The sequence below is a fragment of the Hyla sarda genome, chromosome 4 (assembly GCF_029499605.1).
Source record: "Hyla sarda isolate aHylSar1 chromosome 4, aHylSar1.hap1, whole genome shotgun sequence".
NCBI classification, from domain to species: Eukaryota; Metazoa; Chordata; class Amphibia; order Anura; family Hylidae; genus Hyla; species Hyla sarda.
In genome coordinates this window covers 315,804,048-315,946,640 of record NC_079192.1, presented here as the reverse complement: position 1 = coordinate 315,946,640, position 142,593 = coordinate 315,804,048, and the positions used below count along the sequence as shown (strand labels likewise).

At 44.6% G+C, this 142,593-nt stretch overlaps 1 protein-coding gene across 2 annotated transcripts; it reads left to right on the top strand.

Annotated features, from left to right (window-relative positions):
• The first annotated feature begins 26,175 nt into the window (after positions 1 to 26,175).
• Positions 26,176 to 141,590, top strand: RBM27 (RNA binding motif protein 27). Of its 2 annotated transcripts, none has more exons than XM_056574882.1 (21): positions 26,176 to 26,866; positions 44,353 to 44,471; positions 54,060 to 54,196; positions 56,049 to 56,137; positions 59,878 to 60,044; positions 62,988 to 63,251; positions 64,599 to 64,823; positions 67,895 to 68,032; positions 77,139 to 77,288; positions 77,401 to 77,545; positions 88,211 to 88,364; positions 89,683 to 89,922; positions 90,694 to 90,831; positions 97,051 to 97,164; positions 99,051 to 99,125; positions 107,112 to 107,267; positions 108,409 to 108,513; positions 110,648 to 110,839; positions 128,186 to 128,272; positions 133,887 to 133,997; positions 138,082 to 141,590. In XM_056574882.1, the coding sequence occupies exons 1-21, from the start codon at positions 26,808 to 26,810 to the stop codon at positions 138,163 to 138,165; spliced, it is 2,949 nt and encodes a 982-aa protein (XP_056430857.1). In that variant the 5' UTR covers positions 26,176 to 26,807; the 3' UTR covers positions 138,166 to 141,590. The 2 variants fall into 2 exon arrangements, with proteins under 2 accessions (XP_056430857.1, XP_056430856.1); XM_056574881.1 differs by lacking the exon at positions 26,176 to 26,866 and adding an exon at positions 28,143 to 28,243.
• Positions 141,591 to 142,593: the final 1,003 nt, after the last annotated feature.

Below are 142,593 nucleotides of genomic sequence, written 5' to 3'. Positions count from 1 at the left end.
CGCTTTGTTACACCCGGAAGTATGAAGGAGATGGATCGGAGGACCGATCAGCTGTAGTGACGCTCCGCGGGAACCCAGGGAGGTGAGTGATGGTTCATTTTCATTTATTTTGCAGCCCGGGCAGGACGGAGCAGAAGTACTCTGCACTAGAGTACTCCTTTAAGGACCAAGCCCATTTTCACCTTAAGGACCAGGCCAATTTTATTTATGCTTTTTCGTTTTTTCCTCCTCGCCTTCTAAAATCCATAACTCTTTTATATTTCCATCTACAGACCCATATAAGGGCTTGTTTTTTACGTGACCAATTGTACATAAAATGTACGACGAACCCAAAAAAAATATTTTTTTAGGGAGGAAATTTAAATGAAAACCACAATTTTGCACATTTTGGAAGGATTCATTTTCACACTGTACAATTTAGGGTAAAAATGACGTGTTCTTTATTCTGTGAGTCAATATGATTAACCCCTTAAGGACCAGGCCATTTTACACCTCAGGACCAGAGCGTTTTTTGAACATCTGACCACTGTCACTTTAAACATTAATAACTCTGGAATGCTTTTAGTTCTCATTCTGATTCCGAGATAGTTTTTTCGTGACATATTCTACTTTAACATAGTGGTAAATTTTTGTGGTAACTTGCATCCTTTCTTGGTGAAAAATCCCAAAATTTTATGAAAAAATTAAAAATTTCGCATTTTTCTAACTTTGAAGCTCTCTGCTTGTAAGGAAAATGGATATTCCAAATCATTTTTTTTATTCACATATACAATATGTCTACTTTATGTTTGCATCATAAAGTTGACATGTTTTTACTTTTGGAAGACATCAGAGGGCTTCAAATTTCAGCAGCAATTTAACAATTTTTCACAAAATTTTCAAACTCACTATTTTTCAGGGACCAGTTCAGGTTTGAAGTGGATTTGAAGGGTTTTCATATTAGAAATATCCCATAAAGGACCCCATTATAAAAACTGCACCCCCCAAAATATTCAAAATGACATTCAGTCAGCGTTTTAACCCTTTAGGTGTTTCGCAGGAATAGCAGCAAAGTGAAGGAGAAAATTCACAATCTTCATTTTTTACACTCGCATGTTCTTGTAGACCCAATTTTTGAATTTTTACAAGGGGTAAAAGGAGAAAATGTATACTTGTCTTTGTAGCCCAATTTCTCTCGAGTAAGCACATACCTCATATGTCTATGTAAAGTGTTCGGCGGGCGCAGTAGAGGGCTCAGAAGCGAAGGAGCGACAAGGGGATTTTGGAGAGTACGTTTTTCTGAAATGGCTTTTGAGGGGCATGTCGCATTTAGGAAGCCCCTATGGTGCCAGAACAGCAAATAAAAAACACATGGCATACTATTTTGGAAACTAGACCCCTTGAGGAACATAACAAGGAATTAAGTTAGCCTTAATACCCCACAGGGGTTTCACGACTTTTGCATATGTCAAAAAAAAAATTTATTTCACTAAAATGTGTGTTTCCCCCCAAATTTCACATTTTTGCAAGGTTTAATTGCAGAAAATACCCCCCAAAATTTGTAACGCCATCTCTTCTGAGTATGGAGATACCCCATAAGTTGACCTGAAGTGCACTACGGGCAAACTATAATGCTCAGAAGAGAAGGAGTCATATTTGGCTTTTTGAAAGCAAATTTTGGTCGGGGGGGGCATGTAGCATTCAGGAAGCCCCTATTGTGCCAGGACAGCAAAAAAAAAACATTGAATACCATTTTGGAAACTAGACCCCTTGAGGAACATAACAAGGAATAAAGTGAGCCTTAATACCCCACAGGGGTTTCACAACTTTTGCATATGTAAAAAAAAAAAATTATTTCACTAAAATGTGTGTTTTCCCCCAAATTTCACATTTTTGCAAGGGTTAATAGCAGAAAATACCCCCCATAATTTGTAACCCCATTTCTTCTGAGTATGGAAATTCCCCATGTGTGGACGTCAAGTGCCCTGCGGTCGAACTACAATGCTCAGAAGAGGAGGAGCGCCATTGAGAAGAGTGAATTTGTTTGGAATGGTAGTCAGGGGCCATGTGCGTTTACAAAGCCCCCCCGTGGTGCCAGAACAGTGGACCCCCCCCACATGTGACCCCATTTTGGAAACTACACCCCTCACAGAATTTAATAAGGGGTGCAGTGAGTATTTACACCCCACTGGCATTTGACAGCTCTTTGGAACAGTGGGCTGAGCAAATTAAAAATTAAAATTTTTCATTTTCACGGACCACTGTTCCAAAAATCTCTCAGACACCTGTGGGGTGTAAATGCTCACTGCACCCCTTATTACATTACGTGAGGGGTGTAGTTTCCAAAATGGGGTCACATGTTGGGGGATCCATTGTTCTGGCACTATGGTGGCTTTGTAAACACATGTGGCTTTCAATTCCGGACACATTTTCCTCTTCAAAATCCCAATGGTGCTCCCTCTCTTCTTAGCATTGTAGTTCGCCCGCCGAGCACTTTACATCCAGATTTGGGGTATTTTCTTACTCAGAAGAAATGGGGTTACAAATTTTGGGGGGCTTTTTTCCTATTTTCCCTTGTGAAAATGAAAAATTTAGGGTAACACCAGCATTTTAGTGAAAAAAAAAAATATTTTTTTCATTTTCCCATCCAACTTTAATGAAAATTTGTCAAACACCTGTGGGGTGTTAAGGCTCACTATACCCCTTGTTACATTCCGTGAGGGGTGTAGTTTCCAAAATGGGGTCACATGTCGGTATTTTTTTTTTTTGCGTTTATGTCAGAACCGCTGTAAAATTAGCCACCCCTGTGCAAATCACCAATTTAGGCTTCAAATGTACATAGTGCGCTCTCACTCTTGAGCCTTGTTGTGCACCCGCAGAGCATTTTATGCCCACATCTGGGGTATTTCCGTACTCAGGAGAAATTGCGTTCCACATTTTTGGGGTCTTTTTTTCCTTTTACCTCTTGTGAAAATAAAAAGTAAAGGGCAACACCAGCATGTTAGTGTAAAAAAATTTTTTTTTACACTAACAGGCTGGTGTAGACCCCAACTTTTCCCTTTTCATAAGAGGTAAAAGGAGAAAAAGCCCCCCAAAATTTGTAGTGTAATTTCTCCCGAGTACGGAGATACCCCATATGTGGCACTAAACTGTTTCCTTGAAATACGACAGCGCATTTGAGGACTAAATTAGGGATTGCATAGGGGTGGACATAGGGGTATTCTACGCCAGTGATTCCCAAACAGGGTGCCTCCAGCTGTTGCTAAACTCCCAGCATGCCTGGACAGTCAGTGGCTGTCCAGAAATGCTGGGAGTTGTTGTTTTGCAACAGCTGGAGGCTCCGTTTTGGAAACACTGCCGTACAATACGTTTTTTATTTTTATTGGGGGTACAGTGTAAGGGGGTGTATATGTAGTGTTTTACCCTTCATTATGTGTTAGTGTATTGTAGTGTAGTGTTTTTAGGGTACATTCACACTGGTGGAGGTTTACAGTGAGTTCCCTGCTAGGAGTTTGCGCTGCGGCGAAAAATTTGCCGCAGCTCATACTTGAAGCAGAAAACTTACTGTAAACCCGCCCGTGTGAATGTACCCTGTACGTTCACATGGGGGGGGCAAACCTCCAGCTGTTTCAAAACTACAACTCCCAGCATGTACTGACAGACCATGCAGGCTGGGAGTTGTACTTTTGCAACAGCTGGAGGCACACTGGTTGGAAAACCTTCAGTTAGGTTCTGTTATCTAACTCAATATTTTCCAACCAGTGTGCCTCCAGCTGTTGCAAAACTACAACTCCCAGCATGTACTGATCACCGAAGGGCAGATGTAGTTATGCAATAGCTGTAGGGATTGCAACTACAACTCCCAGCATGCTGGGATTTGCAGTTTTGCAACATCTGGAGAGCTACAGTATAGAGGCCACTGCAAACTGTGGCCCTCCAGATGTTGAAAAACTACAAATTCCAGCTTGCCCAAACAGCAAACAGTTGTGTGGGCATGCTAGGAGTTGTAGTTTTGCAAGATCTGGAGGGCTATAGTTCAGAGACTACCATATAGTGGTCTCAAACTGTTGCCCTCCAGCTGTTGCAAAACTACAACTCCCAGCATGCCCAAATAGCTGTCTGGGCATGCTGGGAGTTGTAGTTTTGCAACATCTGGAGTGCTACAGTATAGAGACCACTATATAGTGGTCTCGGACTGCAGCCCTCCAGATGTTGCTAGGCAACTTACCGGCTTCAGTCGGATCCAGGGAGCCTGCTGCACGACATCGCCACCCGCTGATCTCCAACGCCGATCGTCGCCCGCAGCCTCCGCAGATCGGTAAGTGGACTCCGGCGCCGGTCCTCTTCGTTTCCCCTTTCTGCCCCGCCTATTGTGGGTGGGCAGGACAGTGAAAACGAAAGTTAACCCCCCCCGATCTGCTATTGGTGGTCGCGTCTAGACCACCAATAGCAGGGATAGGAGGGGTGGCACTCCTGCCACCTTACTCCTATCTCTTCAGGGGGATTGTGGGTGTCTTAGACACCCGCGATCCCCCTTATATTCCGGGTCATCGGGTCACCATAGACCCGTAATGACCCGGAATCGCGCAAATCGCAAGTGTGAATTCACTTGCGATTTGCGCCGATCGCCGACATGGGGGCTCTGATATCCCCCCTGGGCATTTGCGCGGGGTGCCTGCTGATAGATATCAGCAGTCACCCTGGTCCCGCCGCATGAAATTCCCACGGACGTATGAGTACGTGCCTGGTCCTTAAGAGGTTAAAATGATACCCATGGCTAGATATTTTTATACCGCTTTAAAAAAATCTAAAACGTTTTGTGCAAAATCACTAATCAAAAATCGGCCGATTTTGACCACCTATAACTTTTTCATTTTTCTGTATATAGGATGGTATGAGGGCTCATTTTTTGCACCGTCATCTGTACTTTTTATCAATACCACATTTGCATATATAAAACTTTTATATAATTTTTTATTAATTTTTTTTGGAATAAAATGTGACAAGAAAGCAGCATTTTGAACATTTTTTTTTTTTTACGCCGGGATCATTAACATCATATTTTGATAGTTCAGACATTTACGCACGCAGGGATACCAAATACGTTTATAAAAAGAATTTTTTATGCTTTTTGGGGGTAAAATAAAAATTCATTTTTATTGGGGGAGGGGATTTTTCACTTTTTTTACTTTTTATTTTTACATTTTTCAACTTTTTATTTTTACACTTTTTATGTACCCATAGGGGACTATCTATAGCAATCATTTGATTGCTAAAATACTGTTCAGTGATCATCTATTTTATCATTCGCATTGCCGCAGATGCCATGATCTGTACTGATCACGGCATCTGAGGGGTTAATGGTTGACATCCATGCGATCGCGGATTTCGGCCATTGCCGGCGGGTCCCCGGCTGCTGACAGCCTGAACCTGCTGTGTATGACGCGAGCACCGCTCCGATGCTCGCGGTCATACATAGGACATAAATGTACGTCCTGGTGCGCGAAGTACCGCCAAGCCAGGATGTACATTTACGTCCGTGGTTGTTAAGGGGTTAATCCTTCCAGTACTTATCAGCTGCTGTATACTACAAAGGAAGTTCTTTTCTTTTTGAATTTCTTTTCTGTCTGACCACAGTGCTCTCTGCTGTCCAGATTAGGAGCAAATCCCCATAACAAACCTATTCTGCTCTGGACAGTTCCTGACATGGACAGAGGTGTCAGCAGAAAGCACTGTGGTCAGACAGAAAGGAAATTCAAAAAGAAAAGAAGTTCCTGTGGAGTATACAGCATCTGATAAGTACTGGAAGGATTAAGATTTTTAAATAGAAGTAATTTACAAATTTGTTGAACTTTGGGGCACCAGTTGATTTAAAGAAAAATGTTTTCCAGGGGCGTACCCCTTTAAGTCTTGTGTTAACCAATTTAAAGCGGACCTGTCAGCAGGAAAACGGTTGCTAGAAAGCACATGGCTAGATAGGACAAGTCTCCAAAACATTATTCAAAATAAACCCATGTACATCATATTATAAGAAGCCCTTTATTCTTCAGATGATGTCATCCTCATTTGAGAAATGAAATCTGGTACCTACTAGGCACGTAACAGTCGTACAATGCCATATTGTCTGGCCAAGGATAGAGGTATCAGTAGGGCTTGAGCAGAGTCTAATATGATAGTACGAAGTAGTCACTTGCTATAAAGCTGGCCATGCATTAGGGATTTCAGATGGACATTTTCTAAAAGACTGTTCATTTATGGTTGGTCTATGAAGATTGGCAATGTCACAAGTTAAGAAGACAATCAATCCCTGCCATGATCTGTGACCTGGTCTGGGCTGCCATTGGTGGTACAGCTGACGCTTGGCATAAACAACTTTTCAACTTCGGCCCCAACAAGTATAAAAAAAATTCAATACAGAAGATCATCTTTTTGACCTGTCATGCTCAATCAAACAAAAATTAGCGCTGGTAACAGAAAATGGTCTAAATCAAGATGACTTGTCATTAGGCCCGGTCTTGTTCCTTAGTTGATCATAACTAAAAATACCACAGTGAACAAACAGGTAAGTTCCCTACTGTAAACAACACAAGGTCCCTTAAAGGGGTACTGTACTGGAAAACATTTTCTTCTAAATCAACTGGTGCCAAAAAGTTACAGAGATTTGTAAATTACTTCTATTTAACCCCTTAAGGACCGTTTTTTTTTCCGTTTTTTCATTTTCGTTTTTTCCTCCTTACCTTAAAAAAATCCTAACACATAAAATACATATGATGGCTTATTTTTTGCGCCACGAATTCTACTTTGTAAATGAGCACACCGACAGCTCACCTCCACCCACAGCACCTGTGCACGGATCCGGCCAGCAGCGTCTCCAGCCCAGTAGGTATGGAGAAACAGATGATCCAGCCCAGTAGTGCAGATAAAAGCAGATTTTCTTTATTGGGTCAAATACAGACAGGAACTGTGAACGCCTACGCGTTTCGGACCTATGCAGGGTCCTTAGTCATGGCATACAAAATTATAAAAATACACACATTATATATAAAATATTATGGTCATGTGACCATTCATTTGCATGATGAGAAAAAGCTGGAAAACCTGGAATGGATCTTACACTGGAACATCTCAAAGCTACCTATTGTAAAACCCGGACTGTCATACTTCTTCTATTTTCATTTATTCAATTTTTTCTTTTTAATTATTATATAGGTTATCCTATTGTATCTTTTGTTGTTATTATCTATTGTTCTTAGAAGATAGATACCATTGCTTGTATGTTGGTTTAAATATGGGCTAGACAGATATATAAAAGGAAAAGAAAAGAAAAACTGTGGACACCCTGAGTATATTCATACTATATTGCTCCTGTGTCCAATCTTAACAGGATAGAATGAGATCTTGCCTTAAATTCATACCTAGCGGTTGGCGTGTGTCCAGTTGGAATATCCAAAAGGACTCACGATTTAAAAGGGCCCTGCGATGATCTCCTCCTCTGGTATGTCGATGTACTTTTTCTATTCCCATAACTCTCAAGGAACCTACATCCCGTCCATGGACATCTCTAAAGTGCCATGACAACGAGGACACATTAAAGTTAATTCCCTTGGCGTCCGAAATGTGTCTTCTAATACGGCACTTGGGAGCATTCATAGTACACCCTACATACTGCATTTTACATTTTAGACATGTTGCTAAAAATGTGGAATTGCAGTTTATGTAGGTTTTAACACTATAGGACCTATTGTTACTACATGAGAAAAAAGTATTAGATACCTCTACATGGTTGCAAGTGATACATAGTTTATGACCACATTTCCAGCTCCCTGGAAGATTCAACCATGTGGGTTTTATCTTATTTTTATTAGGATCCCAAAGAGGGTCCCCGCTTTGCTACAGCCTGTATGGAATGCACCTGAAAATTTCGCAGGACCGGGTCCTGTTCTAATATCGGTAAATACTTTTTCATGATATTTTTTATATTATAAAGCTGTCTGCTGTCACGATTCGGCTTCCAGATAGTGGATCCTCTGTGTCAGCGAGGGATTGGCGTGGACCGTGCTAGTGGACCGGTTCTAAGAGGCTACTGGTTTTCACCAGAGCCCGCCGCAAAGCGGGATGGTCTTGCTGCGGCAGTAGCAACCAGGTCGTATCCACTAGCAACGGCTCTACCTCGCTGACTGCTGAGAAGGCGTGGGACAGAAGGACTAGGCAGAGGCAAGGTCAGACGTAGCAGAAGGTCGGGGGCAGGCGGCAAGGTTCGTAGTCAGGATGGGTAGCAGAAGTTCAGGTACACAGGCTTTGGACACACTAAACGCTTTCACTGGCACAAGGCAACAAGATCCGGCAAGGGAGTGCAAGGGAGGAGACTAGATATAGCCAGGGAACAGGTGGGAGCCAATTAAGCTAATTGGGCCAGGCACCAATCATTGGTGCACTGGCCCTTTAAGTCTCAGAGAGCTGGCGCGCGCGCGCCCTAGAGAGCGGAGCCGCGCGCGCCAGCACATGACAGCAGGGGACCGGGACGGGTAAGTGACCTGGGATGCGATTCGCGAGCGGGCGCGTCCCGCTGTGCGAATCGCATCCCCAACGGCCATGACAGTGGGGCGCTCCCGGTCAGCGGGACCGACCGGAGCGCTGCAGGGAGAAAGACGCCGTGAGCGCTCCGGGGAGGAGCGGGGACCCGGAGCGCTAGGCGTAACAGTACCCCCCCCCTTAGGTCTCCCCTTCTCTTTGTCCAGTAACTGCCTCCCCTGGGATGAGGACACCGGGAAAGAATGGAGGGTTTCCTCAACGGCAGGCAGTACAGCAGGAGTGGGAATGGGGAGGGAGGGCAGAGGGCGAGGCCTGGCACGGGGCAGTGTGACACCAGGACGGGGGCCATGGGGTGGCACAGAGGCTTGCCTGACGGGACTGGGAGGGGGGGAGAGGCACTTCCTGTGGCAGGCAGAGTCCCAGTTCCTAATCTCCCCGGTGGTCCAATCAATGGTGGGGGAATGAAGCCGGAGCCAAGGCAGACCGAGGAGAACCTCAGAGGTACAGTTGGGGAGAATGAAGAATTCAATCCTCTCAAGGTGGGGTCCAATAGACATGAGGAGGGGCTCTGTGCGGTAACGCACGGTGCAGTCCAATCTGGCTCCGTTGACCGCGGAAATGTAGAGCGGCTTGACGAGACGGGTCACCGGGATGCTGAATTTATTAACAAATGACTCCAAAATAAAATTTCCTGAGGCACCGGAGTCCAAGCAGGCCACGGCTGAGAGGGAGGAGCTGGCTGAAGAAGAAATCCGCACGGGTACCGTGAGACGTGGAGGAGCAGACTTGGAACCAAGAGACGCCACACCCACGTGAGCTGGGTGCGTGCGTGCGTTTCCCAGGCGTGGAGGACGGATAGGGCAATCCACCAAGAAATGCTCGGTACTGGCACAGTAAAGACAGAGATTTTCTTCCCTACGGCGATTCCTCTCTTCCTGGGTCAGGCGAGACTTATCCACTTGCATGGCCTCCTCGGCGGGAGGCCCAGGCGTAGATTGCAACGGATACTGTGGGAGAGGTGCCCAGAGATCTAAGTCTTTTTCCTGGCGGAGCTCTTGGTGTCGCTCAGAAAAACGCATGTCAATGCGGGTAGCTAGATGGATGAGTTCTTGCAGATTGGCAGGAATCTCTCGTGCGGCCAGCACATCCTTGATGCGACTGGATAGGCCTTTTTTAAAGGTCGCGCAGAGAGCCTCGTTATTCCAGGATAATTCTGAAGCAAGAGTACGGAATTGTACGGCATACTCGCCAACGGAAGAATTACCCTGGACCAGGTTCAACAGGGCAGTCTCGGCAGAAGAAGCTCGGGCTGGCTCCTCGAAGACACTCCGGAGTTCAGTGAAGAAGGCCTGGACTGTGGCTGTGGCAGGATCATTGCGGTCCCAGAGCGGTGTGGCCCAAGACAAGGCCTTTCCTGAAAGAAGGCTTACTACGAACGCCACCTTAGACCGTTCTGAAGGAAACAAGTCCGACATCATCTCCATATGCAGGGAACACTGAGACAAAAATCCACGGCAGAGTCTGGAGTCCCCATCAAATTTGTCCGGCAGGGACAAGCGGAGGCTAGGAGCGGCCACTCGCTGCGGAGGAGATGCAGGAGCTGGCGGAGGAGATGGTTGCTGCTGTAGCAGAGGCAGAAGTTGCTGTAACGTGGCGGTCAACTGCGACAGCTGCTGTCCTTGTTGGGCAATCTGCTGCGATTGCTGAGCGACCACCGTGGTAAGGTCAGCGAGACTTGGCAGCGGCACCTCAGCGGGATCCATGGCCGGATCTACTGTCACGATTCGGCTTCCAGATAGTGGATCCTCTGTGTCAGCGAGGGATTGGCGTGGACCGTGCTAGTGGACCGGTTCTAAGAGGCTACTGGTTTTCACCAGAGCCCGCCGCAAAGCGGGATGGTCTTGCTGCGGCAGTAGCAACCAGGTCGTATCCACTAGCAACGGCTCTACCTCGCTGACTGCTGAGAAGGCGTGGGACAGAAGGACTAGGCAGAGGCAAGGTCAGACGTAGCAGAAGGTCGGGGGCAGGCGGCAAGGTTCGTAGTCAGGATGGGTAGCAGAAGTTCAGGTACACAGGCTTTGGACACACTAAACGCTTTCACTGGCACAAGGCAACAAGATCCGGCAAGGGAGTGCAAGGGAGGAGACTAGATATAGCCAGGGAACAGGTGGGAGCCAATTAAGCTAATTGGGCCAGGCACCAATCATTGGTGCACTGGCCCTTTAAGTCTCAGAGAGCTGGCGCGCGCGCGCCCTAGAGAGCGGAGCCGCGCGCGCCAGCACATGACAGCAGGGGACCGGGACGGGTAAGTGACCTGGGATGCGATTCGCGAGCGGGCGCGTCCCGCTGTGCGAATCGCATCCCCAACGGCCATGACAGTGGGGCGCTCCCGGTCAGCGGGACCGACCGGAGCGCTGCAGGGAGAAAGACGCCGTGAGCGCTCCGGGGAGGAGCGGGGACCCGGAGCGCTAGGCGTAACATCTGCTATATGATGTCATGAATTTGGGTAGTACTTGTTTGGATTTGAAGGGATCACAACTATAATTATGATTTCTTTTTTTATTATTTGTTTTAATTAATTTGTCGCGATCCAAAACCCTAGCTCTCTGTCTAGCCTCTTTTAGATCTACTGCACTGTACCCTCTCTCCAGAAGTCTCTGTTGTAATTTATCTGATTCATTTTCAAAAGTGGTTAAATTGGTACAATTTCTCCGTAGTCTCACCCACTCCCCATAGGGGATGTTCCGCACCACATGGTGAGGATGGCAGGATGTAGCCTGCAAAATCGTATTGCCTGCCACCTCTTTACGGAAGGGTGAGACCTCAATTTTACCGTTGTGACCTTCAAGAACCACGTCTAAAAATGCAATGCTTTTTTGTGATATGACAGATGTGAATTTTAAATTTAAATTGTTGCTATTAATGTACTGTACGAAGTCATTGAACAATTCCTCATCACTTCTCCAAATCAAGACCGAATCGTCTATGTATCGGCCTATCCATTTTATGTGTTTGTTATGGGGTTTGCAAGGGGTGAAAACAAAAGATTCTTCTCAATAAGTCATATAAATGTTTGCATATGACGGTGAGTACTTAGCTCCCATCGGAGCTCCAAGGACCTGAAAATAAAACTGTTCATTAAACATGAAAAAATTATTTTCCAAAAGGAATTCTGTTGCCATTAAAGGGTACCTCTCATCAAATAAACTTTTTATATATTTTAGATTAATGAATGTTGAATAACTTTCCAATAGCATGTTAATGAAAAATATGCTTCTTTCTATTGTATTTTTCCCGATCAGTCCTGTCAGCAAGCATTTCTGACTCATGCTGGAGTCCTAAACACTCAGAGCTGCCAGCCTGCTTTGTTCACAGCCAAACAGGCTGTGAACAAAGCAGGCTGGCAGCTCTGAGTGTTCTCCTTTGTGAACAAAGCAGACTGGCAGCTCGTAGTCTTTAGGACTCCAGCATGAGTCTGAAATGCTTGCTGCCAGGACTGGTAGGGAGACCCCTAGTGGTCATTTCTTCAAAGTGGAAAATTAAATAGAAAGAAGCATATTTTTTAATAACATGCAATTGTAAAGTTATTCTGCATACATTAATGTATAATATATCAAAAGTTTTTTTGATGAGAGGTACCCTTTAAAATAAATCTCTTCAGGTCCGTGGAGTATCTGCTGTATACCTCTAGATGTCTCGCTAGTGCTCTCATGGGGAATGGAGGGGTACAGCGAGACCACATCACATGTGGCCCAACTGTATCCCTCCTTCCACTCCATATGTTGCATGATTTCCAGAACATGTTTCGTATCACGGATATAGGAAGGTGTAATTTTTACCAAAGGTTGTAGGTAACTGTCCACCCAGTCTCTCTCCCAAGGCCTCGATTCCGGCCACGATTGGTCGCATAGGGGGAGGAAACTCCCCCTTATGGACCTTGGGGAGAGAGTGGAAGACTGGGGTTACAGGATCGCCCACATACAGATAATCTCTTGTTTTTTTGTTTAGAACCCGCATGCTAACCCCCACATCTAGCAATTCTCCCAACATTCGTTGACATTTATTTGTGGGGTCTCCACTTAATTTTTTATAGGTTGTATCATCCATTAGAATACTCTCATTTAACTTTTTATACAATCCCGCATTTAGCAGAATTACGCCCCCCCCCCCCCCCCACACCTTATCTGCATTTCTTATATCTAGGTCGGGGTTGTCCCGCAGTTCTGCCAAAGCTTTCTTTTCCTGTAGGGACAAATTAGAGTGAGGGTTATTGTTTTTTAGTTTGTGGCTCAATTTAACTACGGTAGATCTTTTTCTACTAATTCTTGGTATCTATCCAGTGCACCTGGTCTTGATGTCACTGGATAGAAACCTGCATTCAATATATTAAATTTATTACCCCTGTCACAAATGCTCTGAGACTCCATATTCAATGCATGTAAAGACATTATATTACATTGATCAACAAAATCGACTCACAACTCATGTTCATCTGGATTAGGGGGCATATGAGCTCCATCAAGTCCATCTGTAAGAGAAAGCACTTCAGGGCTATCCAATCCTGAAACAAATCGCATAGCAGATGTACTGTCTTGTTCACACAAGCAAAATGTCTTTTTAAAGTAACTTTTCTAGCCCAGCGGTTTATGTCCAAAATAGTGGGGAAAAGTTTGAAGTCACATGATGGAACATAATTCAAACCTCGACCAAGCAATAATGTCTGTGTTTCAGATATAAAATAACTTGATACATTTATAACAGACTGATTTACTTGCGTGGTGTGTATGATCTTAGAGGGTACCTTATGTTTCCGTCCCGCTCTCCTGGTACGTCCTTTGGGGAGCCCGGACCTTTGATCCCCGCTACGAGTTGTCCTGCAGCCTCCTCTGTGTCAGACCAGTTTTCAGCCGAGGACGTTGCCTCTCGAGAAGTAGCCACATCTGAAAAGCTTACTTGCCTTTGTCATTTTGAGTTTTTTCGTTTGCGGTTCCGGTTCTTATTTTTACCACTTTCGCGGCTGTCTGAGCTACTTTGTAATGACGTCAGTCATTTTACCCAAAAATCTACGGCGAAACGGAAAAAAAAATCATTGTGAGAAATTTTTTTTTTTAAAACACGCCATTTTGTAAATTTTGGGGGCCTTCGTTTCTACACAGTAAATTTTTCTGTAAAAATGACACATTCCCTTTATTCTGTAGGTTCATACAATTAAAATGATACCCTACTTATATATTGATTTTGTCGTACTTCTGGAAAAAATCATAACTACATGTAGGAAAATTTATACGTTTGAAATTGTCATCTTCTGACCCCTATAACTTTTTATTTTTCCGCGTATGGGGCGGTATGAGGGCTCATTTTTTGCGCCGTGATCTGGAGTTTTTAGTGGTATCATTTTTGTATTGATAGGACTTATTGATCGCTTTTTATTCATTTTTTCATGATCTAAAAAGTGACCAAAAATGCACTATTTTGGACTTTGGAATTTGTTTGCGTGTACGCCATTGACCGTGCGGTTTAATTAATGATATATTTTTATAACTCGGACATTTTCGCACGCGGCGATACCACATATGTTTACTTTTATTTACACTCCTTTTTTTTTTTAAATGGGAAAAGGGGGGTGATTCAAACTTTTATTAGGGGAGGGGTTAAATGATCTTTATTAACTTTTTTTTTCACTTTTCTTTTGCAGTGTTATAGCTCCCATAGGGACCTATAACCCTGCACACACTGATCTTTTACATTGACCAGTGGTTTCTCATAAGAAACCAGTGATCGATGATTCTGCCGCTTGACTGCTCATGCATGGATCTCAGGCACTGAGCAGTCATTCCGTGATCAGACACCAGGAGGCAGGTAAGGGACCCTCCTGCTGTCTCACAGCTGTTTGGGATGCTACGATTTCACCGCGGCGATCCCAAACAGCACTCTGAGTGTAACACTTTAGTGTTACTTTTGAACGTCTAAAGGGTTAATAGCGCGCAGCACCGCAATCAGAGCCATGTGCTATTAGCCAGGGGTCCCCGGCCGGGCCTGACCCGCTATGAACGGGAGCGGACTCATGACGTACCGGTACGTCATGGGTCGACTCCTTAACAGGTTAAAAATCTTAATCATTCCAGTACTTATCAGCTGCTGTATGCTCCATAGAAATTTATTTTCTTGTTGAATTTCCTTTCTCTCTGACCACAGTGCTCTCTGCTGACACCTCTGTCCATGTCAGGAATTGTCCCGAGTAGAAGCAAATCCCCATAGCAAACCTCTCCTGCTCTGGACAGTTCCTGACATAGACAGAGGTGTCAGCAGAGAGCACTGTGGTCAGACAGAAAGGAAATTCCAAAAGAAAAGAACTTCCTCTGAAGCATACAGTAGTTGATAAGTACTGGAAGGATTAAGATTTTTAAATAGAAGTAATTTACAAATCTTTTTAACCTTCTGACACCAGTTGATTTAAAAAAAAATGTTTTCCAGTGGAGTACCCCTTTAACACCTTAACAGGGATCATTTAACACCCTTTCTGTATATCCCTATCCTAAAACCTAACTTATATTTGTGTTTTAGAAACAGTAAAATGTGTCACCAAAAATGTAACACCAGTGTCGCCAGTCACTGATAGCTAGGTAATATTACTGTATTTGCTATCACTTGGCCTCACGGCCATAGACATAGAAAATGTGCTTTTACATCATATATGGCTGCAGTCCAAACAACAGATGATAAAAATGAACCATTGACACAGGCTTATAAAAAGCTCAGACACATAGCCCCTCTGACATGTTTCGCTCCTCAGAGCTTCATCAGAGGTATTTGCTAATGGTTGTCATGATATAAAAGCACATTTAATGTGTCTATGGGCTGTAAGCCCAAGTGATAGCATATACAGCAATATTACATACTGTTTATTTTTTATTTTTTGGGTTATACCAGTACTGTTTCTAAAACACAAATACAAGTTTTGGGGTGGGGATATAAAGAGAGAGTATTAATAATCCCTGTTTTGTGATCTTGTTTTGTTTACAGTTTCTTAGTTGAGGCACCACAAGATCTTTTTCTGGGATACCATGTTCTATCTAGCTCAAAGAACATATAGAAGATAGATGCCTATTCTAAGAGATTCACACTATTGTAAAGTACACTACAAATGAATATTCAGGTCTTAACGTGGGAACACATCAATGTATTTTTAACTATACCCTGAGGTCAATATATTATCTCAAACTGACAGAATTCTTATATAAAGGTTTTTCTTCCAGAAAGGGGAAGAGATGTCAGCTACATTACAGAGTTCATGCCAGAAGAATACATGTATGGATATCACAGAATGCAGTGGAGTTACATACAGAAATAACTCCCACTTTTTAGGAAGTTTTAGTGCCAGATAAAGAGATGGCATATTTCTAGGATACACTATAACTATTGATCAGTGGTATTAATTGTCTACAGGAGACTCATATTACGGGTCAGAAAGTTCTTGCCCTTAAAAGGGCTTGGATAGCGAAGGGTTACCATGCCTCATACTCTCATTATGCTAGGGGTGTCTCCGTGTCACTAAGTCCCTGCGGTTGGCGGTTTCTCAGGCGACCTGTAACCACTTTAGGAGATTTGTAACATTGCATTGTTCTCTGGGTTCTCTCTCTTTTGTTCTTGTCTCTGGATGTACCTCATTCTTTTCAGGTCTCTGCGCCAGAGTTAATTACTAACAAACTGTTGTCTTTTCTCTCTGATCCTATTCTTTTCATAGGTGATTTCAGTGTGGCTCCTGATCCTATGCTTGACCGCACCACCGCTGCTGACCCTGGCTCCTCCTCATTTAATACCTGGCGATTGGCGTTGGGCCTGATTGATCTCTGGAGGTGGAAGTACCCAACTGTCTCCTCCTTTTCTTTTTACTCTGCGGCCCATAGGTCGTTCTCTTGAATTGATCTCGCTCTGGCAACCGAGGACCTCGGTAAGTGATGTTTCCTACACCACTAGGGGAATCTCAGACCACTCTGCAGTACTGGTAGTTCTACACCTAGGTCCTAGTCCCCGTTCCCGTATTTGGCGCATGCACCCTGGCTGGCTGCAAGCTAAGGCAGTTGTGGAGGCTCTGGGGGTTGCCCATGTCGCGTATTGGGAGCATAATGTTTCTTATCCTAACCCCTTAGTTCAATGGGATGCATACAAAGCCACGGTTAGGGGTGCCTTAATAGCGGGTGTTGCAGGTCAGAGGAAAATTAGGATGGCTGTGGAGGACAGGCTGTTGCAGGAAGTGAGTGCCTTGGAGGCAACGTATATTATGGATCCATCTCCTGATAGTGAAAGGGCGTGGGCCAAAGCTCAGAGGTCTCTTTTGGGGGTCCAGAGGGATAGGGTCCAGTTGTGGTTGGCAGATAGGGAAGCTGCCCTGTTTGAGTTTGGGGACAAGAATGGTAAACTGTTGGAGTATTTGGTGAGGGCTAGTCGTCCTGCTGCCTGTATCCCTTGTATTATGGGCCGGGATAGTTCTGTGGTGAATGCTCCCCAGCTGATTAACTCTGTATTCATGGACTTTTACTCCTCTTTGTATGTTTCCCCTGTCAATGAGAACTTCTGTTTTTCTTACGTGACCTATCCCTTCCCATGCCTAATCGCGCTCAGGCGGAGGCGTTAGAAATCCCCCCTTTATAGTTGAAGAGGTGGAACAGGCCATACGTGATCTTCCTCATGGGAGGACCCCGGGTTTAGATGAGCTCATAGGTGACTGGTATAGGATGAATGAGGAGCGACTGGCCCCTATACTCCTTAAATTGTTTAATTCGATAGCTGTTGCAGATTCTCTTCCGGACTCTATGAGGGAGGCATTGATTGTAGTGCTCCCAAAGCCTGGAAAGGACCTGTTGTTACCTGATTCTTATAGACCTATTTCCCTTTTGAAAGTTGATATTACGATCTCGGCTACAGTGCTTGCTCCTCGCCTATGTGGAGCCATTAATGCTATCATTCATTCTGACCAAACTGGGTTTATGCCGGGTAGGGCTACTGATGTGAATGTGAAGCGTCTGCAACTCAACATAGCAGCGGAAGGGGAGGGCTTTCCTACTGGTGTGGTGGTTAGTCTAGATATTTATAAGACCTCGGCGCTGTGACCCTATCTGTGGGAGGTGCTAGTGGTGTTTGGGTTTGGTCCCCGATTCAGTGCTTGGGTTCGCTTGCTATATGAGCCCGTATTTGAACTAACTGGGATGTTTCTGTTCCCTTTCTCCTGGGTCGTGGGACGAGGAAGGGGTGCCCACTATCTCCCTTCCTTATTGCGCTGGCATGGAGCCTTTGGCAGCAGCCATCCATAGGGACCCTACTATCTGTGGTATTCCCAGGGGGTCTATTGTAGAGAAAGTCTCCCTTTATGCAGATGACACACTGGTGTACTTAGCGGATGCTGGGGATTCTCTCCTATGCCTTATTGATCTACTTGACCAGTTTGGTTCGATTTCGGGCTTGCGGGTCAACTGGGCTAAGTCCTCCGTAATGGCACTCTCGTCTGGTGTCCCCCTCCCCTCCTCTTTGCCGGCAGGGGTCCAGGTGCTACCTCATTATAAATACTTAGGGGTGGAGGTGACTGTGTCCCTGGTGGACTATATGTCCCTAAACTTAGAGCGGAGCGGTTGACTGCCTGGTCCTCACTCCCCCTCTCCCTAGCTGGCAGGATCAATATATTTATAATGATTTACCTCCCTAAATTCCTTTACCTTTTTCACTTAGCTCCCTGATACCCCCTAGGAAATATTTCAATACATTATGTTGTGCTCTGGGATCCTTCTACTGGCAAGGAAAACCTCTCAGACTTAGTCGGCCTCTTCTCCAGGCTCCTAAGCAGCATGGCGGCTTAGCTGCCCCTGATGTATATAACTATTTTCTTGCCTCCCAACTGGTCTATACAGCATGGTGGATCGATCTGGATCAGTCGAACTCGGCAAGAGCCTTGGCTGGAGCAATTATGGGCTCTTATGAAGCTCTCACTAACTCACTCTACAGGTATCATTCTCTTTTCAATAGATTTTTTATTTTAGTATAACCAGTAAAATAAGTAAATAAGTATAAAACATGTCTGTAAATATTTAAAGGGAAATATTGATAATAGTCAAAAAATTAAAGGAGGAACATAAAATACATAATGTGATTCCAGAAAATTCAGTACGACATTTACAATTGCAGTTTTGGGTGAGATAAAATTACTAAGATCGTTTAAAATGAATAAGGTAAGTTGAATGTTGTATTGTATTATCTTTACACAAATTTTCTAAGTGGAAATGAGATGTATATGAGAGTGACACAAGAAAATAAGAAAAAAGAGAAGAATTAACATGACTAAACATAACCCACAAGGAGGAAGGCACATAAACGAGAATACCCTTCTGTTTGGGCCATGAAACTGATTTGTTAATAGCTGTATCATTCTAATACGTACCTCCCCCTGTTATGTTGGAATCATTGGACTCAGTTCGTCTCCTCCTCTTTGTATCGTGTACGTGATTGAGACCTCAGAGATTTGTGGGTAAATTTAAAGATGAGATGTATATGAATGCTTCATCCAGAAAGTAGCAGGATGTGTCAAGAGGTATTAAAATGGCGCACCCATACCTCCCAAGCTTTGAGAAATGTGTCTGTTTTATATTCCTGTCTCACAATAAATTCTTCAAAAATAAAGTTGTAGTTAACCATATGTATAAGTTCGGTTATTGATGGGACAACATGGGATTTCCATTTGTTAGTTATAAGAAGTCTATAGGTATGTTAAGCGTGGCAGATTGGAGTGCGTATTGCTACTGGTAGGTCTTCAATGCCTATCATTCGAAGGGCAAGTTCAATTGGAATATCTTTAAATGATGGTTCGAGGGTCTGGATAAGAAGTAGTAAGTCTTGTTTAAATTTAGTTAACCTTGGGCACTTTCAAAAGATATGAGACAATGAACCGGTCATGCCGCATTGTCTCTAACAGTTAGAATCTTGGTCATCATATATATTGGCCAAACGCTTAGGAGTATAGTACCACTTATAATATATTTTTTCCAATTGTTCCCCATGGCTGGAGCATTTCGAAAAATGACCTCCTACAAGAATAGAGGTATCATTCTCAATCTTCCTTTCCGTGGTCCATGGTGTCGAGTACATTCCAACAGCTTCTGGTGTCTCCATCGGGCACCCTTGTGGGGGAATGTACACTTACCTCACCTGCATGGGTTACAGGAGGTCAGTTTCTGGGGTTCTCATGGAGTCAAATTCTTGATCCACTTGTTTGGGGAGGATCAAGTTTTCTTACCTGGTTGTGTGCTTAGGTGTGTGTGTATGTGTGTCTGTCTGCATTGGGCTACCTCCGGTTGGGTCTCGGATGCAACCTTCTGTCCTACTGGTGAATGTTTTTGCATACTTTGAATCCCTGTCACTGTGCTGGAGTCGGTCTCTGGGGACTGCGGAGGCTGCTGTTTGTGTTTCACATTGTTTCACCCTACTGGTGATGTTTGTTACTTAAAATGCAAAAATTTAATAAATATAAAAAAAAAACAAAAAAACTATTGATCAATGGTGGTTACATTTCCAGAACCCCCATAATTCCTCTTTACAGTGTTGCTGTTGAAAGGAGATGTATAGCAGTTCTATACAAAGTGGCTGGCTGGGAGTGTGTTAATCCTGTAAGACACGAGTTCACATGATGGAATGCTAATAATAGTGAAATCATATATGTAGCACACTCTAGGTTGAGGTCAGACGAATTGATGCAAGGTAAGTGTTAAACTTTTATTGTCAAGAAGTCGTTCTACGGATAAGAATATATGTCCTAGTGTTATTAGCCCCCTTCCTTGAAGGTAAAATGTACTAGTCCCTTTTGGACTCATGACACCCAGGTTAAAGGAAATGAGGTTTATTCACCCATGATGCAAGGCATTTCACAGAGACTGCTTCATCAGGCAGTCTTGATGAAGCAGTCTATCTGTGAAACGCGTTGCATCATGGGTGAATAAACCTCATTTCCTTTAACCTGGGTGTCCTGTGCTCTCAATCCCATCACCACATTGGAGTTCCTGTTTTTGCTGTATTCTTTCGGATGTGGAGTAGCTCCAGATGCCTCACCATTGATGCCCTTATCCATTGTTGCACTTGGCTGAGTGTAACCATTTGCAGTAAGCGCTCTTTTACCTGAAGCCTAAATTGTGCACCTATGATATCACACCACGGAGCGCTGTCTATCTTTAATTTTTACTTTTGGACTCATGTATGTTTTGGAATACAGGTCTCGACTCCTGGTAAGTGACAGAGTCTCTAAGGCTGCATTCACACTACCATACAGGGTTTGGATCCGGCTGAGATGGGAAAACCGGGCACTTCCGTATCCCTGCCAGACCCGCCCCCATCTCATTCAGGGGACTACTTACAGAGCCGGTGGAGGAGCCTTTTTAACTTCATAACCTCACTATCCCTGCGGGCAGGAAGGTTTCCCAATGATAGAAAGAATGAAGATTTTACCATTATATATGGTAAAATCTCATGATTGGCTCCCTTTAAAAGTTCATGGGTATATGTTGGGATATTGGGAGAACAATATGTCAATATGCACTATTGTCTTCCTGGGCCAGGTCCATTGAGTTCAGTGGCTGCATTCTTCACATTTCCAAATGTATACACTGATCCCCTGACCTACGATGGCCCCGACATATGATCATTCCAACATACAATGGCCTCTGAGAGGCCATCGTATGTTGAAGGCAGCATCAACATGCGATGCTTTTATATGTCGGGGCCAACGCTTTAACGGCTATCCGGCAGCGCAGAGTGATTGAGCAGCCACCGGATAGCCGTTTAATGTGCCTCATGTGCTCTGGTGAGTGTCACTCACCTGTCCCAGATGTTCTGGACCGTCCTCTTCATGCTCCGCTGCATGGCCGTTGCTCTCCATTGTCATCACGTTGCCGCGCACGCTGTTCCATCATCCAATAGGAGCGGCGTGCGCAGTGAGGTGATGACGGCGAGGGAGATTGACCATCCAGGGCAGCGGTGACGGTCCGGAGCAGCGGGGACACCCCGTGGATGTGATGATGGCGATGGAGAACGACGATCCAGGGCAGGGATGAAGGTCCAGAGTGGCGGGGACACGCGAGTATAACTTTCTATGTATATTATTATTGCACGGATCCCCCAACATACAATGGATTCAAGCGATGGTTCATTTGGAACAAATTACCATTGTATGTTGAGGGATCACTGTATGTTGAAGGACCTAAAAAGAGCTGCCCAGGGAGTATATGCTTAGAAATGGACAGAATGAAGTCAATAGTAGACTGCATTTGGTTCCTAAAACGCAATGGATTTGGCATGGGTACACTGTGCTATATGTTGGCATACCAGTGTTCCCCTAAATGTTCTCCTACTTTTCAGATGTGAACACAAAGTTTCACATGAGAGGGTTTGGTATACAGGCCAAGAGATGTGACGTCTGTCCAGGCATGCTGGGAGTTGTAGTTTTGCAACAGCCGCACACTGTTTGGAAAACACTTTCCTAATGAGTCTTTTTCCTATAGCCAGCTGCCAGGCATCATTTTCAGGTCATACCTACCCACTAACCTAGGCCATGTAATAAACCTGTGCTTCAGTTTTCCACTAGATCCTCCACATTTTGGAGAAGAATAATCCAGCCCCGTCCGCCATGTTGCCTGCAGCTATTAGTCTGGTAACCACATATTACATAAGATGGATCACAGAAGAAGTGGATAAAAGTGTGGATTCCCCGGCCAGGGTTTTCTGCATTCTAAAAAAAATGATTTGTGGCCGTAGTGCTTCACCGATATATAGATGAACGGTACAAAGGTTTATTTGAAGTTCTCTGTAAACCTTTTATTTCAATAAAGATATATACAGAAGTATAGTGGACAACGTGTTTCTGAGGGCGCCCCTCCTTCATCAGGTCCAGGTTCAAAGATGGATTACATGGATCAGAGGTTAGATATATATATATAGATCATTCAGAAGTGGAACATTGGAGAGCCACATGTGCATAGGATAAAGGTACAAACACTACATTTCTTCCACCATTAATTGTATCCGTCAAAAATGGGATGCCGAGGTATACTGTTAACGGGAGCAGCGGACCCCATCCACTTCTATGGCCAAATAGAGTCATCTAGTCAGGACGTATATGCTATTTCATAAGCTCAACAGCCCCCATCATGAATCCATTTAAAACCCCATACGTCCCGAACAGAGTCACTAGGGGTGACTCCATTCAGCCATAGAAGTGAATGTGGTCCGCTCCTGTTAATAGTATATATCAGAATATTGTTTTCTGAAGTATTGCTAAAGGATATTATTAACGGGGGCAGGGACATAGTGTTTTCGTACCCTAAGCTGTACTTAGCGCTAGAACATTGGGCTGTTTTTGTCAGCCCAATAGATACTCATTGGCCCTCATTTACTATTCTAAACCCGACCTCTTTTGTCGGTTTTTTTTGGCGCATCTTTGTCTGCGCCATGTCGCAGACATCGTGCGCCAGTCTGCGACACTATGCGACATTTTTTCCCAACGGACCCGATGTGGATTCTCCCAAACCCGAAAAGGGGCGTTACCCGACATTTCTGAGCTTTCCCACGTATTTATTAAGGTTTCCAACCCGAATTTGTTGAATTGTTGTGGATTTTTTCCCGACAGCTCAGAGGAGTTGGAAACCAAAACCTACAAAACCCACGTGCGACAAACAGGATGCGACATAATAATAAATATCAGGGGAAAAAAGCAGTCGGGTAAGAAAGCAACATAGACTTACAACCCGATTTTCTTAGTAAATGAGGGCCATTGAGTTTCAGGGTGCATGCCAGGTTAGTACTGGTGACAGATTGCCAGGGCCAGATGGCTGCCTGGAAGACGGAGCACTTCATTATGATGCCCCCCCCCCAACAGTTCCCCCACATTAGGTTGTAGTTCCCCCACATTAGGTTGGCAGTATAAGTCCCCGCACATTAGGTTGGCAGTATACGTCCCCACACATTAGGTTGGCAGTACAGTTCCCCCACATTAGGTTGGCAGTACAGTTCCCCCACATTAGGTGCAGCATAGTTGCCCCATATTAGGTGCAGTATAGCTCCCCACATTAGGTCCAGTATAGTTCCCGACATTAGGTGCAGTGTAGTTCCTCCACATTAGGTGCAGGATAATTCCCCCACATTAGGTGCAGCATAGTCCCACACAGTAGGTGCAGTATAGCTCCCCACAGTAGGTGCAGTATAGCTCCCCACATTAGGTGCAGTATAGTTCTCCACATTAGGTGCAGTATAGTTGCCCCACATTAGGTGCAGTATAGCTCCCCACATTAGGTGCAGTATAGCTTCCCACATTAGGTGCAGTATAGTTCCCCCACATAAGGTGCAGTATAGTTCCCCACATTAGGTGCAGTATAGTTGCCCCACATTAGGTGCAGTATAGCTCCCCACATTAGGTGCAGTATATTTCATCCACATTAGGTGCAGTATAATTCCCCCACATTAGGTGCAGTATAGTCACCCACAGTAGGTGCAGTATAGTTGCTCCACATTAGGTGCAGTATAGTTGCCCCACATTAGGTGCAGTATAATTCCCCCACATTAGGTGCAGTATAGTCCCCCACAGTAGGTGCAGTATAGCTCCCCACAGTAGGTGCAGTATAGCTCCCCACATTAGGTGCAGTATAGTTCCCCCACATTAGGTGCAGTATAGTCCCCCACAGTAGGTGCAGTATAGCTCCCCACATTAGGTGCAGTATAGTTCCCCCACGTTAGGTGCAGTATAGTTCCCCCACATTAGGTGCAGTATAGTCCCCCACAGTAGGTGCAGTATAGCTCCCCACATTAGGTGCAGTATAGTTCCCCCACGTTAGGTGCAGTATAGCTCCCCGCATTAGGTGCAGTATAGTTCTCCACATTAGGTGCAGTATAGTTCCCCCACATTAGGTGCAGTATATTTCCCCCACATTAGGTGCAGTATAGCTCCCCACATTAGGTGCAGTATAGTTCTCCACATTAGGTGCAGTATAGTTCCCCCACGTTAGGTGCAGTATAGCTCCCCGCATTAGGTGCAGTATAGTTCTCCACATTAGGTGCAGTATAGTTCCCCCACATTAGGTGCAGTATATTTCCCCCACATTAGGTGCAGTATAGCTCCCCACATTAGGTGCAGTATAGTTGCTCCACATTAGGTGCAGTATAGTTGCCCCACATTAGGTGCAGTATAGTTGCCCCACATTAGGTGCAGTACCGTTCCCCCACATTAGGTGCAGTATAATTCCCCACATTAGGTGCAGTATAGTTCCCCACATTAGGTGCAGTATAGTTCCCCACATTAGGTGCAGTAAAGTTGCCCCACATTAGGTGCAGTATAGTTCCCCACATTAGGTGCAGTAAAGTTGCCCCACATTAGGTGCAGTATAGCTCCCCACATTAGGCACAGTATAATTCTCCACATTAGGTGCAGTATAATTCCCCCACATTAGGTGCAGTATAGTTCCCCCACATTAGGTGCAGTATGTTCCCCCACATTAGGTGCAGTATAGTTCCCCCACATTAGGTGCAGTATAGTTCCCTCCACATTAGGTGCAGTTCAGTTCCCCCACAGACATACAGCCTTCAGCCATATACAGTGTATGGCTGGAGGCTGTATGCCTGTTTACTGTCCCACTTCATTATTCCAATCACCGCTCCACCGGACCGGGGGAGCGATCTACTGCTATGGCCTATGGGCCATAGCAGTAGGTCCCGGGACCGAAGGAGCAGAGGTCAGAACACTGAAGATGACGTGCTGCTGGTCACTTACCATGCGCGCGCGTCCTCCTCACTGCTCCGCTCTTCTATGGGCGCATGCAGGGGATGTCAGTGACCGCTGGGATACCCTTGTGTCCTGAAAAGATTTTTTGGGACACAGGGATGTCCCGAATGTGACGGGGCCCGGAGCGGGGGGCCCCCTGCGGGCCCGGAGCAGGCGCTCCACAAGCGCCAATGATGATCTGGCCCTGCAGATTGCCTTTAAGACAAATACAGGATCCCATGCACACTAAGGAATTTACAGTACATTGGAAATTAACCCCTGCAATTCAAAATCCCATTGACAACAGAAGAATACTGCCAAGAGAATGAATGAACATGTTCATTCTTTCAGCTGAATCCGGATCCGCAATGGAAGTCCTGCAGCGGAACGTCGGTAGTATACACTGAGCAGCGGAATCCCATTGAGATCAATGGAATCGGTTCATGTGCATTTTCGGCAACTCTTTTTTTCGAGTGTAAATTTGTGGTTGACCACAATATTCCCACAATATCAGTACTATATAACATTACTGTCTATGTAAATAGTATCACTGTAAGTTTTGATCTGTTAAATCATCCATAATTCTTTTTTTCCCCATCAGTTTTAACAATATGATCCACAGATGCAAAAATGGTTATTCAGCATTTCCCAGCCAGGGTGCCTCCAGCTGTTGCAAAACTACAACTCCCAGCGTGCCCGGACAGCCAAAGGCTGTCCGGGCACGCTGGGAGTTGTAGTTTTGCAACAGCTGGAGGCACCCTGGTTGGGAAACACTGGGTTATGTGAATGCAGCCATACTTTGTATCTCAGGCAGGAATATATCTTCCTATGCCTCAGAAGAACATCCCAGCAGCGGGGAGAAAAGCCCATTTTTACAGGTAAGAATATTATAGAGTTTATTTTTCAATATGGAGGCTTCAAGGGATTCTCCTCTTAGATGAATGCCCATTCTCACGTGTTTTAGAGGTAAGAATATTATAGAGTTTATTTTTCAATATGGAGGCTTCAAGGGATTGTCCTCTTATTGGAGATGAATGCCCCTGCTCACGTGTGCCTATAGAACGCTGTACACACGGGCAGTCAGCAGCGGTATCCCCGAGAGACAGCCCTACTGTCCCTCTACTCCAGGCACCATGCGGTATTACAACCACTGCCGAGACTCCTCCTACTAATGACCAACAAGCTCTAGTCCCGCCCCGCAACAGCCTATTGGTCGCCGTCCGTCACGTCCAGCATCGCGATTGGCTGCCCTTAGCTGTCCGTCTTCCGGTCCTTTCGTAGGCCCTAATGCCTGCCTAAGTTGTGCCGTGCTTGGGACGGGAGTTGAGCCGGTGATAGGTGTCCGTGCAGAGCGGGGAGAGCCGGGACGACGGGCGGGAAGCTTCTTCTGGACGTGTACACTAGACGAGTCCGGTTCAGGCGGGACCCCCGGTGAGACGAGGATGAACGCTGAGATCGCGGTGCTGGCACGATAGTGGTCTCCACACCCCCCAGGCCTGCCCCAGTCGTCGACATGCTGATAGAGAATGTGGATGCCTTCAAGACGTGGCTGGCCAAGTTACTGGAGCCCATGTAAGTGCTGGCATCTGCCTGGGATGGAGACTGGGCCTTGTGGCAACAAGTCTGGGGGAGGGGGCGGTGACTGTTGGCGCTATACCCTGGGGTGACAGGTGAGGGTGCCCCCTGGTGGGAAGGGCAGATAGCTCCCCTATTGTGTTACTGTATACTACAGGAGCTAGTGCTACTGGGGAGTGAGCCCTCAACCTGTGGCTGCGTTATACTTAGAATGTGGGCACAGCTGCCAACTCTTCTAGTGTAATATATATATATATATATATTAGTGCCCCTCCCGGGTATGTGTGGTGCCAGAATACTGACATGTGGGGACCCCCTGACATCTGTATGCCAATAGAAATGGACCAGCTGTGTGTGTGGCACGGTGCCCCCTCTGTAAGGCTATGGGACACCACTGGTCCCATTTATTTATACATTCACACATGTGGGTTTGGCGTCTTATTGGAGTCAATGGCCCAGATTTATCAAACTGTGTAAGAGAATTTTTTTTTTTTCCCACAACAACCAATCACAGCTCAGCTAACGAGCTCTGGTAAAGTGAAACCTGAGCTGTGATTGGTTCTTGTGGGAAAATCACTCTATGGGTGCATGCATACCATGTTTTTGTTATACATTTCCCGTATACGGTTTCAAGTTAAAAAAACCCGTACGGAACCCTATAGAAAACTGTATGTGAAACGTGTCATCCGGTTCAGTCCGTTTTGCGTCTTATACGGTTTTGTCTGTTTTTTTTTTTTTTTTTCTTTCCCCGTACCCAAAACTGTAGTCTACCACATTTTTTAATCTGGGTGAAAAACCATATTAAATCATATACATTTTTATTTATTTTTTTAACATGGGAGTCAATGGGAATCATACAGAACCGTATGTGTGTACGGTTCCATCCGGTTTTAAACATACGGTTTTTGACTTTGCGTTTTTTTTTCTTGAAATTTCAATTAAAACAAGTGAAACTTTATTTAAAATGGAGTGAAAAGTTAAAGGGGTATTCCGGGCAAAAACATCTTATCCCCTATCGAAAGGATAGAGGATAAGATGTCTGGTCGCGGGGGGCCCCTATCCTTTCGATAAGGGATAAGATGTTTTTGCCCGGAATACCCCTTTAAAAACGTATATTTTTTTTTTTTCTTGAAAAAACGGATGCAACCAGACATCATTTTTCAAACCGTATACCGTTTTTAACCATATTCTGGTTGAAATTTGTACATATGTTTTGATACAGTTTAGTCAGGTTTTGAGGAATCAGTTTTTCATCAAAAACCTTATACGGGAATTGCATTGCAAAAACATGGTGTGCATGAATCCTATTTCTTCTCTCACACAGTTTGCTAAATCTGGGCCAATGGGTAGCAAAGAGTCTGCAGCGACAAACATGTGAGTATACCTTTAGGGTATGTTCACACACACATAATCCACAGTGAAAAATCTACAAGTGGATTATGTTGCTGCCCGTTTACTTCAGTCAATCTGCAGCATGTCATGTATGTGTAAATGTACCCAAAGGGTACGTTCACACCTACAGGATCTGCTGCGTATTTTTGCTGCATATTTTCTGCAGCTGATTTTGCTACCCATTGAAGTGAATGTGTAGCAAAATATGCAGCAGATCCTGTACGTGTGAACGTAACCCTAAAACAGATTGACAATTGGCTTGCATTAAAGGGATTTTCACAAATTTGTCCCCCATCTACAAGCTGATTGATTGCCCTCCAGCTCCAGATCATGAGAATGGCAGAAAACTCGACCCAAAATGCCTGGAGTACTGGCTGTGCACCCGTCATGTTCTCTGTTCATTTGTGGGAAACGTTCCTGCAGCCTCATGGTTAAACCCTCACTGAGCAGCCTTTTACATATCCTGTGGTTAGGGCAGTGTTTCCCAACCAGGGTGCCTCCAGATGTTGCAAAACTCCAACTCCCAGCATGCCTGGACAGCCTTTGGCTGTCCAGGCATGCTGGGAGTTGTAGTTTTGCAACACCTGGAGGCACCCTGGTTGGGAAACACTGGGTTAGGGGATAGCTTTGCAATTTGGGAATACTCCTTTTAAATGTGTACCCCTTTGGCCTCTGAAGCTTGTTGTTAGAGATGAGCGAACTTACAGTAAATTCGATTCGTCACGAACTTCTCGGCTTGGCAGTTGATGACTTATCCTGCATAAATTAGTTCAACTTTCAGGTGCTCCGGTGGACTGTAAAAGGTGGATACATTCCTAGGAAAGAGTCTCCTCGGACTGTATCCACCTTTTCCAGCCCACGGGAGCACCTGAAAGCTGAACTAATTAATGCAGGAAAAGTCATAAACTGCTGAGCCGAGAAGTTCGTGACGAATCGAATTTACTGTAAGTTCGCTTATCTCTACTTGTTGTCTCTGACCGCTCCTGACCACCCAAGAGAGATCAGAGAGGGCCTACAGCACTTTTCCCTGAATTGTGGCTTGCAAGCTATTGCAAAACCACAATTCCCAGTGCATGCTGGGAGTTGTAGTTTTGGCACAGGTTGGGGAATGGTGAGCTTCAGACTGGGATCCATCTGACGTGCTGGGCACAGGATGGCATCCTGCAGATTACATTGTAGTGTATGTAAAGGCAAGCTGCAGAAACCAAAGGGTAGAACATTTTTAGGCGTTATTCAAAATAAAGTTCCCCATTCATATTGGTAAAAAGTCAGCCGAATCCACTGATTTTGGCAGGAGCAGCTGACTGTCTAATATGTATGGGGGACTCCTAACTCTCGCCCCCCTACAGGTGATGTTGGTGAAAGAGAAGGCTCGGGCATGTTGACTTACAACCGCCTGATGTTTTTTTCTTCTAGGAGAGACGAGCAGTATTTGGCAGGGACTCTCTTTACACTGTTATGCGGCGTCCTTAGATGTATATTTCAGGGAAGTCCATGACGGTTTATGACAGATGCCAATTAGTGGCGCTATTCCATCCAGCAGGCATCAACGCATAAGTCACAGAGTCGGAAATGACACATTTTATAGTCTCCGTTGGGCATTAAGCGGATCTTCCTGTACCCTGTATATCGCAGTGTGGCACTAGCCTCACTAACACTTAGGCTACTTTCACACTATCATTTGTGTCCGGTAGGTGACGTCCGGTAGGAAGACAGCGGGAGAAAAGTTTGTGCTTGTGCCGTCTTTTTCTCCTGCTATATTCAGCCACAATAATGAGAGTTATAACGGATGTTAGAGGAATCCCATTCAAGTGACTGGGATCCTCTTTGCCCGTTATGACTCCCATTAGGCTCTGTTACAATAACGGACGTTAAAGGGGGGGTACTCCGGTGGAAATTTTTTGTTTGTTTCTAAATCAACTGGTGCCAGAAAGTTAAACAGATTTGTAAATTTCTTCTATTAAAAAATATTTGTCCCTCCAGTACTTATTAGCAGCTGTATGCTTCCGAGGAAATTCTTTTATTTTTGAATTTCTTTTTTGTCTTGTCCGCAGTGCTCTCGGCTGACACCTGATGCCCGTATCAGGAACTGTCCAGAGCAGGAGAAAATCCCCATAGTAAACCTATCTGGCTCTGGACACTTTCTGATACGGGCATCAGGTGTTAGCAGAGACCACTTTGGTCAGACAGAAAAGAAATTTTAAAAAGAAAAGAATTTCCTCTGTAGCAGTTTGGACACTACTACACAGTGGTCTTCCAATTGTTCTTCTCCAGTTGTTGAAAAACTACAACTCCCAGCATGCATGGTCTGTCAGTTAATGCTGGGAGTTATAGTTTTGGAACAGCTGGAGGCACACGGGTTTGGAAACAGACAGCCGAAGGGCATGCTGGGAGTTGTAGTTTTGCAACAACTGGAGGAGAACCGTTGGAAGACCACTGTGTAGTGGTGTCCAAACTGTAGCCCTCATGATGTTTTAAAACTTCAACTCCCAGCATGCCCAGACTGGCCAGGTATGCTGGGAGTTGTAGTTTGGCAACATCTGGAAGAGCACAGATTGGAGACCACTGCACTGTGGTCTACAAACTGTGGCCCTTCAGATGTTGCAAAACTACAACTCCCAGCATGCCTGGACAGCCAAAGGCTGCCTCCTCCACTTGTGCCTTCCACCGGTCCCCACTGCCGCACCAGTCCCAGGTATGTGCCGCTGTCTTTACCCCCCCCCCCCCCCCCTCCCTGCAGCTCTCCGGGTCCTCTTCCCCCGCTCTGCCTGACTTCTAGGGGCAGGCAGAGCGGGGGATTTGAACTTTCACCCCCCCCCCCCCCCCCCCGTCAGCTGAGACACTGTGATGGGTCCACAGGCACCAATCGCAGTGATCGCTGATCAGAACCATGTCTTGGGGGGGGGGGGGGGTCTTGCAGAAGTTGTCTCCCGCTGTTCCAGCGGAACTTCTGCCTGTTAACCCGTGCGATGCTGCGCATTGCTGGGTTAACTGAATGACTTATATAAATGTCATGATGCGCGAACTACCAGCATAACATGACGTTTATATAAGTCATTCTGCGGGAAGGGGTTAAGGGCGGTCAAAGTGGGGGGGAAAAAAAGCCCTTAACAAGAGAGACACCGTTATGTCTTATAGGGGAGGGTCCCTTCTCTTGTACCCACTCCTATCTCAAGAATTTGGACTCTGCTGTACTCTTCGGTGTCTGGAAAGACCAGATGTTAATTACTACCACTTTTTTTTCCAAATCACGGTAAAATTGGTGGCGCAATTTCACAGCAGATAGTCCAATCTTACTGCGATTAAGCAAAATGCTGTAGAATTGCACATTTTTTAGCGCAATTTTTGAATACAGCAATAAAATTGCCGTTTTGCCATAAGTATTTGAGGTCTGAACACTCCTCCGATAAGTCAAACGTGTGACTGGTTATCTGTAAAAGAACATGCAATGCAAAATTAGATTGGAGGTATCCATAGCATTTAAAGGGTTACTCCGGTGAAAACCAACTTTTTTTTTTTTCTAATCAATTAGTGCTAGAAAGTTAAACAGATTCGTAAATTACTTCTATTTCAAAATCTTAACCCTTCCAGTACTTATCAGATGTTGTTTACTACAGAGGAAGTTATATTCCTTTTGAATTTATTTTCTGTCCGACCACAGTGCTCTCTGCTGACACCTCTGTCCATGTCAGGAACTGTCCAGAGTCGGATAGGTTTGCTATGGGTATTTGCTTGTACTCTGGACAGTTCCTGACATTGACAGAGGTGTCAGCAGAGAGCACTGTGGTCAGAAAGAAAATAAATTTAAAAAGAAAGTAACTTCTTGTGGAACATGCAGCAGCTGATAAGTACTTGAAGGATTAAGATTTTTAAATAGAAGTCATTTGCAAATCTGTAAAAAACTGGGGATGTGCAGCTCCCAATTAACTAGCCGAGGTAAGAGGGCTGTACACCTACACCTGGTGTTGTGATAAGGGAAACAAAAACTAAAAAAGTAGCCAACCCCTCTAGGCTAGCATCAGTTGCCTAATACAGTGATGTAATGGTAAAAATGATGACTGGATCGTGCTTCAATTATAATATGAAAGTGCAAATTTATTACACAATATAAAATACATATAAAATATAAACAATAACTCCTCGAAACACAAGGGCCCTTGTGCCGAGGAAAATTACAATATAAAACTTATAAAACTTATACACACACCAATAGCTAGCATTGAGAATTTTTTGAGAATTTTTTAACAATGCAATAGTACTTTAAATCTGGCCTCCGATATTTCAAATGGGTTAAATGTCCCTTAAAAGGTATGGATTCCAATTATACGTAAGGTAAAGTCCCATATAGGATATAGATTCCAAATTTTAAACGTAGAATAGGTAAATTATAGTTACCAGTCTGCAATACATCCCGACAGAAAGTCACCTTGAGTTGAAAATGTGGAGTCCGCACGGTTAGGTGGTACCAGACGCTGGCATGCGTCCTCGCGGCGGTCTGCCTGCCACAGACCAGCTGTAATAATAACCGCTTGCTGATGTTTCGCTGCAGATGGTAACCACACGATGAAGCAGGTGCAGACTTCTAGGTAACTCGATGGTAAGTGACGTCACAGGCGCTTGGGCAATGCTGCCTGGAAGATGATTCCGGGAATGGTGTACTGCTTAGCAGAACTGGATCGGAGTTCGCCTTTGAATAGTCAGGTAGCGATGATGTATAATATTCTTATACCTAGACGCGTTTCTGGGCTCACATGTGCTTTATACACGGCCCTTTCCTCAGTAGGCTTGCATGAGGAAAGGGCCGTGTATAAAGCACATGTGAGCCCAGAAACGCGTCTAGGTATAAGAATATTATACATCATCGCTACCTGACTATTCAAAGGCGAACTCCGATCCAGTTCTGCTAAGCAGTACACCATTCCCGGAATCATCTTCCAGGCAGCATTGCCCAAGCGCCTGTGACGTCACTTACCATCGAGTTACCTAGAAGTCTGCACCTGCTTCATCGTGTGGTTACCATCTGCAGCGAAACATCAGCAAGCGGTTATTATTACAGCTGGTCTGTGGCAGGCAGACCGCCGCGAGGACGCATGCCAGCGTCTGGTACCACCTAACCGTGCGGACTCCACATTTTCAACTCAAGGTGACTTTCTGTCGGGATGTATTGCAGACTGGTAACTATAATTTACCTATTCTACGTTTAAAATTTGGAATCTATATCCTATATGGGACTTTACCTTACGTATAATTGGAATCCATACCTTTTAAGGGACATTTAACCCATTTGAAATATCGGAGGCCGGATTTAAAGTATTATTGCATTGTTAAAAAATTCTCAAAAAATTCTCAATGCTAGCTATTGGTGTGTGTATAAGTTTTATAAGTTTTATATTGTAATTTTCCTCGGCACAAGGGCCCTTGTGTTTCGAGGAGTTATTGTTTATATTTTATATGTATTTTATATTGTGTAATAAATTTGCACTTTCATATTATAATTGAAGCACAATCCAGTCATTTTTACCATTACATCACTGTATCAGGCAACTGATGCTAGCCTAGAGGGGTTGGCTACTTTTTTAGTTTTGTTTTCATTTGCAAATCTGTTTAACTTTTTGGCACCAGTTGATTTAAAAAAAAAAATGTTTTTCTCTGGAGTACCCCTTCAACAACCCATGTCCATTTGCCTGATTGGGTCTTATAGATGTAGGGGCTGAATCTATCAATGATGGGCTAGCAGTGCTCTCTCCAGAGGACCCATGTGATCCACATATTTTACAGGTAACCCATAGATTTGTTGGGTACTGTGTAATGCGTAATTTTTCTTGCAGACTCAGATTGTGAGGAGTTTCTGGTACTGAACCCTTGCCGTCATCTTATGGTTGGACAATCTTTATTATACTTTGTGTTTGACGATAAAAGCCCCATAATATCATGTGTGACAGGGACAACAAGCTGGCATTGCCCGCTTAGTAGGCTGCACTTTTATGATGTGCCATTTTGTTTTTGGAGTAATCTGTTGTTTGTACAGTATTGGGATAGGAAGTACTTTACTTCACTAGTTTGTAGACCAGTCTTTCCCAACCAGGGTGCCTCCAGCTGTTGCAAAACCACAACTTCCAGCATGCCCGGAGAGCCTTTGGCTGTCCGGGCATGCTGGGAGTTGTAGTTTTGCAACAGCTAAGGCACCCTGGTTGGGAAACAATGGTAGACTAAAGTTGGTTCTCTTCATAATGATTAATTGTGGACTGTACTGAGGGATCAGGTTATCGTCTGTTCATCTATTGCTTTGTTTTGTTTAGCTATACTTGTCAGTATATTATCTGTTCTCCCTTAATTAAGATACAAGGATGCTCCGCCAATCCATTTGTGCAGATTTGCTGCCCAATGGTTGTCCTAATGGGGACTGGAGCTTTACTATACTGCTGGGGGCTAGGGACTCCCTTTGTTCTTAGGAAGATAAGCTGCTGTCAGGTGTCTGGCAGCGTTTTCTTTCCCTCTCTCTATTTATAATACATGCACACTCTGGCACACAAGCATGTCTACGGAGGGATCGGGGTGGATGGCTGTACACCAAACATTTATCTGAACTGTATGGCTGGATATAGACCACTCTGCTGTCTGACGTGCCATAACAGAACAGTATAATGGCTGCCGTCCACTACACTCTTAGCGTGCGTTCACACGGAGTAATTCAAGAGGAATTTACTCAAGTAATTCCTCTTGAATTCTCCGCTCCAAATTAATGCACATCTCCTCTGCCCATTTGACTTTAATGTTTTTTTCTGCTGTCCTGTTCACACTGTGGATATTCTGCTAGCGGGATTCCGACACTGAATTCCGTTCCGCTTGAAGAAAGAGCTTATTCATTCTTCAAGCGGAATCCGCAAACAGAAATCAATAGAAGTCAATGGTAAAAAAAAAAAATCATGCGCAAATGGCTGAAAAACCCTTCACTTCTTTCTCTCGCAATTCCGTGCGAAAATAAAATTCTTATTTCCGCCCGTAAATTTTCGGCATGAATTCCTCCTGATTTACTCCGTGTGAATGAACCCTAATTGTAATTCTACAGGCTTTCTTATCAAATTGGTTCTTCCCTCACATATGGGTGGTGTAAAAATTAAAAAATAATGTTCAACTCCTCTTATATCCCTGCAGCTGATGCTCCTGGTTCCCGTGACACGTTATTCCTGTAGGAATCGCCAGCTCAACCAATCGCTGACTGAGCTGGGACACTGCTGAGGCTACTGATTGGCTGAGCCGGGCATTTCCTGCAGGGATCAGAAAGAAGCCAGGTTGTAGAGCGGTAGCTGTGGGGATCGGGAAAGATGAGTGTGTGTTTTATTTATAATTACTTTATTAATAATTTTTATTAACGCCATCCCCAGCCATGTATAAACCTGTTAGAATGTGCTGTTCTTTGTGGATGTTATAGAATGCACACTGCGGCACGCTGAGCATAAAGTGAGGAGATGTAAACGTCCCTTGTGCTTCTGTCTTCACTACAGTCCATCACTGTGGCTTAGTATTAGGTAACATTGGCTACACAAGAGTCTGAACAGTCTGTGGTTGTGTGTGGGATAAGGGGGAGATTTATCAATGTTGTCTGTGTGAGAAGATTTTTTTTTTTTTTTGGCGTGTCTTTTTTGCGTTATTTTTGACTGCTGTTCGTTCACCTTATTTATCAAAAATGCGCACAGACTTGATAAATATTGCATCTTTTTTTCATTACCTTAGAACGCACTGGAAGCCATCAAAAGCAGTTTGTCTTATGAAACCGTATACTCTGCTAGGTGAGGGTTATTTTGCCAATTTTGACCTGAGGATAAATGGTGGTGTTGTCAAAGGGTTAAATAATTTAACCACACTGTGCTATTTACTGCGCTAATACCCAGCATGCGGCGCACAGCAGTCTCTATGGACCGGGCTCCGGACTCCTGCCCACTCCATACTCTGCAGCCCCCGGCTCTTTTCAGTAGCCGGGGCCGCCGCTATAGCCAGCATGTGACTATCACCGCGGCTGGCTATTATCCCTTTAGATCGCCGCTGTCAAAGCTGACAGCGGCGTCTAAAGGGATCTGTGAATGCTCCCTGGTGGGCTAGTGGAGGTATCCGGAGGGCTTACCTCTGCTTCCTGCTGTCCAGTGGCTCTGTCATTGATATTTCCTGGCTTGACTAGGCTCTATCAATGGAGTTCAATAGAACTCTATTCATCTGTCTGAGGAATCTAATGATTGCTCCTAAAAGTCTAATAAAGTGTATACAAAAAAAAAAAAAATACAAAAAAAAGGTGTTAACAAAAGTGTAAAAGACATAGTTTTTGAGACAGAATCGAGATATATCGTATCGTCATACGTGTATCGCGATACGTATCGTATCGCCTAATTCTTGCCGGTTCACACCCCTACTATTTACAGAACGTAATAAGAGAAATGCAAACTTGAAATTACTGAAAACATTTTAAAGGGTTTATTTTTATTTTTTTTATGAAAAATTTTACACAATTCTAACAGCTGCGGGCAGGTGGAGATATTAAAGAAAAACTGTTCAATAGCAAAAAGGCAGAATTGTACATTAGAAAGAAATGAGATTTGTTACATTAAACTAGTTAAATAATTTAAACATGCATTCACGCCATCTGTTTAAAATTGTAAATGCAAGAGTGTGGGGGAAATAATTAACGGTCTGGTTTAAATATGGACATTTATACCTGACGGCTATTGTGAAAGTAAAACATTTTTTACATTTAAAACATGTACATCTGTACATAATCTTAATTTTTGCAAATGAAAGAGGTAAATAAAAGGGAAAAAAAGTTAAATAAAAATATTACTATATTTGAAAGGGGACATAACCAAACTTGACACAGTGTTATAACACATAACATTATGTAATTAGAGCAGTATAACAATGGACTAAACTGTACAAGGGTTCTGACGACAATTTCGAAAGGTCGCCTCCACCCTGGTCTACTGTTGCGCATTTCTTTAATGATATGATTGATGCGCTTAAGTTAAAAAGACTCGTATAGTAAATATCTTCCGCTGCCTAAGTCAAAACGGAATTTTGCTTCTGTCATTTATGTTAAAATGACATATAAGCAAAAGGCTCAAAACTATTTGCGCAAATTGCACAACGATTCACCTTTTTACAGCAAAAAAATTAATAAATGATGGGAACAGCTTGATAAATCTCTCTATCCCCCCCAGGATCCTGTTCACACTGTCATTGAAAACAGAATGCAGTATACGTCCTCTCCGCTGAACCTCCACAGAATGCTCTTCGGTCTGCGTCTACGTTCACATTGCCAGCTGTCTCCGGTAGTGTGCAACCCGTTGTTTTAGGATCACGAAAAGCTGGAGAAAAAATAGTGCTTGCACTGTGTGTTTTTCTCCAGCTTTTCTCTCCAAAAATGAAGGCGACTATTGAATACAATGGAGTCCATCGGGACCCCGTTATTTGCCGGTATGCTCCGGCAAACTGCAAAAAGAAGTTCACGGCCCAACTTGCCGGAGCATAGCGGCAGTGTGAAAGGGGCCTAAGGCTGGGTCCACACTACGTTTTGTCCCATACGGGAGCGCATACGGCAGGAGGGAGCTAAAACCTCGCGCTCCCGTATGTAACCGTATGCGCTCCCGTATGTCATTCACTTCAATGAGCCGACCGGAGTGAAACGTTTGGTCCGGTCGGCTCATTTTTGCGCCGTATGCGCTTTTACAACCGGACCTAAAACCGTGGTTGACCACAGTTTTAGGTCCGGTTGTAAAAGCGCATACGGCGCAAAAATGAGCCGACCGGACCGAACGTTTCACTCCGGTCGGCTCATTGAAGTGAATGGCATACGGGAGCGCATACGGTCACATACGGGAGCGCGAGCTTTTAGCTCCCTCCTGCCGTATGCGCTCCCGTATGGGACAAAACGTAGTGTGGACCCAGCCTAACAGAGACAGTGTGTGGTGGGGGTGATATCCTGTGGTGCCCAGACTAGTTCCTTCATAGCCTATATATTGTCTTGCAGGTAACTCAATATTACAGTTGGGCTATGTTCACACTGCTGAATTTCTGTGCGTAATTCTGCTTAAGAATTCTGCCGAATTTTTACTGCCGATTTACTTCAGTGTCCTATTCGCATGGCAGAAATTCTGCTTTCCATAAAATGTAAAGACCTGTCTTTAAATGGGTAATTCACTGGAAAACCTTTTTCTTTTAAATCAACTGGTGTCAGAAAGTTAAACAGATTTGTAAATGACTTCTGTTAAAAAAAAATCTTAATCCTTCCACTACTTATCAGCTGCTGTATACTACAGAGGAAGTTGTTTTCTTTTTGAACCACAGTGTCAGACCACAGTGCTCTCCGCTGACACCTCCAGAGTAGGAGAAAATCCCCATAGCAAACATATCCTGCTCCGGTCAGTTCCTGAAATGGAGAGTGGGGGCAGCAGAGAGCACTGTGTTCAGACAGAAAGATCTTCCTGTGGAGCATACAGCAGCTGATAAGTACTGGAATGATTAAAGGGGTAGTCCAGTGGTGAAAAACAAAATGTATCCCCCTATCCTAAGGATAGGGGATGAGTTTCAGATCGCGGGGGGGGGGGGCTCTGACTGCTGGGGCCCCCCGTGATCTCTCTGTACGGGGCCCTGGCTCGCTGGAATGTTGACCACCACACGTAGCTGTGGCTGACACGCCCCTTCTATACATCGCTATGGCAGAGCCGGAGATTGCCGAAGGCAGCGCTCCGGCTCTGCCATAAAATTTTATTGAGGGGGCATGTCAGCCGCCGCTTCGTGGCGGTGGTCAACACGCCCCCTTCCCACAGGCTGTCAGGACCCCTTACAGGAGATGGCGGGGAGCCCCAGCGGTCGGACCCCCCGTGATCTGAAACGTATCCCCTATCCTTAGGATAGGGGATACGTTTTTCACCACTGGATATCTCCTTTAAGATTTTTTAATAGAAGTAATTTACAAGTCTGTAAATGTTTTCCAGTGGAGAACCCCTAGCAGAAATGCGGGCGGAATCGCATTGAGCTCAATTGGACTTGAATTTCGTCATCATTCTGTGTTAAGAGAACACAGAATTCTGCCGTGTGAACATGGCATTTAATAAATTGTCAATTCTACAGCTGATCTTACACATTACATTGACCCTACAATTGGCTTTCCATGGCCCTACAAATGCCATAGGGTAAAAGTATAGTAAATAAAATAATTTTTATTTATTTTTTTGTTAACACTTGTTAAAAGTGGTAGGAAGGGGAAAAATACTAAACATCTGCAGTGTGTGAACATTCCTTTTGGCTATATTCACAGCTTTGTTACAGAAATATACTTAAATGATCACTGTCAGATACAAAAACATTCTACAGTGGGGATCAAAAGTTTGGGCAGGTAAAAATTTGTATTAATGTGCATAAAAAAGCCAAGGAAAGATGGAACAATCTCCAAAAGGCATCAAATTACAGATTACACATTCTTATAATATGTCAACAAAAGTTAGATTTTATTTCCATCATTTACACTTTCAAAATAACAGAAAACAAAAAATGGCGTTTGCAAAAGTTTGGGCACCCTGCAGAATTTATAGCATGCACTGCCCCCTTTGCAAAGCTGAGACCTGCCAGTGTCATGGATTGTTCTCAATCATCACCTGGAAGACCAGGTGATGTCAATCTCAAAGGTTTTAAATCCCCAGACTCATCTGACCTTGCCCCAACAATCAGCACCATGGGTTCTTCTAAGCAGTTGTCTAGAAATCTGAAACTGAAAATAGTTGATGCTCACAAAGCTGGAGAAGGCTATAAGAAGATAGCAAAACGTTTTCAGATGTCAATATCCTCTGTTCGAAGTGTAATTAAGAAATGGCAGTCATCACGAACAGTGGAAGTTAAAGCAAGATCTGGAAGACCAAGAAAAATATCAGACAGAACAGCTCGCATGATTGTGAGAAAAACAATTCAAAACCCACGTTTGACTGCACAATCCCTCCAGAAAGATCTGGCAGACACTGGCGTTGTGGTACACTATTCCACTATAAAGAGATACTTGTACAAATATGGTCTTCATGGAAGAGTCATCAGAAGAAAACCTCTTCTACGTCCTCACCACAAAAATCAGCGATTGAACTCTCCAAATGAACATATAGACAAGCCTTATGCATGTTGGAAACAAGTTCTGTGGACCGATGAGGTTTAAAATTTTACTTTTTGGCCGGAATGAGCAAAGGTACGTTTGGAGAAGAAGGGGAACAGAATTTAATGAAAAGAACCTCTGTCCAACTGTTAAGCATGGGGGTGGATGAATCCTGCTTTGGGGTTGTATTGCAGCCAGTGGCACAGGGAACATTTCACGAGTAGAAAGAAAAATGGATTCAATAAAATTTCAGCAAATTTTGGATGCTAACTTGATGCCATCTGTGAAAAAGCTGAAGTTAGAGAGGATGGCTTCTACAAATGGATAATGATCCTAAACACACCTCGAAATCCACGAGGGATTGCATCAAGAGGCGTAAACTGAAGGTTTTGCCATGGCCTTCACAATCTCCTGACCTCAGCATAATTGACAATCTATGGATAGACCTTAAAAGAGCAGTGCGTGACAGACAGCCCAGAAATCTCAAAGAACTGGAAGACTTTTGTAAGGAAGAATGGGCAAAGATACCTCAAACAAGAATTGAAAGACTCTTGGCTGGCTACAAAAACTGTTTACAAGCTGTGATACTTGCCAAAGGGGGCAGTACAAGATATTAACTCTGCAGGGTGCCCAAGCTTCTTGTCCAAGCTGAAGCACAGAAAATGAGGGAGGGCAGGGGTGTGGAAATTTTATAAAAAAAACTACTAGTCCACGGGACTAAAATGGAGCAAAATCTACTTGTCCCTCATGACGATCCGGACCAATTTTCGCTTTTATGCTCTGATTTTTTCCTCCTCGCCCTATAATAGCCATAACTACCTACTATAAGGATACCTTTTAATTTTTTAATAACATTCTCTGAACCAAAAAATATATATATTAAGGAAAGTGAAATTGAAATAGTAAAAGATAATTTTGCAGATTTGGTGGTTTTTCTTTTCTGCGCCATTTACCTTGTGGTTGAGATAACATGTTCGTTTTATACTTTAGGCCGTCTGATTACAGCAATACCAGATTTCTATAGTTTGTCATGTTTTACTAATTCTGGACTTTTTCAAATTTTTTTTTTAATTGCCATTTTTTAACCCCTGTAGCTTTTATTTTTTTTCCGCATACCAGACTGTATGAGGGCTCGTTTTTTGTGCCATAATGTTTTTTGTATCAGTACCATTTTGGTATTGATCTGACTTGTTTTAATCGCTTTTTAACTTTTTTTTTTTCTGGGATATTATAAAAATTGCAAATCTGTGGTTTTTGTATTTTTTTTTATTTATTTTTTTACATTTACCGTACGGGATACATAATGTTATATTTTAATAGGTCGTACAATTACGCACAAAGCGATACCAAATATGTTTATTTTTATATAGGAAAAAGGGGTGATTTGAACTTTTAACATGGAAGGGGTTACTGCAGTGGTCTTCAAACTGTGGCCCACCAGCTGTCCTGGCATGCTGGGAATTGTAGTTTTGTAACATCTGGAGAGCCGCAGTTTGAAGACCACTGGGTTAATGTGTGTCTATCAACCTTTTATTAAAACTTTTTTTACACTCTTAGACTTCTATTGAACTCTATTAATCTGTGTGCTCTGTGATCCATTGATAGAGCCTGGTCCAGTCAGGCTCTATCAATGACAGAGCAGGACAGCAGGAAGCAGAGGTAAGCCCTCTGGCTACCTCTATAGTGGATCGCCCCCCTGCGATCGCTCTGCGGGGGGGCGATCCACCCCACTAGCCCATCGCTGCATGCTGGCTATTAGCGGCGGCCCCCGGCTACTGAGAACAGCCGGGTGCTGCAGAGTATGGAGCGGGCAGGAATCCGGAGCCCGCTCCATACTCCCCTGTGAGCGCTGCATGCAGTTTCCCCGTGCAGGTGTGTGTCCGCTCCTCCCCCCAGCTCTCCAAAGCTAGATCTGGGGGAGCGAAGGCAGAGGAGGCAGGTCTGCACGGGGAGCGAGAAGCCACGCCCCCTCATCTCCCCCCCGCACGTCCGCAGAGCAGGGGAGAGAAGACAAATACACAGCTTCTTATCTCCCCTGCTCTGCTTCGGAGGACACAGTTTTTTTTACAGCCGGGGGCTGCAGAGTATGGAGCGGGCAGGAGTCGGGTGCCCGCTCCATACAGACTGCAGAGGTCCGGCCCTGCTTGCCCAGGCTAAGGGCAGGACAAATTCACCTGCCCGGCAACCGTAACTGCTTGTCCCGGGCGTCGGGCGATAGGAATTCCACATCCCTGGAGGGCTAGCACTCCTCTGTGCTCTCTCCTGCCTGATAGCACTCCTCTGTGCTCTCTCCTGTTTTGATAGGACTCCTCTGTACCCTCTCCTGTCTGGCGCTCCTCTGTTCTCCCTCTCCTGTCTGATAGGCACTCTTCTGTGCTCTGTCCTATCTGTCCCCCTGACTATCGGTGCCGGCGCCGATAGCCAGGGGGAGAGAAGCGGCGCCGACGGCCACGGGGAGAGAAGGGGCAGCGGCACCCATTGCTGGCGCCGCTGCCCCGTTGCCTCCCCCCCCATCCCCGGTGGCATAATTACCTGAGTCGGGTCCGCGCTGCTGCAGGCCTCCGGCGTGCGTCCCCAGCGTCGTTGCTATGCGCTGAACGGCGCGGCGCATGACGTCAGTGCGCCGCGCCGTGCATAGCAACGACGCTGGGGACGCACGACGGAGGCCTGCAGCAGCGCGGACCCGACTCAGGTAATTATGCCACCCGAGATAGGGGGAGGCAACGGGGCAGCGGCGCCGGCACCGATAGTCAGGGGGACAGAACGGGCAGCGGCGCCGATAACCAGGGGTTGAAAAGGGCCGACAGCAGCGCTCTAGACCCCAGGAAAGGCAGGGGGAGAGAAGCGGGCAGCGACGGCCTCTCTCCCCCTGCCTTTCCTGGGGGTGTATTGGGGTATACACGCGCACACACGCACCCTCATTTTACCATGGATATTTGGGTAAAAAACTTTTTTTACCCAAATATCCTTGGTAAAATGAGGGTGCGTGTTATAGGCCGGTGAGTGGTATACCCCGATAAATACGGTATATATAGTGTGTGTGTGTTCACATTGAGGAAATTCATTGCTATTTAAATCCAGCATTTTTTTTTTTCCATCTGGAATTAACAACAAAGCCTCTGAAATCAAAGTGTCGTTGATTAAATGGGTACTCCTGTGGAAGACAATTTTTTTTAAATCAACTGGTGCCAAAAAGTTAAACAGATCTGTAAATTACTTCTATTAAAAAATTGTAATCCTTCCAGTACTTATCAGCTGCTTTATGCTCCAGAGGAAGTTCTTTTTTTCATTTTTTGAAATTTATTTTCTTACCACAGTGTTCTCTGCTGACACCTCTGTACATGTCAGGAACTGTCCAGAGCAGGATAGGTTTGCTATAGGGATTTGCTCCTACTCTGGACAGTGCCTGACATGGACAGAGGTGTCAGCAGAGAACACTGTGGTCAGACAGAGAACCTCAGAGAAGTTCCTCTGTAGTATACAGCAGCTAATACTGACATTAAGATTTTTTTTTTTTTATAAAAGTAATTTACAAATCTGTTTAACTTTCTGGCACCAGTTGACTGGCAATTCTGCACATAATTTTCATAGTGTAAATGTACACTTAGGGTAAGTTACCTAGGAAAGTTGGCGTGAGAAAGCTGCTTTGCATATCCTTTCTGTCCAGAGTTCCCAGTGGAGCAGAAAAAGCCTTTAAGATTTTTGTAAAGGTAGTCAAGCAGCTTAGCTGTCAGCATACATGTGATCTTCATAGAAATGGGAATAACCACTTCATGACACCTCTGGCAACTAATCTCATGTACAATCTCCTGAATAAATCCAATGCCCAATCCTTCTTTACTCTGAAGTCTACTATTGTGGAAAGTCAGCAACTGACTAGTTGGGTTTCATCTGGCATTCCTTTTTAAGGCTGTCTTTTTGTTCTTTAATTGTTCCAATTGTAACACATTGTTTCCTTTTCTTCCAGATGTGATGCTGACCCTTCAGCTTTAGCAAACTATGTTATTGCTTTGGTACGAAAGGACAAACCGGAAAAGGAGTTAAAGGCCATATGCGCTGACCAGCTGGATGTTTTCCTACAGAAAGGTATATACGTATCTATTGTTTCAGTGGGTGGCCTTATGTGTGAAGGTGGCCTTTAATTTTTTTTTTCTTAAGGACGCAGGGCGTATGGATACGCCCTGCATCCCGAGTCCTTAAGGACGCAGGGCGTATCCATACGCCCGTGGGAATTCCGGCCCCCACCGCTAGCCGGTTGGGGACCGGAGCCGGATGCCTGCTGAAATCGTTCAGCAGGCATCCCGGCATATCGCCCAGGGGGGTCATTATGTCCCCCCATGTCGGCGATCGCCGCAGATCGCTGGACAATTCAGTCCAGCGATCTGCGGCGATTCCGGGTCAATCGGGTCTCCAGTGACCCGGTGACCCGGAATTACTGGCTGTTCGGGGCCGTCTCTGACGGCCCCGAACAGCCAGAGCCTGCAGGGGTGAGGTGGCACTGGTGCCACCTCACGATCGCCCTGATTCGTCGGCCGGATTACCGGCCGACCAATCAGGGCGCCTGCTGCGGGCGTCACTCCCGCACCCGCTCCGCCCCTCTTCCGGAGGGCGTGAGCGGGTGCGGGAAGACGACCCCGGGTTCTGGGGACCCCGATCCCCGGCGTCCATGTTGGGATCGGGGCCCCAGGAGCGACGGCGGCGGCGAGGGACAGTCCAGTGATGGAGCAGCAGCAGGAGGTGAGTTACAGCCTCCTGCTGTTGCTTAGCAACAGCTCCCAGCATGCAAAAAGGGCATGCTGGGAGCTGTAGTTATGCAACAGCAGGAGGCAGACCACCACAACTCCCAGCATTCCCTTATGGGACTTATGGTTTTGCAACAGCTGGAGGCACATTATTTCTATGGAAAAGTGTACCTTCAGCTGTTGTATAACTACAACTCCCAGCTTGCACAAACAGCTAAAGTGCATGCTGGGAGTTGTAGTGGTGCATCTGCTGGTTGCATAACTACAACTCCCAGCATGCCCGTTGGCTGTCGGTGACTGCTGAGAGTTGTAGTTTTGCAACAGCTGAAGGCACACTGGTTGTGAAACTTAGAGTTTTTTTTTTTACCTAACTCAGTGTTTCACGACCGGTGTGCCTCCAGCTGTTGCAAACTACAACTCCCAGCAGTAACCTTACACCATGCACCGTACATGCTGGGAGTTGTAGTTTTGCAACAGCTGGAGGCACACTGGTTTTGAAACACTGAGTAAGGTCACAAACTCCGTGATACATAACCAGTGTGCCTACAGCTGTTGCAAAACTAAAACTCTCAGCATGTACAGTCTGTCAGCGCATGCTGGGAGTTGTAGTTATGCAACAGCTGGATGTCCCCCCCAATGTGAATGTACAGGGTACACTCACATGGCCGGAGGCTTACAGTAGGTATCGGGCTGCAAGTTTGAGCTGCAGCTAATTTTCTGCAACAGCTCAAACTGCCAGCGAGAAACTACTGTGAACCCCCGCTCGTGCGACTGTACCCTAAAAACACTACACTACACTAACACAAAAAATAAAATAAAAAGTAAAAAACACTACATATACACATACCCCTACACAGCCCCCCTCCCCTCCCCAATAAAAATGAAAAACATCTGGTACGCCACTGTTTCCAAAACGGAGCCTCCAGCTGTTGCAAAACAACAACTCCCAGTATTGTCGGACAGCCGTTGACTGTCCAGGCATGCTGGGAGTTTTGCAACAGCTGGAGGCACCCTGTTTGGGAATCACTGGCGTACAATACCCCTATGTCCACCCCTATGCAATCCCTAATTTAGGCCTCAAATGCGCATGGCGCTCTCACTTTGGAGCCCTGTCGTATTTCAAGGCAACAGTTAAGGGTCACATATGGGGTATCGCCGTACTCGGGAGAAATTGGGCTTCAAATTTTGGGGGGTATTTTCTGCTTTTACCCTTTTTAAAAATGTAAAGTTTTTGGGGAAAGAAGCATTTTAGGTAAAATTTTTTTTTTTTTTTTTACATATGCAATAGTCGTGAAACCCCTGTGGGGTATTAAGGTTCACTTAACCCCTTGTTACATTCCCCGAGGGCTCTAGTTTCCAAAATGGTATGCCATGTGGGTATTTTTTGCGGTCCTGGCACCATAGGGGCATCCTAAATGCGGCATGCCCCCAGAGCAAAATTTGCTTTCAAAAAGCCAAATGTGGCTCCTTCTCTTCTGAGACCTGTAGTGCGCCAACAGAGCACTTTTCACCCCCATATGGGGTGTTTTCTGAATCGGGAGAAATTGGGCTTCAAATTTTGGGGGGTATTTTCTGCTTTAACCCTTTGTATAAATGTAAATTTTTTGGGAAACCAAGCATTTTAGGTAAATTTTTTTATTTTTTTTTACATATGCAAAAGTCGTGAAACACCTGTAGGGTATTAAGGTTCACTTTACCCCTTGTTACGTTCCCCGAGGGGTCTAGTTTCCAAAATGGTATGCCATGTGTTTTTTTTTTGCTGTCCTGGCACCATAGAGGCTTCCTAAATGCGGCATGCCCCCAGAGCAAAATTTCCTTCAAAAAAGCCAAATGTGACTCCTTCTCTTCTGAGACCTGTAGTGCGCCAGCAGAGCACTTTTCACCCCCATATGGGGTGTTTTCTGAATCGGGAGAAATTGGGCTTCAAATTTTGGGGTGTATTTTCTGCTATTACCCTTTTTAAAAATGTAAAACTTTAGGGAAACCAAGCATTTTAGGTAAAAATTTTTTTTTTTTTTTTTTACATATGCAAAAGTCGTGAATCACCTGTGGGGTTTTAAGGTTCACATTACCCCTTGATACATTCCCCGAGGGGTCTAGTTTCCAAAATGGTATGCCATGTGGGTTTTTTTGCAGTTCTGGCACCATAGGGGCTTCCTAAAGGTGACATGCCCCCCAAAAACCATTTGACGCTCCTTCCCTTCTGAGCCCTCTACTGCGCCCGCCGAACACTTTACATAGACATATGAGGTATGTGCTTACTCGAGAGAAATTGGGTTTCAAATACAAGTAAAAATTTTCTCCTTTTTACCCCTTGAAAAAATTCAAAAATTGGGTCTACAAGAACAAGCGAGTGTAAAAAATGAAGATTGTGTATTTTCTCCTTCACTTTGCTGCTATTCCTGTGAAACCCGTAAAGGGTTAAAACGCTTACTGAATGTCATTTTGAATACTTTCGGGGGTGCAGTTTTTATAATGGGGTCATTTATGGGGTATTTCTAATATGAAGACCCTTCAAATCCACTTCAAACCTGAACTGGTCCCTGAAAAAAGCGAGTTTCAAAATTTTGTGAAAAATTGGAAAATTGCTGCTGAACTTTGAAGCCCTCTGGTGTCTTCCAAAAGTAAAAACTCATCAATTTTATGATGCAAATATAAAGTAGACATATTGTATATGTGAATAAAAAAAAAAATTATTTTTAATATCCATTTTCCTTACAAGCAGAGAGCTTCAAAGTTAGAAAAATGCAAAATTTTCAAATTTTTCACCAAATTTTGGGATTTTTCACCAAGAAAGGATGCAAGTTACCAAAAATTTTTACCACTACGTTAAAGTAGAATATGTCACGAAAAAACAATCTCGGAATCAGAATGATAACTAAAAGCATTCCAGAGTTATTAATGTTTAAAGTGACAGTGGTCAGATTTGCAAAAAATGGCCGAGTCCTTAAGGTGAAAAAGGGCTCAGTCCTTAAGGGGTTAAAAGGCCCCTGAAAAATAAAAGAAACAAACATTACCTTTCCTCTGCAGAGGTTTTGATAAATCTCCCCCTAAAAGTATGACTCCGGACATAATTTGGGGTAATCAAGGAACTAGTTCATTCCTATTTCTGGATGCCCCTGGGACAACTTGGTGAGGAATGTCATGTTGTGGGGCTTTCCCCCCCAGAAACCGTCTTTACCTGGATTGCTATCTCTGCTCCTTTTCTTTTGCGTTGTTTTTAACCTAGCTCTTCAATCCTGGCTTTCTGGGGAAATCATTGCTCCTGTTCCTTCTCAAGTCTGTTTTTGGGAGTTGTACTTAAACTTGTCATAAAGAAAGGACCACTCTGTCTACCTGAACTTGGACCTAAAGTCCTGTTAAAGCACATAAAGAGATCTCACTTCTGGATGGGAGTCTTTGTGTAGTCATAGCATCCATGAAGCCATCAAGTCTTCCCACCCATTTGTGGCCCTCCAGTTTGGTCTGGCTGCAGCGTCCAGGTCTTCACAGAGGTTATATCAGTCATCATATAGCGGTTTTGGATGCTTGAATATCTTGCTCATGCCCTACAAGGTCCCAGATTTTGGAGCTTCTCTTGATCATTTTAAAGTTTTTTTTTTTTTTTTTTTTTTTTTCTTCCAAAGAACAAGCTTTCTTGCCTTCATTCCAGGATGAGTTCTCAGATGTCCGGTTTATTTATTTCTGAATGCAGGTTCTGGACAGGATAGTGATCATAGAGGCAGTTTCCTTTCCTCCATTCTATACTGAGCTCTTTCTGCTCACCCTGAGGGACAGGTCTCTATTCTTTGGATTGACAGATCTTTTACCTTGGCTTCACGAGAACCTCCGATGGTAGCTTCAGTCTCCTCTTCCCTCTTGGGGATGCTCTCTTACTTCAGATTCACTGACAGATTGTGACCACAGATGCCATTCTCCTTAAATGAGAAGAAATCTGGCAAGATCTTATGTCTCAGGCTCGCTGAAGAGCCAAGTCTCTGCCCTTACCATTTTTTCCACAAAGACTGTTTTGCCTCAATCTTCCATGTCAAAACCTTATTTACATAGTGTCCCCTGCCATTCCTTTTTACTGTCCCCCACCAATTCCTGGGACTTGAACCTTCTCTTGGAAGCATGCCTAGGCTGTGCTTTCAAGCCTTTGGGAGGTCCCTGCCCCTGCTCTCTGGGAAGGTTGCCTTCTTAGTTGCTAGTACCTCTATTATGTAGGTTTTGAAACTGGTAACCCTTTTCTGCCATTCTGCTTTACTTTTTGCTCATCAGGACGAGGTGGTTCTCTGCCCCGTTCCCTTCATCTTACCTAAGGTGGTGCCTACCTCCCACCCTTTTAACCCCTTATGGACCAGGCCCATTTTGGCCTTAAGGACCAGACCAATAAAATTTTTGCATTTTCGTTATTTCCTCCTCGCCTTCTAAAAATCATAACTCTCTTATATTTCCATCCACAGACCCATATGAGGGCTTGTTATTTGCGTCACCAATTGTACTTTGTAATGGCATCACTTATTTAACCATAAAATGTTCGGCGCAGCCAAACAAATATTATTTATGTGGGAAAATTGAAAAGAAAACCGCAATTTAGCAAATTTTGGAAGGTTTTTGTTTTCACGCTGTACACTTTCCAGTAAAAATGACATGTTTTCTTTATTCTGTGGGTCATTTTTTTTTTTTTGCACCATGATCTGTAGTTTTTATTTGTATCACTTTTGCTTAGGTTTTACTTTTTATAAATTTTTTATAAAATAAATTTTTGAATAAGTTGTGGCAAAAAGCAGCAATTTTGGACTTTTTATTTTTTTACGTTTACGCCGTTCACCGTACGGGATGATTAACAATATATTTTAATAGTTCAGACTTTTACGCATGCGGCGATACCAAATATGTGTATTTTTTTAACGCTTTTTTGGTGGTAAAATGGGGAAAAAGGGACGTTTTACTTTTTTTTATTGGGAGGAGATTTTTCACATTTTTAACTTTTTTTAGTTTAAATTTTTTTACTTTATTTTTTTTACACTTTTTATGTCCCCATAGGGGACTATGCATTGCAATCAGTTGATTGCTAATACTCTACAGTGCTATGTATAGGACAAAGCACTGCTCAGTATTATCGGTGATCTTCTGGTCTGCTCGATCTCAGACCAGAGCAGAAGACCCCGGGAGACGGCCGGGGCCAGGTGAGGGGACCTCCGGCAGCCATGCTGGATGATCGGATCCCTGCGGCAGTGCTGCAGGCGATCCGATCATCCGTTCAAAGTAACGCAATGCCGCAGATGCCGTGATCTGTATCGATCACTGCATCGGAGGGGTCAATGGCGGACATCCGCGTGATCACGGATGTCCGCCATTACCGGCGGGTCCCTGGCTGCTTATAGCTCCGGTGCTCGCGATCATGTCGGCGCGTAAATGTACGTCATCGTGCGTTAAGTACCACGTCACCATGACGTACATTTACGTCCATTGTCGTTAAGGGGTTAATGAAGACAATGGGAGAGATTTAGCAAAACCTTTTTAAAGGAGTGCTGCAGTTGCCCATAGCAACCAATTAGATTACTTTCTTTTTCACAAACCTGTGAAAAATGAAAAAGCAGTCTGATTGGTTTCTATGGGCAACTGCACCTTTCTTCCTCTACACAGGTTTTAATTAATCTCCCCAATTGTCCCCCTTTCCATCCATGGGAGATAATCTTTCTATGGCCTAGGTGGGATGGGAGCCTTCTGCATTTATAATCGATGGAATCCTTCTGTTTTTGGTGCTTTTTGTCATTCTGAAGGGCCACCACAAGGGGCTTCTAGCTTCCAAGGCAACCATTGCCTTCTGGATTTGGTCTGCCATCATAGAGGTCTACTGCAGCAAGGATAGGGTTCCTCCTTTCAGGGTCAAAGCTTGTTCCACTCCTGCGGTGGTGTTTTCTTGGTTAGTTTGCCTACTTGGATTTGGCTCTTCACTCCACACCTTTGTGTCTATTCGGTAGATAAGTTTTGCAGGTGATTGTGGCACATTCCTCTGCAGAGAGCCTTGTTTAATTCCTGCCAGCTGTCACCATCCTATTACACCCCATCCACCACGTGGCTGCATTTGGATGCCCTGTGGTACCTATGACCCTCAATAAGATGCAGGAAAAAAAAGATGTTTCACTTACTGCTAAATCTTTCTAGTAGTCTATTTTGGGGGAGCAGAGCACCCACCCCATGTCTGCTTATGTTCTATTGGTTGGCTTATATATAGTTACAAACTCCAGCAATATCCCCAAATACTTCATAAATGGCTTGTGTATAGTAGTGATAAACCATTTGCTGCATGAAAAGGTAACATCAGTCTTGGTATGACCAAAAGAAAATATTCAACAAGCTATGAATTGAATACATGTTTTATAGTGTTAAATGGGCACTATCATTAAAACTAAAACTTCACTGCTCAAAAAAATAAAGGGAACACGAAGATAACACATCCTAGATCTGAAAGAATGAACTAATCATATGAAATACTTTCGTCTTTACATTGTTGAATGTGCTGACAACAAAATCACAAAAAATATTAATGGAAATCAAATTTATTAACCCATGGAAGTCTGGATATGGAGTCACACTCAACATTAAAGTGGAAAACCACACTACAGGCTGATCCAACTTTGATGTAATGTCCTTTAAAACAAGTCACAATGAAGCTCAGTAGTGTGTGTGGCCCCCACGTGCCCGTATGACCTCCCTACAACGTCTGGGCATGCTCCTGATGAGGTGGCGGATGGTCTCCTGAGGGATGTCCTCCCAGACCTGGACTAAAGCATCCGCCAACTCCTGGACAGTCTGTGGTGAAACGTGGCATTGGTGGATGGAGCGAGACATGATGTCCCAGATGTGCTCAATTGGATTCAGGTCTGGGGAACGGGCGGTCCAGTCCATAGCATCAATTCCTTACTCTTGCAGGAACTGCTGACACACTCCAGCCACATGAGGTCTAGCATTGTCTTGCATTAGGAGGAACCCAGGGCCAACCGCACCAGCATATGGTCTCACAAGGGGTCGGAGGATTTCATCTTGGTACCTAATGGCAGTTAGGCTACCTCTGGCAAGCACATGGTGGGCTGTGCGGCCCCCCAAAGAAATGCCACCCCACACCATTACTGACCCACCGCCAAACCGGTCATGCTGGAGGATTTTGCAGGCAGCAGAACATTCTCCACAGTGTCTCCAGACTGTCACGTCTGTCGCATGTGCTCAGTGTGAACCTGCTTTCATCTGTGAAAAGCACAGAGTGGCAGTGGCGAATTTGTCAATCTTTGTGTTCTCTGGCAAACGTCCTGCACGGTGTTGGGCCGTAAGCACAACCCCCACCTGTGGACGTCGGGCCCTCATTCCACCCTCATGGAGTCTGTTTCTGACCGTTTGAGTCGACACATGCACATTTGTGGCCTGCTGGAGTTCATTTTGCAGGGCTCTGGCAGTGCTCCTCCTTGCACAAAGGCGGAGGTAGCGGTCCTGCTGCTGGGTTGTTGCCTTCCTACAGCCTCCTCCAAATCTCCTGATGTACTGGCCTGTCTCCTGGTAGCACCTCCATGCTCTGGACACTACGCTGACGGACACGGCAAACCTTCTTGCCACAGCTCGCATTGACACATCCTGGATGGCACATCCTGGATGAGCTGCACTACCTGAGCCACTTGTGTGGGTTGTAGACTGTCTCCTGCTACCACTAGAGTGAAAGCACCGCCAGCATTCAAAAGTGACCAAAACTTCAGCCAGGAAGCATAGGAACTGAGAAGTGGTTTGTGGTCACTACCTTCAGAACCACTCCTTTATTCGGGGGTGTCTTGCCATTTGCCTATAATTTCCACCTGTTGTCTGTTCAATTTGCACAACAGTATGTGAAATTGTCAATCAGTGTTGCTTCCTGAGTGGACAGTGTCATTTCACACAAGTGTGATTGACTTGGCTTTACATTGTGTTGTTTAAGTGTTCCCTTTATTTTTTTGAGCAGTGTATTATTTTTATTTTTTTTGCTATTGCACTTCTTGTTGTAAATTTTTTTATTTTTTTTTTTATTTGTGTTTTAAAAAAGCTGCCACTAGGTGTCTCCCTACTTGTCCAGACCACATTTCCCCCATCTCTTGCACAGACTATGGATCCATGCTGGCCTGGCAGATGTCCAAAATCAAGAAATGCTGAGGGGTGTGTGTGCAGCCTTAGCCAATCATAGCTCCCCTCACACACTGAACTGCTCTGGGCTATGTGTAGCAGAGTGAGGGAGGAAGTTATCTCCTGTATGGCTTGAGATGATGTCACACCTGCTGGGTAACGCCCCTTCCCAGTCTGTGAATCTGACTGAGACTGAGCAGAAAATATCAAGGTTGAGAACTAACAATTAATAAAAAAAAAATAAAGGCAGGGGGTGGTTTATCATGATGGGGGCAGTGAACTGGGAGGATTATGAAATTTAACAAGATCATGACAGGTACTGTAACATATATATTAATTTACATGGGTCTTCAATGTTGGATCAGTAGGGCGCTGACACCAGAACCCTCGCTGAACAGCTGTTCGCCAGTACTGTGGGGCCACAACACAAATGAAACGGAGACAGAAGCAGACAGCTGTACATCTCGTAGTGGCCGTCAGGTCAGCTTTCATTGAAATAAACAGGACAGATCTGCAGTATCCCAGCACCCACATTATATAATGTACAGAACTGTCTACTTCTGACTCTTTCTTTGTGTATGTATACACCAGGCCTGGAAGTCCCCTTTTATTGTTTATATTTTGAAGCTGGGTTGGAGTCGGTACGTTTCTTTCAACTAAAACCTGAACGGACTCCCAACTCTATGACTCCACAGCTCTCCTCGGAACTGCCTATAAATGTGCCTCAAGCCTAGTGAGATAAATCCAGGGCGTGTTTTTTTCTTATGAATACCATTTGAATGTCCTTTTCATTCTTTCTTAGAAACAAATGTCTTTGTGGATAAACTATTTGAAAGTTTGCACACCAAAAGCTATCTTCCCCCTGAGGAAACCATAAAAGAGGAAGAAAAGGAGGAGATACCGGACAAGCGCCATGCGCCTGTGGTTGGAACAGGACAGGTAAGATTGTGTTTATTGCCATCTAAATGCAAGCAGATCAAATCGGTGACCAACCCGAAATATATTTATGTATTTTTCTTTACATCATGTGAATGCACTGCATGTAAATTCTATAGACCTCTTCACCCGGCTTCTTAAAGGGGTATTCCGGCTTTATACATCTTATCCCCTAGCCAAAGGATAGGGGATAAGATGCATGATCGCTGGGGATCTCGGTGCAGCCCCTGGCATTCTGTGTCGGGTGCTGCCTCCGAGACAGGACGTGACCCCCATGCCCCCTAGTGACATCACGCCACCAGAGGGACCCCTGAGATCATACATCTTATCCCCTATTCTTTTGGATACAGTATAAGATGTATAAAGCCGGAATACCCCTTTAACCAAATTGGTGTTGGGCACACATTATAATTCGTGGACACCATAAGTTTCAGGTACACTTGACAAGAAAACAGATTTAAATGGGTACTCTGGTCGAAAACTACTTTTTTTCATATTTTTTTTTTTTTTAAATCAACTGGTGGCAGAAAGTTAAAGATTTGTAAATTACTTCTATTAAAAAAATCTTTACCCTTTCAGTACTTTTCAGCAGTTGTATGCTATAGAGGAAATTCTTTTATTTTTGAATCTTTTTTTTTTTTTTGTCTTGTCCACAGTGCTCTCTGCTGACACCTGATGCCCAGATCAGGAACTGTCCAGAGCAGCAGAAAATCCCCATTGCAAACCTATGCTGCTCTGGACAGTTCTGGAGCCACTGCCATGCTTCACAGTGGGGATGGTATTCTTTTTTGCTATAGGACGTGTTGACCCCTCTTTAAACATAGTGCCTATGGTTGGGACCATAAATCTATATTTTGGTCTTGTCGCTCTAAATTAGTGTGGCAGAAGCTTTGAGGAGTGGCAAGATGTTTTCAGGCATACTGTAACTGGGCTTTTTAGTTTTTTGTGACATTGGTACAGTAAAGGCTTCTTTCTGACAACCACACAGCTCATTTTTGTTGGAAGTATTATCCTATTTTGCTCCTTTAAACAAGCGAACCATTAATTTCCAGAAAAAAAACATCCCTTATCATCCGTTTTTTATTTTTATTTTTTTAAACATCCATTTTTGTTCTGATAATGTAACTGGTAAGAACGGATTTTTTTTAAAAATATATCACTCAGTACCCAATCCTGACCATGTACATATAATTTTTATGTGTCTAGCACCTTTATTTATTTATTTTATTATACTTTTAATTTAGCTCACTAGTCTGAATTCCTCTCAAAGGGAGGGGGCGTGGCCTCACTGTACGTTTTCCTGATGTGTACCCCCGAAGGTCGAAAACCCAATCTACACTTGGGTGTGATGCTGGTATATGCACCCTTTTTTTAAAAATTTTTTTTAAGTGCAAGTTTATAGTTTTGAGCCCGTTCAATCTTCAGCTTCAGCATTGGGAGACGCGGGCCATGCTGGACTTGCACTTAAATAAAATTTCACTTGGTTTGACGAGACAATCTCATTTGTATGAGCCTACTACCCTGTTATTTTATCGGGTCCAGGGTGAAGAACTACTGTTTGATCATCATGTTGACACTTGTGGTTTAGCACTGGTGCAGGCGCACCGTTTATTTGTAGGAGTTAATTTAAAGTGGTTGGATGGGATTTGAAATATTATTTGTGGCTTGAGACTACCACTTGTCCTCAGCTTGTCTATACAGATACTGCTAATGTTAACTCTTTGTGATTAGTGCATACAGTTCTTAGTTCTCATAGAGCCACTTTAAGAGCATTTCCTTGTGTTTTTGTGTAATTTGGCTGTTATGAAATTTACCATCAAGAGCTAACGCAATTTCTTTATTTGCAATCTTCCAGCTTCAAGAGAGCTATGAAGAGGAAAGAGAACTGAGAAAAAAGAAGCCCCCAAGCCCTCAAAGAAATCGCTCAGCATCTGCTGAGAGAAGGTGTGAATGTTTTCCTTCCGTAAATGTTTACTATTGGGTGTAAATTTTGGTGGTGTTTAACATGGGGAAAATGCAGTGTTGATAGCTACATTATATAAGGAGGAGAGGGAAATTCAGGCTGAGCCAGTGATTTGTGTGTTGACCTTCTGCACCAACGCCTCCTATTTAAAGGTGTACTCCACCCCTAGACATCTTTTCCCTTATCCAAAGGATGTCTGATCGCGAGGGTCCTGCTGCTGGGGACCCCAGCGATCTCCTTCAGCACCCCCGCTCACCAGCTGCACGGAGCAAAGAACGCTCCGTGGCTAATGACGAGCGACACAAGGGCCAGGCTATCGTGGCATCACGCTCCGCCCCCTCAATGCAAGCCTATGGGAGGGTGTGGTGGCAGCGATGCCCCCACCCATAGGCTTGCATTGAGGGGGCAGAGCATAACATCACGAGGGGGTAGGACCCCTGCGATCAGACATCTTATCCCCTATCCTTTGTATAGGGGATAAGATGTCTAGGGGCGGAGTGCACCTTTTAAAGAGAATCTGTCATCAGTGTCTCCCGCACTAACTTGCAGTGCGGGCGACACTGATGATGGTACTCGCCTATTCCCGATACGTGGCCCAGTTTATTTATCCTCCTCGTTCAGGAGGCAGGCTTGGTGCACGGGCGGAGCTCCACGAGCACATTGTTGTCATGGCTGCTGCTTTCTCACTAGGCCCGGCTGCGAGCATGCTTGAAGAAGCAGTGGTGATGTCAGCATGCTCCTGGAGCATTGTCCGTGCACTAAGACTGCCGACTTAATTAGAAGAAAAAGCAGACTAACAGGACCACGGATCAGGGATTGGTTAATGTCCTTATTATCAGTGTCACTTGCAATACAGCCTGTACAAACAGGATAGTGCTGGTGACACTGATGACAGTTTCTGTTTTAAGTGTAATTTGGTAAAATTATTACTTCATTGGGACCAAAAACCTGTATGGGGGCGTTTTTTTAATCTCTAGCATCATGATAGCATTCATCATTAGAAAGTGACATTTAAAGGGCTACTCCACTGGCCAGCGTTCTGAACTAAATGTTCCAAAGTTTCCACCCACCCGGCCCCGCAGAAGCTGCTGCAGATCAATGATTTAAAGCGGGCGCTTTAAGTCAATCAATGAACTGCAGCGGCTTTTGCGGCGCCAGAGACCGCTGCCGCCACCCGCTTCTCTCCCCCTGCCTGTCCTGAGGTCCTCCCTAGTCCAACCACCACCGCCACTGCCCCATTGCCTCCCCCATCCCCGGTTTTATAATTAACTGTGCCCGGGTTCCGCACTATTTCTGACTCAGGCGTCCTGAGCTGTCCCTGTGCTCACTGACGGTGACGTCGCGTTGAGGACGTCACTCGTCATTGCGCTGCACAAGCACGCAGGACGTTGCAGGAGCCAGAAGTAGCGCGGACCTCGGGAAAAGGGATTATAAAACCGGGAATGGGGAGGCAATGGGGTGGTGGTGGTCTCTGGCCGGGGAGGCGGGGCATTATCGGCATATCGGCAAGGTAATTGCCGATACCGATAATGTCCAAAATCGTGAATATCTGCCGATAATATCGGCCTAACCGATAATCGGTCGGTCCCTAGTTTTGAGACCACAGGATAGGAAATAAGTGTCTGATCGTGGGGTGTGACAGCTGGGACACTATCTCCTGAACGGACCGGGCTCTCTGAGAGGATTGCAGCATGTACTCCATTCATTTCTAAGGGAGTGCTGGAGGTGCCCAAGTACAGCACTTGGAGCTTTTCAGCACGCATCTTCTATCCTGTGAATAGGGGAGAAGTTATTTTTCACTGGACCACCCCTTTAATGAAGGCTACGGGCAGGCCCGGCGCTTCCATAAGGCACACCAAGCGGTTGCTTAAGGGCGCACGGACCAGAGGGCGGAAAAATCAAGGATTTTTTTTTAAAGCTGTGTTGCGCCCCGCCGCCCGCTGGGCTGTGTTGTTTGTGCCGTGTGTGTCGCTCGCTCATAGAGCGGCGCCCACGGCAGCAGAACAGCTCAGGGCCGTCTTTAACATGGGGCAAAAGGGGCAGCTTCCCTGGGCCCTGTCATTCCTGGGGCCCAAAGCAGCTGCCCCTTTTGCCTTGCGTTAAAGATGGTCACTGCGGCTGGTCCTGCAGGAGGTGCGGGGTCCGGCTGAAATGCAGGGAGCAGTGCAGGCTTTGAGGGGTCCAATTGGAGGAGGCCGTGATGGGGAGAGCCGTGTGCATGCTAAGCTGCGAGCACCTGCAGCTGGGGGAGCCCTCCCTGTACCGCCGCCCCTGTATAATGCAACCAGCCCCTGCAGCCTCTTTAGCATTTTCAGTTGCTGCTCGGGCTGGTCACGTGCCGCGCACGGCACGTCTGTAATGTCCCTGCCCGGCCCCGCCCCCGGATGCTCACCACCACCAGAGAGGAGCGCCGGGGCCTCCAAGTGCAAGAAGAGGAGATTCGCCGGGGCCGCCTCAGAGCGTTACTTCTTGTGACCCTCAGCAGCTGGAGTCCGTGTTCCCCGAGGCTCAAGCCCCTTACTTCAGGTCAGATGCAGTCATGCAGTCCATGACCATGTTCAGCACAGCATGTGGCCCAGTGCCTGGCTGCCTGTGCCTCCTCCATTACTCTGCTGGCAACACCTGCTCTGCACCCCCTACCCCTTATATAAAAATGTAGAGACACCAGGGTGCAATGCTCTGCACCCTTATTTATAAGGGTGCAGAGCATTGCACCCTATTGTCTTTACATGCTTATGTTAGAGGTAAGGGGTGTATTACATTACACCCTAGTGTCTGAACATTCATATATGAGGGGTATTGCAATCCCTTACCCCCAAATATAGGAATGTACAGACACAAGGGCAAATGCTCTGCACCTTTTTATGAGGTTGCAGAGCATTGCACCCTAGTGTCTATACATTAGGGGTAAGGGAGAGCAATGCTCTGCACCCCCTTACCCATAATATAGGAATGTACTGACACCAGGGTACCCTTATATGATGGTGCAGAGCATTGCACCCTAGTGTCTGTACATTTTTATGTGAGGGGTAGGGGGTAGAGCATTGCACCCCCCCTTACCTCTAATATAGGAATGTACTTACACTACGGTTCAATGCTCTGCATGCTCATAAATGGGTGCAGAACATTGCACTTTGGTGTCAGTACATTCCTATTTTAGGGGTAAGGGGGAGCAATGCGTCACTCCCCCTGCATCTCCACAAGGTGAAACTGGTTCCCTAGCAATGCTGCTGATCACGGGCCGGCCGGGCCTCAGGAGCAACGGAGCTGCGAGAAGACTAAGGATGACGTGCGGAGGGGAGGCTGGGGAGAACATAAATACAAAGATGGGGTGCAGGGGGGGGGGGAAGCTATCGGAAGGTTGGGAGCCGAGGGTGAGGAGTCTGAGGAGGGGGTTGTATATTTATGATTGATAAGGGGGGGGGAGGAGACGCTGGGGTTGTTACGGAGTTATATTTGTGTTATCTGTGGTGTTACATAGGACTGCAGGTCACATCTACTACATTATATGTACTGGTGGGCGGTGGTGGAGTTTGGGGGTCGACTTGGGGGGGGGTCACCAAAATGGAGCTTCGCTTGTGTTGGCAGAAATCCTTGCACCGGCCCTGGCTACGGGTTAGGAATATACTCATGAGACTTGGTTATCGTGTGTATTACAGTTAATGTTTATTCTGCTTTAACCCATTCTTTAACTTGGAATTATTTCTTTGGATGCTTAAAGGACAAGAGAGAAAAAGAGGGAGGATGGCAAATGGAGGGACTATGACAGACATAGAGAAAAGTACGATTGGAGAAGAAGTAAAAGTCCTCTCAAAAACAGGTCGACAAATCGTAGTAGGAGCCGCAGCAGAGGAAGAAGCAGGGACCGTGAATCTACCAGAAGTAGAGGTAATGCCATTAAATAGAGGAATTCATTTCCTTTAGCATTATTATTTGCTGTATCCCCTTAAAAACCCTGCTTCTTCATCATAATTCTAAACTGACCATACATATGGAGTCATTTGTCATCTAGTAATGTGCGGCTGGTTGGGCTCATGGTGTAAGATGGGGGGGTCATGTTGGATTGTTTGTTGCCAAAGGAGATGAGTGCTTCCTGAGGTGTCTGTAAATGGGTGAACCAGCCTCCAATCTAAGGGATTCAAGAAAGTATGTCTACTGTGCAGCCAGGAGAGAGCGGCATGAGTGCAGGGACATTACATATGTTCATCTCTTCATTTAATTGGATACTTATTTTTCCCTTTAGCGTTTTGTAGACTCAATAGCTAGAAAGTTTGCAAAGTATACAGTTCTGACTAGCCTGTCTAACGTGACAAATTGTTCTATAATCTGACCCCGTTATATGATACCTAGTGGCTGGCTTTGTAACTGAAACCACAATGGTGTGACAAGTCTAGAGTATCAAGGACTTTAATGCGTTCCATTAGGGATCCAGGATTTGTCGGTAAGGGTCCATCCTTGTCACAATTTGTTCTTTCGTGGCGCGGGTACAATTTCAGAAACTCAAAATTGTCTGCAATGCACCAATTGGCACGGACCCCATTCAACTGTATGACCCAGAAGTAGTCAGCTGGTGACTACGTTCAGGTCATTGTATTAGACTTTTTGGTCAGACTTGTCTTACACGCTCTGAAAATGACCTGAACATAGTCACCAGCTGACTACTTCCGCGTTATAGGGTTGAATGGTATCTGTGCCAATACACGCACTGATACGATTGCAGCCAATCTTAAGTTTCAGCGATTGTATCTGTGCCACAGGGGCCCCATTTGTGATGTGAATACTTCCCTTAGAATAGCTCTACAGACTGCACTCGTCTTGCCATAAACTTACTGGAAAGCTTAAAGGAATTTTCAGCACAACTGTGAGCGACGGCTGAATAGATTTTCCACGGTTTCTCATTGGCTTCACTTAATTTTTTTGGTTTCCTTTGTTTAGCTTGTATGGATATAATGTTGGATGCACAATGCTTTTTACTCCCTGTTTTTTTTGTTGCCAGTGTTTCTAGTATGAAGGAGTGCTTCTGCCTTTACAGCAATTAAGTCCCCTTTACACGGAGCGTCAGCTTGGGGAGTTTGGCCAAATATAACCTAGTTTGTCTAATTTATTCACTAGTGTATTCCAGCAAATGTGTGCGTTTTCATAGGTGTGTGTCAGGTATTGTTCAGAGGGATACTGTGCTGACTGGATCAGAAGATGCTTCATTTCACCCTTATGGGCCACTGATTTTGGGGCTGGTCGGGCTTCAATGGACCACTGTTACAGCAGCTTTGGTTGGACTTGCGTACAAATGAGTCGAGTTACCCAAGTTGTTACGTGGAGAAGTAATGTATTGTTCAGTTACGCTCTTTTCTTTTTAGGTTTATCTCAAACTTTATTAGAGGTTCATAGATCAAACTTGTACAAGAGAGCAGTTGCCATACAACTGCATTACTTTATATAGTTGCAGTAAACTAGGTGGGAAAAAGTGTTTTTTGTCATATAAATATGTTCTATGAACCCCTTTTATAAAGTTTGGGTTGTATCTGTTTATGGCTTGGAGCGTTTGCTTGTTACATTGACTTTATTTTAGGTGTTCTTTTTCATATCAGTATATGGTCACACAGAGATGTAAATGCCAATCCAAAAAAATGACTGGCAAAAACACGTAGGAATGTTTTTCTTTTTGTCAGGATTGTGTTCCTAAAACATGTTCCTTCTGAAAACCACATTGGCATGTAATGTGCTTTACAAAGGGAACACAGTGGTCCCTCAAGTTACAATATTAATCGGTTCTGGGACAACCATTGTATGTTGAAACCATTGTATGTTGAGACCAGAACTCTATAGAAACCTGGTAATTGGTTCTAAAGCCCCAAAATGTCATCCAAAAATAGGAAAAAGTGAGAATTAAAGAAAAAGACGTAGATAACTAGTACAGATAAAGCAAGTCCTTCCATATAAAAGTAATAAAGAGCTGCTGGGAGCTGTAAATCACGGTCTGTCAGTATTTTCCAAGCAGGGAGTCTCCAGCTGTTGCAAAACTACAACTCCCAGCATGCCCGGACAGCCAAAGGCTGTCCGGGCATGCTGGGAGTTGTAGTTTTGCAACAGCTGGGTGCACCCTGCTTGGCAAACACTGGTCTATGTAGAGGACAGGAGCTTCTTTGAGGTCCTGGACAGTACACACAATGTCCTAAAAAGTAACATGGCGTCTCCCTCACCTGGTGTCCAAAGGAGCAGGTAACCCTGGTTACAGGTAAAGTGTACAGAACATGTAATACCTCTCTGTACTGTAGGGGGCACTACCAGACATCAGTCAGTGCATACACTTCAGTAATACAGGGGTTTTACCAGTAAATTGCCCATTCTGATTGGTCAGTTCTCTTGGCCATTGACAAGTTTCACAGATCTGGACTGTTTTTGTCCAGATTGTCATTGTATGTTGAGTCTGGTTTCAACTTACAATAGTCCAGAAAAGACCATTGTATGTTGAAACGATAGGGATCACTGTATATTTGCAAAGGGCATATGTGTGAATTAATATTTTGCAGAACGAAAGTTTCCTGTGGTCTAGAAACGCAAGAATCTCAGGCTCTGCTATTTACATTTGTTTCTATATGTAGGTCAGTGTTTCCCAACCAGGGTGCCTCCAGGTGTTGCAAAACTACAACTCCCAGCATGCTTGGTCAGCCAAAGGCTGTGGATGCATGAGAAATGTCTGGTGCAATACAGCTCTGTTGCCTTTGTCCTCCCTTGTTGTTACACATGGCTTTCTGAAGTAACATGTTCTCTGTATATAAATCTAATGAATGAAAAGCCAGAAAATGAACTGCAGACCTGTTGTTTCTCTAGATCACCGGGAGAGGTCGAAGTTTGAGTCTGAAAGAAGCGACGTGGAGCCGCCTGCCTACGCTCCAGCCTCGCAGGCAGCAAGCATCTCCAATGAGCAGCAGTATTCCTCTGGTGGGCAGGCTATCCCCAGTACTGTGACTGTCATCGCACCTGCTCACCACCCTGAGAGCACAACAGAGATATGGTCCAATTACTATAACAACCACAACCCGCCCAGCTTTGCTAGAAACCCACCCCCGAAACGACGCTGCAGAGATTACGATGGTATGAACTGCTTATTGGCATGCTTTTCTTTCTCTTTTTTTTTTTTTTTTTTTTTTTTTTTTTTTTTTTTAAATCTTGTAACTCTTTAGCTACCAGGTGTTTCAGGAAATCTTTTTTTTTTTAATTTTTTTTATATGTTTGACATACTGAAATAGATGAATTATAAAAACACATATAAGAAAATTGTCACCTGGCTGTTTACACTCAAACCATTTAGACAGCTTTTTTTTTTTCAAAATTTGTCACATTAAAAGTCGCAGGGAGGCCCAGTACGTCATTTTCTGCGACATTTCGTTTAGAACGTTTAAATATCATTACCATGAAGTGTTCTTATGGAGAGCACTTTGTGCAGTGGTCACTGATTTATCACGTGTGACTTTTGGTGAAATGTCGCACAAATTTCGCACAGGGCAAGTCAACCCGGCCCTATAGAACTCTACGCGACAATTATATTAAGGTCCGTGTGACATTTGATGCAATTGTCGCACGGTCGCCACTTCTGTGACATTTAACCAGAATAAACAACAACAGTTATATGGGGATTCATCAGTCAGTGCGCCATTTGATTAATTTTGGCGCACGTCCGCCACTTTCTCTGCAGCATTTGTGCTCTAAACAAGTTCAAAACTCACACTAGTCTTCTTAAATGTCCCTCATGGACTCTTTAGAGCAGTGGTCTCTAAACTGTGGGCTCCCTGCTGTTTCAAAACTTCAATTCTGCGCTTGCTGGGAGTTAGATTTGCTACAGCAAAGGTCTAAAGTTTGGAGACCACTGCTTTAGAACATAGCAAAGCCTTAGACATATAGCACCTCCTAAACATTAGTACACAATGTATTTTTTATATGTGACATGTTCACATGCCTTCACAAGTGTCAGGACTGAAATGGACTACAGTGACTTTGCATGTCGAACTGCTGTATCGGCTAATAAGTCGCTCAACTTACAAACCTGCAACCTCCCCTATTTTAGTTGCCAAATTGCCCTTATTATTGCTTTAGTAGAGAAGAAAAAAAGTAATAACATGACCAGAAGTTCATTATTCTACTCCTGGGGTCCCTGTACAGGGGGAGAGATCACACTAACAGACTGGTATTTCTTCTTGCTGTCACTTGCATCCCCTATTTCTCACTAGAGAAGCAGCCAACACTAGGGAAACAGCGCAAAAATGTTTAGAATTTATAAATATAAGTTCACGAGTTTTTGATGTAGTAGAAATGTAATATTACATGCCATCCATTCAGTAGAATTAATTCTTATGGGATTAGTTTATTCTTCATTATTTTGAGCTTTAAAAAATAAATAAATAAAAAAATAATAATAATTTGCAAGGGTTTTTATTTTTACAGAACGTGGATACTGTGTTCTTGGTGACCTCTGCCAGTTTGACCATGGGAATGACCCCTTGGTGGTTGATGAAGTTTCATTGCCCAGCATGATTCCTTTCCCTCCTCCCCCTGGACTTCCACCGCCTGGTATTTTAATGCCTCCCATACCTGCCCCAGCACACAATATGAGAATGCCGGTCCCACGTCCGATCACCCAGCCCCCTCCTGCTGTCCATCCTGCTCCACGTAAGTAATCCATGTCTAGATCATTTATATTGAGTGAATGCTATTGAGGATTTTGATAAGACAAAGTGTAGTTTCCAGCACAGGCCACTTTCTTTTATTTGTAACTAGATTGTGATGTAGGGGATAAATAGTACTTTTTAACACATGATCGATCTAAATTGTGCAGGAGCAGCTTGACAGTACCCTGACATCTAAAGGATTGGAGTGTGCTGATCCCTTGCTTTACAGTAGATAAACTGCTGTGTCTGAGAGTGGTTCTTCTCCCTCTCTTTACATAAGAACCAAAAATATTCCCATGTTTAACTGATCTACGCCAAAACAGATGTCTCACAGGCAGAAAAACAAGCGTACAAAGATCATGGGAACAATACTTTATTAACATGAATGCGAAAGCAATACGCAAGACCAAAGGATAAAATCAGGTAAAATAGAATAGAAAGTAATATAGTGGAATCTGGCAAAGATGGAGCTCTGCACATGATTACATTTTAATCATGTGCAGAGCTTCATCTTTGTCAGATTCCACTATAGCACTTTCTATTCTATTTTACGTGATTTTATCCTTTTAGTCTTGTGTATTGCTTTAGCGTTCATGTTAATAAAGTATTGTTCCCATGATCTTTGTACGCTAGTTTTTCTGTCTGTGAGGTCTCTCTCTTGACATGCACACTCAGTAGATCCATGCCTGTCTTTTGGGAAAGAGAACTGTCTCATGTATGGCTGCCATACCTTCATGGAGTTTTTGTAGTTGCATGCCTTATTTTTGGCAAATGAATGTAATGTAGATCTGAGTGAGTAGCTTAACAGGGTACTCCACCCCTAGACATCTTATCCCCTATCCAAAGGGGAGGGTCCGCTGCTGGGACCCCCATGATCTCTGTGCAGCACCTGGCGTTTGTTTAGAATGTTGGGTGCCAGCGGCGGGGCCGTGACATCACGGCCACGCCCCCTCAGTGCAAGTCTATGTGAGGGGGCGTCCGTCCCCTCCCATAAACTTGCATTGAGGGGGCGAGACGTGATGTCACGACCCCACTTCCTGCTCCAAGTGTTCGGAACAAAATGTTCCTAATGCTGGGGCAGCGGAGCACCCCTTTAAGGCTGCATTCACTCCACGTTTTTGCAATACAGTTCCCGTATCAGGTTTTTGATGAAAAATGGATTCCTCAAAACCTGACTAAACTGTATCAAAACGTGTGTTCAAATTTTAACCTGTATACGGTATGAAAAAAGATATACGGTTGCATCCGTTTTTAAAGAAAAAAAACTTATACGTTTTTAACTTTTCACTGCATTATGAATAAAGTTTCACTTGTTTGATTGAAATTCCAAGAAAAAATGCAAAGTCAAAAACCGTATGGTGCAAACTGGATGGAACCGTACGTACGGTTCCCATAGACCACCATTTCAAAGAAAATATATATATATATATATATATATATATATATATATATATATATATTATATATATATATATATATATATTATATATATATAATATATATATATAATATATATATATAATATATATATAATATATATTATATAATATATATAATATATATAATATATATATGTTTTTTTTCACCCGGAAATAAAACCATAGTAGACTACAGTTTTGTGTACGGGAAAGGAATGGATTAAACCATAAATGATGCAAAACGTACACAACCAGATGCTACGTTTGGAATACGGTTTTCAATGACATGTCTATACATACGGTTTGCAATACGTTTCCATACGGTTATTACACTGAAACCGTATACGGGAACCGTATTGCAAAAACTTGGTGTGAATGCAGCCTAAGAAAAGTGGCATAGGTCACAGTAGGGAAGCTGTATCTAAACTGGTGCAATAGAAAAGTGTAGCTCAGTGCAGCCAATCAAGTATCTGAGTTTCAGATACCGTATATACTCTAGTGTAAGCCGACCCGAATAGAAGCCGAGGCCCCTAATTTCACCCCAAAAACATAGAAAAAGTTATTGACTCGACTATAAACCTAGGGTGGGAAATACATCATCCCCCCCTGTCATCATCCAGACCCCCGTTATTAATACCCTCATCATCATCACCGCCTGTCATCATCCCCCCTTCATCATCACCGCCGGTCATCATCCCCCTGTCATCATCCCACACCCCCCCTTCATCATCACCACCTGTCAATGTATGAACAGTGGTCTTAAACCTGCGGACCTCCAGATGTTTCAAAACTACAACTCCCAGCCGATGGCTGTCGGGGCATGCTGGGAGTTGTAGTTTTGAAACATCTGGAGGTCCACAGGTTGAAGACCACTGCGGCCTTCGTCATCATCCAGAACCCAACCCCCCACCCCCTTTAGTTTTGTACTCAACTCTGCTCGGCGGGAAGGAAGGGTGAGCTGGTCCGGGCCATCTCTGCTGCAGGGACCGTCCGGTGGGGAGGGATAGTTGTTCCGGGCTGTCCATCTTCACCGGGAGGGGGCTCTTCTCCGCGCTTCGGGCCCGGCCCCGGAATAGTGACGTTGCCTAAACGACGACGCACAGGGACGTTCATGCGCAATGTCCCTGTGCGTCGTTGTCGTCAAGGCAACGTCACTATTCCGGGCCCAAAGCGCACCGGGCGGTCCCTGCAGCACAGATGTCCCGGACCAGCTCACCCTTCCTTCCCGCCGAGGGGAGTACAAAACTAAAGGGGGGGGTGGGGGTCTGGATGATGCCGAAGGCCGCAGTGGTCTTAAACCTGCGGACCCTCAGATGTTTCAAAACTACAACTCCCAGCTGATGGCTGTCCGGGTATGCTGGGAGTTGTAGTTTTGAAACATCTGGAGGTCTGCAGGTTGAAGACCACTGAGGGCGGAGAGTTCACTCGAGTATAAGCCGAGGGGGGGGGGGGGTCGTTGTTTTCAGCAGGAAAAATTGTGCTGAAAATCTCGGCTTATACTAGAGTATATACGGTAGGTGAAATCTGATTGGCTCCATTTTTCCTTTGCACCAGTTCAGATACCTCTACACACCGAATGCCAAATTACACGTTTATGTTCATTGTTTACACTGAAATATAAAAAAATATATATATTTTGCTTCCAAACATGCAGGGCTTCCATTAACGCATTCAGGCTTTGTAAATAACCGTGAACAGCAAGGAACAAGTACTGTGCCCAGTCTTGCACCAGTAGGGGGAAGGCTACCTCCTCCATTACCTCCTCAGAATCTGCTTTACTCTGTTTCAGAACGTAAGTATAGCTTTCTAACTACCCCTCTTTGTGATCAGAATATTGGAACCACTTTCCTTGTATTCCATCGGTTTTACATTTACCATGGGACACAATAGCAATGACGCTGGCCATCTATAATCCTTCTACAGATTTGTGGTAACATGTCATGTGATCTGGCCTGTGATTCGATGGTTTTTTCTTTCTGCATCATGGTGTCTTTTGTAAATCAGAGTTAAAGGGGTACTCCACTGGAAAACATTTTCTTTAAATCAACTGGTGCCAGAAAGTTGAACAAATTTTTGTAAATTACTTCTGTTAAAAAATCCCAATCCTTCTAGTACTTATCAGTTGCTGTATAATACAGAGGAAGTTCTTTTCTTTTTGAATGTCCTTTTCTGTCTGATCCCAGTGCTCTCTGCTGACACCTCTGTCCATTTTAGGAACTGTCCAGAGTAGGAGCAAATCCCCATAGCAAACCTATCCTGCTCTGGACCGTTCCTGACATGGACAGAGGTGTCAGCAGAGAGAACTGTGGTCAGACAGGAAGTTCTTTTCTTTTTAAATTTCCTTTCTATGTATTATATTGCAGCTGATAAGTATGGGAAGGATTGGGATTTTTTAATAGAAGTCATTTATTAATCTGTTTTAACTTTCTGGCATCAGTTGATTTAAAAGAAAATGTTTTCCAATGGAGTACCCCCTTTAGTGGAACTTGATTTTTAGCTGTCCAAACTACAGGGTGGGCCATTTATATGGATACACCTTAATAAAATGGGAATGGTTGGTGATATTAACTTCCTGTTTGTGGCACATTAGTATATGTGAGGGGGGGGAAACTTCAAAATGGGTGGTGACCATGGTGGCCATTTTGAAGTCGGCTATTTTGAATCCAACTTTTGTTTTTTCAATAGGAGGAGGGTCATGTGACACATCAAACTTATTGGGAATTTCACAAGAAAAACAATGATAAACATAACTTTATTCTTTCATGCGTTATTTACAAGTTTCTGACCACTTATAAAATGTGTTCAATGTGCTGCCCATTGTGTTGGATTGTCAATGCAACCCACTTCTCCCACTCTTCACACACTGATAGCAACACAGCAGGAGAAATGCTAGCACAGGCTTCCAGTATCCGTATACACTGCTTTATACTACTATATACACCACAGGAGAAATGCTAGCACAGGCTTCCAGTATCCGTAGTTTCAGGTGCTACACATCTCGTATCTTCACAGCATAGACAATTGCCTTTAGATGACCCCAAAGATAAAAGTCTTTCCATTCTTCATCAATGGAAACCTCAAGGCCACTGGATATGTGAAATTGCTACATGATGATGTGTTTCCCTCTTTATGCACTCAAGCTGGCACGTTCCCTGAGTTTTTCCAGCAAGATGGTGACCACCACATAATGGGTGTCAGGTCCGAGCATTCCTAGATGAACAGTTTCCTGGAAAGTGGATTGGTCGTCGTGGGCCAGTTGAATGGCCCCCAAGTTCTCCCGATCTGACCCCCTTAGACTTATCTTTGGGGTTATCTGGAGGTAATTGTCTATGCTGTGAAGACACCAGATGTGCAGCACCTGAAACTACGGATACTGGAAGCCTGTGCGTTGCGCTGTCCCCGTTGGCTGTCCGGGCATGCTGGGAGTTGTAGTTTTGCCACATCTGGAGGTCCGCAGGTTGAAGACCACTGCTCTATACTGTATCCCTATGCCCGGGCTGCAAAAGGTAAACAAAATAAACTTTAACTCTCCTTCTCCCGTCGGTCTGGACTAACTTCCTAGGGAATGGAAAGTCAGACAGCTGTCAGCCTATCACCGGCCGCAGCGATGTTCCGCCTCGGCCTGTGATAGGTTGAGCGCACTGTCATGTAAGGAGTGGGCTCAACCTATCAACGGCCGAGTCGGAACATCGCTGCGGCCGGTGATAGGCTGACGGCTGTCAGACGTTCCCGTCCCCAGAAGAGCATAAGGCCGACGTAGGAACATGTGCTAAAGTTTATTTTGTTTACCTTTTGCAGCCCGGGCATAGGGATACAGCTATAGAGTGTCAGCGTAGGCGGCCGCAACAAACAGGAGGACGAGAAGGGCAGCGATTGCGGGTGACATGTATTTACCCCGATGGGGACAGCTCAGTGCTGGGCTGATAATTGGGGGGGCAGGGGGTGGGGTGGAATATCGTTATATACCGTGGAACCGCCATAAGTTACAAAAATACTGCAATACACATATTTGGCCGTTCCGCCCAGCTCTAGTTGGTAGTTATGGGGGTCCAATAGTGGTTTAAAATGCCTGTCCAGCTTTAGCTAACAGATTGGACGTATTCAAGGCTGGCTAGATTGCTTGGGGTTTCTAAAGTGTTGATGGTAGAACAAGGGACCTTACCTTAAATGCCAAGATAGAGAGGAATTTAAAAAAAAAAAAAAAAAAAAAAACTATCATTGGCAGATTTGTACACGGATTCTATTTGGCGTTAGGAAGTTGGGTAAGAGGGATATCAGAAGTTTCCAGCCCCTGAGCTTGGTGATTAAAATAGTTTTATGGAGTATGGTTGTGTATGATGGTCATTACCAGGGGAAGGGAGGGCCCAGGTTGCAGGACAACTATCATAATGTGAGATCTGTACAGTGTTGTGGGTGAATTGTTCCATTTAATGTATTTATTGTTCTTTGGGTACAGTCACGTGGATTCTTTACCTGAATTTTCTATGTCGAAATATTTGTATTTACAGTAGATTTGTGAAATTGAAACCACATGCTGCAGAAAAATTCCTTAGCTGATATTGACCTACAGTGCAAATTTTTAAGCCACAGCATGTCTGTGTTGGATCTTCTGCAGATTTATTGTGAAATATCCCTATTGATTTAAATGAGGAAGTTGAAATCCACTGCACACTCTCCAGCTGCTGATTTAAAATACATTGAGGCATACTTACTACTCCACATAGGGTAAGTCAGGTTTCTGGTGCAGTATGTGCCATGTGCTGACTTGCCACATCACCACATACATGTACCTGATGAGTTTAACCCCTTAAGGAAACAGACAATTTTATTATTGCATTTTCGTTTTTTTCCACCTCGCCTTCTAAAAATCATAATTTTTATATTTCTATCCACAAACCCATGTGAGGGCTTGATTTTTGCGTGACCAATTTTTATTTGTAATGACATCACTCAGTTTACCATAAAATGTACAGCAAACCCAAAAACTGTGTGAGAAAACAGAAATTTTGCAAAATTGAGGGTTTCGTTTTCTTTCTGTACACTTTACGGTAAAAATGACATGTTTTCTTTATTCTGTGGGTCGATACGATAAAAATGATACCCATAATCTTTTCTGTTTTATTGTACCGCTTTTATCGCTCTTCATTGGGGGGGGGACACACTGATGGGTATATGCCCTTGCCACTAGGAGGCGCTAACACTAGGAAAAAAGTCGGCTCCTCCCTGCCAGGACATTCCCTCCTGTAATATGTCTTAGCCAGTGTTAGTTGGAGGCAAGACACAGGTCTGGGAGCTCCCCAGACCTGGTCTTTTTTTATTATTTTCTAGTAAGGGCTGTTTAGTTAGCTTTTTTTATTTTTTCCTCCCTTTTTGTCTCCCATTTTCAGGTGGGAGGCTGTTCAGGAGCATGGCTCTACCTGCTCCCCCATATGCGACAAAGGGTCACGGACCATAAGGGGTTGACTGCCCATACTCTTATCGCCAGCGGCCAGCGCCTAGAGGTTGTACACTGGGTCCGGGTCCCCCACTACCCGTGCTCGCCTCACTATAGCAGCCTGGCATGATGCAGCGTGGCCATAAGCTGGCTGAAGCCGTCTGAGTATATGAAGACCCCGGGTGAGTTTATTTCTCAAACCCCTCCCCCTCGGTCTCCTGCCAGTTGACTCACCGGCCTATAGGACAGGAGTTACGACGGCCGTTTCTGTCTCAGGGCAGCCGCCGGCCTTTGCAGCGGCTCCCTGTACTTTGAGGCTGCACACTTTCTACTTCAGATGGTCGGATCTCCTCCAGCGCTGTGCTGGCTAGCCGGAACCATAATGGCGGCAGGTAGCTCTGCCCCTCTTCTCCCCGTGCTCGGTGCGGGAATCTGGAGGTTAGCTGAGGGAGGACTCTCGCTCTCTGACGACGCTGCCTTGGGAGTGCCAGACAGGGAAAGCTCAGCGCCTTTCTGCGCCTCTCATGAACTGAGCTTAGCTCCGCCACCTCCTCCCCGCAGAAAGCTCTCCATCCTTGGAGCGCTGCAGTGGTCGTTAACGCTACCAGGGATGTCAGAGGCTGTCTCCCTCCTCTGACTTCCTGCTTCAGCACCGTGGTCTCCTCCAGCTCAGCGGAAGCCTGCCTACCGGGCACCGCGGTCACCCCCTGGTCTCGAAAACTCCTGTTTAGTTCATCTGTCGGCTGCTTCTTGAGGCGTCTTCCTGTGTCCACAGTCGCCGAAGGCTGTAGACAGATGCCGGCTTAGTCCAGCAAGTAGGCACCGGGACAGAGTGCCGGTAGTGCTTTTTGCTTCCAAGACCCCCTTCCCCCTCCACGCCAGCAGTGATGAGTATTGCTTTACTGGAAGGTGGGCTCTTCTGCCGGGGTTTCTCACAGGACACCCGCAGTTTCCTTTCGGCGCAATTATGCCTCTCTCTGCCCCCCCCCCCCCCGTAGTGCGTCCAGGCTTGGGCTCTCGTGGGTTAATGCCGGGAATTCGCGGGGCACCCTGCGTCCCGCGCCAGGTTTAATAATAATTTTTTTTTTAATTTTCTTCCCCTGGTCTCTCTGACTGGCGCCCTCTTTTGGCTGTTAATTGAACTGTATTGTTCTCTTTGTGGGCTCCCTCTTGTGGCAGCCCATAGCTATTAAATTTTTTTCCCCCTAATATCTGTTTTTATCAGGTCTCTATTTGCTGGGTCCTTGTCTGGGACCGTATATGGGGTCAGCCTTATTTGCCAGATGGCGCTATCGGCACAATTTAATTTGCCCTATGCCTCTGGCATACCAAATTCTGCAGAGTCATTACGCGGTCCCTGGAGATTCCTGGGTTACGTTCAGTGCCTGGATTCCCCTTCCGCTGAGTAACATGCCATGTCTACTGTGCCCACAGCCGGTCTTAGTCCCTCCCCATCAGGGCATGGCTGTCTTTTCGAGGCTCTTCCTCTGTCCCTCCTTATCCTTTTTTCGTCCGCCCCTATGCCTAGGGACTCCATGTGGCTTTTATTCATGGGAGGGTACTGGCATCCGAAGAGGAGGTTTCCCCCTCTGCCGGGCATCCATCAGGGGAGGGTTCTTGACTTGTGCATACGCTATGATTCCCTCCTCCACAGGTCACTGATCTCATAGCTGCCGTATCCGTGGTTGACACCGGTATCCCATTGCCAGTGCAAGGTGTTCGACAAAGTGACCTGTTGTATACTATGGACCCATACCAGTAAGCCAGACAGTGGTCTGCATGGTTCCGCTGCCGCCTGTAATTTCTCACGTGCCTGATGTCTCTGCGGCTGGAGTTCCTGTACCCCACTGTTAGTGTGCGGTGTCTGAAGAAGTGACCTGGCGTGTCCTATGGACCCTATACAGGGCGATTGAGATACCATCCATGGCTCCTCAGCCACCCCCGATTTCCTTTTTTAGCCAGCGCCTGAAGTTGTGCCCGTTCAGCCAGACTGTTTGCATGGTTTCCGCCGCAGTTGGTCGCCATCTCTGGGCTGCTGTGTGCGTGGCTGGGGTTTCCCGTACCCCACTGCTCGTAGGAGGAATCTGGAAGAGGGTTAAAGGGAAGTAACCGCGGGACTGAAGTCAGTCATTCATTCATCTACTTGGAGGTCGCCCATCAGATCAACTGTACTCCAGTACCTCCCTTTCAGTGAGAGAGTTCACAGGAGTGACCCTGTGCGTTCAGGAATCCTGTACCAGTCAGCCAGGCAGTGGTCTGCATGGTTAACTACTACGTCGGGTCACCTACTATACACTTCCCACACCATGGCGGAAGTTCAGGTAACCCACTGCCGAGGTGCCCAGTAGGAGGGGTTTATGCAATTGTGTACAGTGGTCCCTCAACATACGATGGTAATTTGTTCCAAACCACCCATCGTTTGTCGAATCCATCGTATGTTGAGGGATTCGTGCAATGTAAAAAGTGCATTTAATACTCACCTGTCCCCGCCACTCCGGACCGCGTCCTCACCGCTCCCGATGCTGTACCATGGGCTCCCGATGCTGTCCCGCTGCTCCGGCGTCTTCTTCGGGATCCTCCGGCTTCTTCCGCATCTTCTTAGGTGTCCGGGCCTCGCGTTCTGGTGGCGTTATTACGTTAATGCGCCGGGACAGCGTGCGCAGCGACGTAATAACGACACCGGAAAGCGAGGGCCGGACCCCGGAGAAGATGCAGAAGACGCCGGAGGATCGCGAAGTTGACCCTGAGCAGCGGGGATAGGTAAGTGAACCTGTCCGGGATGCTTAAACTGCTATCCGACAGCAGCTTAAGCATTTTGCGCTGTCTGATAGCAGTTAATGTGATGGCCCCGACATATAAAAGCATCGTATGTCTATGCTGACATCGACATGCGATGGCCTCTGAGAGGCCATCGTATGTCGATTTGATTATATGTCGGGGCCATCGCATTTCTGGGGATTACTGTATAGCTCAGCGACAACCAGTCTATCCACCGTCTGCGTTTGGGTCCTGCCATTGCTCTCTTGCTTCCTTGCTGCAGTCTCCCGGGAAGGGTGTGTTCATTCTTCCCTTTGTTAGTGGCGCTACACTGCCTCTCTGGTGTTTTGGAGTAACCTTCTTGTGCCCAGAGCCTGGGAGTCCCAGCTGGGTTCCCTATTGCTTCACCCTCTGTTCCTGTCCTGACTTAATGTTGCTTGGAGTGCTCTGATCCGCTTGGACCGCTGGGTCCAAGACCAGTTAATCTCCTTGTTTTGGGCTCTCCTAGACTGCTGTGGTGTACCTTATTTTCTGGGTCTGTCCTCCTGGTCCTTCGGGCCTTCATGATGATTGCGGTCTCGGGCACATTTAGTGCTCCTGCCCAGGCTTATCGGCGATCCCATTTGTGGGGCGGTCTTTCTGTACCACTCTTCTTCTTGTCCTGACATAGCAGTATGTCTCCCGGAGCGTTTCGCGGTTGTTGGGTTTGCTCTCCCTATAGGAGGGGGACCTCGCGGTGACTCGAGAGTTTCCAGTTCCATGTCGGCCTTTCCGGGTCACTCCTTACTTTGTTTCCTCCTTCTGGGTCCAGTGTGTTGTCCAGTGCCCCTGGAACTGTAGTTTTTGGAGCCTACAGCTTTTTGGTTCGGTTCTTCTGCACCATGCCTCTCCGGAGACGGTCCCATTCTGTCTTTTCCAGAAGTTTCTGGTCTACACCTTGACTGGCTCGCATTCGGCTCTTCCTGGTGTTTTCTTGCCATGTTCTCTGTATGGGGTTCTCTTGTCGTTCCCTTTTACTTTTTTGTTTCCTACCGGGCTTTCCCTCTGGTTCTGTGCTGCTTGGAGTTGGTTTCCGACCTCCTTTCAGGTTGGTTCAGGCCGCCGGGTCTCTGCATCTCCCCTTCTTGTCTCTCTCTGTGGCCTTTTGGTTTAGAGTCTCTTCTAAGGACGGTCCCTTCCTTTGATGTCCTAATCAATCTCCATGGACGGTGGTAACTGCCGGATGCTCAGTTCCAGGCCTCTGTTGCCTTTAAGCTAAGGGTCTCGTCCTTGAGTCTTACGGCCGGCTGGAGTTCTGTCTCTGGGCTGACTCCCTTCCTCTGGTAATGTTCTTCCCACTCCACGGACTGCTTTGGTACATCCCATCAGTGTGTCTCCCCAATGAAGAGCGACCAAGAAAAGGAGATTTTCTTTATGTACTCGCCGTAAAACCTCTTTCTTGTAGCCTTCATTGGGGGACACAGCACCCACCCATTTCTTCGTTCTTGTCCGGATAACCTTTTCCGGTTTTTAACAAAAAATACATTTTATAATGTAAATGTAATAAACAATTATAAAAAGTATATTTATTAGGTATTGCCATAATTGTACTGACATTCAGAATAAAATCATCATGTCCTTTGTACCACACAGTGTATGCCATGATTTTTTTGTTATAAAAAAAAAAAAAAAAAAAATCACCTCCCATATCATCTTAAGTAGATCCATCCCATGTGTGTGATTCAAAGGATGTGCCCTTTGTTCACCTTAACATGTACTATATACGTATTTTTGCATGCAAACAACATGTGGAGTTAGATGCATGCAGTCAGATAGTTGTTTCTATTCCCTGTTCAAGACACATGGCAAGTTCCCAAATCCTTTGTAGCAAAGTTGTTGGGAACGTAATGTTACGCCACGCCCCTTCCATTCATGAATATGGGAGGGGGCGTAACAGCCTTGACACCCCCTACCATAGACATGAATGGAGGGAGCATGGCATGACGTCAATAGGGGGCGTACCCGTGGCTTCACATCCCTGTTTCGAAAGCAGCGCCCGGCACAGAATGCCAGGGGCTGCTTTAAGATCGCAGGGGGACCCCTGCGATCATACATCTTATATCATATCCTTTGGATAGGGGATAAAAGTATAAATCCGGAATACCCCTTTTAAGGAGTCCTTGCCATTTAGGGGACTTAAGCAGGTGGTAGTTTACTCAGAATTTGTCTCCTTACACCTCAGATCACATATCATAAACAGTGCTGTGTAAGGCTGGGTCCACACTACGTTTTGTCCCATACGGGAGCGCATACGGCAGGAGGGAGCTAAAACCTCGCGCTCCCGTATGTGACCGTATGCGCTCCCGTATGTCACTCACTTCAATGAGCCGACCGGAGTGAAACGTTCGGTCCGGTCGGCTCATTTTTGCGCCGTATACGCTTTTACAACCGGACCTAAAACCGTGGTCAACCACGGTTTTAGGTCCGGTTGTAAAAGCGCATACGGCGCAAAAATGAGCCGACCGGACCGAACGTTTCACTCCGGTCGGCTCATTGAAGTGAATGACATACGGGAGCGCATACGGTCACATACGGGAGCGCGAGGTTTTAGCTCCCTCCTGCCGTATGCGCTCCCGTATGGGACAAAACGTAGTGTGGACCCAGCTTTAAACAGTTATTTTGTTTTTTCCACTATATATAGTAAATATTTTTTTCTCCCACCCCATAGATACGTATGAGCCTGATGGGTACAATCCTGAAGCACCTAGTCTTACAAACACTGGTAGAACTGGATACCGGCAGTTCTTCACACGGGCCCAGACGCAGAGGCCAAATTTAATCGGGCTGACATCTTGTGACATGGACTCTGCACCACGAGGTTGGTGTTATTAGAGGGATCTAGTGTTTGGGTAGCGTGAAATGTATACTGTATTATTAGTCAGTTAGCAGAATTTTGTAGTGACATGTCTTTTCTTTTATACATTTTCTAGCTGCTAATATTGTCATACAAACGGAGCCACAAGCTTCTACACCTGTATATAGTAACCTCAACAGAGTAGTGGTAGAGCCGGATAGGAAACGAGCACTTGGAAATACAAATGATGGGCCTTTCGCTAAGAAACCGTGGATGGACAAGTAAGGACACTAAATGCATGTCTCGCTTTGTTAACAATCTGTGTAGTGATTAACAGCTTGGCTTATTGTGGACATTCATTGAGAAACACAAGGATGGATGAGACCCCCCCCCCCAAATTAACACCACCACTTTTTAATGACATCTTGGTTAAAACCCACATTATTGAAGTTATTTTGTTTGTTTAACTTAGTGATTTTGAGCAAAATGTTAAATGTTTTCTCCTTCTCTGACAGCCCATATGCGTTTTTACACTAGTCTTCAGTGCTTGAATGGCGGGAGCTCAGCTGTCAGTATGACAGTCAGGGCCCCACAATTACCTGTTAAGGACCCAGGGCGTATGGGTACGTCCTGATACCCTGGTACTTAACCCCTTAAGGACGGAGCCCATTTTCACATCTAGGACGAAGCCCTTTTTTGCAAATCTGACCACTGTCACTTTAAACATTAATAACTCTTGAATGCTTTTACTTATCATTCTGATTCTGAGATTGTTTTTTCGTGAAATATTGTACTTTAACTTAGTGGTAAATTTTTGTGGTAACTTGTATCCTTTCTTGGTGAAAAATCCCCAAATTTGATGAGAGAAATTTAAAATTTTGCATTTTTCTAACTTCGAAGCTCTCTGCATGTAAGGAAAATGGATATTCCAAATAATATTTTTTTTTTTGGATTCACATATACAATATGTCTACTTTATGATTGCATCATAAAATTGATGAGTTTTTACTTTTGGAAGACTCCAGCGGGCTTCAAAGTTCAGCAGCAATTTTCAAATTTTTCACAATATTTTCAAACTCACAATTTTTCAGGGACCAGTTCAGGTTTGAAGTGGATTTGAAGGGTCTTCATATTAGAAATACCCCATAAATGACCCCATTATAAAAACTGCACCCCCCCCCCCCCCCAAAGTATTCAAAATGACATTCAGTAAGTGTTTTAACCCTTTAGGTGTTTCACAGGAAAAGCAGCAAAGTGAAGAAAAAAATTCAAAATCTTCATTTTTTACACTCACATGTTCTTGTAGACCCAATTTTTGAATTTTTACAAGGGGTAAAAGGAGAAAATGTATACTTGTATGTGTAACCCAATTTCTCTCGAGTAAGCAGATACCTCATATGTCTATGTAAAGTGTTCGGCGGGCACAGTAGAGGGCTCAGAAGCGAAGGAGCGACGAGGGGATTTTGGAGAGTATGTTTTTCTGAAATGGTATTTGGGGGGCATGTCGCATTTAAGAAGCCCCTATGGTGCCAGAACAGCAAAAAAAAAACACATGGCATACCATTTTGGAAACTAGACCCCTTGAGGAATATAACAAGGAATAAAGTGAGCCTTAATACCCCACAGGTGTTTCACGACTTTTGCATATGTAAAAAAAAAAAAATTTCACTAAAATGTGGGTTTTCCCCCCCCCAAAATTTCACATTTTTGCAAGGGTTAATAGAAGAGATGGGGTTACAAACTTTTCTGCTGAGTATGGAGGTACCCCATAAGTGGACCTGAAGTGCACTACGGGCGAACTACAATGCTCAGAAGAGAAGGCGTCATATTTGGCTTTTTGAGAGCAAATTTTGCTCGGGGGCATGTCGCATTTAGGAAGCCCCTATGGTGCCAGGACAGCAAAAAAAAAAAAAAAAAAAACACATGGCATACCATTTTGGAAACTAGACCCCTCACAGAATGTAATGAGGGGTACAGTGAGTATTTACCCCCCACTGGTGTCTGACAGATCTTTGGAACAGTGGGCTGTGCAAAATTTTTCATTTTCACGGGCCGCTATTCCAAAGATCAGCCAGACAACTGTGGGGTGTAAATTCTCACTGCACCCCTTATTACATTCCATGTGGGTGTGTTTTTTTTTTTCTATTTTGCGTTTGTCAGAATCGCTATAACAATAAGCCACCCCTATGCAAATCACCTCAAATGTATATGGCGCACTCTCCCTTCTGGGCCTTGTTGTGCGCCCCCAGAGCACTTTGTGCCCACATATGGGGTATCTCCGTACTCGGGAGAAATTGCATTAAAAATTTTGGGGGGTGATTTCCCTTTTACCTCTTTTGAAAATAAAGTATAGGGCAACACCAGCATGTTAGTGTAAAAATGTTTATTTTTTTACACTAACATGCTGGTGTAGACCCCAACTGTTCCTTTTCATAAGGGGTAAAAGGAGAAAAAGCCCCCCAAAATTTGTTAGGCAATTTCTCCCGAGTACGGCGATACGCCATATGTGACCCTATACTGTTGCCTTGAAATACAACAGGACTCCAAAGTGAGAGCACCATGCGCATTTGAGGCCTGAATTAGGGACTTGCATAGGGGTGGACATAGGGGTATTCTACGCCAGTGATTCCCAAACAGGGTGCCTCCAGCTGTTGTAAAACTCCCAGCATGCTTGGACAGTCAATTGCTGTCCAGAAATGCTGGGAGTTTTTGTTTTGCAACAGCTGGAGGCTCCATCTTAGAAACACTGCCGTACAATACGCTTTTCATTTTTATTGGGGAAGGGGGGGGGGCAGTGTACTTGTGTATATGTAGTGTTTTACTCTTTATTTTATGTTAGTGTAATTTAGTGTTTTTAGGTTACATTCACACTGGAGGCAGATTTCACTGAGTCTCCCGCTAGGAGTTTGAGCTGCGGCGGAAAATTTGCCGCGGCGGAAAATTTGAAGCGGGGAACTCGCTGTAATCTGCCGCCAGTGTGAATGTAGCCTGTACATTCACATGGGAGGGGGGGTCAAAACTAAAACTCCCTCCATGCTCTGACAGACCATGCATGCTGGGAGTTGTAGTTTTGCAACAGCTGGAGGCACACTGGTTGGAAAACCTTGAGTTAGGTTCTTTGACCTAACTCACTATTTTCCAACCAGTTAGCCTCCAGCTGTTGCAAAACCACAACTCCCAGCGTGTACTGATTGCGGAAGGGCATGCTGGGAGATGTAGTTATGCAACGGCTGGAGGCACGCAAGTACAACTCCCAGCATGCCAAGACAGCCTTATGTTGTTCCTGAATGCTGGGAGTTGTAGTTTTGCAAGATTTAGAGGGGTTCAGGTTGTAAATCACTGTCCAGTGGTCTCAAAACTGTGGCCCTCCAGATGTTGCAAAACTACAACTCACATCATGCCCAGACAGCAAACTGCTGTCAGGGCATGCTGGGAGTTGTAGTTTTGCAACATCTGGAGGGCCACGGTTTAGAGACCACTGTAAACTGTGGCCCTCCGGATGTTGCTAGGCAACAACTCACCTAGCAGGACCCGGATGTATTGCTGCCGCCGCCGCACGTGGGGGATCCCCGCATGGTGGTTCGCGCTCCAGGATCCAGGTAAGGGACCTTCGGCGCCGACCTTCCCTGGACAGTTCCCCCGTTTTGCCCGGACACCGATAGGTGGGCAAAGCAGGGGAACCGGACTTTAACCCCCCCTCCCCCGGTCTGCTATCGGTCGGTCCAATAGGAGGGGTGGCACCCCTGCCACCAAACTCCTATCCCTTCAGGGGGATCGATGGTGTCTCGGACACCCCTGATCCCTCTTATTTTCCGGGTCACCAGTGACCCGTATGACCCGGAATCGCGCAGATCGCAGGTCTGAATTGACCTGCGATTTGCGCCCATCGCAGTCCAGGGGGGGGCTCAGGACCCCCCTCGGCGATGTGCCAGGATGCCTGCTGTTAGATAACAGCAGGTGAACATACAGGGTACATTCACATGGGTGGGTTTACAGTGAGCTTCAAGTTTGAGCTGCAGGAAACTCACTGCAAACTGCAAACACTACATTATGCTACACTGACAAATAATAAAGGGTAAAACACTACATATACACCCCCTTACACTCTCTCTCCCCCCCCCCCCCCCTCAAATTAAAATGGAAAAAGTTTTGTACGGCAGTGTTTCCAAAACGGCGCCTTCAGCTCTTGCAAAACAAGTCCCAGCATTTCCGGACTGTCCAGGCATGCTGGGAATTTAGCAGCAGCTGGATGCACCCTGTTTGGGAATTGCTGGCGTACAATACCCCTATTTCCACCCCCTATGCAATCCCTAATTTAACAATCAAACAACAAAGCTTTTTTTTTTTTAAGAAAGCACAAGTAATAAAGTAATTACAGTCATAAAGCAGGTCCGGGGACCAAAATATAACTAACTCAGAACGAAATATCCTGGTACATAATAAGAATTAGGACAATATAAAAGGCGAGTATAACACAGGTGATATAACAGTTAGGCATTAATGACATTGACTCCATACTAGCAAACACAATCCCTAATTTAGTCCTCAAATGCGCATGGTGCTCTCTCACTTCAGAGCCCTGTCGTATTTCAAGGCAACAGTTTAGTGCCACATATGGGGGATTTCCGTACTCTGGAGAAATTGCACTACAAATTTTGGGGGTCTTTTTCTCCTTTTACCCCTTATGAAAAGGAAAAGTTTGGGGCTACACCAGCTTGTTAGTGTAAAATTTTTTACTTTTACACTAACAGGCTGGTGTAGCCCCATACTTTGTTTATTTACACAAGCAGTAAAAGGAAAAAAAAGACCCCCAAAATTTGTGACGCAATTTCTCCTTAGTATGGAAATACCCCAAATGTGGGCGTAAAATGCTCTGCGGGTGCACAACAAGGCTCAGGAGTGAGAGCGCACGATGTATATTTGAGGCCTAAATTGCTGATTTGCACAAGGGTGGCTGATTTTACAGCGGTTCTGCCGTAAATGCAAAAAAAATAAATACCCACATGTGACATTTTGGAAACTACACCCCTCACGGAATGTAACAAGTGGTATAGTGAGCCTTAACACCCCACAGGTGTTTGACAAATTTTTGTTAAAGTTGGATGGGAAATGAAGAAAAAAGTTTTCATTAAAATGCTGGTGTTACCCAAAATTTTTCACTTTCACAAGGGAAAATAGGAAAAACGCCCCCCCAAAATTTGTAACCCCATTTCTTCTGAGTAAGAACATACCCCATATGTGGATGTAAAGTGCTCTGTGGGCGAACTACAATGCTCAGAAGAGAAGGAGCGCCATTGGGCTTTTGAAGAGAAAATTTGTCCGGAATAGAAGTCTACGTGTGTTTTACAAAACCCCAATAGTCCCAGAGCAATGGACTTCCCTCCCCCCACATGTGACCCCATTTTGGAAATTACACCCTTCATGTAATAAGGGGTGCAGTGAGCATTTATGCCCCACAGGTGTCTGACAGATTTTTGGAATAGTGGTCTGTGAAAATGAAAAATTAAATTTTTCATTTGCACAGCCCACTGTTCCAAAGATCTGTCAAACACCAGTGGGGTGTAAATACTCACTGCACCCTTTATTAAATTATGTGAGGGGTGTAGTTTCCAAAATGGGGTCACATGGGGGGGTCCACTGTTCTGGCACCACGGGGGGCTTTGTAAACACACATGGCCCCTGACTTCCATTCCAAACAAATTCTCTCTCCAAAAGCTCAATGGCACGCCTCCTCTTCTGAGCATTGTAGTTTGCAGGAGAACACTTGACGTCCACACATGGGGTACCTCCATACTCATGAATGGAACACTTGATGCCCCCCCCCCCCCCCTCTCAAAAAAACATTTCAGAAAAACTCACTCTCCAAAATCCGACTGTCGCTCTTTCCCTTCTGAGCCCTCTAGTGCACCCACAGAGCACTTGACATCCACATATATGGTATTTCCTTACTCGTGAGAAATTGGGTTACACATTTTAGGAAGATTTCTCTCCTTTTACCCCTTGTAAAAGTTAACCAACCTTTTGAATGTCATTTTGAATACTTTGAGGGGTGCAGCTTTTATAATGGGGTCATTTAATGGATATTTCTAATAAGAAAGCCCTTCAAATCCACTTCATTTCGATTTTGAAAATTTTGTGAAAAATTGGAAAATTGCTGCTATACTTTGAAGCCTTCTGGTGTCTTCCAAAAGTAAAAACATGTCAACTTTATGATGCAAACATAAAGTAGACATATTGTATATGTGAATCAATATATAACTTATTTAGAATATTCATTTTCCTTATAAGCAGAGAGCTTCATAGTTAAAAAAAAAAAAAAAAAAAATTTTTATTTTTGTCATCAAAGAAATTGTTTCCACAAAGCAAGTATCGACAAAATGTTACCACTTACATAAAGTAGAATATGTCATGAAAAAACAATCTCTGAATCAGAATGAAAGATAAAAGCATCCCAGAGTTATTAATGCTTAAAGTGACAGTGGTCAGATGTGCAATAAACGCACTGGTCCTACAGTGAAAATTGGCCTGGTCCTTTAGGGGTTAATGCCAGGAGTGGAAAACGCCATTCCTGACAGTTTAACTCCTTACATGCTATTGTTAAAACATGACCACTGCATGTGACGGTACAGATGGGCTCTCTTTCATAATCGGCAAGATGATAACGAATGTAGAAATTGAAGAAAAAAAATACTTGTCCAAGGGACTAAAACGGAGCACAATCTACAAAATAATTTCAATCAAAATAGCCTATAAATAAGGTCTTTATTGGTTTACTTAGTTTTTGCACCTTTGTTTTTTCCTCCTTGCCGTATAATAGCCATAACTCTTATATTTCCATCTACAGACCCTTATGATGGCTTGTTTTTTGTGGGACCATTTGTACTTTGTAATGACGCCTTTCATTTCTCCACAACATATACTCCGAAACAAAAATTTTTTTTTACGTGAAATTGAAAAAAAAAAAAGGAATTTAGCAATTTATTTAATTTGTGGTCAAACTTACATGTTATTTTGATACTTTAGGTCGTCCTGATTACAGCAATACCAAATTTAAGTTACCGTCATGTGTGTTCTCTTTTTTTTTTTTTTTTTTTTTTTTTTATATACTAATTTACAAAAAAGATACTAAAAAGTGAAGAAAAAAAAATTTTAATTGCCATTTTCCGAACCCTATAACATTTTATGCAAATGTCATTAACTGTATGGGATATTTAATGTTATATTTTAATAGATCTACAATGGCAGTGGGATGAGAGGTAAGCCCTCCGTCTACATTCACAGTGGATCGCCCCCCAATAGACCACCAGGGATGGTTATAAGATCCCTTTAGATCGGTGCTGTCAAAGCTGACAGTGACTGGCTAAAGGGTTAATAGCCACCCACGGCTATCGCCGCATGCTGGCTATTAGTGGCGGCACCCGGCTAAAGCAACCAGCTGGGGACCACCAGGTATGAAGCAAGCTCTATTCAGGAGCCGGCTTCATACACCCTGAGCGTCGCCATCTTAAATTTAGAGGTCCGACCCTGCTTGCCCAAAGGAGGGCTAAACGCATGAAAAATTTACCTGCCCGGAACCGCATGTCCTGGGCGACAGGATTTCCACATCCCTGGACCACATGATATCTGAGGTGTTTCCATGGCAGCCAGGGCCCTTTCGCATACTCCTAGATCTGCCATGGATATGCCTATATACAGTCATGCAGGAGGCCTAATGGTGACAGGCATTATACACTCCGTAGATCGCTGGTGGAAGTCCCCTAGTTGGAACAGTGGAAAAAAAAAAAAACTCCCCCAAAAGAGAAATGCATAAATTACCCATTAAAATAAATCCTTGTATAAAATAACTAAATAAGACAATACATATTTACAGATTTTTATTTATTTTTTTTTTTTAAATAATTTCTATTGCAATAAACTGTTAAAAATTATGGTATCGTTGTAATCATACTGTTCCAGAGAACTAAATTATTTTTATCACGCACCAAAAAATGTAATAGGTTTTATGAACCTCAAAATTGTGCCATTACAAAATGCTACTTGTCCCGCAAAAAAAAAAAAGCTATTTTGAGGTAAAAATAAATCTGCAGTGCTGGGCAAAAAAACTTTTTTTTTTTTAAACCTCATTCAATAGGTCTTTGAAAGATCTTTCCAACGATGTCTCCCCCGTCAAAATTGGCCCAGTCGTTCTCCAGTTATCAACACACGAATTACTGAGAAGTGAAAGTAAAACTACATCTCCCATCATGCCTTGTGCTTACTTCCTGTAAGCTGCTGCCCTCCCCCTGTTCTATCCCCCGAGCAAATTATAATATTGTAACGCCCACATCTCCCTCCCCTTCTGCTCATCTCCCCTTCCCCACGCTGGTTCCTGTCCAGTGAAGAAGCAGGCTGCCTCTGTGCTCACTTTAGATCCTAGCTATATAGACACAGTCTGCATAGCTAGAATCAGCAGTGCTGGCACTGGAAAGTGGATAGTGAAAGTAAAAATGGTAAAAAAAACATAATCGCTTTTCTATACAACTGTCCTGATAAGGGTCCCTCCATCTTTTTCACAACTACAACTCCAAGCATGCCCAGTTATTTTTTATGCTGTTCGGGCATGCTGGGAATTGCAGTGGTGCCTCCAGCTGTTTCAAGACTATAAATCCCAGCCAGCCCTTTCAGCTTTCTGCTGTATGTGCATGCTTGGAGTTGCAGAGGTGACTCCAGCTGTTGCAAGACTACACATCCCAGCATGCCCTGACAGCTTTCTGCTCTTCGTGCATGCTTGGATTTGCAGCGGTGCCTCCAGCTGTTGCAAGACTGCAAATCTCAGCATGTGTGATCCAGTGTATACAGCAGAGCCGAGTGTGTGATCGAGTGTATACTGCAGAGCCGAGTATGTGATCGAGTGTATAAAGCAGAGCAGAGTATGTGATCGAGTGTATACAGCAGAGCCGAGTGTGTGATCGAGTGTATACAGGAGAGCTGAGTGGGATTGTGTGTATACAGCAGAGCAGAGTGTGGGATTGTGTGTATACAGCAGAGCTGAGTGTGTGATCCAGTGTATACAGCAGAGCAGAGGCTCTGCTGTCTGTAGACACTGGATCACCCACTCTGCTCTGCTGTATACACACGATCGCACACTCTGCGGAGGCTCTGCTGTATACACTGGATCACACACTCGGCACTGCTGTATACACACAATCACACTCGGCTCTCCTGTATACACTCAATCACACAAGTAGTCTCCTGGTAGTTGTAGTTCACCAACACCTCTATTGTATCTCTGTAGTCCCCTGGGAGTTGTAGTTCATACACCAGTGTTTCCCAACCACCCTCCAGATGTTGCAAAACTACTACTAACAGCACTCCCTGGTTTGGGAAACACTGGCATACACACACACACACACACACACACACACACACACACACACACACACACATATATATATATATATATATATATATATATATATATAACAGGGACTACAACTCCCAGCATGTGTCATTCAGTAGTCCCCCCCCCCCCCCCCACACATAGAAATCATCTCCAGTATATTTATTCCCTGTAGTCTATACACTACCAGCCCCTGCAGTGTAATATGTCTCCTCACATATAGAAATTATCCCCAGCTCGTGCAGTGTGTCCCCTTCACACACACACACACACACACACACACACACACACGTCCCCCTCCTCCCTCCCCCCCCCCTCCCTGCTCTGTGATTTGCTCTGTGTTTCCCCCGTGAAAACTTGAAACCTCCCCGTGATAAGTGAGGTCCTGTGTAGACAGAGCAGGGTAGGGGAGGGGCTGTGTACGTCCTCATTCTCCCCCTGTCTTCTTGTACACTGTACGCTTGAATCTTACAGATAGAGGTGTTTCTGAGGCTGAGCCTATGGCTGCCTCAGAAAGCGCCCATTTATGCATATGCATAAGTAGGGAGGACCCGACTGAGGCTAGGGGGAGCACAAACACTGCTGGGAAGAAGAGATCTCCGTCCCCAAGATGGCGGCTGCAATGTAATGAATAGGGGACGAATGCAGGACTACTGGGCTATGCTGGCAACTCTAATATCTCAGAGATGGCTGCATATAGGTAAATAGAACTAATTCACTGAATTGGGCAGGGATTTTTGACCACTACAGTTGTCCTTTAAGTCTCTAATGGGTTAAAGGAATTTTCTTACTATACATATTAATGAGAGAGAATATTTGACTGGAAAGGTGCAGACACCCGGCTCCTCTGACAATGGTTCTGCAGGACTGCCATGGCTGGATCTATGCGGTGAACCGTGCCAGTAGTAGTTTGCTCTGTGCCTGGTTACTGCAGCTCAGCACTTGTTCACTGTGCACTGATATCCATAGAACGTACATTGGTGGAAATGGTATACATGTAGATAAGTGTGTGATTTTTCTTTTCATGAAATAACTTAAAATAAAACCTTTTTAATACCCCCATTTAAAGCTTAGCTCTAACTGGTTAACTCCCATGATACAATTCTCTCCGATTAGAGAAAATCAGCACAATCAGAACGTCCCCATTTTGTGAAGAAAAAAGTTAATTGTCATGTAAATTGTACATTGTAATTTCCTTTAGGTGATGGTGATGGTCAAACTTAAAATCTTTTTATTTCTCAGCGAAGCTAAGGTGGGGCTGAGCTGCTCAATTGCCACACAGCCTGGCATATCTTCTCGCTCACCCTCACCTACTGTCAGTTTCCCTTTTTTAAATTACATTTCTCTGCATCTGCTGGAAATCTAAGTAGACATAATTAATGTTAAAAAAAAAAAAAAAATATATATATATATATATATATATATATATATATATGCAGGAGTCTTCAATTTTGGCTATTTTTAAACATATCTACAATCTGTATCTTAGCTTTTCTCTAGCACTGGACATAGGCTGTCGGTTTGTTCATATTTCTCTACTTCATTGTACTATTATGTTTCTCTGTAGACAAGGTAACAACAACCATAATAAACTTGGTTTTGGGAAGAAGATTCAGTACACGAATACCAAACTTGAAGTCCGAAAAATTCCTCCGGACCTAAACAACATTACCAAATTGAACGAGCACTTCAGTAAATTTGGTACCATAGTTAATATTCAGGTAAGTTATACTTCAACAAAGTACTGTCAAAGGGTTGTCCAGGCTTTACTTTAAGTTTCCTGGGGCGAGGGATGGTAAGGTAAATATGGGTATGTTTCACAAGTGGTATGCCTCTTCCCTGCCCTTATTGATTTACAGGGCTACATGCTGGGAGAGAGGCAGGGGGCATACATGCCACTCGTGGTAACTTGCCATGGAATCACCTTTCCTTAAGCTCCTACTGCTGAGGTCTGCAGCTCCATGCCTCTTAGGCTCCATGCCTCTTAGGCTCCATGCCTCTTAGGCTCCATGCCTCTTAGGCTCCATGCCGCTTAGGCTCCATGCCGCTTAGGCTCCATGCCGCTTAGGCTCCATGCCGCTTAGGCTCCATGCCGCTTAGGCTCCATGCCGCTTAGGCTCCATGCCGCTTAGCACTTTAAATGGCTGGGATTGGCGTTCTCTCTGTTAGCTGCTGGTTAACACCTTCTGATGGCAGCTAGCATCCTACAGATATGGAGCAGGCCGGCTCCTTAAAGGGGTACTCCGCCCCTAGACATCATATCCCCTACCCAAAGCATAAGGGATAAGATGTCTGATCGTGGTGGTCCCACCACTGGCGACCCCCGCAATCTCCCTGCGGCACTTGACGTTCTTTTAGAATGTCGGGTGCAGCACTGGAGGCTTGTGACGTCACAGCCACACCCCGCTCAAAACGTCACGGCCATGCCCCCTCAATACAAGTCTATGGGAGGGGGTGTGATGGTCCGCACCGCCAGTCATCCGTGCACTGGATGTCTGGGGTGCTGCAGCCAAAATCGTGGGGGTACCCAGTGGCGGGACCCCCGCGATCAGACATCTTATCCCCTATCCTTTGGATAGAGGTTAAGATGTCTAGGGGTGGAGTTCCCCCTTTAACCAGCTGCATGCATCCCTACCCTTCTCGTGATATGCATGTTTGTCATGCGAAATAAGGGGTTGACATAACTGGCAATACATCTTGTTTTTATTTTTCTTATGGATTTATTTTGGCAAGGAATAGGTAGGCGCTGGACAAGTGTTTGGCTGACTGTGAGCCAAAGTGTTTGGCTATCTTTAGGTGGATATTATAAGTAAGCGAGATGTCATACTGCAAAATAGATCTGATATGTAACCATTAATATTTTCTTAAAACTGTTAATAAGTCTTTATTTTATATGCTGTACAATGGCAATGAAATGAATATGCAGCATAGAATATTCTATTCTATGGTATAATTTTGGTCTCTAGAGCCAAGCTCAAATTCTGAGAACTTGCAGGTAATATATTTTTCTTGCTTTTTATGTTTTTTTTTTTTTTTAAGGTTGCTTTCCAAGGCGATCCAGAAGGTGCGCTCATCCAGTACTCCTCCAATGAAGAAGCCAGGAGAGCGATCTCCAGCACAGAAGCAGTTTTAAACAATCGGTTTATTCGAGTTCTTTGGCACAGGGAAAATAATGAGCAACAGGGTTCTCAGCAGCATCTGACTCCCCATCATCTAACGCACACTGTACCCACCACACAGTCATCTGTTCCTGCACCTGGACAAGCTCACCTGCAGAAGGTAGTGCTATACCACAATAGAATGTTCGGTAACTTTACGATCTCCATGGCTCATGTTTAGGAATTGTAGGGAATCCTGAGTGTTATCGTTGCTATTGCATACTATACTGCTATTTAAAGGGGCTGGCCAGGTTTTTCTGATGAGGTTGGTTGGACACGAAACATTCAATTAGAAAACTTAAATCTGGTACCAAATGTGAACCATTTCTTCACTCTTATTATATCTTGTTATTCTGGGGAAATGTCAGTGCATTGCATGTTTAAATTCAGCGGCTGTAGTATGAAGTTCAGTAATCTTTTTCCCATGCCGATTTTGCTGGCCCTCTCAATCTGTGAGGTTAAATCTGTTAATCATTGAGAAGACCCCCAACCACAACTGGGTCAACATAATAGTGGATAATTCAGCTATATTTTTGGCTAGTAGGGAAGTGCAGGATTTAAAAAAGATGAAGGGGTGGGGGGGGGGGGGGGAAACATACTCTACCCCCCCCCCCCTTGTTTCCCCCAGCTGCTCAACAGGGGTGTATGGTGTTGTCATCATTAACTGTGCCTGGCCCACTCAATCCATCACTGGCCTCAGCAGGGACTTACAAGAAAGAAGGCCAGATGTCTCCTTTAGTACTGTATGCATTTGTTTCTTTTTGTTTTCATGGTTTAACATTTTGGACATTATTTTGTTGCTTTTTATTGTTGGGTCAGTGACTGAAATGGGTTGGATGTGTTATTTTATATACCTATTAACTTTTGGGGTATATCTCTTTACATTCGACAGACAATGTCCAAACCTCTCACCCAGGGTTCCTATGTCCTCAATAAACTACCTGCAAAACATCGGCTTGGACCAGTCACCAGTCAGTCTGATTCAACTTTTGTGGCTTCTAACCAGAACAACTCAGGAGAAGAACCTGGGGTAGGTGAAATGTAATGTAATAGGAGGTTGCACTTGTGACTTAAATATTCTTTATTTATTGTGGTGTTGTTTTTTGGAGATAACATTTTGTAGGGTACCATTAAAGAAAAAAAGATACAGTAGTGATGGAAAAAATAGTATTTAACGAAATTATTATTTCTCTATCTGCTCCACTGGAGGACACAGACCTTGGGGTATATGCTCTTGTTGCTAGGAGACTTGACACTATGGTAACAAAAAAAGTCTGCTCCTCCCAGCAGGATATACCCGCCTACAGAGCCTGAGGTAATCAGTTTTAGCTTAGTGTCTGCAGGAGACAGACGCTGGTCTGGGACTTCCCAGACCTGGTCAAACAATTTTTATTTTCCAGATTAGGGACGGTTAGTTTATTTCCCTTTTTCTTTTCCTGTTTTTAGGTGGGGATTCAGGAACATGGCGTTCACGGTTTCCCCATTTGCGATTGAGGGGCCACAGGCATCGTGGATGTACTGTTAACCCCTCTCGCCAACGGTGAGCGCCTGGGTTTTAACCTCATGGGTCTGGGTCCCCCTACTTTCCTTGCTCGTCTCGCTGTTAAAGCCTGGCATGATGCAGGTGACTAAAAGCTGACTGAAGACTTCATTAGGTAAGTTCTTCAGACTGGGGTGAGTATTTCCCCCCCCCCCCCTTTTCTTTCAGGTTTAGGACTCTCAACCTCTGGAGACCCACCTTTCTTAGCCCACTCTCTTTTTTTTATTTTTTTTATTTCAAGGAATCCCTGCCCTATTATTTTTACAGGGAATGTCCTTCTTTTTTTTCTGTACAAAGGGGTGGGGGGATGTTTTGGCAGTGGTGTAGGACTGTATGGCAGGACTGTATGGCTCGGTTCTTCCTCCTGGCCGGCGCTGCTCTCATGCGAACGCCGACACACACTGGGAGCGCTTATACCCCTCCCGGTGCTGCCTGTTTCAGACGCCGGGACAGCCTGAGAGCACGGACCCTCTCTCGGCCGGCGCAGATTCCTCACAGCCGCCGGTTTATGTCGGAGCTTTCATCTCCATGCTCCGCATACAGCCTCCCTCCTTCTGCGGCTGGCCCTGCTTCGGTCGTGCTGTTGCAGGCGACCGGAGCACTTCTTCCAGGCACTGCGGGCGACATATATTCCTTATTAGCCGGCTAAACACGATGGCCGTTTAAGTCCCGCCCACTTGCGGCCGGTGGGCTTTTTGCCTCCTATCATATTCAGGCCCTCGAAGTGCCAATCCTATCCGCCAATCAGCGCTCAGGGAGCGCGGCAGCACATTCTCATGACCAATAGGAGGCGCCCTAGCTGCAGACCCGGCCCCCTTTCATCTATTCTCTCCTCAGCTGCTGCCTCAGGGGACACAGATACCAGGTGAGATTGTTTCATCTTCTATTTCACTATGTCAGAGTCCAGAACTGTCCCTCCCTCCAGACAGGTATCTGAAACACTGGTCACCTATTACACTTGCAAGGGCTGTAATGCAATAATGTCAGGCTCCTCTGAGCCCACCTGTCCCGCCTGCACCACTGCAATCCCTGACCCTCCTGATGTTACTACTCAGGACGATCCCCCAGACCCTGTGGGCTCTGCTATCCCTCCAGAATGGGTGTCTTCCCTCTCTGTCTATTTTTGACTTGGCTCAGGTCTCCCATTCCATGGTGACTGCCTTGGAGAGGTCCTCCTTACACCGACTCTCAAGGGAGACTCGCTCTCCCTCCCACTATGCTAAATGCGCCCACAAGCGTAATAGGGGTAATTCCTCTGACTCCTCTCCAGAGTATTCTAGTAGACATAGGCTCTCCCCTCACAGGTATCGCCCCTCTGCTCCGGCCTCCCGCAAGAGTCCCTCTTCTAGAGGACGCTCCCCTGGTCGCCACTCTGGGTCTCCAGAATCGTGTACCAGGTCAATGTCTCCCTCTTCCAAGGTTGCCTCCTCCCAGTCCCACTCTCCGGGAGAACTCGTAGATGAGGCTTCTGATTCTGCCTCTGATTGAGGACCGAACAGACATGTCTGACACTGTGGACGCATTGGTTTCGGCCATAAGAGACACCTTCCACCTAGAGGACTCAGGAACTTTGGCCATTGCTCCAGATGTTTCCTTTCACCGTGCCCGTCCAGCACCCAAGGGTTTCAGCTCTCATGCTGAATTTGAAGCCTTACTGGAGTCTGCCTGGAGGCATCCTGACAAGAAGTTTCAAGAAACAAAGAAGGTTCAAGCGCATTATCCTTGAGACTTTGTGTTCGGTTTCCATGCAGTCGGCCCACTGTGCTGCCTTTACCACGGGCAACCTAGTGGCCCTCCGTCGATCTGGCAATTCTATCCCGGTGGGACAGGTCTCCTTTGTCTCTAGATCGCAGGATTGTCCTTTCTCGGACATCTCGCCGGTCCCTTCTGTGGTGGCTTCGCTCCCCCCTACTTCTTCAGGGATGCTCCTTCCTGCCTCTCCACTGGCAGGTTGTTCCGACGGATGCCAGCCTTTCGGGTCGGGGGAGGTGTTCTCTGGGACCAGATGGTCCAGGGCTTTTGGCCCCCCCGAGAAACCTTTCTCCCAATCAACATTGGAGCTAAGCTGAGCTTGCCTTTTACATTGGGAGATCCTTCTTCAGGGCCGTCCTGTTCGTGTCCAGTCGGACAAGTCCACTGCTGTAGCATATATCAATCGCCAGAGCGGCACTCGCAGCTCTGCGGCGATGGCCGAAGTATCCAAAATTCTCCTCTGGGCGGAACTCAGAGTTCCAGCCATCTCGAGGATTCACATCCCGGGAGTAAACAACTGGGAAGCAGACTTTCTCAGCTGGTCCTCCGCCGACCCCATGAGTGGTCCCTTCATCCGGAGGTATTTGCGGAGATCTGCAACCTCTGGGGTACTCCAGACGTAGACCTCTTTGCGTCCCGCCACAACCAGAAGGTTCCCCTCTTTGTGACGAAGTCTCTGGGAACCCCCGGCCTCTGGCCATGGATGCTCTGGTGATTCCTTGGTCGGGCTTCACTCTACCCTATCTGTTACCTCCTCTTCCTCTCCTTCCCAGTGTCCTGATGAAGCTCAAAGCAGAGGGCATCCCCACCATTCTCGTGGCTCCAGACTGGCTTTAGAGTGCGTGGTACCACTACATGATCCGACTTCTGGATGACGTACCGCTGCGCCTCCCGCTTCGTCCCGACCTTCTCTCTCGGGGTCCCCTGTGCCACCCCAATTTTCTGTCGCTGCATTTGACGGCGTGGCGGTTGAGAACGCGGTTCTAAGGGCCCGAGGTCTCTCAACCCTGGTGATTCGCACCATGCTCGGGGCGCTCAAGCCCTCCTCCCCGAAGATCTACCACCGTACCGGGCGGTCTTATTTTTGTTGGTGTGAATCTGTCTTTTTCTCTAGTTGTGTTCTCACTTCTCAGACTCCTTTCCTTTTTACAGCCGGGGCTGGAGCAACGATTGCCTCTCGGCTCCCTGAAGGGTCAGGTTTCGGCCCTTTCCATTCCGATTCTCATGTTCGGACTATTCTTCAGGGAGTGGCCCGTGAGGCCCCTCCTTACAGGTCCCCTACACCTCCTTGGGATCTGAACTTGGTCCTGGGTGCCCTGCTGGGCACTCCCTTTGAACCCCTCAGGGAGGTTTCCCTTCGTCTCCTTTCCTGGAAGGTGGCGTTCCTTATTGCAATTACCTCTATCGGACAGGTTTCAGAGCTGGCAGCTCTCTCCTGCTGCTCTCCTCCCTTCCTAATCACCCTCTAGGACAAGGTTGTTTTTCGTCCAGTTCAGTCTTTTTTACCCAAGGTAGTTTCTGCCTTCCACCTCAGTGAGGACATCGTCCTCCCGTCCTTTTGCCCCGCTCCATCTCACCCCAAGGAGAGTTTGCTCCATACACTAGATGTGGTGAGGGCTGTACGGACCTACCTCTCTCTGTCACTTCTTCTTCTTTTCGTCAGTGTGACTCCTTTTTCGTTCTTACGGAGGGTTGCCGTAAAGGACAACCTGCTTCAAAGGGCACCATTTCGCGGTGGATCTGGTCTGCCATATTGGAAGCTTACCGTGGTAAAGGGAGGACTCCTCCCTTCAGGGTTTCAGCTCAATCCATGCGTTCTGTCATAGCTTCCTGGGCTCTCCGTAACAGGGCTTCGGCCTCACAAGTCTGTAAGGCAGCTACCTGGTTGTGCTTGCACACTTTTACTCAATTCTACCAGGTTCATACCTTTGCATCTGCGGATGCTAGTCTGGGCCGTAAGGTGTTGCAGGCGGCGGTGGTGGTCCAACTTGCCCCCTGATTGTTTTCTGTTGCCACCCTAGGGACAGCTTTGGTACGTCTCAAGGTCTGTGTCCCCCAATGGATCCGATAGAGAAAAGGAGTTTTTTGTTCTTACCTTTTCTCAGAGGATCCATTGGGGGACACAGCCCCCACCCTTTCTTTGGTGTTCCTAGTTTGGTTACCTGTCCGAGGGTGTGTTCAGTTATTTTTTTGTTCTGTGATTACCTCGGACGGTACTTGGTTCTTCTGCCCTTCGGTCCTCTCCTACTGCTCTGGGACTAAACTGATTACCTCAGGCTCTGTAGGCGGGTATATCCTGCTGGGAGGAGCCGACTTTTCGTTACCATAGTGTCAAGTCTCCTAGCAACAACAGCATATACACAAGGTCTGTGTCCCCCAATGGATCCTCTGAGAAAAGTATTTTATGGTAAGAACAAAAAATCTCCTTTTTACCATAAAATGTATGGCGCAGCCAAAAGAATACTATTTCTGTGGTGAAATTGAAAGAAAAAAAAACGAAATGTAGCAAATTTTGGAAGGTTTTGTTTTCATGCTGTACAATTTACAGTAAAATGAGATTTTCTTCTGTAGGTCAAAACAATTAAAATGATGCCCATGATTACATACTTTTCTATTTTACCTCTTAAAAAAATATTTTATATTGTATATTAGAGATGAGCAAACTTACAGTAAATTCGATTCGTCACGAACTTCTCGGCTCGGCAGTTGATGACTTATCCTGCATAAATTAGTTCAGCTTTCAGGTGCTCCCGTGGGCTGGAAAAGGTGGATACAGTCCTAGGAGACTTTTTCCTAGGACTGTATCCACCTTTTCCAGCCCACCGGATCACCTGAAAGCTGAACTAATTTATGCAGGATAAGTCATCAACTGCCGAGCCGAGAAGTTTGTGACGAATCGAATTTACTGTAAGTTCGCTCATCTCTATTGTGTATACAACTTTAAAAAATGTAAATTTTTTATTTATTTTTTGGAATATGATGTAACAAAAAAGCAGCAATTTTAGACTTTTTTATTTTTATTTATTTTTTTTACCTCTTACGCGATTTACCTTATGGGATCATTAACATTATATTTTGATAGGTCGGACATTTATGCACGCTGCGATACCAAATATGTAAAAAAAATAATAATAATTTTGTACACTTTTTGGGGGTAGAATGGGAAAAAGGGACAATTTAAATTTTTATTGGGGGAGGGGATTTTTTAAATTTTTTTTACTTTTTTATTTTTTTGTACTACTTTTTATGTCCCCATATTGGACTATTTATACCAATCACTTGATTGCTGATACTGTTCAGTGCTACGCATAGGGCATACCACTGATCAGTATTATCAGCGATCTTCTGCTTTGGTCTGCTCAATTTCGGACCAGAGTAGAAGACCCCTGGAGACGACCGGCGGCAGGTGAGGGGACCTCCGTTCACCATTATCAATGATCGTATCCCCGCGGCAGCTCGAGGGCAATCCAATCATCCATTTTACCGACCGCACTGCCGCAGATGCCGTGATCTGTATTGATCACTGCATCTGAGGGGTTAATGGCGGACATAGGCGCGATTACTCATGTCTGCTGATAGCAGCCGGGACCTGCTGTGCATGACGCAAGCACCATTATGTTGCTTGCGGTCACATACAGGTCGTAAATGTACGTCCTGATGCGTTAAGTACCACCGCACCAGGACGTACATTTATGTCCTGCGTCCTTAAGGGGTTAAGCTACATTAGCCTTATGAATCACTATCAGTGATAGTAATTTCTGAAGTGACTATATGCACACAGCAAAATATCTGTGGATCCACACAAACTGAGGACAAGAGTGGTGCGGTTACTGAAAAAAAGCAGCTGGGTTTTACTAATGCTAAATAACTCCTTTTAAGTTTCTAACCTTGTGCTTGCAGAAGTTTTGTCTCCAAGTGCCGAAATCCTTAATATGTGTTTGGTATTTTCTTTTATAGACCCTGCCACCTGCCTCCAAAATGGTTTACAACTCTGCCGGCTCAAAAGTAGCAAATAAGAACCCAGCAGGATCCAAACCTGTAGATGTGCAGGATCCACTGAAGAAAAAACAGGTATAGTATGTGCATCCATCCTGAGACAAAGGCTACGGCAAAGACCCTAAAATGCAACTGGAATGTTTAACTTCAATATCAATAACGAATTGCTAAAGGCAAAAAAAAAAAAAAAAAAAATGTTTTAGCTGTACAGAATAATAAAACCTAGAGTACCCGTCATTAGGAAAAATTTTGACATGTTCTAGCAACATGTCAAATTTTTGATTGGCTGGAGTCTGAGTGTTCAGACCTCTGGATCAGGAGAACTGGCTAGGAGAAGATATCTCTGCCTTGCGCTCCTCTCATTGCCTTCTCCCTCCACCTGTGTCATGTGATCAAGACACTCTCATAGACAAATATGGCGTGTTTGTCTTGATCACATGACATTGACTTGGTATTGACATTGACTTGCACTAAGCGCAAACTTCTCCTGGCTTGTGCTCCTGATTGAGGTCTGAACTGAGACCCCTGCTAATCAAAACTTTTGGCATGTTGCTATGACATGTCAAAGTTTTTCCTAATGAACCTGCCACTCTGTTTTATTAATCTCTACAGCTGAAAAATTTGTTTTTTTTTCCCCCCTGAAATCTGATTGTAGGTGGTCTGCCCACGCCAAATTATAAAGTGATATAAAGTCCCTCTTATTGACAGTTAATTTAGTCCCCTAGATCATTTGTACATGAGTCATTACATTAGCAAAGTGCAACTCCTACAGATTCCACTATGACGCCGGGCCCGCCACGATATGATGCGGGGTCACCATGTGACCCTGCGTTATATCGCAGGACCGGGACCCAGGATGTACCCATACGTCCTGGGTCCTTAAGGGGTTAAAGGGGTACTCCACTGGAAAACCTTTTCTTATAAATCAACTGGTGCTAGAAAGTTAAACAGATTTGTAAATTACTTCTGTTAAATCCTTCCAGTACTTAGTAAAAAACAAATCTTAATCCTTCCGGTACTTAGCTGCTTTTATTATCCTCAAGAAGTTATTTTCTTTTTTAATTTCCTTTCTGCCTGACCACAGTGCTCTCTGCTTCAAAAAGAAAAGAACTTCCTGTGGATCATAACAGCAGCTAAGTACCAGAAGGATTAATATATATATTTTTTTTTATAGAAGTAATTTACAAATCTGTTTAAACTTTCTGGCACCAGTTGATTTAAAAAAAAGTTTTCCAGTGGAGTACCCCTTTAACATTCAGTTTCTCTGTATGTTTGTCTCTCTGCCCTACAGTTCATCTTTAGTTTATTCTTTGTATTCTTTGCTTAATGAACACTGTAAAGAGTCTGGACTACCACATCATAACATAATAAGATTGACCCATTAGTCATGTTCCCATTGCCTCATATTATGAAGGGAAAAAAAATCAACCTTGAGTTCAAATCTGTAAAATATATTTGGATCCATGTGGCCAATGTCCCTGTGATATCGAACAACTAACTTTCCAGGGAATAGCAAATAGTGTTGGGAGGCAGTAGTAACAATGGCCTGAGTGATCAAAACTATTATTGTGTCAAAAGTTTTTTTTTTTTTTTTTTAAGTGACCGCACTTTAAACCATTACTCTTATCAACAGCTGTTGACATGCCGCTTCCCTGGCTAAAAACTCACAATCGCAGAGGTCTTAGGAGTGAGACCCCGTGCGATCAGCAATTTTTGACATGTCTTATCCACACGTCAAAAGTTGTTTTTAATGACAATAACCCTTTAAGGATCAATATGTAATCTCAAAATTACCGTATGACTACACATAATTACCACACTTCCAATAGTGCTAGTGTTCCTGTTTTGCTGCTAAGATGTTAAGAATCTGGTATCAGTTGGGTTAACATTGTACATATGTCCTATGTAGAATGACCATCCAGATAGCTTTACTTAATTGCCATACTTAACTTTTCTTTCAGGAAGCCTTGAAGCTCCAACAAGACATGAGAAAGAAGAAACAAGAAATGTTAGAAAAGCAAATTGAATATCAGAAGGTATGTGGTAGGAACTGGACATTATCCATTTTCCTTAGAAACCTATGGTGTACAGGGGTTGTCTCGCGGTATGGGAAAAATTCATTTCTCGGTCGCTCTTCATTGGGGGACACCTAACTGATGGGGTATATGCTCTTGCCACTAGGAGGCGCTGACACTAGAAAAAAGAAAAGTCTGCTCCTCCCTGGCAGGATATACCCGCCCTCCTGCAGTGAGGTAACCAGTTTTAACTAGTGTCAGCTAGGAGGTGGACACACAGGTCTTTTTATTATTTTCTAGTAAGGGCTGTTTAGTCAGGTTCATTACTCCTTTTTGTTTCCCTTTTTCAGGTGGGGGTTGGCGCTACCTGTCCCCCCCCCCATATGCGGTTAAGGGGCACGGGACATTGACGAAGATTCCAATGCACCGTTAACCCCTTCCCGCCAATGGCCAGTGCCTGGGGTTGCACCGTGGGTCCAGGTCCCCCTATTTTCCCTTCTCGTCTTGGGCTGTAGCAGCATGACGTGTGCAGGTGACTAAAATTCTGGCTGAAGACATCTCTAGGTGAGCATGTGAAGATAGGTGAGTAGGTAAAGTTGATTGGGACTTAAGGGGTTAATTTCTCCTTGTGTCTTTGAGGACAGCCACTCCTGGACTGTCTCTTGTGGGGGCGGTTTAAGGGGTCATGGGTCTGATGTTTTCTTCAGGCAGTTTTTTTCCGGCAGCTCCCTTTATTTTTATTTTTTTACTACAGCCACCGCTCCAGCTTCTCCGGCGCTGTGGCCGGCTGCGGGAGCCTTAATGACGGCAGGTGGCTCCGCCCCCTTCTTCCCGAGTTCAGGGCGGGAATTCACGGGGCGTGGGAGTCCACCTCACACCGGCGCTGCCTTCAGAGCGCCGACAGGGGCTTACGGGGCTTAGCTCCGCCCCTCTCCTCCCCTCAGTGAGCTCCCCGGTCTGGCGCACTGCAGGGGTTTTAGTTTTCCAGGGATGTCAGAGGGGTAATGTCCCCTGACTCCCTGGTTCAGGGCCGTAATCTGTCAGCTGGTGGGGGTTGCGGCCGGTGCAGCTCTCCGGCCGGCTCTCCCTCCAGCGGAGTTTAGTTCCGCCCCTTTCCCGTATGGGTCGGCGGTGCTCCAGAGCAGCTCTGTCGGCCTCCATGACCTGCGGCCCCGCGGGAACCCCCCGCCACCCGGCCCGGTCTCCTACTTAATCCCTGAACAGTTGGCGGCTTAGCTAGCATCTCACAGCGCGCTGCTCTGCCGTCACTGCTCCAGGGGGCGGGCGCAGGATGGGGTGTCTGTGAGACACCTCCCAGTCTCCCTCTCTCTTCAGTTGGGAAGAAAATAAATACATTTAAATAAATAAAAAAATATATATATATTCTCCACCTATATTACCATGGGTTCTTGCTCCCCCTGGTGGAAATCTCACGCTACTGCAGCCTTAGTTGGCCAGGTGTGAGTTACTTTCTGTTTTAACATGGAGCCTTGGAGAAGGAGTTTGGCACTCTCTTGTGGCCAAATTTTGGTATTGCACCCTACTTCTCTTACAGCCTTGGCCGGTCGGCGATTTTCCTAGTCCTGGAGTCTGCATTCAGGGCTGTTTTCCTTGTTTCAGTCACCCTAGTTTGTGACCTTATATACGCTATCCATGAGCTCCTTATGGTATCCCTCTGGCGTCCCTGTTTTCTGCATTGTTGCCCACCGTTGTGGTGCATATTGCAACACCATAGCAGGTTATAATTCCAGGGATGCGTGGTCCCTTGGGAACTATCTGGCATATATCCAAGATGTCTGTTCCCTCCTAACCTTGTGAAAGGGCGTTCGTGACGGACACTTCGGTCGCCTTTGGGGTTTCTTATCTGTCATGTCTGCCGGCCACCCATCCTGGGGTGTTCTTAGCATACTATGTGCTCCCTTCTCCATAGGCTATGCATCTAGTGCTTCAGAGTCTCTCACCCAGTGCTAGGTTCCGGGGCAGTATCCCTGTGTGGACAAGTTTTAAACCTCGTATCCGTGCCAAATAGTGGCCTCACCTGTCTCTCATCCCCCAGCTGCCACCTTAACCCCTTAAGGAAAACCGGGGGGTTTTCCGTTTTTGCATTTTCGTTTTTTGCTCCTTGCCTTTAAAAATTCATAACTCTTGCTTATTTTTTGCGCCACCAATTCTACTTTGTAATGACGTCAGTCATTTTGCCCAAAAATCTACGGTGAAACGGAAAAAAAAATCAGTGTGACAAAATTGAAAAAAAACGCAGTTTTGCAACTTTTGGGGGCTTCCGTTTCTATGTAGTGCATTTTTCGGTAAAAATGACACCTTATCTTTATTCTGTAGGTCCATACGATTAAAATGATACCCTACTTATATAGGTTCGATTTTGTCGTACTTCTGGAAAAAATCATAACTACATGCAGGAAAATTAATACGTTTAAAATTGTCATCTTCTGACCCCTATAACTTTTTTATTTTTCCATGTATGGGGCGGTATGAGGGCTCATTTTTTGCGCCGTGATCTGAAGTTTTTAACGGTACCATTTTTGCATTGATAGGACTTATTGATCGCTTTTTATTCATTTTTAAATGATATAAAAAGTGACCAAAAATGCACTATTTTGGACTTTGGAATTTTTTTGCGCGCACGCCATTGACCGAGCCGTTTAATTAATGATATATTTTTATAATTCGGACATTTCCGCACACGGTGATACCATATATGTTTATTTTTATTTTTTTTATTTTTTTATGGGAAAAGGGGGGGTGATTCAAACTTTTAATAGGGGAGTGGTTAAATGATATTCAGTAACTTTTTTTTCACTTTTTTTTTTTTTGCAGTATTATAGGTCCCATAGGGACCTATAACACTGCACACACTGATCTTTATCATTGATCACTGGTTTCTCATAGGAAACCAGTGATCGATGATTCTGCCACTTGACTGCTCATGCCTGGATCTCAGGCACTGAGCAGTCATTCGGCGATCGGACAGCGAGGAGGCAGGTAAGGTCCCTCCAGCTGTCCTGTAAGCTGTTTGGGATGCCGCGATTTCGCCGCGGCTATCCCGAACAGCCCACTGAGTTAACCGGCATATCTATCTCTCTCTCTCTTTCTCTCTCTTTCCGGGGTCCCTGTCCAGAGTGACTCAGGTGCCTAATCGTCCCTGTCTGGACATGGCTCTCAACACGTCTTGTATTTGTCGCCCGGCTTCAGTGTGCGAGGTTCCGATCCCTCTTGGGACAGAAGGTGGCTACTCCTCACGCCGAGGGTTGCCACCCAGTCTTTCAGTTTCCCTGCTCCTTCTGCGCCTAGCGCGCTTGCCAATCCCCCTTTTCTCAGGGGGTGCGGGGATCAGGGTGCTTGTCGTAGGTCTGGACTTGAGTTGTCGTCTCGACCACCCTTGTTTTTTCCCTCCTATGGAGGGACTTTATTTTTATTTATTTTTTTTCCTGCAGTACATTCCGCAGTGGTTTTTCCTGCATCTGCTTGTGTGCTTTCTGGTCACTATCGCAGCCTGGTGCTCTCCCTGGAAGGGGTGTGTCTTTCTTCCCTTTTGTCTGTGTTAGTCGTACTGCATTGACACCACAGTCTTCTGGAGTGCTCCTTCCTATGCCCAGACCTTGGGAGTCCAAGCTGGGTTCTCCTTGGTTCTCACTCCATTCCGGTTCTGACAGGATGATCTTAAGGTTGCTCTGGTCTACTCGGTCGATTGTGATCCATCACTGTTGGTCCCCTTGTTTGGGACTCTGTCCTATGATGTTGCGGTGTGCCTTCTTTTTGGGCGGTTTCCGATCCTTGAGCCTTAGTGATGTGTCAGGTCTTGGACAGCTGTAGCGGCCCGACCCGTCTCCTCCGGTGGTACTTCTATTCTGCTCTCCTTCACTTTTTTATGGCAATTTTTTCGCCAGGAGAGTTGTTTGCGGACATCTGTTGCCCTTTTTTTTCCTGGGGTTTTCTTCTCTCTACATGACCTGGTGCCTTGGGTCCCTACAGAGGACGGACCTTTCCTGTGGGTCCTGGCCCATCTCCTTGGACTGGAGATCTTCCGGGAGATCATTTTCTGGGGCTAGTGTGCCTCCCACCCGGGGGCTCGTCCGCTGGCCTTGCGGTCATGCAGGTTCAGTCTTGGGACGGTCTCCTTTTTTTGCTGGTGGTTGTTTTTTTTTTTCCCACCCTAGGGGACTGCTTTGGTATGACCCATCAGTTAGGTGTCCCCCAATGAAGAGCGACCGAGAAAAGGAGATTTTTTTTTGTACTCACTGTAAAATCTTTCTCGTAGCCTTCATTGGGGGGACACCGCACCCACCCATTTCTTCTTCTTCTGTTTCTTGGGTTCTCCGGGATTCCTTTCTAGGGTCCTTCGGACGTATTTCCTCGTTGGCTTCTCCTACTGCTTTGTGACAAAACTGGTTACCTCACTGCAGGAGGGTGGGTATATGCTGCCAGGGAGGAGCCGAATTTTCTTTTTTCTAGTGTCAGCGCCTCCTGGTGGCAAGAGCATATACCCCATCAGTTAGGTGTCCCCCAATGAAGGCTACGAGAAAGAGATTTTACGTTGGGTACATGAATCATGAGAACAGTGGTCCTTTGTCCTCCACCTGAATAGAGCAAAAGCGCACGTACTGGACCTCTACTCCATTCAATCTATGGAGCTTTCAAACTTCTGTTCTCGACATTGGTATAAGTCCCAGCAGTCAGATCTTCCCGTCTAACCCACACCTACCACCTTGTAAACAGGTGATGACTTTAAATCCTGGGATAACTTCTTAAATGATTTTATAATGGTCATAATTCTTTAACCCCTTAACGACGCAGGACGTATATTTACGTCCTGCCCCGGCTCCCGCGGGCCCCGGCTCATCAACGGCCGGGACCCGCGGCTAATACCACACATCGCCGATCGCGGCGATGTGCGGTATTAACCCTTTAGAAGCGGCGGTCAAAGCTGACCGCCGCTTCTAAAGTGAAAGTGAAAGTGACCCGGCTGCTTAGTCGGGCTGTTCGGGACCGCCGCGGTGAAATCGCGGCGTCCCGAACAGCTGACCGGACACCGGGAGGGCCCTTACCTGCCTCCTCGGTGTCCGATCGACGAATGACTGCTCCGTGCCTGAAATCCAGGAAGGAGCAGTCAAGCGCCGATAACGCTGATCACAGGCGTGTTAATACACGCCAGTGATCAGCATAGGAGATCAGTGTGTGCAGTGTTATAGGTCCCTATGGGACCTATAACACTGCAAAAAAAAAAAAGTAAAAAAAAAGTGTTAATAAAGGTCATTTAACCCCTTCCCTAATAAAAGTTTGAATCACCCCCCTTTTCCCATAAAAAAAAAGTGTGAAAAAAAAACAAAAACATATGTGGTATCGCTGCGTGCGTAAATGTCCGAACTATAAAAATATATAATTAATTAAACCGCACTGTCAATGGCGTACGCGCAAAAAAATTCCAAAATCCAAAAAAGCGTATTTTGGTCACTTTTTATACCATTAAAAAATGAATAAAAAGTGATCAAAAAGTCTGATCAAAACAAAAATCATACCGATAAAAACTTCACATCACGGCGCAAAAAATGAGTCCTCATACCGCCCTGTACGGCGAAAAATAAAAAAGTTATTGGGGTCAGAAGATGACATTTTTAAACTTATAAATTTTCCTGCATGTAGTTATGATTTTTTCCAGAAGTACGACAAAATCAAACCTATATAAGTAGGGTACCATTTTAACCGTATGGACCTACAGAATAATAAGGTGTAATTTTTACCTAAATATGCACTGCGTAGAAACGGAAGCCCCCAAAAGTTACAAAATGCGTTTTTTTTCTCGATTTTGTCGTACAATGATTTTTTTTCCCGTTGCGCCGTGCATTTTTGGGTAAAATGACTAATGTCACTGCAAAGTAGAATTGGCGACGCAAAAAATAAGCCATAATATGGATTTTTAGGAGGAAAATTGAAAGGGTTATGATTTTTAAAAGGTAAGGAGGAAAAAACGAAAGTGCAAAAACGGAAAAACCCTGAGTTCTTAAGGGGTTAAGCTATAACGCCATGTTCGCATGTACTTAATCAGATTTTGCTACCTGTCGACTTGAGTGTGTGTGCAGCAAATCCACAGTATTAATGGAGGATTTGCCACTATTCTCGCGGGGTGGTTTTGGGTCTCTCTATTGTACCTGAGCCTCTCGATCGGGTGGTCGTCAGTCTGGCCCAGGCCCTGACCTTTCTGCCTGGTCTGCCCTTGCGATCAAGCACTTACGCGGGGCTTGTTTTGTGTCTCTCTCTTAATCCTTTTCCAGCGGCCTCTTGGTGGCTACATAGCAGCACTGGTCTTGTAAACCAGGGGTCGTGCGTTCTATTCCTGGTTCTGCCCTCTGAGTCCTGTCGCTGGCTGGCTGTCTCGCTGGCTGGCTGTCTCGCTGGCTGGCTGTCTACTTGAATCCTGCCGTTGAGGCTACCCATCTGCCAGGGCTTACCCTTCCAGGTTCTCCGGTCCGTTTCTCTTCTGGAGTTTGGCATGTTTCTCACCATCTTTGCTTTGCTTGGATGCATCTCTGCTGGGGTTCTTGTATCTTTCTCTTCCACATGTTGGCCAGGCCTCAGTGGGCCTGCGTCTTCTCTCTTGTCTTCGGTGGTCGTTTCCGCTCTCCTGCCAGACTGGTGTTCAGCCCAGGGAGCCTCCGGTGCACCATGTCTTGTCCAATTTTGTTGGTGGTCAGACCACTGTCTCTACAAGGTTCATTCCTTTCATGGTCCTAGCCCCTTAGGTTTTGCAGGTTCCGTGCTGGTTGGTTTCCAGCTTCCAGTTCCCTCTGGGCCTCGTCCATGATCCTGGGCACATGGATATTCTTCGCTCTCCGGACTGACCTTCCTTTTTCTGGAGGATGTTTTTCCCACCCCAGGGACTGCTTTGGTACATCCCATGATCAGTGTTCCCCAATGAGGCGACCGTGAAAATTTAGCTTTTTTTTGTACTGACCGTAAAAGCTTTCTCGTAGCCTTCACTGTGGAACACAGCACCCACTGGGTGCTGGTCGGGTTGTTTGTTACCTGTTGTTACCTTCTGGTGTCCTTTGGACATGTCTCTTTTGTTGTTAGGCTTCTCCTACTGCTTTGTGACACAACTTATTTAGCTCTGTGTCTGTGGGTGGGTATATCCTGCTGGGAGGAGCCGACTTTTTTTGCCTAGTGTCAGCCTCCTAGTGGACAGCAGCTTAATACTCATGGTCTCTGCGTTCTCCAATGAAGGCTACGAGAAAGAGATTTTACAGTGAGCACAAAAAAAAAAAAAAAAAAAAAAAAAAATATATATATATATATATATATATATATATATATATATATATATATATATATATATATATTATATATACATTTTTTTTCTACATTGATTGTGTGTGGTATTTTAGCTTAAAGGGGTACTCTGCCCTTAGACATCGTATCCTCTATCTAGTCATCGTATCCGGCACCCCAGACATCCGGTGTACGGAGCGAACTTCGCTCCTTGCTGGTTGACTGGCGGGGCGGAGGCTCGTGACGTCACGGCCATGCCCCCTCAATGCAAGTCTATGGGAGGGGACGTGACAGCAGAGAGATCACGGGGCTCCCCAGCGGCTGGATCCCCACGATCATCGAGCTTATCCCCTATCCTTTGGATAGGGGATAAGATGTCTAGGGGCAGAGTACCCCTTTAACCCCTATTGAGGTAAAATTGTGTATGTGTGTGGCACTTTTTGGAAAAAAAACAGCTATATTTCTATCATGCTGAACAAACCTATTTTTAGGCAGGGTTCACACTACGAATTTTTCGAGTGTTTTCCGGTACAGCAGAGTCCTATAGCTGCATGGCAATGTAGATGCTGTACTTGCTAGCCGCACTTGGAAACTCTGGACAATTTTCAGCCAATTTTTCAGCCATAGATTCTGTAGTGTGAACCAAGCCTTATCGGTTTTTTTTTCTCAGCATTTACATGTCATATATGTTTAAAAATGTGTATTTCTTAATCTATCCGTTTGTAGATGTTGATATCAAAGCTAGAGAAAAACAAGAGCATGAAAGCAGAAGAGAGGACAGAGATAATGAAAACTCTGAAAGAACTAGATGAGAAAATCTCTCAGGTCAAGGATGACTTAAAGACATTAGCTGCTCCATCTAAGGTCAAGTCTAAGATTGAGGTAATTATACCAGTTTATCTATATGTATATACGACAATTTCACTGCCAAGTACCAATAGGGTCATCAATAAGGTCTGTAATGAGACCAGATTTCCATTTACACGATGGTGTGCTTGCAATACCTTGATTACATTCTACCTTGGTGTTAGTGATCTGAACTCTGCATTGTAAATTGCGTTTGTGTCTTGAGTGAGCACACATGATGGCTGTATTTAACTCCATTTTGGCCTTGAGGAAACTTTCATTTTTCATTTTTGCATCTTAAATTTTTCCTTCTCTCCTTTAAGGAGTCATAACTTTTTTTTTTTTTTTCCATCCACAGACACATGAGGATTTGTTTTTTGCGCAACCAATTGTACTTTGTAATGACTTCTTTCCTTTTATCATAAAATATTTGCCGCAATGAAAAAATTGTGTTGGAAAAATGGGGGGGGGGATGCAATTTTGCCACTTTGAGGGGTTACCTTTTTATGCAGTACATTTTACGGTTAAACTGACCTGCTTTTATTCTCAGGGTCAATGTGATTAACAAGATACCCATGTTTGTGTGTTTCTGTGATTGTACTGTATTTTTTTAAGTGTGTTTTAAAATTTGTTCTTTCCTGACCCCCTATACCTTTCTTATATTTTCATATACGTGGCTGAATGAGGGCTCATCTTTTTTGCACCGTGATATGTAGTTTTTATCGGTACCACTTTTGCATGTATGTGACACTGGTCACTTTTTTTATTACATTTTTTTTCTGGGATGTGATGGGACCATTAACATTATATTTTAACCCCTTGAGGACCCGGCCATTTTTCGTTTTTGCACTTTTGTTTTTTCCTCATCCCCTTCTAAAAATCATAACTTTCAATTTTCCACCTACAGACCCATATGAGGCATTGTTTTTGGCGCCACCAATTTTAATTCGTAATTACATCAAATGACAAAATCTATGACTCAACTAAAAAAAAAAAAAAAAAATTTTTATTTGTGGGGCAAAATTTGAAAAAAAAAAACGCACATCCTTTAAAACCTCTTTAAACTAGATACCTCATTTTGCAGTTTAATTTTGTGTTTAGAGTTGTATGCTGCACTGCCTATATTAACTAAATGTTTATCTTAATGATAAAGTTAATAATCTGATCCCATCTACAGGCTCAGAAAGAGCTTCTAGACGCAGAGATGGATTTCCACAAACGACTTTCCTCAGGAGAAGACACAACAGAGTTGAGGAAAAAGCTCAACCAGTTGCAAGTTGAGGTAAGACAGGGTGAATTTACCAATTTTTTTCGTTATATATAATATATATTACCTATAGAAAAAAAAAAACATATAACCATATAATTGTGGAAAAAATAAATTTTATATATTTTTTTTAAATGCTAATTTTCTCTGTACTGATTAAATGATCACAAGGCCCAAGCCTGGGGCTGCATTACTTTTCAGGTTCACAACTTGTTCTAGAGATTTTAACCTATTAAGGACACAGGGTGTACCTGTACACCCTGCGCCCGCATGCGCGATATAACGCAGGGTCACATCATATCGGGTCTGTCCCGCCGGCTAACAGTAGCTGGGACCTGTGTTAATACTGGACATCACCGATTTAATCGTATGGACCTACAGAGAAGCAGTAAAGAGAAGGTGTAATTTTTACTGAAAAATGCACTGCGTAGAAGCAGAAGCCCCCAACATTTACAAAATTGCATTTTTTATTTTTTCAATTTTGTCGCACAATGTTTTTTTTTTTCCGGTTTCGCCATAGATTTTTGTGTAAAATGACTGATGTCATTACAAAGAATTGGTGGCGCAAAAATTAGTCTGTAGGTTTAAAATTGGAAGGGTTATGATTTTTTAAAAGGTGAGAAGGAAAAAACGGAAAGTGCAAAAATGGAAGAACCCTGAGTCTTTAAAAGGTACCTTTCATCAAAAAAAAAAAAACTTTTGATATATTATAGATCAATGTATGCAGAATAACTTTTCAATAGCATGTTATTAAAAAAAAAAATGCTTCTTTCTATTTAATTTTCCACTTTGAAAAAATGACCACTAGGGGTCTCCCTACCAGTCCTTTTTTATAGGTTTCAGACTCATGCTGGAGTCCTAAATCTTAGACTGCAGCCGGGACACAGACAAACTCACAGGGAGGGGAGCAGTGCTGAGTTTGTCTGTGTCCCGGGTGCAGTCTGAGATTTAGGACTCCAGCGTGAGTCTGAAATCTATAAAAAAAAAAAAAAAAAAGACTGGTAGGGAGACCCCTAGTGGTCATTTTTTCAAAGTGGAAAATTAAATAGAAAGAAGCATATTTTTTAATAACTTGCTATTGGAAAGTTATTCTGCATACATTAATCTATAATATATCAAAAGTTTTTTTTTGTTGAAAGGTACCCTTTAAGGGTTTAAATCGATTAGTGGCTACTTTCACACACAGTCATACATTTACTATTATTTACCAACTTAGGATATAACCACATTATGATCCATAGGTGCAGGTCCTCCACTCCAACTTAGGTGCACAACTGCACTTGGAGTTGAGCACCTTGTATCACCTTAGATCACATCAATGTAAGTGTCAACTTAGGATATAGCTATTGAATTGGGATGTAATGTCAAGTGATTTTATCTTAAAAAAAAAAAAAACACTACTTATAGCTTTGTTTTTTCGTCTAGTAGGTATTTTTGGGGGAGGAACTTTCATCTCTAATTGTGCTGAACATGGCCCAAAAAAGAGAGCATTACCTCCTTAGACGCTGCAATTAAAGTTGATGCAGCATAAAAAATTCAATCATTGCTGCCAAGTCGGACTGATTGGGATACCCGCAGTAAAATCGTGGGTTATCGTTCAGCTCAGAAGACGACGGGAGGGCCCTTACCTTCCTTTTCACCGTCTGATCGGCGCTCCAGTAAGGCATGGCAGGTTGGAGCAATGGAGCGCCAATAACACTGATCAATGCTGTGCAATGACATAGCATTTAACAGTGTATGTCGCCCATGCGTAAATGTCCAAGCTATTAAAATCTAAAGTTAATTAAACCGCATGGTCAATGACGTACAGGTAAGAATGGCTTTTTTTTTTTTGTCACTTCATAGATCATAAAAAAATTAATAAAGAGCGATCAAAATGTCCCATTACTACAAAAATACTGATAAAAACTACAGATCATAGGGGGAAAAAATGAGCCCTCACACATCCTTGTATACAGAAAAAAAAAAGTTATAGGGGTCAGAAGAAGCATACTAATTTTCATATACATTTATTTTTTTTTTTTTTTATAATGAAACCTATATAAATTGGGTATTGTTGTAATCATATGGACCTAAATAATAAATAAGATAAAACTTGTATGACTGCTTACAAAGGTAACCTTACCAATTTTGTTTTTGTGTATTCAAGGCTGCTCGATTAGGTATCTTACCTGCTGGACGGGGGAAAACTGTCCCAATGCAGACCAGGGGCAGAGGACGTGGACGAGGAGGAAGGGGAAGGGGCTCACTGAATCACATGGTTGTGGATCATCGTCCCAAAACAATATCTGTGGCAGGCTTTTATGAGAAAGAAAAAGAAGAGTTGTTACAACACTTTGCTGTAAGTTAGAGATAAAAGGGACAGATGTAGTGTTACTGACATTGCATGTGTCAGTCTTTACCTGATGTTCATCAGAGTAAGATGTGCCAAATAAGAGGCACATGTTGTCCAAGCTACTTCAAACTGAAATTGACACTATGAGCTTTACTTTAAATTTACAGCATAAACTGTAGCTCAATCTGTTGAGCCATAGGACGCCCTGTCCATTTTTATTTTTTTTTAAGCTTGTTTTTTTTTAAGGTAGCCATACACCTTACGCATTTAGCTGTCATCTCTTCCTACCAACTTCAACCCATACACATGCATGCTTGGTTCAACCGAGCATGCATTTGTTCCCAGTGCAGAACAGAGAATAGGCCATGGTTGAGACATTACTTTCTTGAGAACGAAGGGTTAAAACCTAAACTTTAGATGATCAGCCGATATTTTGCTGAAATGGATGTGTTCAGTAGATGTCGGTTTAATATGAAATGCACCTTCACCTAGAAACAGTCATCTAGCACTGCTCAGATCACTATGAACAGGAGCAACTATAACTGTAAGTCACAGATGTAGCTAAAATTCCATTAAGTGGTGCACATTTCAGCTTGATATATAACCAGCTTTAAAGGGGTGATGATGATGTCACGTCCCGGGAGCTGTGCATGATGGGAGAATATCCCCATAGGAACTGCACAGCTCCCGGGAAGGGAGTCATCAGAGAGCAGTTAGACAGAAAACAACAACTCTACTTCAGAAGCTAATAACTATTGGAAGGATTAAGATTTTTTTAATAGAAGTAATTTACAAATCTGTTTAACTTTCCGGAGCCAGTTGATATATAAAAAAAATTTTTGACCTGGATGACCCCTTTAAAGGAGTAGTCCAGTGGTGATCAACTTATCCCCTATCCTAAGGATAGGGGATAAGTTTGAGATCGCGGGGGGTCCGACCGCTGGGGCCCCCTGCGATCTCCTGTACGGAGCCCCGACAGCCCGCGGGAAGGGGGTGTGTTGACCTCCGTACGAAGCGGCAGCCGACACGCCCCCTCAATACAACTCTATGGCAGAGCCGAAGCTTCCTTCGGCAATCTCCGGCTCTGCCACAGCGATGTATTGAGGGGGCGTGTCGGCCGCCGCTTCGTGTGGAGGTCGACACCCGCTATCTGGCCCCCGTACAGAGAGATCGCAGGGGGCCCCAGCAGTTGGACCCCCCTCGATCTCAAACTTATCCCCTATCCTTAGGATAGGGGATAAGTTTTTCACCACTGGACTACCCCTTTAAGAATAAATGTCCACAAAAGAAAACATTGCAGCACCGTCCTATGTACACTGCTCAAAATAATAAAGGGAACACTAAGAGATCACATCCTAGATCTGAATGAATGAACAAATTGTATGAAATACTTTCGTCTTTACATAATTTTTGTGTGATCTTGTTGTCAGCACATTCAACTGTCAATGGAAATCAAACTTATCAATCCATGGAGGTCTGTATATGGAGTCACACTCAAAATCAAAGTGGAAAACCACACTACAGGCTAATCCAACTTTGATGTAATGTCCTTAAAACAAGTCAAAAAGAGGCTCAGTAGTGTGTGGCCTCCACGTGCCCGTATGACCTCCCTACAGCTCCTGGACAGTCTGTGGTGCAACGTGGCATTGGTGGATGGCGGGAGACATGATGTCCCAGATGTGCTCAATCGGATTCAGGTCTGGGGAACTGGGGGGGGGGGCAGTCAATAGCATCAATGCCTTCCTCTTGCAGGGACTGCTGACACACTCCAGCCACATGAGGTGTCTAGCATTGTCTTGCATTAGAAGGAACCCACGGCCAATCGCACTACCATATGGTCTCACAAGGGGTCTGAAGATCTCATCTCTGTACCTAATGGCAGTCAGGCTACATCTGGCAAGCACATGGAGGGTTGTGCAGCCCCCCAAAGAAATGCCACCCCACACAATTACTGACCCACCGCCAAATCGATCATGCTGGAGCATCTTGCAGGCAGCAGAAAGTTCTCCACGGCGTCTCTAGACTCTGTCACATGTGCTCAGTGTGAACCTGCTTTCATCTGTGAAGATCCATAGGGCACCAGTGGGGAATTTTCCAATCTTGGTGTTCTCTGGCAAATGCCAAACGACTTGCACGGTGTTGAGCTGTAAGCACAACCCCCACCTGTGGACGTCTATCCCTCATTCCACCCTCATGAAGTCGGTTTCTGACCGTTTGAGTGGACACATGCACATTTGCAGCCTGCTGGAGGTCATTTTGCAGGGCTCTGACAGTGCTCCTCCTGCTCCTCCTTGCACAAAGGCGGAGGTAGCGGTTGTGCTGTTTGGTTGTGGCCCACTGGCCGGTCCCCTGGTAGTGCCTCCATGCTCTGGACACTACGCTGACAGACACAGCAAACCTTCTTGCCACAGCTCGCATTGATGTGCCATCCTGGATGAGCTGCACTACCTGAGCCACTTGTGTGGGTTGCAGATTCCGTCTCATGCTACCACTAGAGTGAAAGCACCGCCAGCATTCAAAAGTGACCAAAACCTCAGCCAAGAAGCATAGGAACTGAGAAGTGGTCTGTGGTCACCACCTGCAGAACCACTCCTTTATTGGGTGTCTTGCTAATTGCTTATAATGTCCACCTGTTGTCTGTTCCATTTGCACAACAGCATGTGAAATTGATTGTCAATCAGTGTTGCTTCCTGAGTGGACAGTGTGATTTCACAGAAGTGTGATTGACTTGGAGTTACATTGTGTTGTTTAAGTGTTCCCTTTATTTTTTTGAGCAGTGTAGTTAGGTCATTTGTTGTAAAAATGCAGGTAGGACACCAGGCCTAGTCTCTTACCTGCATTGTTGCAGTTAAAGGGGTTATCCATGAAAAAACTTTTTTATATATATAAACTGGCTCCAGAAAGTTAAACAGATTTGTAAATTACTTTTATAAAAAAAATCTTAATCCTTTCAGTACTTATGAGCTTCTGAAGTTAAGGTTGTTCTTTTCTGTCTAAGTGCTCTCTGATGACACGTGTCACCGCCCAGTTTAGAAGCAAACCCCCATAGCAAACCTCTTCTAAACTGGAAGGTTCCCGAGACACGTGTCATCAGAGAGGACTTAGACAGAAAAGAACAACCTTAACTTCAGAAGCTCATAAGTACTGAAAGGATTAAGATTTTTTAATAAAAGTAATTTACAAATCTGTTTAACTTTCTGGAGCCAGTTGATATATATAAAAAAAGTTTTTTCCTGGATAACCCCTTTAATGGATTAACTACATCCGTAAGGGTTGCAGTGTTTTGTCTTGTGGAGATTTGTATAGCTTCCTTAACCCCTTAAGGACCAGGCCATTTTACACCTCAGGACCAGAGCGTTTTTTGCACATCTGACCACTGTCACTTTAAACATTAATAACTCTGGAATGCTTTTAGTTATCATTCTGATTCCGAGATTGTTTTTTCGTGACATATTCTACTTTAACATAGTGGTAACATTTTATGGTAACTTGCATCCTTTCTTGGTGAAAAATCACAAAATTTTATGAAGAATTTGAAAAAATAGCATTTTTCTAACTTTGAAGCTCTCTGCTTGTAAGGAAAATGGATATTCCAAATAAAAAAAAATTTGATTCACATATACAATATGTCTACTTTATGTTTGCATCATAAAATTGAGGTGTTTTTACTTTTGGAAGACATCAGAGGGCTTCAAAGTTCAGCAGCAATTTTCCAATTTTTCACAAAATTTTCAAACTCACTATTTTTCAGGGACCAGTTCAGGTTTGAAGTGGATTTGAAGGGTCTTCATATTAGAAATACCCCACAAATGACCCCATTATAAAAACTGCACCCCCAAAGTATTCAAAATGACAGTCAGCTTTTTAACCCTTGAGGTGTTTCACAGGAATAGCAGCAAAGTGAAGGAAAAAATTCACAATCTTCATTTTTTACACTCTCATGTTCTTGTAGACCCAATTTTTTTATTTTTACAAGGGGAAAAAGGAGAAAATTTATACTTATATTTGTAGCCCAATTTCTCTCGAGTGAGCACATACCTCATATGTCTATGTAAATTGTTGGGCGGGCGCAGTAGAGGGCTCAGAAGCGAAGGAGCGACAAGGGGATTTTGGAGAGTACGTTTTTCTGAAATGGTTTTTGGGGGGCATGTTGCATTTAAGAAGCTCCTATGGTGCCAGAACAGCAAAAAAAAAAAAACACATGGCATACCATTTTAGAAACTAGACCCCTTGAGGAACGTAACAAGGAATAAAGCAAGCCTTAATACCCCACAGGGGTTTCACGACTTTTGCATATGTAAAAAAAAAAATGTGTTTCCCCCCAAATTTCACATTTTTGCAAGGGTTAATAGCAGAAAAGACCCCCCAAAATTTGTAACCCCATTTCTTCTGAGTATGGAAATACCCCATGTGTGGACGTCAAGTGCTCTGCTGGCGCACTACAATGCTCAGAAGAGAAGGAGCGCCATTGAGCTTTTGGGAAAAAAATTGTTTGGAATGGAAGTCAGGGGCCATGTGCGTTTACAAAGCCCCCCGTGGTGCCAGAACAGTGGAACCCCCCACATGTGACCCTATTTTGGAAACTACACCCCTCACAGAATTTAATAAGGGGTGCAGTGAGTATTTACACCCCACTGGCGTTTGACAGATCTTTGGAACAGTGGGCTGTGCAAATGAAAAATAAAATTTTTCATTTTCACGGACCACTGTTCCAAAAATCTGTCAGACACTTGTGGGGCGTAAATGCTCACTGTACCCCTTATTACATTACGTGAGGGGTGTAGTTTCCAAAATGGGATCACATGTAGGTATTTATTTTTTTGCGTTTATGTCAGAACCGCTGTAACAATCAGCCTCCCCTGTGCAAATCACCAATTTAGACCTCAAATGTACATAGTGCGCTCTCACTCCTGAGCCTTGTTGTGCACCCGCCGAGCATTTTACGCCTACATATGGGGTATTTCTGTACTCAGGAGAAATTGCGTTACAAATTTTGGGGGTCTTTTTTTCCTTTTAACGCTTGTGAAAATAAAAAGTAAAGGGCAACACCAGCATGTTGGTGTAAATTTTTTATTTTTTTACACGAACAAGCTGGTGTAGCCCCAACTTTTCCTTTTCATAAGGGGTAAAAGGAGAAAAAGCCCCCCAAAATTTGTAGTGCAATTTCTCCTGAGTACGGAAATACCCCATATGTGACCCTAAACTGTTTCATTGAAATACGACAGGGCTCCAAAGTGAGAGAGCGCCATGCGCATTTGAGGAATAAATTAGGGTTTGCATAGGGGTGGACATAGGGGTATTCTATGCCAGTGATTCCCAAACAGGGTGCTTCCAGCTGTTGCTAAATTCCCAGCATGCCTGGACAGTCAGTGGCTGTCCGGAAATGCTGGGCGTTTTTGTTTTGCAACAGCTGGAGGCTCCGTTTTGGAAACACTGCCATACAATACGTTTTTCATTTTTATTGGGGGGGACGGTGTAAGGGGGTGTATATGTAGTGTTTTACCCTTTATTATGTGTTAGTGTAGTGTAGTGTTTTTAGGGTACATTCACATTGGCGTGTTACAGTGAGTTTGTCGCTAGAAGTTTGAGCTGCGGCAAAAAATTTGCCGCAGCCCAAACTTGAAGCAGGAAACTGACTGTAAGCCTGCCCGTGTGAATGTACCCTGTACGTTCACATGGGGGGGGGGGGGGGGGGGGCAAACCTCCAGCTGTTACAAAACTACAACTCCCAGCATGTACTGACAGACCGTGCATGCTGGGAGTTGTACTTTTGCAACTCCCAGCATGTACTGATCACCGAAGGGCATGCTGGGAGATGTAGTTGCATACCTCCAGCTATTACTTAACTACAACTCCCAGCATGCCGAGACAGCAGATTGCTGTTTGGACATGCTGGGATTTGCAGTTTTGCAACATCTGGAGGGCTACAGTTTTAGAGAACACTGCAAAGTGATCTCCAAACTGTGGTCCTCCAGCTGTTGCAAAACTACAATTCCCAGCATGCCCTGACAGCAAACAGTTGTTTGAGCATGCTAGGAGTTGTAGTTTTGCAAGATCTGGAGGGCTACAGTTTAGGGACCACTATATAGTGGTCTCAAACTGTAGCCCTCCAGCTGTTGCAAAACTACATATTCCAGCATGCCCAAACTGTCTGGGCATGCTGGGAGTTGTAGTTTTGCAACATCTGGAGGGCTACAGTTGGAGACCACTGTATATAATGGTCTCAAACTGTACCCTCCAGATGTTGCTAGGCAACTCACCTGCTTCCGTCGGATCCAGCCGCACGTCATCGCCGCCCGCCGATCTCCGTCGCCCGCCCGGATCGGTAAGTGGATCTTCGGCGCCGGTCCCCGTCGTTTCCCCGTCCTGCCCCGCCTATTGTGGGTGGGCAGGACGGGGAAAAGGAAAGTAAAACCCCCCCGCCCCCGATCTGCTATTGGTGGTCGCGTCTAGACCACCAATAGCAGGGATAGGAGGGGTGCCACCTCACTCCTATGCCTTCAGGGGGATCGTGGGTGTCTTAGACACCCGCGATCCCCCTTACATTCCGGGTCACTATAGACCCGTAATGACCCGGAATCGCGCAAATTGCAAGTGTGAATTCACTTGCGATTTGCCGCGATCGCTGACATGGGGGGGGTCTGATGACCCCCCTGGGAATTTGCACGGGATGCCTGCTGAATGATTTCAGCAGGCATCCCGCACCGATCCCCGCCCGGCGGGGACTAGAACTGCCCATGACGTAAATGTACGTCCCTGGTCCTTAAGACCCAGGGTGTCGGGACGTACCGTTACGTCATGGGTCCTGTAGGGGGTTAAAGTGACTGTATTGCCTAGATTGATATATTTAGATACTGAAAGATGTTCTATTTTTATTTTCTCTATCGGCTCCATTGGGGGACACAGACTCTGGGTATATGCTGCTGTCTCTAGGAGATTGACACTATGGTAACCAAAAAGTCGGCTCCTCCCAGCAGGATATACCCGCCTCCAGGCCACTGAGCAATCCAGTTTTTGCTTAGTGTCTTAAGGAGGTGGACATGGTCTGGTTTTCTCCAGACCAAGTCTCATATTTTATTTTATTAGGTTTAGGGAATGTTAGTTTTTTTTATTCCTTTTTATTTCTGTTTTCAGGTGGGGACTCAGGAACGCAATGTTCACTGTTTCCCCATTGCGAGAGATGGCAGGCATCTTGGATGTACTGTTAACCCCCTCTCGCCATCGGTCAGCGCTTGGGGTTGTACCTCATGGGTCCGGGTCCCCCTACCTCCCTGTTCGCCTCGCTGAGCTTGGCTTGCCGCAGGTGAAAAGGCTGACTGAAGACTACAGTCAGAAGACTTCTTTAGGTATGTTCTTCAGCATGAGGGGAGTATCTTTTCTCCGTAGGTCTTGCAACAGCTGGAGACCCTCTGTTTTTGGCCTTATCCTGCAGAAGCTGGGGCTGGCCGGAGTTATCTTATTTCCCTGTAGGGGGATTGTTTTTTTTTTTTTTTTTTATTATTGGGGGAGCAGTGGCTACAGTACAAGCACAGTAAGGGGGCACTTTATTCAGTGTGTGTGTGTGTGTGTGTGTGTGTGTGTGTGTGTCGTAAGGGGGCACTTTATTAAGTGTGTGTGTGTTTTTCATAGTGCACACGCCGCAGGCTTCCTCTGCGGGCGGATGCACTTTTTACTTTCACTTTCGGCAGCCGCGGCTGCCGACGGCACTTCGCCCGCTCCGTCCCCGGGCGCACAGAACTCACTGCAGGCGGCGTGTGCGCTCGGGGTTCGGAGCGGGCGCCATTACACAGGGAGTCCCGCGGTATCCTTCGGTGGCCCGGTGGACATTAGCTCCGCCCACCTGGCCGCATACGCTCCTCGGTAACGCGAAATGGACACCAATCAGCGCGGTGCGCGCGCTGGGGCCATGTGGGAGCCTATCACAGAGCTCCTTGTCCTGACCCGGCCTCTTCCTTCTACTGGCCGGCTTCTCTTCCCTCAGCACGGTGCGGAGTTCTCCTCACAGCAGCTGCCTTGGGACACAGACTTGGGTGAGACTGTTCATTTTTTTTTTTTTTTGTCATGTCAGTGCCCAGAACTGTTCCTCCCTCTAAGCAGATATCGGGAATATTAGTTACCCATTATGCTTGTAAAAACTGCTCTGCAAAAATGTCAGGTTCTGCTGAACCCACTTGTTCTGCCTGCTCCACTGCTCCCCCAGACCCCACTTCTATTTCTAACCCAGGTGCCCCCTCAGACCTGGGGTTCGGCCGCCCCTCCAGCCTGGGTTTCCTCCCTCTCCCAGTCTATATCCGACTTGGCACAGGTCTCCCGTTCTGTGGTGACTGCCTTGGAGAGGTCTACCCTTCACCGGCCCTCTAGAAGGTCCCGTTCCCCTTCTCCCTACGCTTCGCATAAGCGTAATAGGGGTGTCTCCTCTGACTCATCCCCCGAGTCTTCTGGTAGACACGGGCGTTCCTCTTGCAGGTCTCGCCCGACCACTTCTTCAGGCCACACGCGTCACTCTTCCAGAGGACGTTGCCGCTCTGGCTCTCCTGAGCCACGTACCAGGTCTGAGTCTCCCTCTTCCAGGGCCGCCTCTACTCGTTCGCACTCTCCTGGCGAGCTTGCGGCCGAGGGTTCCAATTCGGCATCCTATTCGGAGGACCGTTCGGACTCAGTGGACACGGTGAACTCATTGGTTATGGCTATAAGAGACATCTTTAACCTAGAGGACTCAGGAACTTCGGACGCAGCTCGGGAAGTATCCTTTCATCGTGCCCGACCAGCACCCAAGGTGTTCAGCTCTCACGCTGAATTTGAGGCCATTCTAGAATCTATCAGGAAGGAGAAAAGGAAGTTCCGGCTCCCAAGGCTGGATAAAACATTCAAGTTTATTTCTTCATATTAAAATCCAGTGCATGAGCAAGCAATAAAAGCAATGTAAGGGAGAACAACACCGAACGCACCGACGCGTTTCGACTTAAAGCTAAGTCTTAGTCATGGCAACTACAAAACCCAGCATGACTTCCTTTTATATCGTCATATCCCATAGGAGGGGAAGAAACACCCATGGGTGTGCACCCACAGGTGAGGAATACAATGCAAAACAGTCCCGTTAAATGTAACAACCGTAATCTAATGTTAGAACATGAATGCAAAAATGAATGTATATATAAATAAATAAACATACATCTATACACACTTGACATCATGAGAGATGTATAATAACTAATATATATATGACAAATCATGTCTATAATTGAGTCCGGACGGGAAGCGTGAATCCATGCACAGGATCCAAAACGCCTCCCGTCTGAACAGGGACTTGCACCAGTCCCCTCCTCTACGAGGAGGATGTACTCTCTCCAGACCTGTAACTTCTATCCTGGGAACGATGCCATCATGTTTTTCTATTATGTGTTTGGCTATGCCCGACATGGATCTATTTGAAAATTGACCTGGTGAAGGTAAATTGAGATGTTCTTGTATTCTGATTTTTAATTTTCGACTGGTACATCCAATGTATTGGAGCATACATTCTAAACAGGTAATGCTGTATACAACGTGATGTGTTTGACAGTTAATGTAACTTTTAATGTTATAACTCATGTTAGTGACACATGATTTGAAGGTGTTAGAGTTAGTCATAAGCTTGCCAGGGCCAGGCGTACATCCACACAAGATTCTGTATATTCTGATACATGTAAAGACATTAGAAAACGCCTGAGAGATAGGGGATATAACACACACACTATAGCAAGAGCAGAGGGTATCGTGAATTCCAAACCGCCGGGATACTACCTTAAAGATAAATTAACTAATAGACACCCAGACACAGAAAATAATTTAACTTTCACCACCTAATTTTCCAATCAGTTTGGGGAAATTAGAAATATCATTTATAAACATCTACCGGTCTTACATCATGACCTCACCATGTCCAAGATTCTACAGGCAAACAGTATTAAAGTCGTTCCCCTAAGGGCCAGATCCCTACACGCTCAACTGTCACCTAGTGACATCACAGCTCATAATACACAGGGCAATACCTGGCTTTCCACCAAAGGGAGTTATCAGTGTGGAAGAAATAGATGCAATATCTGCAAGCTTATGACTAACTCTAACACCTTCAAATCATGTGTCACTAACATCAGTTATAACATTAAAAGTTACATTAACTGTCAAACACATCACGTTGTATACAGCATTACCTGTTTAGAATGTGTGCTCCAATACATTGGATGTACCAGTCGAAAATTAAAAATCAGAATACAAGAACATCTCAATTTACCTTCACCAGGTCAATTTTCAAATAGATCCATGTCGGGCATAGCCAAACACATAATAGAAAAACATGATGGCATCGTTCCCAGGATAGAAGTTACAGGTCTGGAGAGAGTACATCCTCCTCGTAGAGGAGGGGACTGGTGCAAGTCCCTGTTCAGACGGGAGGCGTTTTGGATCCTGTGCATGGATTCACGCTTCCCGTCCGGACTCAATTATAGACATGATTTGTCATATATATATTAGTTATTATACATCTCTCATGATGTCAAGTGTGTATAGATGTATGTTTATTTATTTATATATACATTCATTTTTGCATTCATGTTCTAACATTAGATTACGGTTGTTACATTTAACGGGACTGTTTTGCATTGTATTCCTCACCTGTGGGTGCACACCCATGGGTGTTTCTTCCCCTCCTATGGGATATGACGATATAAAAGGAAGTCATGCTGGGTTTTGTAGTTGCCATGACTAAGACTTAGCTTTAAGTCGAAACGCGTCGGTGCGTTCGGTGTTGTTCTCCCTTACATTGCTTTTATTGCTTGCTCATGCACTGGATTTTAATATGAAGAAATAAATTTGAATGTTTTATCCAGCCTTGGGAGCCGGAACTTCCTTTTCTCCTTCCTGATTGCTTCACCTGAGGACTTGGCCTCAGAGACCATCCGGAGCTCCCGCTGGTGCAGGTGTATTGTGCTATTTTCCATATACCTTGGAGACGACTGGGTGAGCTGATTTTTTTTCTCTATTGTTACTCCATTCTAGAATCTGCCTGGAAGCTCCCTGAGAAGTTTCAGGGACTGAAGAAAGTCCAAGCGCGATATCCTTTCGCCAAGGACCTTGTTTCCAAAGTGACTTCCTCTCCGTCGGTGGATCCTCCGATTTCCCGCCTCTCTAAAGCTACTACTTTGCCGCTGGCGGATGCAGCTGCCTTCAAGGATCCTGCAGACAAAAAGGTTGAGTTGTTAGCGAAGTATGCCTTTGAAGCAGCGGGTTCTTCCCTGCTCCCTGCCTTCGCCTGAACCTGGGTGTCTAAGGCCCTCTCGGTTTGGCAGTCCCAACTCCGTCAGGGCATTCTTTCAGGTTCTCCCTCAGAAGAACTGTCTGCTCTGGCCCTCCAATGTTCCAAAGCTGGAGATTTCCTGTGTTCTGCTTCCTTGCACTCAGCTCGCTGCGCTGCCTTTGCCACCGGTAATCTAGTGGCCCTCCGTCGTTCCATTTGGCTTAAAACTTGGAACGCGGACGCTGCAGCTAAGAAGTCTTTCACTGAGATTCCTTTTACTGGCTCCCGACTTTTTGGCAAGCGCCTGGATGAGATTATCTCTGAGGCGACAGGGGGCAAGAGCTCTTTATTACCTCAAAACAAGTCTAGCACTTCCTTCTGCAGGAAGTCTTCCTCCTTACTGTCCTTTCGGACGTCTGGCCCTTCTAAAGGGTCCAGCCAGGCACCTCCACGGGACAAGAAGGTCCCCTTTTTCAAGGCGCGTCCCTCGTGGAAGTCGGACACCAACCGTCCCGACCGTTTTGCGGCCAAATCAGGCAACCGCAAACCCACTTCTGCATGAAGGGACGCCCCCACCCGCAGCTTTTTCTCGGGTGGGAGGTCGCCTCTTGCTTTTTCGAGATGTTTGGACCACGCACATTCAGGATTCCGGGGTCAGGGACGTGGTATCCAACGGATACCGGATAGAATTTGCCTCCCTTCTGAGGGATCGTTTTTCCAGTCCCGTGCTCCCCGGTCTCCCTCGCTTGAGAGGGAATTTCGGGAGGTTCTTCAGTCCCTTCTCGTCCAGGCTGTCATTGTCCCAGTTCCTTCAAGGGAACGCTTTCGGGATTTTTATTCCAATCTTTTCGTGGTCCCCAAGAAAAACTGCTCTGTGCGGCCAATCCTGGATCTCAAACGTCTCAACCAACATCTTCTGATCCGCCATTTCCGAATGGAATCTCTCCGTTTGGTGGTGGCATCTATGAATCAAGGGGAGTTTCTTTCCTCGGTGGACATCAAGGATGCCTACCTTCACATTACAATTTTTCCCGGGCACCAGCGGTACCTCCGCTTTGCGGTTCCGGAAGGTCATTATCAATTTGTGGCTCTCCCCTTCGGTCTGGCCATAGCACCACGAGTCTTTAGCAAGATTCTGGCGCCTGTGGTAGCTCTGTTAAGGTCAAGAGGGGTCTCAGTGATACCCTACTTGGACGGCCTTCTCAGCAAAGCCCCCACCAGAGCCCAGGCTCTGGAGAATGTGAGCCTCACTCTTCAGACCTTAGGTCGCTTCGGGTGGATGGTCAACTGAGACAAGTCGGTTCTTTCCCCCACCCAGTCTCTGGTCTTCTTGGGGCTTCAGTTCGACTCTGCCTCAGCTCTGATTCGCCTTCCGCCGGACAAACGTCTGGCCCTCTTGTCGGGAGTCCGCTCTCTCCGGACTGCGCTGGTGGCTCCGCTCCCCTCTTCTTCAGGGACGGACGCCAGCCTGTCGGGCTGGGGGGATGTTTTCAGGAATCAGGCGTTTCAGGGCCTCTGGCCTCCCCAAGTAGCCCTTCTTTCCATAAACGTTCTGGAACTGAGGGCGATTTATCTGTCTGATGCATTGGGAGTCCCTGCTTCTGGGTCACCCTGTCCGTGTCCAGTCGGACAATGCCACGGCCGTGGCATACATCAATCGGCAGGGCGGCACTCACAGCTCAACGGCCATGTCCAAGGTGTCCAAAGATCCTCCTCTGGGCGGAACGAGTGGTTCCAGCCATTTCGGCGATTCACATTCTGTGAGTTCTCAATTGGGAAGCGGATTTCCTCAGTTGGTCCTCCCCGACCCTGGAGAGTGGTCTCTTCTTCCGGAGGTGTTCGTGCAGGCCTGCGACCTCTGGGGTAGCCCAACGTGGATCTCTTCGCGTCTCGACACAACCGGAAAGTTCCGAAGTTTGTGTCAAAGACAAGGGACCCCCTGGCTCTAGCCGCGGATGCCTTAGTAATTCCGTGGTCAAGCTTTGTCCTGCCCTACCTGTTCCCTCCTCTCCTGCTCCTTCCCAGGGTTCTGAGGAAGCTCAAGGCGGAAGGAGTCCCGCCATTCTGGTGGCTCCAGACTGGCCTCGAAGGGCATGGTACGCTGACGTGGTCTGGTTTCTGGACGAAGTTCCGTTCCACCTTCCTCTTTGTCCAGACCTACTGTCACAGGGTCCCCTTTGACACCTTACTTTACAGTCGCTGCATTTGAAGGCGTGGCGGTTGAGACTGCGGTTCTAAGGGTCCGCGGCTTCTATTCCCAGGTAAATCGCTCCATGCTTAGGGCTCGCAAGCCCTCCTCTGCTAAAATTTACCACCGTACCTGGCGGTCTTACTTTCGTTGGTGCAAAGCTCAATCTTTTTCTCCAGTTACCTTTTCCGTGCCCCGTCTCCTTTCCTTTTTTACAGTCGGGGTTGGAGCTAGGACTGTCTCTCAGTTCCCTTAAGGATCAGGTTTCGGCCCTTTCTATTCTTTTTCAGCGTCCTCTGGCTTCCAATTCTCGTGTCCGGACCTTCCTCCAAGGAGTGGCACATGCGGCCCCTCCTTACCGGTCCCCTTCTCCCGCACTTTAACCCCTTAAGGACCCTTGACGTACGCGTACGTCATGACACCCTGGTACTTGAGGACCCATGACGTACGCGTACGTCATGGACAATTCCGGCCCCCGCCGCGCACCGGGTGGGGATCGGACCCGGATGCCTGCTGAAATCATTCAGCAGGCATCCCGTGCAGAGACCCAGGGGGGGTTATCAGACCTCCCCATGTCGGCGATCCCTGCTATTGGTGGTCTAGACGCGACCACCAATAGCAGATCGGGGGTGGGGGGGGGGGGGGGGTTACTTTCGTTTTCCCCGTCCTGCCCACCCACAATAGGCGGGGCAGGACGGGGAAACCCGACACGGACCGGCGCCGAAGATCCACTTACCGATCCCGAGGCTGCTGGCGACGGAGATCGGCGGGCGGCGACGTCGTGCGGCTGGATCCTAAGGAAGCCGGTGAGTTGCCATCTGGAGGGTACAGTCTGAGACCCCTAGATAGTGGTCTCTAACTGTAGCCCTCCAGATGTTGCAAAACTACAACTCCCAGCATGTCCAGACAGCGGTTTGGGCATGCTGGAATATGTAGTTTTGCAACAGCTGGAGGGCTACAGTTTGAGACCACTATATAGTGGTCCCTAAACTGTAGCCCTCCAGATCATACAAAACTACAACTCCTAGCATGCCCAAACAGCTGTTTGCTGTCCGAGCATGCTGGGATTTGTAGTTTTGCAACAGCTGGAGGACCACAGTTTGGAGATCACTTTGCAGTGGTCTCTAAAACTGTAGCCCTCCAGATGTTGCAAAACTGCAAATCCCAGAATGCCCAAACAGCTGTCTCGGCATGCTGGGAGTTGTAGTTGCGTACCTCCAGCTATTGCATAACTACATCTCCCAGCATGCCCTTTGGTGATCAGTACATGCTGGGAGTTGTAGTTTTGCAACAGCTGGAGGCACACTGGTTGGAAAATACTGAGTTAGATAACAGAACCTAACTGAACGTTTTCCGACCAGTGTGCCTCCAGCTGTTGCAAAACTACAACTCCCATCATGCACGGTCTGTCAGTCCATGCTGGGAGTTGTAGTTTTGAAACAGCTGGAGGTTTTCCCCCCCAGGTGAACGTACAGGGTACATTCACACGGGCAGGTTTACAGTAAGTTTCTTGCTTCAAGTTTGGGCTGCGGCAAATTTTTTGCCGCAGCGCAAACTCCTAGTGGGAAACTTCCTGTAACACGCCAGTGCGAATGTACCCTAAAAACAGTACACTACACTAACACATAATAAAGGGTAAAACACTACATATACACCCCCCTTACACTGTACCCCCAATAAAAATTAAAAACGCATTGTACGGCAGTGTTTCCAAAATAGAGCCTCCAGCTGTTGCAAAACAACAACTCCCAGCATTTCTGGACAGTCAGTGACTGTCCAGGCATGCTGGGAGTTTAGCAACAGCTGGAGGCACCCTGTTTGGGAATCACTGGCGTAGAATACCCCTATGTCCACCCCTATGCAATCCCCAATTTAGTCCTCAAATGCGCATGGCGCTCTCACTTCAGAGCCCTGTCGTATTTCAAGGAAACCGGTTAGAGCCACATATGGGGTATCTCCGTACTCGGGAGAAATTGCACTACAAATTTTGGGGGGCTTTTTCTCCTTTTACCACTTATGAAAAGGAAAAGTTGAGGTCTACACCAGCTTGCTAGTGTAAAAAAAATAAAAATAATTTACACCAACATGCTGGTGTTGCCCCATACTTTTTATTCACAAGCGTTAAAAGGAAAAAAAGACCCCCAAAATTTGTAACGCAATTTCTCCTGAGTACGGAAATACCCCATATGTAGGCGTAAAATGCTCTGCGGGCGCACAACAAGGCTCCGGAATGAGAGCGCACCATGTACATTTGAGGCCTAAATTGGTGATTTGCACAGGGGTGGCCGATTTTACAGCGGTTCTGACATAAACGCAAAAAAATAAATACCCACATGTGACCCCATTTTGGAACTACACCCCTCACGGAATGTAATAAGGGGTACAGTGAGCATTTTCGCCCCACAGGTGTCTACATTTTTCATTTGCACAGCCCACTGTTCCAAAGATCTGTCAAACGCCAGTGGGGTGTAAATACTCACTGCACCCCTTATTAAATTCTGTGAGGGGTGTAGTTTCCAAAATAGGGTCACATGTGGGGGGGTCCTCTGTTCTGGCACCACAGGGGGGCTTTGTAAACGCACATGGCCCCTGACTTCCATTCCAAAAAAATTTTTCCCAAAAGCTCAATGGCGCTCCTTCTCTTCTGAGCATTGTAATGCGCCAGCAGAGCACTTGACGTCCACACATGGGGTATTTTCATACTCAAAAGAGATGGGTTTTCGAATTTTGGGGGGCATTTTGTCCTATTACCCCTTGTCAAAATTTTAAATTTGAGGGAAAACTAGCATTTTAGTGGGGAAAAAAAAAAATCGTTTACACATCCAACTATCACAAAAAGCCGTCAAACACCTGTGGGGCGTTAAGGCTCCCTGGACCCCTTGTTACGTGCCTTGAGGGGTGTAGTTTCCAAAATAGTATGCCATGTGTTTTGTTTTTTTTTGGCTGTTCTGGCACCAGAGGGGCTTCCTAAATGTGACATGCCCCCCAAAAACTATTTCAGAAAAACTCACTCTCCAAAATCCCACTGTCGCTCCTTCCCTTTTGAGCCCTCTACTGCGCCCACCGAACACTTGACATACACATATGAGGTATTTTCTTACTCGAGAGAAATTGGGTTACACATTTTAGGAAGATTTCTCTCCTTTTAACCCTTGTAAAAATTCAATAACTGGGTCTACAAGAAATTTTCTCCTTCAATTTGCTGCTATTCCTGGGAAACACCTAAAGAGTTACCAAACCTTATGAATGTCATTTTGAATACTTTGAGGGGTGCAGTTTTTATAATGGGGTCATTTGTGGGGTATTTCTAATAAGAAGGCCCTTCAAATCCACTTCAAAACAGAACTGGTGCCTGAAAATTTTCGATTTAGAAAATTTTGTGAAAAATCGAAAAATTGCTGTTATACTTTGAAGCCCTCTGATGACTTCCAAAAGTAAAAACATGTCAACTTTATGATGGAAACATAAAGTAGACATATTGTATATGTGAATCAATATATAATTTATTTGGAATATTCATTTTCCTTTATAAGCAGAGAGCTTCAAAGTAAAAAAAAAAATGCAAAATTTTCAGTTTTTTCATCAAATTTTGGAATTTTTCACCAAGAAATGATGCAAGTATCAACAAAATTTTACCACTAACATAAAGTAGAATATGTCACGAAAAAACAATCTCGGAATCAGAATGAAAGGTAAAAGCATCCCAGAGTTATTAATGCTTAAAGTGACTGGTCAGATGTGCAAAAAATGGCCGTGTCCTACAGTGAAAATTGGCTTGGTCCCTAAGGGGTTAAAGACCTCTTTATTATTTGGTAAGTTTTCATGTGTGTATATAGAAAGGTTGTGGTCCTTTTTTAAATGTATTTAGACATTTTTTTGTCATTTACAGAAATTTGGTGATATTGACGACTTGAAGGAAGAAGAGTTTCCACCGACTGTCATTTTAACATTCAAGACAAGGCAAGAGGCTGAAAATGTAAGCAAAAAAGATATCAGGCTTTTTGTAGTTTCCCTACGGTATTTCCCCAAGGTGCCACATAACTGATGTTGGATTGAGATTATCTGTGAAATGTATAGATTTGTTTGGAAATGTAAATATAAAGAAGACGTGGCTTCACAGCAGAACCACATCCACCATCCACCATTCACCTCATATGGGAGGCATACAGAGCAGGTCAATGTGGGCAACCAGTGTGAAAGAGTCCAGCGGCGGTGCTAGGAAACATAGGAAGGTGACACCGCAGCATAAATACAAAAAAAAGACTTCTCCTGCAGTCACTGCTGAAATAGTGACTCTACTCCTAACTGGAACAACCGGCGGACGGAATACACCTCTTCTACGTGGAGCGCCCCACACAGGAGATATGTATCCTGTCCACCAATTCTTAAAGTTAGGAACCCAGAGTCACTATTTCAGCAGTGAGTGAAGTCTTTTTTTTTTTTTTTTTTTTTTTTTTTTTTTTTGTATTTATTTGGAAATGTACTGATTTTGCATTTCTTCAGTTATGTACTTGAATACAAAAAAAAATCCAGCTTTGTAAAGTCTAGTATACCCAGTCCTGTTATGTTGGCTTAAAAAAGGAAACTTCACTTTCAAACACTAGAGTGTGCTATATGGACTTTTCTATCGTTTTTAGTATAAACCTATAGAAGTAATGCTTTCGCTTTGCTTGTGTAAGCCATGGATTAGATCAATAAAATACATATTGGGGGAAATTTATTAATGTTGGTGTAGGTAGAAGTTTTTTGTAGATCATTTTGGTTGCACTAGATTTGGTGCAATTGCATCAAAGTTACCATAATTGTGCAGGGCACATGATAAAGTTTGTGCAAAGTTCAAATTCTTCACACAGTTCTATTTATACACCTGAGCTTCACCTCACAGGAAAAGTGGACACAGGGATTTTGTTCTATTGCTTTGAGGTTCCATAGGATTCCATAGAAAACGGTAACTGTCAGGCTGTTACTGCTTGGTTGGTATCTGGCTGATACTGAAAGTAGGGGGAACCACAAGCCTTTTATATATATATGACACTTAAAAATGGGGGGGGAAACCCTATGAAATATATATATATATATATATATATATATATTTCATAGGGTTTCCCCCCCCCATTTTTAAGTGTCAGCCAGATACCAACCAAGCAGCAACAGCCTGACGTTACCAGGGTGGACAACGACCATTGTTACTGGCCCTCCCCAGCCTAAATAACGCCAGCCTGTTACCACCTAGGTGCGCTATTTTTGATGCTCTGGGCCTGTTGGTACCGGCTCTTCCCGGCACCCCTGTGGCGGTGGGTACCGGGGTAATAATTGGGTGTTAGCGCTAGCTGATTTTGGGGCTAACGCTAAGCCTCGGCTTAGTAATGGATTCTGTCTAAAAGACGGCTTCCACTACTAACCCTGAAAATTCAATTATAAAAAACACAACACATTGAAGAATATTTTTTATTTAACTCCTTGGTGCTGTTCGGGATCGCCGCGGTGAAATCGCGGCATCCCGAACAGCTGTAAAGACAGCAGGAGGGTCCCTACCTTCCTCCATGCTGTCCGATCGCCGAATGACTGCTCAATCCAGGCATGAGCAGTCAAGCGGCAAAATCATTGATCAATGGTTTCCTATGAGAAACCATTAATCAATGTAAAAGATCAGTGTGTGCAGTGCTATAACAAAAATAAAGATCATTTAACCCCTCCCCTAATAAAAATTTGATTCACCCCCCTTTTCCCAATAAAAAAAACTGTAAATAAAAATAACCATATGTGGTATCGCCGTGTGCGGAAATGTCCGAATTATAAAAATATATTAATTAAACTGCACAGTCAATGGAGTAAGCGCATGGTGAAAAAAAAAAAAATCACACAGAGTAGGTAAACTCCATTATGCAATCATTGCCTAATACTTGGATTTTAATATGGCAAATATTCAACAAAAGTGGCTTCTCCAAGTGATAACAGCTGGTCCCCTGGAAGCTAGAGTCCCCCTGTTCCCTGGGTTGGTTAACTGCCAGTAACAAGTCACTATAGTATGGTCGTCTGTGCAATCTCCTTTACATACATAATATGAATTATAGATTGTCGGCAGCACATGCCTGTTTACATTGGGGTATTTGTGCTGAAATTTTTTATTGACTTATAAAAGATTTACTCAATGACAAACAAGCATTTTATTGTTTGGTGTTTGCACTTGGAAATGATCAAGAATCAAGAACGTTTTTGTGTGAAGGATCACACAAATAAACGTGCTGGATTTCTTTTCCTGTGTAAACAGCTCTTTAAAGGGGTTGTCTCAAGTTGGCATTACAATTTTACTCGTCACCTCTGGCCGGTTTGCAGCCACCACAGGTGGTTAGAAAAGTCACAAGCAGCGAGCTGATGAAGTGAAGTTATTCTATTTGTGTAACTCCCATTGACTTTAACCCCTTAAGGAACAAGGGCGTACAGGTACGCCTTTGCTCCCTGGTACTTAAGGACCAAGGGTGTACCTGTACGCCCGTGGGAACTTCGGTCCCCGCCGCACGCCGGGCGGGAACCGGACCGGGGTGACTGCTGATATCTATCAGCAGGCACCCCGCGCAAAACACTACATATACACCCCCTTACACTGTCCCTCCCTCCCCCCCCAATAAAAATTAAAAACTTATTTTACAGCAGTGTTTCCAAAGCGGAGCCTCCAGCTTTTGCAAAACAACAACTCCCAGCATTTCTGGACAGCCACTGACTGTCCAGGCATGCTCAGAGTTTAGCAACAGCTGGAGGCACCCTGTTAGGGGTGGAGTTTTCAAAATGGGGTCACATGTGGGGGGGGTCCACTGTTCTGGCACCACGGGGGGCTTTGTAAATGCACATGGCCCCTGACTACCATTCCAAACAAATTCACTCTTCAAAAGCTCAATGGCGCTCCTCCTCTTTGAGCATTGTAGTTCGACCGCAGGGCACTTGACGTCCACACATGGGGTATTTCCATACTCAGAAGAAATGGGGTTACAAATTTTGGGAGTATTTTCTGCATTTAACCCTTGCAAAAATGTGAAATTTGGGGGGAAACACATTTTTGTGAAAATATATATATATTTTTTTACATATGCAAAGTTGTGAAACCCCTGTGGGGTAGTAAGGCTCACTTAATTCCTTTTTACGTTCCTCAAGGGGTCCAGTTTCCAAAATGGTATGCCAAGTAGTTTTTTTGCTGTTCTGGCACCATAGGGGCTTCCTAAATGCAACATGCCCCCCCAAAACCATTTCAGAAAAACATACTCTCCAAAATCCCCTTGTCGCTTCTGAGCCCTCTACTGCACCTGCCGAACACTTTACATAGACATGAGGTATGTACTTACTCGAGAGAAATTGGGTTACACATACAAGTATACATTTCCTCCTTTTACCCCTTGTAAAAATTCAAAAATTGGGTCTACAAGAACATGCGAGTGTAAAAAATTAAGATTGTGAATTTTCTCCTTCACTTTGCTGCTATTCCTGTGAAACACCTAAAGGGTTAAAACACTGACTGAATGTCATTTTGAATACTTTGGGTGTGCAGTTTTTATAATGGGGTCATTTATGTGGTATTTCTAATATGAAGACCCTTCAAATCCACTTCAAACCTGAACTGGTCCCTGAAAAATTGTGAGTTTGAAAATTTTGTGAAAAATTGCTGCTGAACTTTGGAGCCCTCTGGTGTCTTCCATAAGTAAAAACTTGTCAATTTTATGATGCAAACATAGAGTAGACATATTGTATATATGTGAATTTAAAAAAAGTATTTGGAATATCCATTTTCCTTACAAGCAGAGAGCTTCAAAGTTAGAAAAATGCAAACTTTTCAATTTTTTCAACAAAATTTGGAATTTTTCACCAAGAAAGGATGCAAGTTACCACAAAAATTTTCCACCATGTTAAAGTAGAATATGTCACGAAAAAACACTCTCGGAATCAGAATGAGAACTAAAAGCATTCCAGAGTTGTTAATGTTTAAAGTGACAGTGGTCAGATGTTCAAAAAACGCTCTGGTCCTAAGGTGTAAAATGGCCTGGTCCTTAAGGGGTTAATAGTAGTTGCTCAAACGGCTTAGCCCTGTAAGCTACTCTATTTACGTAACTTCCGGAGTTGCTTAAACAGAATAGTTCACAGAGCTACACAGTTTGTACAACTCTCATTAATATCACTGATAGTTATGCAAATTGTGTAACTTCCCTGCTTTGGCTGCTTTCAGCTTTCCCACCACTTTGTCCACACAGGCAGAGCGTTTACAAAAATAGCCAAAATGAATTCTACATAAATACAAAAACAAACAGAGCTCATAGGATTACATGGGCAAGTGTGTATTGTAACACTTGCAGGTGGCCATTCACATGGCGGTGTTGTGCATATGCCACAACAACTATGATCGCTTGTAATAAAGGATTGCTGTGCTGCCCCTAGGAATCAGATAGGACCTCCTGGTCCCCATTATCGGAATGTGTGATAAGACAGAGTTCTTCGGAACAAACACTTTGGATTCGATATTCACTCTTGACAGTCAGACAAGTGTATTTTTTTTTTATTCCATAAAAACATATACATACACTAGTGCTATAAACATGTTTTAAATGGGCACTGTTAGATATAAAAACTTTTTATATGTTGTACATCTTGGCAAAACAATAGTTTTTCTAATATACCTCTTTAAAAAAAATCACATTTTATTAAAGAAAACTGCCTTGGAAAATCCCACCACTAGGGGTCCCCATACCTCCTGGGACACTTGAGTCCCACAGCAGCATGAGTGTGTCCAAGGATCATGGACACGAGATGGCTGATTGACAAGGCTGCAGGAGGAACACAGCCTGCTGCAACACTGCAGTAACATAGTTTTACCAAATATGTGCATCCAGCTGTTGCAAAACCACAACTCCAAGCATGCCTGGACAGTCAGAGTAAAAGAACAAGGGCTTCATAGGGTAAAACCAATTATACCCGGTGTGAGAGAACAAATGGTAAACTGCTCACCCTGGGTGGTTGTGTAGATTCATACACAACAATGTTTCAGGCACAATAAATGAATGGTCGTCTGCTGCCCTCCAGTAGATATCATCAGATGAAAGTGCAGAGAATGGCTTCAGTAGAGGTAACGGCTCAAACAGCGTTGACTGGACAATCAAAGCACTGCTACAAAAAAGTTATCCAATCACTGTACCTCCAACTATTTCAAAACTACAAGTCCCAGCATTACAGTCATAGGAACATATAGAAAATGTATGCATAAAAAACTACTGTACTTTTAGCACTAAACCTTTGCACAAATTTAGGAAGATTTAAGTTATACACTCGCCATATTGTCTTTGGTAATATAGTGCAGGCAATCTCCAATAATAATCAAAGCAGCTGCATTTAGGTAGAGAATGAACATAAGATGTGACCAAATATATGCATTTTTATCTATATTCGAGGGTGTGACAGCTACCGAAACAGCTGAGTATCAAGTAGTGATGCATTGTTACAGCCAATATCCTGAACAGCTATTCTTTTTTTACTCAGCAGCTATGGGTCCACATCAGTGTTATTGGAAGGGTTGACTTCTAATTTTTAATTTATTTTTGTTTCTTTATTAGGCTGCTAACCAAGGTTCGAAATTTAAAGGTCGAAAGCTTATAGTATGTTGGCACAAACCGAAGACTCCTTCCTTATCCATAGAGGTTGAAGAAGAGGAACCTAAGGAAGAGGTATGACTTGCGGTCAAAACGCGAATGTTTGTTTTATAACATGGATCCATAAGTTATTGTGCCCTAGACACATACCTTTTTACTGCGTGTTGATTGGACCCCCCTTTTCCCGAGAGATAGGGCTTTATATTTGCATCTTACGTTGGGCGGCGATCTAATTCTATAAATGGACCTGCAGAAGAGTACCTTGTGCCCCTGGAGGCCAGCTGATGGCGAACTGTCTGCTTAGTACGGCAGCCTGTGAGGTCCAGCGTGCCAGTGTATACTGATAGTTATACTTGGCTGCAGTACAGATGTACTACTTGGTAGTATAACCTGTGAAAAACTGCTAAAAATAGTTGTATAATATATACTATATTATAATAGCTTTTTCAAAAAATTAATAAAGTAAATAAAAGAATATATTCGCCTTTCCCAACAAAACCCTATTTTCTTTCCCCCCCCAAAAAAATCTCCTCAAAGCTATACATAATAGGTATTACCATGTTTGTTATGACTTAATAAAATAACGATATTTATCACGCATGGTAAATGCTAGGGATCGACCTATATTGATTTTTTAGGGCCGATACAGATACCGATAATCTGTGGACTTTCTGGCCGACAGCCGATAACATATACTGGAATATTGATATAAGTTATCGGCTATTTCAACACCCAACTTCTTCCAGCTCCATTTTCTCTGCAGAGTCTGACGCCCGCACATCATTGGCTCCTCACTTTGTCAGCATTTCCTTATCCTCTGTATGAAGACAATAATCATAATAACCCTGCCAGACACTGTGCCACCTGAATCTAATACAGGCAAATACTGTACCCCCTGAATATAATACTGCCACACACTGTACCCCTGAATATAATACTGCGACACACTGTACCCCTGAATATAATACTGCCACACACTGTACCCCCTGAATATAATACTGCCGCTCACTGTAGCCCCCCTGAATATAATACTGCCACACATTGCACCCCCCTGAATATAATACTGCCACACATTGCACCCACTGAATATAATACTACTACTACTAATACTACTACACACTGTGCTCTCTGAATATAACACTGCAGCGGTGCGCAGATCGCAGTTTACCTTCGCAATATGGCGTGGTGACGCAGAGGTAGTCAGGCCAGCAGGCACCACATGTGATGGGACGTACCTCACCAACTGACTCTTGATCTTATCAACCCCCATCCTTGGTCTCTTCACCCACCCGCCCAAAAAAAAAAAAAACTGTCCGTGGTCTCCTCACTAGTACCCCCCAGCCTCTCTCCCACCATCCTGAGAAGTGTGTGCAAAACCACTCTCTTATTGGGGGTGACTTGCTAATTGCCTATAATTTCCACCTGTTGTCTGTCCCATTTGCACAATAGCATGTGACATTGATTGTCAATCAGTGTTGCTTCCTGAGTGGACAATGTGATTTCACAGAAGTGTGATTGACTTTGAGTTACATTGTGTCGTTTAAGTGTTCGCTTAATTTTTTGAGCAGTGTATAATGCCCCATATTTGGGAACAGGGGCCCAATCAACACTAGGCGATATATAATCGCCTAGTGTTGATTGGGCCCCTGTTACCAAAATATGGGGCATTATACACTGCTCAAAAAATAAAGCGAAAAAAAATATATAAAAAAATATATATATAAACCAACATTTTCATGTTAAGCACAAGTCCTCTAAGAAGATTGATGATGAACTGTCCATTTTAAGTCTTTGCTTGTAATGTGTGACAATACTGATCTTAATCAGTTGAAACCCTACTACACTGCTCAAAAAAATTAAGGGAACACTTAAACAACACAATGTAACTCCAAGCCAATCACACTTCTGTGAAATCACACTGTCCAATCAGGAAGCAACACTGATTGACAATCAATTTCACATGCTGTTGTGCAAATGGAACAGACAACAGGTGGAAATTATAGGCAATTAGCAAGACACCCCTAATAATGGAGTTGTTCTGCAGGTGGTGACCACAGACCACTTTTCAATTCCTATGCTTTCTGGCTGATGTTTTGGTCACTTTTGAATCCTGGCAGTGCTTTCACTCTAGTAGTAGCATGAGACGGAGTCTACAACCCACACAAGTGGCCCAGGTAGTGCCGGTAATCCAGGATGGCACATCAATACGAGCTGTAGCAAGAAGGTTTGCAGTGTCTGTCAGCGTAGTGTCCAGAGCATGGTGGCGCTACCAGGAGACAGGCCAGTATATCAGGAGACGTGGAGGAGGCCGTAGGAGGGCAACAATCCAGCAGCAGAACCACTACCTCCGCCTTTGTGCAAGGAGGAGCACTGCAAATTGATCTCCAGCAGGCTGCAAATGTGCATGTGTCCACTCAAATGGTCAGAAACAGACTGGGAGCCCATTGTCCACAGGTGGGGGTTGTGCTTACAGCCAAACACTGTGCAGGACATTTGGCATTTGCCATAGAACACCAAGATTGGCAAATTTGCCACTGGCGGCCTGTGTTCTTAACAGATGAAAGCAGGTTCACACTTCTGTGTGACAGAGTCTGGAGACACTGTGGAGAACGTTCTGAATGCAACATCCTCCAGCATGACCGGTTTGGCGATGAATCAGCAATGGTGTGGGGTGGCATTTCTTTGTGGGGCCGCACAGACCTCTATGTGCTTGCCAGTGGTAGCCTGACTGCCATTAGGTACCAAGATGAGATCCTCAGACCCCTTGTGAGACCATATGCTGGTGCGGTTGGCTCTGGGTTCTTCCTAATGCAAGACAATGCTAGACCTAATAACTATGTGTAAATATATCAGGGGACAGTACAGAGATCTCTCCCATGATCTATTTATACCCAGGACTGTATCTATAACAAGGGGGCATCCTCTACGTCTAGAGGAAAGAAGGTTTCTACACCAGCACAGACGGGGGTTCTTTACTGTAAGAGCAGTGAGACACTGGAATTCTCTCCCGGAGGAGGTGGTCATGGTGAACTCTGTAATAGAGTTCAAAAAGGGTCTGGATGCATCTTTGGAGGGTAATAACATTACTGGTTATGTATACTAGATTTAATGGGACAGAAGGTTGATCCAGGGATATATTCTGTTTGCCATATTGGAGTCGGGAAGGAATTTTTACCTCTAGTATGAGAGTTTTTTGCCTTCCTCTGGATCAACTCAATAGGGACTTATTAGGGTTATAGGTTGAACTTGATGGACTCCGGTCTTTTTTCAACCTTATGAACTATGGCCCAGATTTATCAAACTGTGTGAGAGAAAATATAGAGAGATTTTCCCACAGCAGCCAATCACAGCTCAGGTTTCACTTTACCTCAGCTTGTTAGCTGAGCTGTGATTGGCTGCTGTGGGAAAATCTCACTATTTTCTCTCACACAGTTTGATAAATCTGGGCCTATGTTACTATGTTACCTCATGTGGCCGGAGTGTGTCAGCAATTACTGCAAGAGGAAGGCATTGATGCTATGGACTGTCCTGCCCGTTCCCCAGATCTGAATCTGATTGAGCACATCTGGGACATCATGTCTCGCTCCATCCACAAATGCCACATTGCACCACAGACTGTCCAGGAGTTGGTGGATGCTTTAGTCCAGGTCTGGGAGGACATCCCTCAGGAGACCATCCGCCACCTCATTAGGAGCATGCCCAGGCATTGTAGGGAGGTCATATGGGCACGAGGAGGCCACACACACTACTGAGCCTTATTTTGACTTGTTTTAACGACATTACATCAAAGTTGGATCAGCCTGTAGTGTGGTTTTCCACTTTGATTTTGACTGTGACTCCATATCCAGACCACCATGGGTTGATAAATTTGATTTTCATTGATAATTTTTGTGTGATTTTGTTGTCAGCACATTCAACTATGTAAAGACGAAAGTATTTCATATGGATTAGCTCATTCATTCAGATCTAGGATGTGTTCCCTTTATTTTTTTGAGCAGTGTAGTTCATTACCTTAGAAGACATTATTGCATTCCTGTCACATAATAGTTGATAGACACTATTGTTTTCAGAATGGCCATATACTAAATTGTACCCTCATTTTTAAAACGTTTCGTTATTGCACCTAATTCTTACCTCCCCTTTTTTTCTTTGTCACCAGGAAGCAGAGACTTCAGATACATTTCTTCATGAAGACGATGATGAGGATGAGGATGAAGATGAATCTCGTTCTTGGCGAAGATGAAAGCACCAATGAAAAAACAGAAATGTACATAAGTTAATTTTTTTAAGATGTGTTTACTGACATTTTTACTATAGAAACCTGAGGAAGAAAGAAAAGAAGTGTGAACCCAAATGAGCCAATAATTTTCTCCTTGTCACGGGAAGTAAATATCTTGATTGTGTAAATTCACTACGTTTAATGCTTTTCTATGAAAGCCAAAGGCTATAGACTGTTTGTGTTTATGTTTTTTATTTTTCATTTTAATATACATGATCCTACATGGAGAGTAGGGTGAGAAATATTTTTGGAAATCTTTAAAGCTCTTTTTTTTTTTTTATTACTATACATCTACCAACTTTTGAGCAGATTCTCAGTAACAGAAGTATTTATGCCACACATCCCATAAAGCACAGCTGCAAATTAACGTTTTGACCAATAATCTTAAGAACCAACTGGTTAATATTAAAAGAATACCTATAAAATGTTCACCCATACTATTGCTACCACAGGTACCTAAGGATTTGAAGTGGAAACTAATAACCTGACAACTTGTGCCAAATTTGGCTTTCTGTATTGCTGTATGATTTCTATGCTATTATGTACTTGGAAAACAATTTAGGATCTGAGTGCACTTTTTTTTTTCTTTGTACATATCTGCCAAAGCATTCTTTGCCATAATTGACATAAAATCAATGATGCAGATGGTGTGCTTAGCATAGCATATACTGGCTATTTCCCAGTTCTGTATCATCTAGGAGATCTCAATTATCTTGTCAGATATCTCATAGGAAACAAGTATACCTAGGCCGAATTAGCTAAAGTCCCAGGTTTAAGTGTCTTAGTCAGATAAGTCTTTGCATGTTGTTTGGATGATTTAAACCCTTCTGCCCCCCATAAAATATGCTGGTTGTCATAGTTTTAAAGAGAACCTGTCCTAAGGTTTAAACACAGTTTAAAGGCTGATATTGCACTACTTCTATTGGATTACCAAATCACATTAGCAACCCCTAAAAAGCGATATGCAGTGTAGAGGTTAAGCTTGTGTGACAGACTCCTCCAATCTGTGATAGAGTAAAGACTTTTTCCACGGCTTATTCTCGGTTGGGTGAACGTTCATAAGAACGCATGTTCCCCTTAGCTGGCCCATGTAAAAGGGCCAGCAAGGAACTCTTTTGTGTGTCAAATGAAACGTTTGCCATCTGCCGCACATTATGTAAATGGAATATGTGGCTGGCAGTGATGAATTTAAAAGGCCACATGAACGATTAAGCCTTGGGAAGGCCCGGAGAAAAAGAACTGTGGGTGATCGGTGCCTGTTATCTGTCTAAAAGGTCCTGTTCATAACCTGTTAAGCCGTTTAGTGAGTACGCTGCTTTGGCGGCCAGCACATACATTATAGTGAATCCTTTTTGAGAGGACCATCTAAAATAGCATTGAAAAGGTCTTCTAGGTTAGGTGGTACTCTAAAAAAAAAAAAAAAAAAAAAAAAATGCTCACTATGCATAGTAGAGATCACAAAATGTGGTCTTCTGAAAGAGGTGGCCATTTGAAGATGTTTCACTGTAAATGTATCTGCAGAACCCGACTTACTTGACCAAAGCCAAAAAAAGGCTTTTGGGCAATTATACCTATACAGCTGTATGTATTGGTGTGTACTCATTTACATGTGTTGCAAGGTTTTAACATGATATGAACAGGTCCTAAAGCTTTGAAAGAATTTAATTAATAGAATGTTTGTTTTTAAGGGTATGAAATATGCACATGGAGTAAACATTTCACTTCAATCTCATTTAATGTAGCCAGCTCCAAACCAAGACATGTGCCTTGTAAGTTTACAGTACAAGCTAGTAAATGAAAATGTTATATAACTGGCTTAATTTGCGAACTTTTTTTGCGCTAGTTTTCATTGCTTGATTTTTGGAAGCTTTTTTTTTTTTTTCTTTTTTGAAAACTGCAGTCACTGCCAGGCCCTTGCAGGCAACATTGGTAATGTCTTGAAATCTTTATATATGATAAAAGACTAGGGAAGGGGACAAAAGATATAGATATATATATATATATATATTATGTACAGATGTTTTCTTAAGATGTATAATTTTGTACATAACTATCTCCTTTCTCTGTACTAACAGAGCATTTAAATTGATGCCCAAAAAGTTTTATTTTTCTATCAGCCGTAGGGAGAGAGGAGACCAACCAAATAATTTTCAGAAAGCAGCAAGTTCTAAGTTGTGTCCACAGCTACAGCAAGCTAAATATGTGTCACAAATGATCCTGTAGTTTCCATATAAACCTTTTACGGCTTATGATTTGTTCTTTATTCTTGTTTAACGGTTTATAGTAGATTGAATTGTAAACTATTTTACATGTCCATGAAAGGCTATACCAACAAGTCAGTCTCTTGATCCTATGGTAGGATCATGTGTTGCTAAAATGTGACATGTTTTTAAGGAGTTAATTAAAGGGGTATTCCGGGCAAACACATCTTATCCCCTATTGAAAGGATAGGGGATAAGATGTCTGATCCGGGGGGGGGCGCCGCTGCGTCTTGCAGTTTTGGAAACCGCCGGGCTTCCGAGACGGGGACGTGACGTCACGCTCCCTCCATTCATGTCTTATCCCCTATCCTTTCTATAGGGGATAAGATGTTTTTGTCTGGAATACCCCTTTAAGGACCTCTTATGCAGAGTCCTAGGCCCTCTATCTATCAAGGGTTAAGATGTCTTACTGTGTTGCTACTGCTTTAAGCATATTACTGTATTCATAGCATTGAAAGCCTACACCAGTGTGGCATGAAAAAAGTTTCTTGGCCCTTGTAAACAAATGGTCCATATGTGTGCGCACACAGACCTTCATTTAATGTGTGCCACAATTGCAGTTTAGAGTGCCTTGCAAAAAAAAAATCAGCATTCTACAATACAGGCTTTGGGTAATGTAAAAGGTACACTTTCAGTAAATTGGGGAAAAATTAGGTAAAACTTCCAACCCCAAATTATTTTTATTGCCATCATAAAATGCTTTCTAGTCTTCCTGTTTGTTTCATCTATTGGTACTTAGTGAAAGATAAATGATAAAATGTTTGATAAAAATATTGCAGAGAATATATGCTAAAGGTTAGTAAGTGACTGACTGTCCCAGTTCTGATGGCTGTTCATTATACAGTTCCATGCTGGGACCAAATGTGTAAATCCAAAGACAGCCTTAACTGATATGTTTGACTCAAACCATTTTCCACATGGAACTGTGTTTAGGCAGCCGAAGGCCAAATGTACAAATGCTGTTTTGGAACAGTAACCAAAAGCACGAGGGAGTCATAACTGGCATAAGCTGTATTACCAGACACAATTATATCTGCATCGGGCACTTTCTCAAGCCATACACTTAGAATGCATTGTCTATTATTCCAGCCTATTTAATATGAACTTAAAAAACAAAAACATATATATATATATATATATGCGCACCAGTATGAACTGTGGTGTGTATTTCTGTTAAAAAAAAAAAAAAAATATATATATATATATATATATATATGTATATATATGTATATATATATATATATATATATATATATATATATATATATATATATATATATATATACTTTAAATGTAGTTTTTTTTGTCAACCAGATCTATATGGGGGGAAATTCCTTAAGGCTGTGTTCACATGCTAGTAACTAGCAGAGGGGTAACTATCCATGGACTCATTCAAACTAATGGTAGCATAAATCCCACGGCAAACCCACTGCTAGTTACTAGCGTGTGAACCCACCCTAAAGTGGTGCAAAGTGGAGCAGCTGCCCATAGAAATAACATGTATTATGGTTTAAGGGCCCATTTGAAAAATACTCAGTCTTTTTGAAGTGGATAGCTGTGTCACTTAGTACTATTTGATACATTTCCCCCTTATGTGTATGGTACTAAAATGATTAAAGGGGTTATCCATTTACCACAAAGAAAATCATGTTACTGCTCACAAACGTCTTGTATTCAATAGGCCTCCTAGTTTAAAAAATTTTTTTTTTAAACTATAACTCCTGGTTTTCCTTTTCCTCCTCTTAAAGGGGTACTCCACTGGCCAGCGTTCGGAGCATTTAGTTCCGAACGCTGTGTGTGCACTGTGGGGGTTGGCCTGGCCCCTTCGTGAGACCACGCCCTATCAATGTAAGTCTATGGGAGGGGGCATTACGGCTGCCACGCTCCCTCCCATACAGTAACATTGAGGGGTGGGGCCTGACATTGTAAGGGGGCGTGGCCAACCCCGCAGCACACGTACACAGCGTTCGGAACTAAATGTTTCAACGCTGGCCAGTGGAGTACCCCTTTAATGAGTATTTCCCTTGGAATAATGAGGCAATGCAGCACAGAGGAAACATGGCTGGCTTACCAGTCACATTTGATGACACGTGAACACAAAAGGAAAAAGAGAGTGATCTTATACACCTGG

Excerpts from the sequence above, each read along its gene's own strand:
- RBM27 (XM_056574881.1), top strand. The coding sequence starts at position 28,158 with ATGGTGTGCATGAATCCTATTTCTTCTCTCACACAGTTTGCTAAATCT. Across the intron at positions 89,923-90,693 it reads GACAAGCTCACCTGCAGAAG|ACAATGTCCAAACCTCTCAC; the intron begins GTAGTGCTATAC and ends TACATTCGACAG. Across the intron at positions 99,126-107,111 it reads AGCAAATTGAATATCAGAAG|ATGTTGATATCAAAGCTAGA; the intron begins GTATGTGGTAGG and ends ATCCGTTTGTAG.